This window comes from Salmo trutta, chromosome 11 (genome assembly GCF_901001165.1).
Source record: "Salmo trutta chromosome 11, fSalTru1.1, whole genome shotgun sequence".
NCBI classification, from domain to species: domain Eukaryota; kingdom Metazoa; phylum Chordata; class Actinopteri; order Salmoniformes; family Salmonidae; genus Salmo; species Salmo trutta.
In genome coordinates, this window is record NC_042967.1 from 16,428,181 (window position 1) to 16,534,218 (window position 106,038).

The 106,038-nt window shown below is 42.3% G+C and overlaps 7 protein-coding genes and 1 long non-coding RNA gene across 12 annotated transcripts; 2 read left to right on the forward strand and 6 right to left on the reverse strand.

Annotated features, from left to right (window-relative positions):
• Window positions 1–22,539: 22,539 nt before the first annotated feature.
• Window positions 22,540–48,659, reverse strand: LOC115202316 (S-methyl-5'-thioadenosine phosphorylase). 3 transcript variants are annotated; one of them, XM_029766395.1, is made up of 9 exons: window positions 48,386–48,659; window positions 38,226–38,312; window positions 36,236–36,294; window positions 35,473–35,640; window positions 29,023–29,125; window positions 28,298–28,537; window positions 24,880–24,922; window positions 24,673–24,798; window positions 22,540–23,879 (listed from the first exon to the last, which is right to left on the reverse strand). In XM_029766395.1, exons 1-9 carry the CDS (start codon window positions 48,449–48,451, stop codon window positions 23,656–23,658), a joined length of 1,116 nt encoding a protein of 371 aa, XP_029622255.1. In that variant the 5' UTR covers window positions 48,452–48,659; the 3' UTR covers window positions 22,540–23,655. The 3 variants fall into 3 exon arrangements, with proteins under 3 accessions (XP_029622255.1, XP_029622256.1, XP_029622257.1); XM_029766396.1 differs by lacking the exon at window positions 48,386–48,659 and adding an exon at window positions 38,807–39,136; XM_029766397.1 differs by lacking the exon at window positions 24,880–24,922.
• On the forward strand, window positions 47,226–50,728 carry LOC115202320 (uncharacterized). Its single transcript, XR_003879940.1, has 2 exons — window positions 47,226–47,442; window positions 49,554–50,728. It is a non-coding gene; the product is annotated as an uncharacterized LOC115202320 (long non-coding RNA).
• Window positions 50,729–52,608: 1,880 nt separating this feature from the next.
• LOC115202317 (uncharacterized) lies at window positions 52,609–54,550 on the reverse strand. Its single transcript, XM_029766398.1, has 4 exons — window positions 54,457–54,550; window positions 53,709–54,221; window positions 53,043–53,465; window positions 52,609–52,912 (listed from the first exon to the last, which is right to left on the reverse strand). The coding sequence occupies exons 2-4, from the start codon at window positions 54,179–54,181 to the stop codon at window positions 52,882–52,884; spliced, it is 927 nt and encodes a 308-aa protein (XP_029622258.1). The 5' UTR covers window positions 54,182–54,221; window positions 54,457–54,550; the 3' UTR covers window positions 52,609–52,881.
• A 3,491-nt stretch (window positions 54,551–58,041) lies between these two features.
• Window positions 58,042–61,438, forward strand: LOC115202318 (uncharacterized). The gene is made up of 4 exons (XM_029766400.1): window positions 58,042–58,759; window positions 59,590–60,086; window positions 60,357–60,782; window positions 60,930–61,438. The coding sequence occupies exons 2-4, from the start codon at window positions 59,611–59,613 to the stop codon at window positions 60,946–60,948; spliced, it is 921 nt and encodes a 306-aa protein (XP_029622260.1). The 5' UTR covers window positions 58,042–58,759; window positions 59,590–59,610; the 3' UTR covers window positions 60,949–61,438.
• A 6,124-nt stretch (window positions 61,439–67,562) lies between these two features.
• LOC115202315 (calcium-binding and coiled-coil domain-containing protein 2) lies at window positions 67,563–90,326 on the reverse strand. 2 transcript variants are annotated; one of them, XM_029766393.1, is made up of 13 exons: window positions 89,323–90,326; window positions 88,143–88,185; window positions 87,129–87,254; window positions 79,332–79,447; window positions 79,107–79,173; window positions 78,845–79,000; window positions 74,583–74,678; window positions 74,289–74,466; window positions 74,116–74,144; window positions 70,991–71,149; window positions 70,758–70,902; window positions 70,585–70,613; window positions 67,563–68,379 (listed from the first exon to the last, which is right to left on the reverse strand). In XM_029766393.1, exons 1-13 carry the CDS (start codon window positions 89,418–89,420, stop codon window positions 68,173–68,175), a joined length of 1,449 nt encoding a protein of 482 aa, XP_029622253.1. In that variant the 5' UTR covers window positions 89,421–90,326; the 3' UTR covers window positions 67,563–68,172. The 2 variants fall into 2 exon arrangements, with proteins under 2 accessions (XP_029622253.1, XP_029622254.1); XM_029766394.1 differs by having other exon boundaries at window positions 89,328–89,419.
• Window positions 90,327–90,486: 160 nt separating this feature from the next.
• Window positions 90,487–92,536, reverse strand: LOC115202319 (uncharacterized). Its single transcript, XM_029766401.1, has 4 exons — window positions 92,376–92,536; window positions 91,635–92,130; window positions 91,064–91,486; window positions 90,487–90,824 (listed from the first exon to the last, which is right to left on the reverse strand). The coding sequence occupies exons 2-4, from the start codon at window positions 92,087–92,089 to the stop codon at window positions 90,797–90,799; spliced, it is 906 nt and encodes a 301-aa protein (XP_029622261.1). The 5' UTR covers window positions 92,090–92,130; window positions 92,376–92,536; the 3' UTR covers window positions 90,487–90,796.
• A 992-nt stretch (window positions 92,537–93,528) lies between these two features.
• LOC115202321 (E3 ubiquitin-protein ligase Topors) lies at window positions 93,529–97,584 on the reverse strand. 2 transcript variants are annotated; one of them, XM_029766402.1, is made up of 2 exons: window positions 97,379–97,584; window positions 93,529–96,677 (listed from the first exon to the last, which is right to left on the reverse strand). In XM_029766402.1, the coding sequence occupies exon 2, from the start codon at window positions 96,666–96,668 to the stop codon at window positions 93,945–93,947; it is 2,724 nt and encodes a 907-aa protein (XP_029622262.1). In that variant the 5' UTR covers window positions 96,669–96,677; window positions 97,379–97,584; the 3' UTR covers window positions 93,529–93,944. The 2 variants fall into 2 exon arrangements, with proteins under 2 accessions (XP_029622262.1, XP_029622263.1); XM_029766403.1 differs by having other exon boundaries at window positions 97,517–97,582.
• An 886-nt stretch (window positions 97,585–98,470) lies between these two features.
• Window positions 98,471–101,191, reverse strand: LOC115202324 (NADH dehydrogenase [ubiquinone] 1 beta subcomplex subunit 6). Its single transcript, XM_029766408.1, has 4 exons — window positions 100,890–101,191; window positions 100,384–100,476; window positions 99,823–99,867; window positions 98,471–98,633 (listed from the first exon to the last, which is right to left on the reverse strand). The coding sequence occupies exons 1-4, from the start codon at window positions 101,163–101,165 to the stop codon at window positions 98,568–98,570; spliced, it is 480 nt and encodes a 159-aa protein (XP_029622268.1). The 5' UTR covers window positions 101,166–101,191; the 3' UTR covers window positions 98,471–98,567.
• Between the last annotated feature and the right edge of the window lie 4,847 nt (window positions 101,192–106,038).

The window sequence follows — 106,038 nt, forward strand, 5'->3', positions numbered from 1 at the left end:
TCTCTCTCTCTCTCTCTCTTTCGCTTTCTCTCTCTCTCCCTTTCTCTCTCTCTCTCTCTTTTCCCTCAGTCTATCTCTCTCTCTCTCTCTCTCTTTCTCTCTCTTCTCTCTCTCCCTTTCTCTCTCTTCCTCTCTCTCTCCCTTTCTCTCTCTTACGCTTTCTTTCTTTCTTTCTCTCTCTCTCTCTCTCTCTTTCCCTCTCTCTCCCTTTCTCTCTCTTCCTCGCTCTCTCTCTCTCTCTCTCTCTCTCTCTCTCTCTCTTTCCCTCTCTCTCCCTTTCTCTCTCTTCCTCTTTCCCCTTTTCTCCCTCCCTCTCTCTCTGACCGTGCCTCAGGACTACCTCTCTCCCTCCCTCCCTAGGACCGTGCCTCAGGACTACCTCTCTCCCTCCCTCCCTAGGACCGTGCCTCAGGACTACCTCTCTCCCTCCCTCCTAGGACCGTGCCTCAGGACTACCTCTCTCCCTCCTCCCTAGGGACCGTTGCCTCAGGACTACCTCTCTCCTCCTCCTAGGACCGTGCCTCAGGACTACCTCTCTCCCTCCCTCCCTAGGACCGTGCCTCAGGACTACCTCTCTCCCTCCCTCCCTAGGACCGTGCCTCAGGACTACCTCTCTCCCTCCCTCCCTAGGACCGTGCCTCAGGACTACCTCTCTCCCTCACTCCCTAGGACCGTGCCTCAGGACTACCTCTCTCCCTCACTCCCTAGGACCGTGCCTCAGGACTACCTCTCTCCCTCCCTCCCTAGGACCGTGCCTCAGGACTACCTCTCTCCCTCCCTCCCTAGGACCGTGCCTCAGGACTACCTCTCTCCCTCCCTCCCTAGGACCGTTTGCCTCAGGACTACCTCTCTCCCTCCCTCCCTAGGACCGTGCCTCAGGGACTACCTCTATTCCCTCCCTCCCTAGGACCGTGCCTCAGGACTACCTCTCTCCCCTCCCTCCCTAGGACCGTGCCTCAGGACTACCTCTCTCCCTCCCTCCCTAGGACCGTGCCTCAGGAACCTACCTCTCCCTCCCTCCATAGGACCTGTGCATCAGACTAACCTCTCTCCTCCCTCCCTAGGGACCGTGCCTTCAGGACTACCTCTCTCCCTCCCTCCCCTAGGACCGTGCTCAGGACTACTCTTCCCTCCCTCCCTAGGACCGTGCCTCAGGACTACCTCTCTCCCTCCCTCCCTAGGACCCGTGCCTCAGGACTACCTTCTCCCTCCCTCCCTAGGACCGTGCTCAGGACTACTTCTCTCCCTCCCTCCCTAGGACCGTGCCTCAGGACTACCTCTCTCCCTCCACCTCCCTAGGACCGTGCCTCAGGACTACCTCTCTCCCTCCCTCCCTAGGACCGTGCCTCAGGACTACCTCTCTCCCTCACTCCCTAGGACCGTGCCTCAGGACTACCTCTCTCCCTCACTCCCCTAGGACCGTGCCTCAGGACTACTCTCTCCCTCCCTCCCTAGGACCGTGCCTCAGGACTACCTCTCTCCCTCCCTCCCTAGGGACCGTGCCTCAGGACTACCTCTCTCCCTCCCTCCCTAGGACCGTTGCCTCAGGACTACCTCTCTCCCTCCCTCCCTAGGACCGTGCCTCAGGACTACCTCTCTCCCTCCCTCCCTAGGACCGTGCCTCAGGACTACCTCTCTCCCTCCCTCCCTAGGACCGTGCCTCAGGACTACCTCTCTCCCTCCCTCCCTAGGACCGTGCCTCAGGACTACCTCTCTCCCTCCCTCCCTAGGACCGTGCCTCAGGACTACCTCTCTCCCTCCCTCCCTAGGACCGTGCCTCAGGACTACCTCTCTCCCTCCCTCCCTAGGACCGTGCCTCAGGACTACCTCTCTCCCTCCCTCCCTAGGACCGTGCCTCAGGATAACCGGGCCTGATGTTTCCTGTCCATTCCTGTTTGATCGATGAATATCAAACCAAGCACTGCTAAAAAAATGGTATAGGTCCAGTTTAATTTACTGCAGTATCAATATGCAGCCAATAGGCCTACTGTAAAAGGACTGTAGTCATGAACCAGTCTTTCCCATCCTGATGATAACATAAGATAACTAACAGGGGTATAGACCAACCATTACTAAGAGTTGTTGACAATAGCCTTATTGTAATGACATTTACCTGTTGAGCCACGCGTGGGAGTCGTGCTCCTGCCTCTATCTTTACAGCCTTGCTTTCCATGTTGATTAACAGTCTTAGTTTGTAGCTGGGAGGAGACTAAATGACCTCATGCCACCTGTGTCACGCACACACACACACACACACACACACACACACACACACACACACACACACACACACACACACACACACACACACACACACACACACACAGAAGCTATAACATCTCAATGAGATATCCCTATAGGGGCTTTTATGGGCACATGAAGCCAATGGTTTTATGTTTGTGTAAGCAGAATATCAAACGGAGTGCCAAGAGTTAGCAGGCAATGAGGAAGGGAAATGATGTCACCTGACTGTGGGGTCAATCATTGTCCCACAGGTGGAAAAGCAAAGTATGCCTCTTCAATGCACCTTTCCCTATGGAAGTAAGAGTTTATCTTCATGTCCGTGCCTTGTTTCAACCAGGAAACACAAACAGCTGCAAGTGTTTGTAGAGCTAGTTTTCACTCTTCGTCGAAGAGCTTCACCGTTTGAACAATAAGCCAATTGTTAACCACTGAACTACAGGATCAAAGAGCAGAGAGAGAATAATGTAATGTAAAAGGTTATGTCCATGGTGCTGACTCCCTGTATAGTCTAGTATATAAGGAGTTCTAGAAGGAGATGAGACAGTGGATTGTGCAGTCAGATGGAACAGAGTAAACAGGCATTTTAACGTCACAGATTTAGCTGTCTGGAATACGATTTTAACCAATCAGTATTCAGGATTAGACCCACCCGTATTTTTAAGCAATAAGGCCCGAGGGGTGTGGTATATGGCCAATATACCACGGCTAAGGGCTGTTCTTAGGCACAACGCAACTCGTCATTAAGCCCCGAGGTGCCTTATTGCTTTTATAAGCTGGTCACCAACGTAATTAGAGCAGTATTCTATGCCATCTACTACATCTTGCCTATGCCGCACGGCCATCGCTCATCCATATATTTGTATGTACATATTCTTATTCATTCCTTTACACTTGTGTGTATGAGGTAGTTGTTGTGAATTTGTTAGACTACTTGTTAGATATTACTGCACGGTCGGAACTAGAAGCACAAGCATTTCGCTACACTCGCATAACATCTGCTAACCATGTGTATGTGACCAATAAGATTTGATTTGATTTGATATACCATGGCTGTCAGCCAATCAGCATTTAGGGCTCGAACCACCCAGTTTATAATATGAAAAAACATCAGTCTTCTTGTCACAGAAAACAACAAACTCAACTTTAGATTCCACTAAATTATTCTTCCAACAACTTACTAAATTATTCTTCCAACATCTACACTGGCCTTTCTCTTCTTAAATCTGTCGGTTACCACTAATAACAGGCCACAAGATAAATGATTGTCATTGTACGGCGTTTACTAAAAATGACATGGTCTCTTCAGTGTGATAACAGTTTGTGTGCAATAAAATTATGTACGTGCTTGGTAGGGTGGGGCGTGGGCCAATGAGGATGAATGCTGTTCTGTGTAGTGTGAAGTGTTAGTCTCTCTCTCCCTTTCTTTCTCTTTCTCTTTCTCGCTCACTCAATTCAATTGAATTGAATTCAAAGTGCTTCCTTGGCATGGGAAACACATGTTTACATTGCCAAAGCAAGTGAAACAGATAATAAATAAAAACTCTCTCTCTGTCAGCGGGTGTATTAGAGGCGAAGCCAGCTGCAGGAGAGTAGCGTGATGTAAACAGGCGCACTTTATTAAAGTTCCAAAACGAGAGCACAACATAAATCAAACACGCTCAAAAACACGGAACATAACAAAAGTTAAGCGCGTAAAAAGACACCACAGCAACATGAAACAATTACACACAAAACATGATGGGAAACAGAGGGTTAAATACAAGTAGATTGATTGGGGAAATGAAAACCAGGTGTGTATGGAGACAAGACAAGACAAATGGATATATGAAAAATGGAGCGGCGATGGGTAGAAAGCCGGTGACGTCGATCGCCGAACACCGCCCGAACAAGGAGAGGAGCCGACTTCGGCGGAAGTCGTGACAGTCTCTCTTCTCTCTCTCTCCCTGTGTGTGGCTCATGGCCCCCGGGGCCAGTCATAAGTGAGTGGTGGTTGGTGTTTGCTCCGTCCCTGAGCATGTGACTGGGGAGCAGGCCGTGTACTCTCAGCGCTCTACTGTGAGCCAGCCCTGGAACAGCTGTGTCCAACCTGGGACAGCCCTGACAAACAGACCATTGTACCCAGTCATGTCATGTGTGTGTGATGCAATGAGATCAAGTGGAGAGAGGCACACTCTAATCCACTCGTGCCCATTTACTAAGCAGAATGTGAAGTGTGTTTTAGCAGAGAGAACACTCAAAACGCTGTTATTATCCAACTACTATTCTAATTACTGTTGGGAAAGTTGTTTTATTTATTTAAATTAATCTTATATTATACAAGATACAAACAGGGGAAGAAGGATGGAGCAATTTGCAAAGAAATGTATATAAAAAAAAGGTCCTCAGATCCTCAAAAGGTTCTACAGCTGCACCATTGAGAGCATCCTGACGGGTTGCATCACTGCCTGGTATGGCAACTGCTCAGCCTCCAACCGCAAGGCACTACAGAGGGTAGTGCGTACCGCCCAGTACACCACCGGGGCCAAGCTTCCTGCCATCCAGGACCTCTATACCAGGCGGTGTCAGAGGAAGGCCCTAAAAATTGTCAAAGACTCCAGCCACCTTAGTCATAGACTGTTCTCTGTGCTACTGCACGGCAAGCGGTACCGGAGTGCCAAGTCTAGGTCCAAGAGGCTTCTAAACAGCTTCTACCCCCAAGCCATAAGACTCCTGAACATCTAATCAAATGGCTACCCAGACTATTTGCATTGCCCTCCCTACGCTGCTGATACTCTCTGTTATTATCTATGCATAGCCACTTTATCTTGGCCAGGTCGCAATTGTAAATGAGAACTTGTTCTCAACTTGCCTACCTGGTTAAATAAAGGTGAAATAAAAATAAAAAATAAAATAAATAAACTTTAATAACTCTACCTACATGTACATAATTACCTCGACACCGGTGGCCCCAGCACATTGACTCTGTACCGGTACCCCCTGTATATAGCCCCGCTATTGTTATTTACTGCTGCTCTTGAATTATTTGTTATTCCTATCTCTTACTTTTTGGGGGTATTTTCTTAAAACTGCATTGTTGGTTAAGGGCTTGTAAGTAAGCGTTTCACTGTAAGGTCTACTACACCTGTTGTATTCCACGCATGTGACAAATAAAAATGTATTTGATTTCATTTGAAAGTTGTTGAGTGAAGAATGTTGTACGACTAGATTTTTAAGTATACAGTTTCCAGTCCAGACGGCTCAACCACATTTAAGGAATGAGTCATCAGTTTTCAAAGCAGCAAAACTTGAGGCGTATCTTACGGATTACAGACAAAGTATCTTTAAGTATGTCAGTATCGTTCAGTATGTCAGTATCTTTAAGTATGTCAGTATCTTTAAGTAAAATGCCTTCAGAAAGTATTCTCACCCCTTTACTTGTTCCACATCTTGTTGTGTTACAGCCTGAATAAAAAAATGATCAACTTGATATATTGTGTCACTGATCTACACACAATGCCCCATCATTTCAAAGTGGAATTTCTGAAATGTATAAAAAATAAAACGTTGATATGTCTTGAGTCAATAAGTATTCAACCCCTTTGCTATGGCAAGCTTAAATAAGTTCAGGAGTAAAAAATTATTTCAGCAAATCACATAATAAGTTGCATGGACTCATTCTGTGTTCAATAATAGTGGTTAACATTATTTTTTTATGACTACCCCATCTCTGAACCCACACATACAATTATCTCTAAGGTCCCCCAATCGAGTAGTGAATTTCAAGCACAGATTCAACCACAAAGACTAGGGAGGTTTTTCAATTACTCACAAAGAAGGACACAGATTGGTAGATGTGTAAAAATAAAAAAAGCAGACGCTGAATATCCCTTTGAGCATGGTGAAGTAATTAATTACACTTTGGATGGCGTATCAATACACCCAGTCATTACAAAGATACAGGCCTCCTTCCTAACTCAGTTGCCGGAGAGGAAGGAAATTGCTCAGAGATTTCCCCATGAGGCCAACGTGGGATTTTAAAATAGTTACAGAGTTTAATGGTTAAACATTGTATATATATTTTCAAGCATAAATCATGTTATGGGTATGCTTGTCATCATCAAGGACTAGAGATGTTTTTTTATAAAAAGAAACAGAAAACAGCTAAGCACAGGCAAAATCCTAGAGGGAAACCAGGTTCGGTTTTCTTTCCAACAGACACAGGGAGACGAATTCACCTTTCAGCAGGAAAAATAACCTAAAAGACAAGGCCAAATTTACACTGGAGTTGCTTAGCTAGACAACTTTGAATGTTCCCGAGTGGCCTAGTTACAGTTTTTACTTAAATTGGCTTGAAAATTGATGGCAAGACATAGCTTTTTAGAAATGATCAACAACCAACTTGAAAGAGTTTGAAGTATTTTAAAAAGAATAATGGGCAAACATTGTACAATCTAGGTATGCAAAGCTCTTATAGACTTACCCAGAAAAATTCACAAATGTAATGGCTGCCAAAGGTGATTATAACATGTATTGACTAAGTGGTTTGAATACTTACCTAATCAAGATAAACTTAGCAAAAAAAGAAACGTCCCTTTTTCAGGACCCTGTCTTTCAAAGATAATTTGTAAAAATCCAAATAACTTCACAGATCTTCATTGTAAAGGGTTTAAACACTGTTTCCCATGCTTCTTCAATTAACCATAAACAATTAATGAACATGCACCTGTGGAACGGTCGTTAAGACACTAACAGCTTACAGACAGTAGGCAATTAAGGTCACAGTTATGAAAACTTAAGATACTAAAGAGGCCTTTCTACTGACTCTGAAAAACACCAAAAGAAAGATTCCCAGGGTCCCTGCTCATCTGAGTGAACGTGCCTTAGGCATGCTGCAAGGAGGCATGAGGACTGCAGATGTGGCCAGGGCAATATATTGCAATGTCCGTACTGTGAGACGCCTAAGACACCGCTACAGGGAGACAGGACGGACAGCTGATTGTCCTCGCAGTGGCAGACCACATGTAACAACACCTGCACAGGATCGGTACATCTGAACATCACACCTGCGTGACAGGCACAGGATGGCAACAACAACTGCCCGAGTTACACCAGGAACGCACAATCCCTCCATCAGTGCTCAGACTGTACGCAATAGGCTGAGAGAGGCTGGACCGAGGGCTTGTAGGCCTGTTGTAAGGCAGGTTCTCACCAGACATCACCGGCAACAACATCGCCTATGGGCACCGTCGGACCAGACAGGACTGGCAAAAAGTGCTCTTCACTGACGAGTCGCGGTTTTGTCTCACCAGGGGTGATGGTCAGATTCACGTTTATCGTCGAAGGAATGAGCGTTACACCGAGGCCTGTACTCTGGAGCGGGATCGATTTGGAGGTGGAGGGTCCGTCATGGTCTGGGGCGGTGTCACAGCGTCATCGGACTGAGCTTGTTGTCATTGCAGGCAATCTCAACGCTGTGCGTTACAGGGAAGACATCCTCTTCCCTCATGCGGTAGGTACCCTTCCTGCAGGCTCATCCTGAAATGTTCTGTGTGTGATTTCCTACAAGACAGGAATGTCAGCGTTCTGCCATGGCCAGCGAAGAGCCCGGATCTCAATCCCACTGAGCTAGTCTGGGACCTGTTGGATCAGAGGGTGAGGGCTAGGGCCATTCCCCCCAGAAATGTCTGGGAACTTGCAGGTGCTTTGGTGGAAGAGTGGGGTCACATCTCACAGCAAGAACAGGCAAATCTGGTGCAGTCCATGAGGAGGAGATGCACTGCAGTACTTAATGCAGCTGGTGGCCCCACCAGATACTGACTGTTACTTTTGAATTTGACCCCCCCTTTGTTCAGGGACACATTATTGCATTTCTGTTAGTCACATGGAACTGTGACTTGTCTGTGGAACTTCTTCAGTTTATGTCTCAGTTGTTGAATCTTGTTGTGTTCATACAAATATTTACACATGTTAAGTTTGCTGAAAATAAACGCAGTTGACAGTGAGAGGACGTTTCTTTTTTTGCTGAGTTTATATTAGTGTTATATTTTTCTTCTTTATTTTTAAATGTATGTTAGAGTTTTCCTTCCACTTTGACATTAGAGTATTTTGTGTCGATCGTTGACCACCAATAAATGTTAATCCCACATTGTAACACAACAAAATGTGAAAAAAGTCAAGGGGTGTGAATATTTTCTGAAGCCTGAAGGCACTGTATGTCAGTATCTTTCAATACGTCAGTATCTTTAGGTATGTCAGTATCTTTCAGTACGACAGTATCTTTCAGCACGTCAGTGACTTTCAGTACTTCAGTGTCTTTAAGTACTTAAGTATCTTTCAGTACGTCAGAATCTTTAAGCACATCAGTATCTTTCAGTTCGTCAGTATATTTAAGAATGTCAGTATCTTTCAGTTCGTCAGTATCTTTAAGCACGTCAGTATCTTTAAGCACGTCAGTATCTTTCAGTTCGTCAGTATCTTTCAGTATGTCAGTATCTTTAAGAATGTCAGTATCTTTCAGTATGTCAGTATCTTTAAGAATGTCAGTATCTTTCAGTATGTCAGTATCTTTAAGCACGTCAGTATCTTTCAGTTCGTCAGTATCTTTCAGTATGTCAGTATCTTTAAGCACGTCAGTATCTTTCAGTTCGTCAGTATCTTTCAGTTCGTCAGTATCTTTCAGTATGTCAGTATCTTTAAGCACGTCAGTATCTTTCAGTTCGTCAGTATCTTTCAGTTCGTCAGTATCTTTCAGTATGTCAGTATCTTTAAGCACGTCAGTATCTTTAAGCACGTCAGTATCTTTCAGTTCGTCAGTATCTTTCAGTATGTCAGTATCTTTAAGCACGTCAGTATCTTTCAGTTCGACAGTATCTTTCAGCATGTCAGTATCTTTCATTCTGTCAGTATCTATTAATCACGTCGGTATTAATATCACCTCTACAGCTATTCTACTAATTACAGTGTTCTATTAATATCACCTCTACAGCTATTCTACTAATCACAGTGTTCTATTAATATCACTTATACAGCTATTCTACTAATCACAGTGTTCTATTAATATCACCTCTACAGCTATTCTACTAATCACAGTGTTCTATTAATATCACTTATACAGCTATTCTACTAATCACTGTGTTCTATTAATATCACTTATACAGCTATTCTACAAATCACAGTGTTCTATTAATATCACTTATACAGCTATTCTACTAATCACAGTGTTCTATTAATATCACTTATACAGCTATTCTGCTAATCACAGTGTTCTATAAATATCACTTATACAGCTATTCTACTAATCACAGTGTTCTATATCACCTCTACAGCTATTCTACTAATCACAGTGTTCTATTAATATCACTTATACAGCTATTCTACAAATCACAGTGTTCTATAAATATCACTTATACAGCTATTCTGCTAATCACAGTGTTCTATATCACCTCTACAGCTATTCTACTAATCACAGTGTTCTATATCACCTCTACAGCTATTCTACTAATTACATTTACATTTAAGTCATTTAGCAGACGCTCTTATCCAGAGCGACTTACAAATTGGTGCATTCACCTTAAGATATCCAGTGGAAAAACCACTTTACAATAGTGCATCTAAATCTTTTTTTGGGGGGGGTAGAAGGATTACTTTATCCTATCCCAGGTATTCCTTAAAGAGGTGGGGTTTCAGGTGTCTCCGGAAGGTGGTGATTGACTCCGCTGTCCTGGCGTCGTGAGGGAGCTTGTTCCACCATTGGGGTGCCAGAGCAGCGAACAGTTTTGACTGGGCTGAGCGGGAGCTGTGCTTCCTCAGAGGTAGGGAGGCGAGCAGGCCAGAGGTGGATGAACGGATGAATTACAGTGTTCTATATCACCTCTACAGCTATTCTGCTAATCACAGTGTTCTATTAATATTACTTACCGTAAATTCCGGACTATAAGCCGCAACTTTTTTCCCAGGCTTTGAACCACGCGGCTAATATATGGATTTTTCCCACTTTCAATTTTGTTTTCTCCAAAAAAACACATTCTGTGACGTGCTCAGTTTTTTGGCGGCATGAAGCTTTCATTAGACCAATGAAATTGCCGAACGGGTTAAGGTCAAACAACTTTTTAGTTTACTGTTTAGATTAAATCGAGCGCTCTCAAACTTCCCATCATTCTGATTACGGTAGTCATTTTGTCACCCTCATCATTGCAAAGACACGGAGAAATGCATATGATGCAGCTTTCAAGTTGTCGGCGATTGATCTGGCTGTTGGAAAAGGAAATAGAGCTGCTGCACGGGAGCTTGGTCTTAATGAGTCGATGATAAGACGTTGGAAACAGCAGCGTGAGGAATTGACTCAGTGCAAAAAGACAACTAAAGCTTATTGCTAATTTTTTATTTTTTGTTACAAGCCGTGTTTCGTTAAAGCCTATTTATTTTTGTTACAAGCCGTGTTTCGTTAAAGCCTATTTATTTTTGTTACAAGCCGTGTTTCGTTAAAGCCTGTGTAAAGTTAATTTGTTTCAATGTACCGGTAGGCACCTGCGGCTTATAGACATGTGCGGCTTATTTATGTTCAAAATAATACTTTTTTTAAAATTCAGTGGGTGCGGCTTATATTCAGGTGCGCTTAATAGTCCGGAAATTACGGTATACAGCTATTCTACTAATCACAGTGTTCTATTAATATTACTTATACAGCTATTCTGCTAATCACAGTGTTCTATTAATATCACTTATACAGCTATTCTACTAATCACAGTGTTCTATTAATATTACTTATATGGCTATTCTGCTAATCACAGTGTTCTATTAATATTACTTATATGGCTATTCTACTAATCACAGTGTTCTATTAATATTACTTATATGGCTATTCTGCTAATCACAGTGTTCTATTAATATTACTTATACAGCTATTCTACTAATCACAGTGTTCTATTAATATCACTTACACAGCTATTCTGCTAATCACAGTGTTCTATTAATATTACTTATACAGCTATTCTGCTAATACCAGTGTTCTATTAACATTACTTATACAGCTATTCTACTAATCACAGTGTTCTATTAATATTACTTATATGGCTATTCTGCTAATCACAGTGTTCTATTAATATTACTTATACAGCTATTCTGCTAATACCAGTGTTCTATTAATATCACTTATACAGCTATTCTGCTAATCACAATGTTCTATTAATATTACTTATACAGTTATTCTGCTAATCCCAGTGTTCTATTAATATTACTTATACAGCTATTCTACTAATCCCAGTGTTCTATTAATATCACTTACACAGCTATTCTACTAATCCCAGTGTTCTATTAATATTACTTATACAGCTATTCTGCTAATCACAGTGTTCTATTAATATTACTTATACAGCTATTCTACTAATCACAGTGTTCTATTAATATCACCTCTACAGCTATTCTACTAATCACAGTGTTCTATATCACCTCTACAGCTATTCTACTAATCACAGTGTTCTATATCACCTCTACAGCTATTCTACTAATCACAGTGTTCTATATCACCTCCACAGCTATTCTACTAATCACAGTGTTCTATATCACCTCTACAGCTATTCTACTAATCACAGTGTTCTATATCACCTCTACAGCTATTGAACTAATCACAGTGTTCTATTAATGTAATATTATACCAGACAGACTGACTTTGAATAGCAGTCACGGAATTGGTTTGGTTCCCACTGTGTCCCATCAAAGCTCAATAATTTCTGATGTACGTGATCATAGACGAAAGGGGTTCAAGTATGTCTGCATCAAAAGCTCAGGTAGGATGACAGGTAGCCTAGTGGTTAGAGCGTTGGGCCAGTAACATAAAGGTTGCTCGATTGAATCCCCGAGCTGACAAGGTAGAAATCTGTCGTTCTGCCCCTGAACAAGGCAGTTAACCCACTGTTCCTAGGCCGTCATTATAAATAAGAATTTGTTCTTAACTGACTTGACTAGTAAAATAAAGGTTAAATTAAAAAAATGATAAAAAAAGATGACAAAACATGTTCCCATGACAAACATGTCGCCCGAGTGTGTGTGTTGTTCATTAAAGGTATGGGCCTCGGATGTATTTCCCTTTGTGTTCGACATTCAGTGCATAGAGTAGGACAATAAAGACATCTGGAATGGCCATAGAGTGAATGTGTGATGATGCGTCAACATAGTCAGGATCAATGCAAGGTTAGAGAGATGAATTCCATTCTGGAACAGAACTTATTCTCTGTGTGTCTCACCTCAGACTGACCCATAGTATGTATGCATCATCCACATCAGCCTCCTCATCCTCGCACGTATGCACACACACACACACACACAAACACACACACACACACACACACACACACACACACACAGACAAACAAACAAACAAACAAACAAATTATTTGGAGTGGTATAACTGAATTTTCATTGATCCAAAATAGTAACAGTAATCCAAAATATTTTAACAGTAATCCAAAGCACCAGACTTTTCTAAACATAGAGAACTTTGAGAAGGAGGGTGGAAGCAAACCGGTAAAATATAAATACAAAGAAATGTCTATCGGTTTAGCCAGGAAGTTAGGATTCAGGAATGTTTGTGTGAGCGGAGCTTCTTCCCGTTAACGCTGCTAAAACAGTTTACGTCAGCGATGACTATTCCTAGATAGAAGGGAAGTAGGCTCCTGTTGTCTGTTGCTAGACTTGAATATCTTGCTCTATTGTGGGATTTCTGTATATTTTTACCTTCTTTGATCCAGCCGATGATGCCTCACGTTTGGTCTTTTTCCAACACACTGGCTGTCTCCTGGTCCTATTTTAGGGTTCATTGCCAAGGTCAAGTTTCTCACTCTGTGAACAAGACAGACAAAGCATTCACTGATCTACATAGACTGCTTCCTCTGAGAAAACTTGGTGTCTAACATAATTACTCTATCATAACGTTGCAGACAAGGTTTTTTAAAAACATTTTTTATAAAGACGCAGGTCTCTGAGTTTGGATATTATTTATACTGGCTGCTTCCCCTGACTTAGTTTCGATATGACAGCTGCACACCTAAAAAATCTACAACTCTACTATTAACAATAGTCTAGTCAGCAGAACAGGCCTCTGGGCCAGTGATACAGTACAGTCAGTGACTCACAGTAGAGTTTACCCACAAACACTGTTCAGCATTGTCTTCAACCCAGGAAGAAGGCACTGCGTTGCCGAAACGTTGGTTATGAGGTTTACCCATTCAATTGTTGGGAACGTATATATAGTGTCTTTCTTTCTATACAACATCATCCTCAAACGACATTTGAACAGGTCTCTCTAGCGAAATCGGTTTTTTATCTCAACGAAACAAAACAATAAATTGTCTTTGATACCTCCTTCAATGGAAACATACCTACTGTACTGACATTGTATTCAAGAAGCATTTAATGCATGTCTGCTGTTATTTTTTCCCCATGGAAACTAACCCACTGAACAGACTTACAGCATTCCAAAGCCAAGGCGCAAACATGACCCGAGGCTTTATCACTCAGAAATTGGAGTTTGAATGCTCATGTCGTGTCAGAGACCGTCCCTGTGTGTCTGACCCAAGTCATGGTGTGTGTTTTGTCCTTTGATGTAATCTGTTCTAACTATAGATAGCAGAGGAGGGTGTGTCTGTGTACTGTAGTTCACAAAGTCTGCTCAGGACACATGACTCAGTCAAACCCTATCTGGCAGAAGTAAATTACACACAGCTGGGAGAGACGGTGAAGTGCTGAAGAGAGCAGCCATGAAGCACACAGGTAAACCCTGTACTGGAAGTTTCACACAAGAGCTAAGAACAGGATTATGAATAAACTTGCGAAACTGAAAATGCATTTTAAACCAGATTTGTTTGTGTTAGGCTTGAAATGTATTGAATTACATTGTAACACAATATTAACACAATGAATGCATTTTCAACAAATTTTTTACGCCTAGGTGAGGACAAGGGAGTCCTGAGGATTAGGGGTGGCAGGTAGCCTAGCGCTTAAGAGCATTGAGCCAGTAACCAAAACGTCAATGGTTCGAATCCCCGAGCTGACTAGGTGAAAAATATGCCGATGTGCCCTTGAGCAAGGCACAAATGTAAAAGGATTAGTCTGTGGATGACTCCTATCAGTCAGGGTGGGCTATAAGTTCCAGAGACTGTATGAGAAATGAAAACAATGTGAAAGTAGAACTAGGGCACAGTGGCTCCCTCTCATCGGAGCATAGTGAAATACCACACGTTGGTACGGTTAATACGCCAGAAACCAGAGGTTATTAATATCGTCAGTGTGTCTCGTCAGGGTGAGTGGGAGAGCTGGCTGGCTCATACCGTCTCTGCCTGCCTGTAGAAGCATGGGACCCCACAGGGTGGAGGCAAAGCCAAGCATATGCAGTCAGACAAGCATCTCTGACAACACTTCTATTCGACTGAAACAATAACGCACATACTGCACACTCTTAGGTGTTTGTTATAGAACTATATTGTGATCAATTCAAACTGACCCCCCCCCCCAGAAAACAGAAACTATACCTATTACTGAAACTGAGAACTGAAATCAACTACTAATCCCTTTTCCTGTACAAATGTTCAGAATTCATAAAGTTGTGGTTCATGATCTGTCACATATGACTCCATAGGGGTTGATAGACAATTACTCAACATTTAAGGCTCTCGAATGCTGGAGATTATTTAGAAGTGGTAAAGGATGGAAGAGTGTGAAACGGTCAATAGAAAAGGGGCTTTCAAGAAAACAGCCCAGACAAGGTGACATCATTCATCTGGAATCAGAATGGAGGTATTCCCCTTGTTGGCTTGTCTGGGAAGTGTTGGATCATTGGGCAGTAGGCAGCACTAAGATGTTAGGGGAATGTTAGGGGATATTCAGCACAGCCGTGGTTTAAATAGAGTTCAGGACATTGGATTTGCAGTAGGAGGGTTCACATTTTTTATATTTTTTTCATTCATTGCTAAGGCCACCGTGCAAGTCCAAATATTCCTATTCTGGAGGAAGACCAAGACAACCTAGTTATCACTTTAAAAGCAGTTTCTCTCAAACGATTACAGAGTCTTCTATCTAAAGTCCTCCTGTCTAAGCAAATGTGTTAATTTTAGCACTGAGCAGGAGATTTTTCTAACCATGGAGTTCAAAGCCTTCTGATGTCATCATCCTGCATCCAAGCCCCATAGAGAAAAACCGCCGAGTCAGTCAGAGTCCTTTGATGAGGGGCTGGGCCTGTTATTAAAACTGATCTTCCATGTTTAACTGTCTTCAAAGCACATTCCTGACTGCGTAAAAATGTCTGTTGTGTACACTGCTGTAGTTTGGATGTTTACAGTACACGAATGGACTTGACCTATACACTTTATTAGGCCTTATTGTACGGAGGAGTCCTTTTTTAACTCACATGCGACATCAAGAGTGAAGGGGGACTTCCAAACCAACTCACCTCCGCCCACGCCAAACCTCAATCACGACAGGCCACGAACCCTCAGACTATTAACACAATGGCATTCCACACAGAACACATAATGTACATTTACCCAGACAGACCTGACAACACGGCATGGAGCGCCTTGACACACGCATACTCTTCATCATCATCATCATCATCCTCAGTTAAAATAATCTCGCTACCATAGAATCTTCTCAAGATCGAGAGATTCCACTTCGGCCTTAGACGAATAAGAACAAACATTTTCCCTTTTGCTTTTGATTAGCTGCATATGGATTTTATTTATTTAGCGAATGCAAATTCCCTAAGTCAAGTCCTTTAAATTGCTTCCGGTCCTTCTGGAGAACGTGGAATCACACACAATAACAGCCAAAACTTTGTTTTTGCTCTTGCTGCTTCTAAATGAATAAAATAGCATGTACAGTGCCTTCAGAAATTATTCACACTACTTGACTTTTTCAACATTTTGTTGTGCTACAAAGTGGGATTCAAATGGATTGATTAAATTGCAATTTTTTTGGTCAACAATATACACAAAATACTCTGTAATGTCAAAGTGGAAGAAAAATTTGAACATATATAAAAAAATGAAAATAAAACCTTAATATATCTTGATCCGATAATTATTCAACCCACTGAGTCAACACACGTTAGAATCACCTTTGACAGCGATTACAGCTGTGAGTCTTTCTGGGTAATTCTCTAAGACCTTTCCACAACATTTGCCCATTATTCTTTACAAAATTCTTCAAGCTCTGTCAAATTGGTTGTTGATCATTGCTAGACAACCATTTTCAGGTCTTGCCATTGATTTTCAAGTACATTTTAGTCAAAACTGCAAGTTGGCCACTCAGGAACATTCACTGTCTTATTGGTAAGCAACTCCAGTGTAGATTTTGCGATTTTGCCTGTGCTTAGCTCTATTCCGTCTTATTTATCCTGAAAAACTCCCCAGTCCTTAACGATTGCATGCCTACCCATAACATGATGAAGCCACCCCTATGCTTTAAAATATGGAGAGTGGTACTCGGTAATGTGTTGTATTGGATTTGTCCCAAATATAACATTTTGTATTCAGGACAAAAAGTGCAATTTTTGCAGTATTACTTCAGTGCCTTGTTGCAAACAGGATGCAGGTTTTTATAATATTTTATTTCTGTACAGGCTTCCTTCTTCTCACTCTAGTATTGTAGAGTAACTACAATGTTGTTGATACATCCTCAATTTTCTCCTATCACAGCCGTTAAACTCTGTAACTTTTTTAAAGTCACCATTGGCCTCATGGTGAAATCCCTGATTGGATTCCTTCCACTCCAGTTAGTAAGGACGCCTGTACATTTGTAGTGACTGGGTGCATTGATACACCATCCAAAGTGTAATTAATAACTTCACCATGCTTAAAACAATATTCAATGTCTGCTTTTTTTTTTACCCAACTACCAATAGCTTGCCCCATTGGAAAACCTCCCTGGTCTTTGTGGTAGAATCTGTGTTTGAAATTCACTGCTCGACTGAGGGACCTTACAGATCATTTTATGTGTGGGGTACAGAGATGAGGTAGTCATTCAAAAATCATGTTAAACACTGTATTGCACACAGACTGAGTCCTAACCCTAACTTTTTATGTAACTTGTTATGCACATTTTTACTCCTGACCTTTTTTAGGCTTGCCATTACAAAGCGGTTGAATACTTATTGACTCAAGACATTTCAACTTTCATTTTTAATTTATTAGCAACATTTTTGAGAAACATAATTCCACGTTGACATTATGGGGTATTATGTATAGGCCAGTGACAAAACAATCTCTCTGTAACACAACAAAATGTGGAAAAAGTCAAGCGTTGTGAATACTTTCTGAAGGCATTGTAAGACCTTTCCAGGACCTCCACATCCTGCTTCTTCACCTGCCTAAACGTCTGAGACAACCCACCCAGGCAGCTGATGAAACAGGAGTATTTCTGTCTATATTAAATCCCTTTTGTGGGGAAAAACTCATTCTGATTGGCTGGGCCTTGCTCCCCAGTGGGTGGGCCTGGCTGCCAAGTGGGTGGGCCTATGCCCTCCAAGGCCCACCCATGGCTGCGCCCCATTCATGAAATCCATAGATTAGGGCCTAATTTCATTCTTTCAATTGACTGATTTCCTTAGATGAACTGTAACTCAGTAAAAACCTTGAAATAGTTGCGTTAATATTTTCGTTCAGTATATAACGTGCACAATTGCTTTAGCCTACATTATTGAATACACCAATAGGTGCATAGCAAACAGACATGTTCCTCAATAGTATTGACATTGAGGCTATAGGTCTACAGGCAGAAAGCAGCTGAGTTCTATGGTGATTGCTGCCTGCTGTGTCATAATGCGGGCGTAACCAGCATTCTGTACTATCGGAGCGTGTAGAGAGGCACACGCTACAATAACATCAGCCAGAGACGGTGACACATTGTAGCAGTAGATTGCAGCGCATACAGTTCTTTTGTAACAACAAATGTGGCGACATTGTAGCAGCATAGGTTTCATATTGATATTGATTGATATTGAATCAACGCCTTGGTTTTAGACGATTTGACGAAACATTTGTCCCACTGTAAACTCTACTGTCAACAACCTCGCTCTCTTCCTGGTACTGTGTTCTTTAGAGCTCCAAAAGAGCATGCGCGACTTGGTTAGCTCTGCTGCAGAATGACGTCAGCAATTCAAAACACAGGCAAGTCCAGACACACTACCGTCTGATCGGTCATACGATGTACGCTTTAATTTATTCTAGCCAACTGACCGAGGATCTTTCTATCGCGTTACATGCGAATGAAGCCTGAAAGAGGAAACGTCAACGACTGTTTTGGCTTTTTTTTCTCGAATGAATATAATTTTGCGCGAGATGTCCGGATATTGACATTGTGAAGCTACCTGTCAAAGGAATCCGCGAAGTGCTGGACTGTTATTGACACGAGCCGAGCGGTGTTATCTCTGCTCATGACGATGCCTCTCGAGGATGATCTAGCTTCAGCAGCGGCGACTGGCAACACCGACCGTGTTAAAATTCTATTAGGAAGAGGAGTGGACGTCAACGGTGTAAACTGCTTTGGACGGACACCTCTGCAGGTAAGTGTCTCGCGCTACGCTCTAGTCGTCGTGCTCATCGGTGAAGATCGTGTCGTGATTATTGTAAAAGAGCGTAAATGTTCAACGGTGTCATCAATATTTTAACGTTGCAGAGACGGCCCATGCCGCTTTGTTTAAAAAAAAAATCGACTATGTTTTAGGTTGAAAACATACACTGTCTTAACAAATTACTAGAATAGCATGTCATACTGTGGAATAATGTGCATTTGAGCTATATTACCTTTGTTATATATTCTATATATTTGAATGTGCTTTATTTTACGTCATAGTTTAGTCTGTTGCGCCTCAGGAACCGAGTGATGGGAATGGTGTGCAATTGCCCGTGGTTTCTATAGGCCTGCCATTCTTTTATCAAGTCCAAATTGTTACTTCTATTGTTTGAAATATTTCCATGAGTTTGTCTTTCAAATAAACATAGAAATAATTCGATATTATACTCTATCAAAATGGTCCATGGCAATACCAATGTAAGCTCTATCGGAGCAATGGAGGATGCATGCAGGTCACCACACCCAACCTTCCAAACTCAAAATTGCTATCCCAAAAATGGCCAAAGAGATCATGTATATGGATAAATCTTATTTTAAATTATTAATATGTTCAGATTTAATGACTTACTCTAAAAACCATTTTCCTTGGGCTGCTATCAAAATGCCATGGCTGACTCTTCCTATCTATATTTGGCCTTAAAACTTTGATGGCCCTATATTTTGATTCTCTTTAGGTTTGCTACAATACGAAAGGTGTGGCTGCAATTAAAATAAGTAAAATCGAAATCATAAGATAAATTGTAGGCCGACTTATACCCTTTAACAATGTTATAGCATCAGTTGGGCCTAATTGCTTTTTTTGTCATTTAGATCCATTATTATATTGTTATTAAATTGTTAAGTGAATAACAGCACCGATATTGTTGGATAATTAAAACACTTTAAGCAATCTGAAACGAAATCATGCGCTTTTATGGTCTGATAGAACTATAGGCGTACTGTATTATTTAGTGTTATTCAAATGCCCCTCTAAATAACGTATTACACACCATGGCAACATTATTTGCCTCGCAAATATAGGCATATTTATGAAATATTCTAGCAGGTCTGTAAGTAAAATCAACTGGATTTGTATTTCCTAGGTGATGATGATGGGCAGTTCACCAGTGGCGCAGTTGTTACTAATGCAAGGAGCGGATCCTAATATCGCAGACCGACACACTGGGACAACGCCGTTACACGATGCCGCCAGGATGGGCTTTTTGGACACGGTAGAGATCCTTGTCCAATTCCTCGCCGATCCGAATAGCCGGGACAATAGGAACTGCCGGCCAATCGATTTGGCAATAGAAAGTGGACATCATAATGTCGTTGCGTTTCTGCAGGCTTTGTGAAATCAAAGATAAGTTGTATTTATTTGTGTGACGATTTTATTGTATAGAATACTGATGTATTTTCTAGACCCATTCATTTCTCAAATACTTTTTTTCTCTCGATTAAAAAAATGCTTTATTTATGCCTCTCAAAGAGTATTGCACTTATGCACTTAATCAACGGTTTCTTAATTAGGCTTAAAATGTATAAGTACATGTACAATTTTTGTTTTTAGTGTTAAGTTGTAATTAGGCTATTTTTTTTATTTTTTATATTAAATCATGTAATAATCACAGACTGCTTTGGCGTTGCTATAGGAAAATATATACTCTGCAATATTGATAAGGTGAGGAATTTACTGAACCAAAAATAAAAGCACACAGGTATTGATACCTTCAATACTCCCGTTTGAACTTTTGATTGGATAAATAATTGTTTTTATCAAATTGCATTATATGATGAGTTTCTTATTTTTTGAATTGAACTCTTCTAAAATAACGAATTATTAGAAATCCAAAAGTAAAAATGTATGTGGGGTATGGATTTGTGTATTTTGATAATATTCCATAATCGTTTATATTAAGACAGTGTTATTGGAAATTTGGAAATGGGTCTGGACTTCCTGTATATAAAGCTGATATTTGGATTTTGAATAATTCCGAGAACATTGTTTCATGTCAAACCTAAAGTTGGTCACTTCGATTCTGAATTATTTAAGTAGACCTACCTACTTAAATATGTATTAATTTAGGCTATAATTAAGTATTTATGGAGCTCAATTTGAAAACCATAAGTTTCGCTACAATGCATCGACATTGAACGAAATGTTTAACTTTTGATGGCAGGAAATAATCTAAATAATGGAAGGATCTAGACCACAATGAATTAGCGTGTCCATTCGTGAGATAAGTAAGGTGTGTCCCTTCAGCTCGATAACCAACTATTTACTCATTATTTGTACAATTTAAACATACCTTTTATTTAGGCCTACTATATTGGAAACATTCTTATTCTGTTGAAACGAATGTTTGGATAGGCTGCGAGACCTATTGTGTTTATTTAACATAGATCACACCCCTCAAACTCAACTCTGGACCTCGAAGCCAGTTCCACCAAGTTTTTTCATTGTTTTCCTCTAATCAGGGACTGATTTAGTCCTGGGTCACAAGGTGGGTTCAATTTATTATCAGGTAGAACAGAAAACCGGCAGGCTCCGGTCCTCGTAGGGTAAGAGTTGAATACCCCTGGCCCTACACAATAGCCAAGTTATTTAAAAATCAATATCATTAAACGTATTTATTTTTCACTGTGGAACAAACACTCACGAGACTGTGTGTGTGTAACTTACTGTACAAGAGGAGATAGCAAAGTGGGCGTCACTTGACAATTCAAATAGTACATTGTACGAATAATGTAAGATTTTGGTTCATAGGCCTAATAGGCCTACTTTTAGCTTGAATACAAATGTTATTTATTCCGCCATTTTGCTACATTTTATTTGAAAGGTCAATATAAACTAGACCACGGTAATAAAGCAAAAGAAAGCGCTCTCTTTGGGATCAAAACACAGTTGTTTTGTGTATGAGAAGCATAACCAAAAGCATGGATGTCGACGTATGACGCCCCATGCAGTCTCTCTTATCATTTCGCACCAGGCCAGCGGGAAGCCACAAATAACTTTGGAACACTGGTGCAAAATGTTGCATGCACGATCAACAAGGCAGGAATGAATGCTTGCAACCACGTCATTCGTACTCAGGCTAATAACATGATTTCAGTCAATTGGGCCGCTGTAACACTAGCAGTCATTACAAAGTATCAAATTTGTCATGAGGATACATTTTAGCAGTGGCATTTTTAAAAATTGGAAACGTTTAATAGACCAACATGAGGGAGCCAATACAATGATTGGACATTTTGAAGCAAATTTCACAAGAAGCCTAATAATTAAATAGTAAAATATACATTCGTGTATTTTGAAAGGAGGCTATATTCAAACCATGTACGCTTCTTGAAGTTTGTCATTTAAAAGTATTTATTTGCTTGCGTTAAGCTGCATCATGTTTACAAGCTCTAGTCAGTCTACTTCCTGAACTTCATCTTTCTCCGAGTCAAACGTATTTGAATGGTGACAACTTGTCACTAAAGGCACAATAGCAAGATGAGATAAAGGGAGACTCTTATAAGCATCTGGCATGATGGCACACGCATTCTGCAAAAGTACCTATCATTTCACTTGTAACAGAAGAGTGACATGCAAACATAATGACAGGAAGTCCAATGTTGAGCACATATGCGGTTGTTACTTCACAAACAAGTGTTAGGTTAAGGTTAAGATTCTAGCTAACTTCCTGATAAAAATAAATAAATGAAAGCACATTTCCAATCTACATAACTTTATTGATTTTGTCACACTTGCAAACACATTTGACCTGTACATGCAGTCGAACACAATCATAACTGAGTATCAACCATCATGTTGACTGTTAAGCCTACTTTCTGAAGTGAACCCTATTAGCACATAATACTGCAGCTGTGAATCCATATAAAAATAAATGCTAGGTTAACATGAAGTGTTTTGAAGATAGTTTTAGATGATCCCGTCACATGAGACAGATCGATGAAGCCCTCAGTGGAAGTCTTTCTTAACGTAACAAGGCATTTTATTGAATAGAAAGGATATGAGCCATGAATCCACTATTCCCTCACCTAATAATTAGGAGCAAAGAGCCACGAATCTATCAACAATGTAGTTTGACCTTGTTTCAGAGCAACAAAAAGTGGATAACGTAGTATGGTGAAGTTGGCCCTAGTCACTGGTCTTCGGTCAGTTTAGCATTTCCTCCACTAAATGGTTAGGATTGGAGAAGCTGATCCTAGATATGTACCTAAACGAAACTTCACCCCAGAGCCGGATAAACAGGCTTGAGGCTTTATCAACGGAAGTGGCAGTTGCTTTTGATTGAATGTCCTGTTCCAAATATACTCTGTGCAAAAGTCTTGTTGGTCATAGACCTACATGTACAGACCATACCGGCTACAAACAATCCAGAAGACATTACCAGACATACTTTAATGCGTAATTACATTCTAAAATGTATCTACAGTATGAAAACATGGCTGAAATGAACAGTATACAAACAGTGAAATATATATATATATCTAGAGAGAGAGAAATGTTTAACCCCTATTTTAGCAGGGATCTTTTAGGTGACCAGAGTCAGGACACCTATTTAACATCCCATCTGAAAGACGGCACCCTACACAGAGAAATTTCCCCAATCACTGGCCTGGGGCATTGGGACCTTTTTTTTCTCTTTTTTTTTTGACCAGAAGAAAGAATGCCTCCTATTCTGCCTCCTATTCACCCTCCAACCCCACTTCCAGCAGCATCTGGTCTCCCATCGATGAACAACCAGGAACAACCCTGCTGAGCTTCAGAGGCAAGCCACCAGTGGGATGCAGAATGGTATGCTTCTGGCAAACGATGTAATGTTACTCAAATGTGTTGTGAAATCCTGGCAAATGTACAGTACTGAAAACATGCATATCAGGCACTTCCTTGTGATTCACTGATGAGGAATCAAGAGAGATGAATCCATTGTTGGTATTGGTGGCTGGTGTGTTGCAAGTCATTCTCTGATATACAGGGGTGGAGAGGGGCTTTTCGTTGGTTCTCAGTGTTGCTTTGGTAGCATTATTGAGGATTGGGCTGTTGTCTGAAAGAAACCAAACACAGAAACAATAAATAGTAGCAGAGGTACTAACAAAAACAGTTTAGAAAATATACATATTGCAATCTGTTAGTAAAACAAACTAATACGTTAGTTTTGAGTGTTTGCATCACGAAGCATGCCATACTGGAATTTCTGTTTAGCGCGTCTAATTGCAGTCACCATCTCACTGACTGAAGTGTCATCGAGGATGAATAAGGAAGCGAGGGTAAGCCTAGGGGCCTTCACATTATGGCTCATTGGGTTCAGAGCCAGGTGTCCTGAGGGAAATCACCTTGAACACCAGACCTGGGTTCAAATAGCATTTATTTCTTATCACTTTTGGGACTATTCCATTAGTTCTATAATCAGGATTCAGTAGGTTCTGAGCTTGACGTCCTAAAATACATCCCCTTTAAATACAGACCAGAACCCTGACATGGAGGCATCAGGACAGCTCATTTTATCACCCCATAACTATCCAATGTGGATGCAGGCTGTCTCAGCAGTGAGTAACTCGGTAAGAATGAGTAACTGGGAGAATAAGCAGTCAGTAACTCAGTGAGAATGTGCTTACTGAGCGCTTGACCTAGTAGAAAGACACTGAACAGCACCAGCTCTCCTACATAGCCATATGGTTGTACGTTGCTGTGTTGACTTGGTGAGGTTGATGAGCAGGGCAAAATATTCAGTAAGATGGGAAAAAAATAAAGCACTTAATTGCCTGAGGATAAATACAGTTTCTATTCAAACCCCCCTATAGAGATGAACCTGGGCACATTACAATGGTAAATCTTACCTTCAGAGCCTTTATGGTGTGGGTCCAGTCCTCCTGGGTGCAGATCAGGGGGATAGCAGTGAGCAGGATACTGCTGGCCTTGTTGGCATTCTCCTTCATAGTCTTCAGGACGTTGTCGACGCAGACCTGGGACAACCAGGAAATACATTTAATGAATACGTTTTTTTTTGTGGGATTGAGGTGCTGATCTCTGTAAAGTCTAGACACCTTCTGAATATGGAGAAAGATGGCGACTGACAGCCTTAAACACCTGCAAGACCAAAGGAGGTGCCTCACAATGTGAGGCACTGTTAAAAAAAAAAGTGTTATGTTTTTAATAAATGAGTACATTTCTTCTTGTCAATATCCGGGCTGCTACACCATTTTTTTCCTCTTTCATTTTAAGAAGAGTAATAGTAGCTCCTGAGTGGTGCAGTGGTTTAAGACACGGCATCTCTGTGCAAGAGGCTTCACTGCAGTACCTGGTTCGAATCCAAGCTGCGTTACATCCAGCCGTGATTGGGAGTCCCATAGGGCAGCGCACAACTGGCCCAGTGTTGTCTGGGTTTGGCCGTCCTTGTAAATAATAACTTAATTGCCTAGTTAAATAAAGGGTTAATATATATATCAAATATACACATACAAACCCGGACGACACTGGGCCTAATATATATATATATATATATATATTAGGCCCAGTATATTATATATATATATATATATATATAAATAAAAACGCCCTCCTGAACACACACACACACACACCTCTTGCTTGTTGTGTAATTACTCCATGATATTATCGCCCATTTCTATTGCTGGTGAAAATTCACACCTCAGTAATCTGACAGAGTCATCGTGACAGATCGTAGTGCCACGCCTGGACAGTCACAGAGCCGGTTGGACACGTTATGACCTGCAGCTACTGTCAACATTACTTTCACTTTCCTTTCTTACCCGTCTCGTGATTGTCTCCGGCAACCGCATTCGAACGTCAACTTCATTTTGAACTTGAGCGCAAATAAAATATATTTTTGTTCAACCCAAGCCTCAGTTGAAATATTGTGAGGTACAAAATAAACACATCTGTGAATTAAAGCTCCTCTCTTTTGCCCAGTTCACACAGACATCCTACACTGTACTGTAGCCTACAGGTTCAGTTTGAGTGCGCAATGAGCATGGTTCAATAGCAGGCATTTATTTCATACTACGTTTCCCATGCGTTTTAGGATTTACACCTTGCAGGGTGTAAAACGGGGTGCTCTGAAAGCTAGGCCCATCCTCTGTAAACATTGGCAGCTAGCCCATCACACCTGTACTCCTTACAGCATGGTATAGCTAACAGCTCAAGTAAAAGAGTATGAAAATCACTAAAGATAATCTAATGGTCTGTTAAACCCTTGCTTGTTGTGTAATTACCTACCTGTGTCCTCCATGACATTACCGCCTAGTCATCAGTGGTAGTGACAACACATGACAATAACTGAAACACATTAGGGAGTGGTATCCATCTCTCGGTCAGAGAGTGCACTACTTTAGACCAAGCAAGGGCTGCATCAAGATGTGATACATATTGCTACTTACAGTAAGTTATGATAGAAACCCATTATAATACATACGGCTATAAAGCCATTATAACCATGTTGATCTTATCCTATGGAGAGGTAATGCAGGTTAAGGCAATCCTTTTCACTATTAACAGCATTTAGATTGGCGCAAAACATGTAAAGAATTTGATCTAATCATACATGTATTATTGGCTACATTGGAGATAATTACTATGATGAATTCAGAGAAATTGTTCCTACACTCACTGTCGACTAGGCTAAATGCCATGCAGCTCCAGACAGCATGCCGTTTATAACACGATACAGTTGGGATGTGCCACCCAAGACTGTATGTTACCATGGTACTCCTCAAGGGACATTCACTTCCACAACCTTTTAATGACATGTTGATGCACTACAACATGAGACAAGGTTACTTTGTGAAATGTAGCACAGTGACCATAACATGTGACCAGCAAAAACATGTTGTTGTTGTGTGCCCTAATGAACACACCCCTGAACTGAGGGTCTGTTTCGTTGTGATCTCTCAGGCCTTGTGGACAACTGTATACCGGTGACTCAACCTCAGCTGGCAGGACTCACACCGGAGGCTGGCAGGCTCACAGCGGAGGCTGGCAGGCTCACAGCGAGGGAGGGCGGGAGCCAGGGAGGGAGGGCGTAGATAGGGCGGAAGGATGTGGCGAGAGGGTGTGCAACAGGAGGGGGAAGGAGGGGGAGGGGTGGCCAGGAGGTCAGCTGCAGGAACTAGGAAGGGGAAGTCGGGTAAGGGCACGGAAGCCGAGCCTCCCCCACACATAATTTATCAACTGGATAGTGGGTGGCAGCCAGTCACTCGGAAGCTGTTGTGTGTGTGCGTGTGTGTGTGCATGAGGTACTTCAGAGTGATATAATAATCAGGCGGAAGAATTGGAAACGTAAACAGTTGCCTGTAAAACGCTGACGAGGAGGAAATTTATACCAGACAAAATGTCATTGTGCATTTTCAAATCCCGAAAAAATACTATTTGCATTTGTTTTGCTACAGCTTTGTGACAAAGGCATGTGACTATTTAGTTATTAACTTGATAGACACATTTTGAATTCCTGCTTTGCTTATGTACGAATATAAATGCATTTAAATCAGATTGAGTTGACTTCTAGGTCAGTGTGACAGCTGGAGTACACGTTGGGTGCCGTTTTAGAAACGGAACGGTCACGTCAGCCCTCATGTCACGGACGTTTTAGACACACTACCAAACAATGGCTCTTACTGATGGGGAAGTGACTAACTACACACATAGGATATTAAGAAAAAAAGGCTAGTTCTCAAAATTCAGGGAGAAATCGTTCTATGAAAAGTGTTCATGGAATTCACAAACGGTGACCTCTAACCTACATTTGATTTGACTCTTTCTAAATACCACGTGAGGCAAAATGTCATGTCACCTTGTCAAGAATGTGGTGGGAAAGACGGGAGCCCTGAGAAATTGAAACAAGGAAAGCAGTAACTGTTTTACGATGGTAAAAATAAAAATCTCTGACGCATTTCAGTTCTTAGCCACTAATTTGTTGCCTAATATTGCAGTTGGAAATGTCCAACTGCTGTGAAAGCAGATGTAAGACATATGACCAAGTAACAAGACAATTGACCACATGCAGTACATGAATGCGTCATCTCAGTGAAACGGGTCCATTGCATAACAATTTTCCAGATAACCTGCGTTGTGGTGGAAATGAAAATTGAGGACATTCCAAAACATCTCTCCTCGAAACAGTTACAGAACCTCACACACACACTTGTGTAAAAGCTTCTTCCCTGTGGCCTGGGTTGCTGACAAGCGGCTGCACGCCACTGTCGGCGTTGGGCGTCGATGCGTATCCATCCCACTGCGTGTTTGACACTCTCCTCCTGTCTTCCCTGTCCTCTCATACTAACTTTCCTATCAATAAAATATTTATTGGAATAAAGTCTCCAAGCACTCAGGATCAATGCACACATTTCATTGAATAAGGCTAAGCTTTCGGTCGCAAGACCTTCATCAGAGCATACAATCAATAAAAAATACGATGGGGAGGGAATTTCCACACAAAACAAAACTCACAGCCTCCTCATGCTCCTTCCAGCAGTCGTAGTCGGTGGCCATGGCGATGCTGGCGTAGCAAAGGCCCGCCTCCTTGGCGAGGACCACCTCGGGCACGCTGGTCATGTTAATAACGTCGGCCCCCCACTGGCGGAACATCAGGCTCTCGGCGCGCGAGGAGAAGCGAGGGCCCTCGATGGTGAGCACCGTACCCTGCGGGTGGCACTTCACCCCCAGGCCGCGCGCCACCTCCAGCAGCACCTGGGCATGGGGAGGGAGAGGCGTGACGGCATTTTCTAGGACAGAGCGGTCAGTGTTTCTGTCAACGCCCATGTTTTTGTGTTTTATGAACACTTAGAAAGAAGGAAATAACTAACTATGCAAAGCCTCACTACACACCAAACACAGCAACAAAAAGTTCCAATGCACAGGTGGCTAGTAGCACCTTACATTGGGAAGGACAGGCTCATAGTAATGGCTGGAACGGAATAAATGGAACAGTATCAAACATCAAACACAGTTTCCATGGTTTCCAGGTATTTGATACCATTCCATTTATTCCGTTCCAGCCATTTATGAGTCGTACTCCCCTCACGAGCATCCTGTATTCCAATGACATAACATTCAGTCACTCCCCAGCAGGCAACACCCGCCACTACAACATTTACATTGTTGATTTGGAACCAGGCCACAGACACCGGTCTAGGTGCTAGTGGTTGAATTGGAACGGGGCCGTGGACACTGACCTCCCTGGTCCGGGTGCAGAAGGGCTCAGCCATGGGGATGTGAGACACGCCTGGAGGACTGGTGGGCCGCCCGTCGTACAGCGTCTGGGCCCTCTTTGTCGTCCTGGGAGGGAGGGAGGACACACAGGAAATGACAGGTCAGTGACAAGGGTTGGGTTCAGCAACTCTGTTACCATGGCTCGTCTGACTCAGGGGCAAAACAAGAACAACGTACCTGCTGGCAGTTATTCTGGTGATAAAAATGAGAACTTCTCTCTTCCGTTTAACACTTTACTTCGTGTCTGACATTTTAGTTTCCTCGCAGTGCACAAAATACTTTATCAAATACATTCTAAGATACTATAGACAGACTACATTCTTACAGGGTGGGCCCAGAGTGACTAAATTCTACGGCAAATGTTGGTATTCATCTCTCTTTCAAGGTTTGAGTTGTGCAATGTGGCAAAAACGCTGTCTGAATGTGAAAGGCCTTCATCCTGTCACTGTAGCGAAAACAAAGTGATTCTAATCCACAAGTAGTCATCATCACAATGACTAATACATGCTGAATGATCAGGGTCTTTTAATAACATGCCGGTGCTTTGCAACAGCTGGCCCTCACAATACAAATGACAAACAGATCCCCATAGAAACTGAGAATAAAGTATTTCATGGCTGGATACATTGAAACGAGCCAAACTGTTTAGCAATGTGGACTAAATCTGGAAATTACTGCATGGAATCCCCCCAAAACCCTTAAGAGGAGGAGGCTAGTTATTAACCCTTTACACTTGCACCCGTATACAGTTTGAAAATTGCAGATTTGGACACTGATAAATGCCTAAATTAGATCAGAGTGGCTATACAAGTAACATGCTATAAAATGGCATCGGAGCTCAGCACTGTATGGGTTTGACTGACACGCGACAATAAGTTGTCCCCATACCTCCTGCTAATTGGGAAACTTTTGCAAAATGTTTTGTTGTCTTGAGTGAGGGAAACGGTGTAGATAAGAGGACTCAATGTATTTTGAAAGATGAGACGTTGAGGATTATAATAAATACCGCTTTGATGTCATACAAGCAATCCAAACACCCATCCAAATGTGCACTTCACATGTCCATATTATACAAATCAAGTCATCTACAGTGTCAACGTTTATGACCACAATGTTTGATGTACAGTTGTAAGATCCTATTTTATAACTTAGCTAACCACGTTGGCAATAGAACAGCTTTTAAATGATGGCCACCTGTCCCAGATGCGATTTATAAACGGGCCGTTTTCTGATTGCGTAAACAGTAATTGTGTGATGGCGGGGATGCAGGGCTGAGTTCAAAACAAGTGTGCTTGCTCTAGTTCCTCAACAGCACAGCTAGAAGAGCTCAAAAGACTTGTCATAAAGTGCATTGAAATTACATATGAACTGTGTACACTTTGGAAAGGTGTGTGGCCACTTGGAGAAACCAGTTAGGCCGCTCACTCAAACTCTTGTCATTTTTTTTTGTCTTATGTTGCACCTACCCCACATTTTCCAGGAATATTCTTATGTTACTGAATGTATCCAGAATATGATCAGATTTCGTTATCAACAAATGTGGCGAAAAGTACAGTAAATGTAAAATGCACGTAACATCAACAGTGTAATGTTTGGATTCAGTCTCGTGTCAGGAGAACTGTTGTCCTCAACTTTGGTCTAATCATTTCCCCATAATCTTTCAACTGTTTCATTTCAATTGCTACCATGGTTATGCATTTCATACTTCAAGGGGTGGTGAGGATGGGCTGAGCCAGCATTTAACATTTGTCGCCATGCCGACAGGCAGCTGCCCTCCAGATTCCAGAGCTGTAGCGCTGAGTCAGGGTTCCACCCAGGCCACATGCCAGTTCTACATGCCCCTCCCTCACACACACACACACTCTCTCTCTCTCTCTCTACCCAGTCTCTGCTCAAATGAGCAAGCCCAGAAACCGGCTACTGCGAGGTGCTACCCCGGGCCCTGAAGCTACCTACCGCCTAAACGTTACACTGAGAAAAGGCAAGCTTAGAAAGACAACTCCTTCTCCTCATGTTACTAGGAAATATTTAGACTGTAGGGACACTGACAGGAGGAACACGTATTTAGACTGTACGGACACTGACAGGAGGAACACGTATTTAGACTGTACGGACACTGACAGGAGGAACACAGATTTGGGCTATTTGGACACTGACAGGAGGAACACATATTTAGACTGTACGGACGCTGACAGGAGGAACACATTTAGACTGTACGGGCAGTGACAGGAGGAACACATTTAGACTGTACGGACGCTGACAGGAGGAACACACATTTAGACTGTACGGACACTGACAGGAGGAACACATTTAGACTGTACGGACGCTGAGAGGAGGAACACACATTTAGACTGTACGGACGCTGACAGGAGGAACACATATTTAGACTGTACGGACACTGACAGGAGGAACACATATTTAGACTGTACGGACACTGACAGGAGGAACACATATTTAGACTGTACGGACGCTGACAGGAGGAACACATATTTAGACTGTACGGACGCTGACAGGAGGAACACATATTTAGACTGTACGGACGCTGACACGAGCCAATGAGTCATTTGGTCACACCAGTAAATGGAGATGGCCTGGGACATTTCTTACTGAGGCTTGAAGTTACACAACACAGACAATGACCCATTTCTGCTTTGGGTGTCACAGTGTTAGCTCAGTGAAGCTCTGCCAACAGGTCTCTCCAGTGTCCACATCATCAACAGTGTAAATCAGCTGTTACAGAGAACATTGAGAGAAGAACCGGTATATCGTAGTCAGAGTGAGTGCGCATGAGCCGACTACTAAACGGTGAGGTTTGTTTACCAAACAGAGTGACCTTACATTCCAGAAATGCTGAGACAGCATAGCATTCCAAGACCATTCTATACAGGAAATGTGTAGTGACCCACCCCTCCCTCCCTCCCCACCCAACTAAAACGTAGAATATTCCAGAAATGCCACGTTTGAGAAATAACCTACTGTTGTCAATGTCAACAAGACTCCCGAGGAGAAACATTGGCTACTGTCAGTTAAAGCAGAGAAACTATTAGGCTACGTATTGTATCGCTCACTCATTGTAGTTTGGAAAATATACCTCGTCTTAGCACTACACATCAGCTGTCCAGTACCACATGCTGTAATGTGGTGCAAAGCGAGAGGGAGAGAGAGAACTGGGGAGACCAGAGACTGTCTTTGAGGCTTGGTGATCTGTTAATGCTCACAGCAGACCGGCGGAGCAGAGAAACCCTAGCTAACCTAGACAGGCCAACAGTGTTTGGAACAGGAGCAGGGGGCAAAACAAATAAAAACTCACTGACTAAGATAATCATCAAGTAAACCCTTCAGAAATATGCCGGATGGGTCACATGCTTCGCAGCGGGACAAGACTGAACAAGTCCTAACATGTTAGTTCCCCATTCTGCCCAACAGAGACTGCCCCTGCTTGTTGTAACAGTAGGCTATCAATAGACAACACATATGGGTGGATTGGAGGTGATGACGAATAGCTTCTCTGAGAGCCGCACAGAGGAAGTGGAGTCAATGTCAGATGTCAGGCACAGAGGATGTGGAGTCAATGTCAGGTGTCAATCCCGAGGGAGGGGTGCAGAAATGATCAGTTACTTCTCATTCAAGGCACTACGTTTTGACTTACCGGACAACGGACAGAGCTTGGAGACAAAGCTGTATGTGTGCAACGCACTCTCAATCAACAAGTCTGCCTCAAACACATTCTCAATTTACGGTCCATTGCATAGAATTCTACTGACAATTCAATTCAATGCAGCAACGCACCCTCAGCACAATGAGAGGAGTTATGTTCCACCCTGATAGAATAATGGGTAGAGTTGTGTGTGGTAACTTGGAATCTAGAGATGGGGGGGGGGGGAAATAGGTGAGCATGCATTATTTCTTACATTTATTCAGTATTTCTTTGCTAAGACAAACACATTGGATAATCGTCCTAAAAAATACCATCCAATCAAAACAATGAACGCTTGTGCTCTTTAGAAAGAATAGTCTATCTGGAAATGTTGCTTCCCAAAACAGATGTGATGGCCATCAGTTGTAGCACTGATAAAACGTGCTGAATTTGAAGTTGTTTGGTGCCCAGTTCTCTCTACTAGTAATAGAGTTCTGAAATCCTGGTTGGAGCTTCCCTTGAACCAGGAGGGAACAAGCACGGAGGGAATTCTTCAACTGGGAATCATCCCACAGACTTCTGACAAACTTACTGAGAACTTGCTGCGTCTAATTTCGGTTTCATTATTAATGAAACTGAGAACGGCCAGAGTGGATACACTTGTGAATGGTGTGTTGATTCCTAGGTGTGGTGTAGGCCTACTTATGTACAGTAACAAGATGCTAATCAGCTTTGCTGACTGTTGGGACCCTGCTGTTGCCTGTCCGGGCCTAGAGCTGAAATGATATATCTGGACAGTTTACTAAATAATGCTGCTCAACTGAAGGCCGTCCAGAGGTCCATCCTAACCGTGGGAAACATGATTCGCGCTGAAGTATTAAAACGACCTGTTACTGAAATGTATTCCCATAGACTGACAAAGGTGATGACATTCAAAACTGAACAGTCCTGATGGTTTTACTCCCTGTGATCCCCTCACTGCATCCTTATTCAGATGAGATCAAATACCTTCCACCTAGGTCTATTTCTCTTGAGTTCATCGCTTTCACTCAAACACAGCTGAACCTTATACACAGCTATGACATGGAGGATAGACCCACTGAACTTCCGGTATGTCACAATTCACACCCTAAGCACATTCCACAACGCTTCTGGTAATACAAGCACTTCCTACAAAAAGGTATCAAACAGCCAGTCAACAGAACAACCTCATCAGATCCTAGGTCTCAGTTCACTCAAAACCTCTCACTGTCCTCCTCATTCACAAGAAACTAGAAAACCACATATTGAAAAAAAAAAAAACGGAAACCCCCGTTTCAAACCAGCAGCCCTTAAAACAAGTCCTGTCGGTTCTTTAAAAAAACAAAAAAAAGTGTTGGTTTCCTCTCAGGACGCAGCTCTAGCCACAACGTGACACACGTGGCAGCTGTACTCCGCCACACAGACAAGTCCCGGGCCCTCAGTGGAGAGTCCGTTTCAGAGCGTCAACATTCCACCAATCATGAGACACAATCCCTTTCCTTCTCTTATTGGTTCTTTTAGTGAATGAGGAAATGAGACAGATGAACAGTGGGTGGCCGTGGGATGATAGTTGAGTCGTTGACTATCAGAAATACCAGTCAGAGAATGTGGTCTTCAGAGATGAGTAATGTGAGCCTGGATGCCACCATCTGTTTCTGTTTGACACCGTTGCCTTGCCCCAGGCTGGAATACTGTACACACACACACTCAGCATCAGTCACTGTTTGGAAGGGAAAAAATAATGGACAACTTGCAAGTTCTTGTGAATGTTATCAGTTGAGATAGATGTCGCACTGTCTGAACTTAAACAGAAGAAAGATGAAGAAATCCTTGTCTGAGCCGGACCGGCCCATTTCACGGATGGTGACTTTGGAATAATTCTTCAAATAACTGAGATTCTCTTGATGACTTCTCATTCCTACTGTAATTCTACCCCCATGGCTTTACAAACATTGTTTGCCATGACACATGTACCGTTCTATTTATACTCCATCAGGTATGTAGTAGGTAGAAACCTAAACCATATCTAGACTTATCAATTGATAGCCTATCTGTAAATGCTATGTTTGACTTTTACTCCATATCTATACTGAACAAAAATATAAAACGCAACATGCAACAATTTCAAAGATTTTACTGAGTTACAGTTCATAAGGGAATCAGTCAATTGATATAAATTCATTAGGCCCTAATCTATGGATTTCACATGACTGGGCAGGGGTGCAGCCATGAGTGGGCCTTGGAGGGAATAGGCCCACCCACTTGGCAGCCAGGCCCAGCGTGGGCTGGTGTGGTTACATGTGGTCTGCGTTTGTGAGGCCGGTTGGACGTACTGCCAAATTCTCTAAAACGAAGTTGGAAGCAGCTTATGGTAGAGAAACTACCATTCGATTCTCTGGCAACAGCTCTGGTGGATATTCCTGCAGATTATCTTGGCTAAGGAGAACAGGAATGTAACCAAATTTGTGCGCAAAATTTGAGAGGAATAAGCTTTTTGTTGCGTAGGGACAATTTGATTTTTTATTTCAGCTCATGAAACATGGGACCAACACTTTATATGTTGCGTTTATATTTTTGTTCAGTGTACATAACAGTACATATACCAGGGAAGCATTGGATTTGGACTCACTCAATAGACAACTGAACTAACCACTGGCAACCCCCATGTCCAACAGACTGCTTCATTCTCATTTCAATCATGGATTCAACCTTCGGTGGGTCCTGGATTCCAGGCCTAGGAAACTCTGGCACTCACCTGTCTATGAACTGGTCGATGATGACGATGTCTCCTGGTTGGATCTCTTCCCGGAGGGAACCACAGGCCGTGGTGGCCAGGAGATGTGTGCAGCCCTCCTCTCGCAACGCCCAGACGTTCGCCTGGTAGTTGACGTCGGTTGGCATGATGGTGTGCTGTCTGCCATGCCTAGGGACCAGTATAATGGAGAGTGTGAATAGTTTTCAGTGTTTACCGAAGGACAGTGAAAAGGCTGAAAATGAATCTCTAAATCGACTCCTATAGCACTTAATCCCCTAGGAAACTTTGTAAGTCGCTCTGGATAAGAGCGTCTGCTAAATGACGTAAATGTAAATTCTGTATCTCTGAAAGGATTTGTATGTGTAGGCTAAGCAATACTTTTACAAACTCCATTTATAAAAAGGGCAAGCTGTTTTTTTTTTATCATTCTAAGTACACCTATCTGATTATTAGACATCTACATAAGTTAGAGGGCTAGTGGTGGATTTGGTATTGGGGGAATGTTTAGCCTATCAGGTGTTGGAGAAGAGAGTCATGTCAAATATGTTTTACGATTGCAACGCACAGCCACTAGATGGCGCAAATGCATAAGAAACAGGTGGAGTTCATCTGGTTCAGTACACCTCGGATCGCTCTACGGGTGAATCTCAATTGCGTACTCTCTCCTCACCTCATCCTCCTCCAATGGGTTTTGAGAAGGAGGCGAGGAGAGAGGACACAAAGAGAATGCAATTGAGATTCTCTAATTCATTCCACTGCTTACCTTGCAAGGAGCACACATTCAACATTTTTGATCTTCCCCATTATAAGGGCATCTGAAGGCTGGTTGGGTTGCCAGGGGGAAAAGAGAAGAGATGCATTAGGTAGAATCTAAGGCACAGCTTTCAGCTGGTAAAAAATATTGGTATTACACTGGAACGCAGAGATTGGTGTTGCCTAATAAACCAGACTGTTATACCAATTATTGCTATCCACCTCATTTTCAAAATGTTGCTATGGACACAGCCAAACAACGGAAGCGATGGATTCCACTTCCTCTTTACTTCCCTACGGCAGCACGCCGGTGGCAAACTTGACAGACTCAATTATTTTAAGGAGTCAATTTATTGGAGTATAAAAGTCAAGTAAACAATTCTAAGTTTAAAGATGCACTATGAGGAAATCACACCGCCATTTCCTGGTTGCTAAAATTCTAATAAATTTGCCTAATTTTAGTTTGTGGCAAAACAAGCCATGTATAGTGTAGAGAATCATTGTAGCATCTAAACCCTGTGAAATATGTTTTCCATAATCCTACCGGTTATCTGTGCGGTTGGTCCTTCAGCTGGTCAAAATGTTATAACTGGCTACTGCCGTTGAAAGTTCAAACCCCTGGCACATGCGCAAAACCATGTAAACACCTGCAAGACTTTGGTTAACATACATGCATGAGCAAACATCTTGATTGCCGCACACATTGTCTGAGACCCCCGTTTTGAAGTCTGTTTATGAATACTTTCCAGTGGTACGCTTACAGGAACATAAATCCCTCTGCTTTCATATCACATCAAAATGATTTCACAAATGGAAAATATACACTTACTGTAGACCGTTTTAACCGCCATTTCAATCCCAGGCTGTGTCACAGCCAGTGAGCCCCATTGGGAGGCGCACAGTTGTCCCAGCGCCATCCGGGTTAGGGAAGGGTTTGGCCGGGGGGCTTTCCTTGGCTCACATTTAGATGGCGTATTTAGCTGTTTTTGCTTCCAGGGCTAATTCACCCTTTAAACAGAACATGTATGTCAGGGACCATCAACGAGATCAAGCCGCGGGCCAATTTTTTTCTTTAGCGGATGGCCAGGGGGCCAGAACATAACGCGGCAGGTAGCCTAGCGGTTAAGCGCGTTGGACCAGTAACCGAAAGGTTGTTGTTTGAAATCCCAAGCCAGCAAGGTTGAAAAATGTGCCGTTCTGCCCTTGAGCAAGGCAGTTAACCCCAAACAACAAAAATTCCATTCAGTTGTGCAACTGACTCCTGCATCTCCTTCCACTTTAAGTACAGATCATTTGTAGACTGCAAATTGACAGCAAGAAGCCCAAACATATAATATTTGATTACAACATAATTTCAAACCTTTTTATTGTTGCTCAGAGCATAACATTACTAATGAATTACTAATGAATTTCTAATTTAGCCCAAGGGCTAAATTCGGCCTGCCAGTTGGGGAACCCTGACAAGGTCCTTGGCCCATGGAGTAATGTTTGGCTCCTTTCGTCCAATATTAGGCTAGTAATGGCTATGCTGTACACAATGGAAAGCATTGCCACATTCAGGACTAAGATTGGTGGCGCTTGTCATTTTAAAGCTGCAATATGTAATTGTTGTGCTACCCAACCAAATTCACATATAAATGGATCTGTCATTCTCATTGAAAGCAAGTGTAAGAAGCGGTACATCCATTCTATTTCTATGCTTCCCGGGTTTACATTTCGTTTGAGTCTTTTACTTCGGCGTTGCACACCAGTTTCAAAACAGCTGAAAATAAATGTTTGGTTATGGAAAATATATTTCACAGCGGTTTGAATGGTACAATGATTCTCAACATTATACATGCTAGTTTTGTCACACTGAAATTAGGAGAACTATTTGAATTTTAGCAACTAGAAAATGGCGGCGATTTCGGTATCGTGCATCATTCAAAGGTGCACATGATTGTTTGTTCATAGCAGAGACAGCCTGCCTACCACATAGGATATTTAGAATTTGAACTTACCTTTCCATAAGGTGTGTCTACATATTTCTCGGTCCTTCCCTCCAATATGTCTGGGTCATCAAGGCCAGAGCCTCCAATGATTCCAATCTAGCAAGAATATACATGTCATTAATCACACTCTTGACTATGACCTGTCACATACATTAATAGCTAGGTAGGTGCATTGGAGTGGAGTAATGCCAATGACCATTCTACAGTAGCCATCTATGGTGAAATAGGTGATACAGTTTGACTGCGAGCGGATGCCTACTAGCATGTTAGCTAGCTGCTAGTACACTGAATAGTTCTGCAAGCTGTAAAGTTTATACGTGATACAGTTTGACTGCTGGCGGATGCCTACTAGCATGATGTTAGCTAGCTGCTAGTGCACTGAATAGTTCTGCAAACTGTAAAGTTTATACTTGAGACATTTGAGTTTAACGTTGTCCATGTAGATATAGCTAGCTAGCGAACTAGCTATATCCTGGGTAGCTAATAGCTAGCATAATGTGACACGTGTATAAGGCTGTAGAATTGTAACATTCTAGCTAGTGCATAATGTCACGAGAAGTCAAAAAAATTCAACAAGAGAACGTTATTACCTTAATTTGCATGCTTGCTGACATATCTTCTCGATAATTTTTTTATTTTATCTGAGATTAGCTGGCTAAATTACTATATCTTGCAACTGCTGCCTTCACTTCCTCCTATGTCATACGATGATTTGTACAGTACGTGTACTTAAGCGTACCGTTAGTCTCTCGTATCAGAACAATACTCTCACTCAAACAATGTCGGGAAACTTTTAGAGGCTAATTTGTTATGGATTGTAGACTTTGAGATTCATTATAATTAACCCATAAAACAAACTTTATTTGTACCATTGGGGCAATTATTAAGTTAACGCCAATTATTTCTATAAACACTAGATGACTGTTAGGGGCCGCTGTGTTGAAACCATCCGCACTCCCCCACGGTTGTAAAAAAAAATATTTTGGAAGCACAGGAATGGATTCATTATGTGCAAGGGAAAGCGGGATACCTAGTCAGATGTACAACTGAACGCAATCAACTGAAACGTTTCTTCCAAATTTAACCCAACCCCTCTAAATCAGAGAGGTGCGGGGTGCATTAATCAACATCCACGTCATCCACGCCCGGGGAACAGTAACTATTAATGCCTACATTCGTTTTTTGTATTACAGACACCTTATATTATGCGAGTTAAACATAAAAATAAAACATGACAAAATATATAAGAACATTTTCCTTAAAGTATAATTTTTGAGATTGCCAATGTTACTGGCCCCACTACAACAACAAACGTATTAAATACGTGTAATTTTGTCCATGAAACATTTAATTGAATACTGTAGAATGGAGGGCTATGGAGGGCTGCTCCTACTGGTGAGAGCCAATATGGCCGACCGGTGGCTTCAAAGCCTCTCAATGGCCAACACATAACATTAGCAATCCAGAGTTTATACACATAATTGGTTAACATGCACATGGCAGCTGGGACAGATGGAATACCAGGGCGCATTTTCAGAGCATGCTCAGACCAGCTGGCATGTTTCAAGCGGACCACCATTGTCCCTGTTCCTGAGAGCTCAAAGGCAGCCTTCCTAAACAACTATCACCCCGTAGCACTCACATCTGTAAACATGAAATGCTTTGAAAGGCTAGTAATGGTGAATGTCAACACCATCATCCCAGACACTCTGGACCCACTCCAATTCGCATACCGCCCCAACAGATCCACAGATGATGCAATCTCTATTGCACTCTACACTGCTCTCTCCCACCTGGACAAGAGGAATACCTATGTGAGTGCTGTTCATTGACTACAGCTCAGCATTCATAGTCCACTCAAGCTCGGGACCCTGGGACTGAATACCTCCCTCTACAACTGGATCCTGAACTTTCTGACGGACCACCCCCAGGTGGTGAGGGTAGGCAACAACTAGAGGTCGACCGATTATGATTTTTCAACGCCGATACCGATAATTGGAGGACCAAAAAGAGCCAATACCGATTAATCGGCATTTTTTTTTTTTTTTTTGTAATAATGACAATTACAACAATACTGAATGAACACTTATTTTAACTTAATATAATACATAAATACTATCAATTTAGCCTCAAATAAATAATGAAACATGTTCAATTTGGTTTAAATAATGCAAAAACAAAGTGTTGGAGAAGAAAGTAAAAGTGCAATATGTGCCATGTAAAAAAGCTAACGTTTAAGTTCCTTGCTCAGAACATGAGAACATATGAAAGCTGGTGGTTCCTTTTAACATGAGTCTTCAATATTACCAGGTAAGAAGTTTTAGGTTGTAGTTATTATAGGAATTATAGGACTATTTCTCTCTATACGATTTGTATTTCATAAACCTTTGACTATTGGATGTTCTTATAGGCACTTTAGTATTGCCAGTGTAACAGTATAGCTTCCGTCCCTCTCCTCACTCCTACCTGGGCTCAAACCAGGAACACATCGACAACAGCCACCCTCGAAGCAGCGTTACCCATGCAGAGCAAGGGGAACAACTACTCCAAGTCTCAGAGCGAGTGACGTTTGAAACGCTATTAGCGCGCACCCGGCTAACTAGCTAGCCATTTCACATCAGTTACACCAGCCTAATCTTGGGAGTTGATAGGCTTGAAGTCATAAACAGCGCAATGCTTGAAGAATTGCGAAGGGCTGCTGGCAAAAAGCACAAAAGTGCTGTTTGAATGAATGCTTACGAGCCTGCTGGTGCCTACCACCGCTCAGTCAGACTGCTCTATCAAATATCAAATCATAAACTTAATTATAATATAATAAACACACAGAAATACGAGCCTTAGGTCATTAATATGGTCGAATCCGGAAACTATCATCTCGAAAATGAAACGTTTATTTTTTCAGTGAAATACAGAACCGTTCCGTATTTTATCTAATGGGTGGCATCCCTAAGTCTAAATATTCCTGTTACATTGCACAACCTTCAATGTTATGTCATAATTACGTAAAACTCTGGCAAATTAGTTCGCAACGAGCCAGGCGGCCCAAACTGTTGAATATACCCTGACTCTGCGTGCAATGAACGCAAGAGAACTGACACAATTTCACCTGGTTAATATTGCCTGCTAACCTGGATTTCTTTTAACTAAATATGCAGGTTTAAAAATATATACTTCTGTGTATTGATTTTAAGAAAGGCATTGATGTTTATGGTTGGGTACAGTCGTGCAACGATTGTGCTTTTTTCGCAAATGCGCTTTTGTTAAGTCATCCCCCATTTGGCGAAGTCGGCTGTCTTTGTTAGGAAGAAATAGTATTCACACAGTTCGCAACGAGCCAGGCGGCCCAAACTGCTGCATATACCCTGACTCTGTTGCAGAGGTGACACATTTTCCCTAGTTAAAATAAATTCATGTTAGCAGGCAATATAACTAAATATGCAGGTTTAAAAATATATACTTGTGTATTGATTTTAAGAAAGACATTGATGTTTATGATTAGGTACACATTGGAGCAACGGCAGTCCTTTTTCGCGAACGCGCACTGCATCGATTATATGCAACGCATGACAGGCTAGATAAACTAGTAATATCATCAACCATGTGTAGTTAACTAGTGATTATGATTGATTGATTGATTGTTTTTTATAAGATAAGTTTAATGCTAGCTAGCAACTTACCTTACTGCATTCGCGTAACAGGCAGGCTCCTCGTGGAGTACAATGTAAAGCAGGTGGTTAGAGCGTTGGACTAGTTAACCGAAAGGTTGCAAGATTGAATCCCCAAGCTGACAAGGTAAAAATCTGTCGTTCTGCCCCTGAACAAGGCAGTTAACCCACCGTTCCTAGGCCGTCATTGAAAATAAGTATGTGTTCTTAACTGACTTGCCTAGTTCAAAAATATTATAATGATTATTTTTTTAATAATAAAAAAAAGGCTCTTTTTTTAAAAAAAAATTTTTTTATTTTTTTTAAATCGGCGGCCAGAAATACCGATTACCGATTGTTATGAAAACTTGAAATCGGCCATTCCGATTAATCGGTCGAACTCTAATAACAACCCATCTGCACATGCATACACACACACTCGCATTCAAACACACAAACATGCATACACACGGACCCACACATACACACAAGTAAATAGTGCCACACATGCACTCAAACGTATACAGTTGGCCTTGCTGTTTAGATGTTTATTTTCCTCGATGTCTTTTGTTTTAGCATTGTTGTTTTCTGTTGTTTTTCTTAGTTTTTCTCTTTAGTTATTTTTGTTGGTGCATTGGGTGGGTGGTGGTTTTGGTTGGGTTGGAGGGGGACGGTGTCTTGGGGGGGGATGGGAGTGGTTTGGGGTTGGAGAGTGGCGGGGGAGGTTTTTTTCAGGGGGGGGGCTGTGGGGGGGATCTTGGATGGTTGGTGGCCTGATGATTGGGAGCTAGGGCCAGTGGCCAAGAGGTTGCTGGTTTGGGTCCTCAGTACGACTTGGTGGAGATTCGGTCCTTGTGGACTTGGGTAGGGCGCTTGAGCCTGGTTGCTCCTGTGGGTCGCTCTGGATGGGAGTGTCTGCTGGAGGACTGAATGTAATGTAAATGTTGAGCGGCTTCACTGCAGGTAGATTGTATGTTTTAAAATTAGATAATTTAAAAAAAATTACTACCCATCTGCCACGCTGACCCTCAACACGGGGGCCCCTCAGGGGTGTGTGCTTAGTCCCCTCCTGAATATTCCATCAATGAACAGAGGGATTTCTTGGCTTTATTCGACCTTCAAAAAGGGACACACATACACAATAAAGGAAGTTTATCAAATAAAGTCATTGACAAGAAAAGTCATTCACTACATCAATTATAGTCACAGCCTCTCCCCTTCGTTTGCTTAACTGGGGGGATGGGCTGAAGAAACGGTTTACGATAAGCAGGGCGGGGCTCAACACGCGGAAGGCATCCCAAAGGGCACCATTTTCTCTAACTTTTCCATGTATAATGCTCTACTTTTGAGTTTGAGAGCCTTAGTCAGATGGTCAAATGGCTTTTCATAAAGATGTCATGGTAAGTAATGGAATCCAGGTTTCTGTGTGTGTGTGGAGAAGGATTAGTGAATTGAGGGGGAGCAAGAACCTGTGGAGGTATCAACAAGCAGGTAGAAGGGGGCCAGGTGGGATTGGGCCAGGTACAGTATGTCCAGGTGTCAGTGAGAGTTAGTGAGAGCATGGCTAAGACCATGAACTGGGTCGTAGAGAATAATCAATGTTTCTGTGGACACTGGATAATCCGACACACACACACACACACCTGTTTGACCTTGCTCTGATACTGTAGGCCTATTTATGTTACTTTTCAGAATTAATTCAGGTAGCATTAAATGTCTTGTGGTTGTGTTAACCATGACAGCCAGCTATTGCTTCAGTTGTTGTTTCGTTTTCACTTCTTGTTACCTGGTAAATAACCAACAGCCATGGTTAACCACAAGGAGAAAAAGGCGAGGGAACAGTCCATGTCAGCCAGGGCCATCTTTTTAAAGAAACACCTTTTATTTCCATTTCTAGTTGAGTAAAATAAGTTGTTTTGTGCTAGTCATCAAATAATCCAGAAAATAGCAGTAAACAGCTCCAGACTCAGGCAGAAAACTGGATGTTCTATTCTTAGCAAGGCCCACCTTTTCAAAGAAAACTATATCTATTTGAGCAAAATAGGTCGTTTTGTTTGTGATCACAAGAAAATCCTAACAATTCAGGAAAAGAGCGCCACAGCCAGGCAGAAAAATCTGACTGTTCTATTATAAAGTGAGAACAAATAGTTTCTCTGATTGATATGGCTGCTACTTAGAAATAGAATGAGATGATTTTTCTGTATTAAAACGTGTCCCAGTGCAACATGCCTAGCTCTGCCCATTTTCCAACGGATCGAGAGATCTCACCACACCAGTTTGATGAAAACAAGCTACTACACGCACTGCTATCATGATAACTAACAGCAGCAGGGTTTTTCCTGCATAGAAAAGTCTTGGGTGGGCCACCTGAGTGTTTTTTTCAGGCCACCTATGTCCAAAAAAAAGACAGAACTAAATAACATTTTACAAATTATACTCATACAATAACAATGCCCAATGCTACCATCTAGCCACACTACACAAACAGTACATTTCTCCTTCTCATTCAGGCATTGTGGACAAACTGAGCAATCTAAAATACGCCCTGTCTGAAACAGAATTCAAGCCTCTGCTTGTCCCCTAACCAGAATACTTCAGGGTTATCATCACCATTTTTACAAAACACAACATGTCTTAGATCGACATACAGAGGACAATAAAACACTACATGGATTTCGTTTTCGCCAAGATCACACAGCAGACACATTGTCTCCTCTTCAGGCACTCTGTTAAATCTACCCGTCTATATAGCCAGAGGGAGGGTGCCGGATTTTCGTTAGGTTCAGGCAGACATAATGGTGTACATAAAGTGTACCTTCTAAGTTTAGGTTTGCACCAAACATTAACTGGCCATTGTTCCTAGTGAATCACATAGTAATTTGTTCCTGAGTATATCACAAAAAAATAGATAACAATTCTCTAGCCCACAGAAAGTTATGAGTAAGGTCCCAGTCTAACACTTTTTTAGTGATTCTGTGTTCTGGCATATTTATCAGTCTTTTTCCATAGATGTTCCATGGTACACATGGTTCCCAACCCCAGTCAGTTTGTACACTCCAAGAAACAGAATGCTCTGTTTTGAACATTGTTACAGTTAGTAAGCACATTGGATCCCACATCCCAGCAGCATAGTCCATCACTGGACACCCACAACATGTATACAGCTGAAAGTAAGCAAGATCCTTACATATTTTCATTTTGTTTAAACACCAACCCCAAGGCTCTAACTGCAGATTCTGCCAGTGATCTAATGCCGTCTTCAACGGTCATGTGATCATCCAGTGTGAAACCAAGGTAATTATAGAGCCCAGTGTAGAATAATGGGGTTGTGCCAAAACAAAGGTCGTGTCCACTTCTCTGCACGACCTTCTTTCTGAAATGAACAATCTGGGTCTTCTCTTGATTCATCGCTAGTGTCGCTTTAGTACTACATAAATTAACAATATTCTACATATTCTGGAAGCAAGGAGAACTATGACATCAGTATACAACAAGATGCCCAGGAATATATCCGCAATTTCAACACCAAGTTTAGCATTTTTTATTTGTAGGGCTAAATCATTAGCATATAGTGCAAATAAAGTGGGCGAGATTGTGTCTCCCTGCTTTACACCGTAAAGGGGTTGGAAACAAGCCAGTCCTGAGGATACTGACCTAAATACAGGCAACTGGAGTCAGATAAAGAGCTTTGATGGCATCAAAGAATAATCCATCAATTCCTATTTTAATTTGTCTAAAAGCAAGGTCTCTCTTCACCCAATAAAAAGCCTTCTGAAAATCAATAAAACAGGAAGTCTTAGTTCAGAAGTTGGTTCTCTCTCGAATTCTAGACAGTATAGATCAGTGGAGGCTGCGGAGGGGAGGACGGCTCATAATAAGGTCTGGAACAGATCTAATGGAATGGCATCGAGCACATGGAAATCATGTGTTTGATGTATTTCATACCATTCCACTTATTCCGCGCTAACCATTATGAGCCAGTCCTCCCAAATTAATGGGCCACCAACCTCCTGTGGTATAGATATGTTCTATACATGCTCTGGCTTTCCTAAAGCCATTCTGTTCATCAGAAAGCTGGCCAGGCAGTTCTAGATAGTGAGATAGCCTATTATTTAGAATGCAAGAATCAGTGGTGTAAAGTTCTTAAGTAAAAATACTTTAAAGTACTAATTAAGTATTTTGGACTATCTGTGTTTTACTTTATTATTTCCATTTTTTTTACAACTTTTACTTTACTACATTCCTAAGAAAATAATGTACTTCTCCATATATTTTCCCTGACACCCAAAAGTACGTGTTATATTTTGAATGCTTAGCAGGACAGGAACATTTTCAAATTCACGCACTTATCAAGAGAACTTCCCTGGTCATCTACACCTGCATTGCTTGCTGTTTGGGGTTTTAGGCTGGGTTTCTGTACAGCACTTTGTGATATCAGCTGATGTAAGAAGGGCTCTATAAATACATTTGATTTGATCTCTACTGCCTCTGATCTGATGGACTCACAAAACACACATACAAAGAAATAGATGATGAACTGCAATACTGGAGAGATGAGAGTTGCAACTCAATATTAGAAAGGTGTCCTTAATGTTTTGTACACTCAGTGTATATCATTAGGCCTACTTCAAAAAAATGGTGGATATACCGATCCAGGGCTCCCGAGTGGCACAGCGGTCTAAGGCATTGCATCGCAGTGCTAGAGGTGTCACTACAGACCCTGGTTCAAAATCCAGGCTGTATCACAACTGGTCGTGATTGGGAGTCCCATTGGGTGGTGCACATAGTTAGGGTTTGGCCGTGGTAGGCCGTCATTGTAAATAAGAATTTGTTCTTAACTGACTTGCCTAGTTAAATAGAAATATCCCCTTGAATCACTATATGGTATTTGCAGTACAATATGGGCTGTAAACTATGACCATTTATGGTAATACGGGTGCTTAATTTGTAAATCGGGAGGTGCCGGAACATAAAGTGAGCACTGGAGTCGGGTGACCTGGGGAGGTTCTGAAGTACCGGAACGCATACAAAAAAAGTCCTTTATAATAAAGCATTGTATGCATATATTTGCTAGTGGCATAGAGCAGTAGAGTAGAGGCACTTACACAAGTTGCAAACATGGAGAACATTTTTAGTAGCATAATGTCCGGGAAAATGTTGGCCTTTTATAAATGCATTTCATGCAATTCTCCTTCATTTTACATGACTAGAGACTTTGGCAGAATATTTTTTAATACCACACACATGATCGAAATGGCAGGTTACTTTAACACTGACAAACTGAGAATCTGAGATCAATAAAAACGACTTTGTGTTGAATCCATTAATAGCCCAGGCCTGTGTGTGTGGAGACACATGTTGAAGGCTACAATACGAGGAGGAAATTATAGTCCTAAAAATGCTTTCCAGTTTCCCTAACTCACCCAATAACGCGCAGCTCACTTGCTGGTGATGGCCGACGCGGGCATGCCAAAAGCCTACCTCTCACGCTCTCTCCCTCTGGATTTGAAATATTGTGAACGGCCTGTTTTGTCTGCATGCTGCTTTTTTTCCACAGACATATTTGCTGCTTGTTCCCAACTGTAAGCTATTCCTTGTTCTATTCCTTGTTCCTTGCTATTTCTTATTCCGTGTTATTGGGCTACAGTCCACAGATAGGCTATAAAAAGGCTATAAAAAAGCTATTGATCCTCTGTTGCTAAATTATAGGCCTTCTCATGGTGTAGTCGGGTATTCTGAATTATTTAATTTATTTCTGAACAGACAGCAGTAATTCTATAACTTTGGCAAATGTATTTACATTTATCAGGGGTGCTGCAGTTCATTCAAAACCCTTCGCGGGGCTATGATTCGGGGCAGCAGGTAGCCTAATGGTGAGAGCATTAAGCCAGTAACCGAAAGATTGCTGTGATCGAATCCCTGAGCTGACATGGTAAAAACCTGTCATTCTGCCCCTGAACAAGGCCGTTAACCCACTGTTCATCCGTAGGCTGTCATTGTAAATAAGAATTTGTTCTCAGTTGACTTGCCTAGTTAAATAAAGGATAAATGAAAAATTCTATAAGGAAATACATTTTGAATTGCAACACTGGAGAGATGAGAGTTGCAGGCTCATGTCTATCAGAGCAGAGAGGGATCATGGAAAGCGAATATCCTAGTTATGAGAGATACTGGCGTGCTTCTCACACAGCCACCGCCAAGTGTTGGTCTCAAACATAGGTTACAATGGACTAAGGATGTGGCAAATCATAAACCCGGACCAACCCAAATCAACTCTTAGAATATTTGCCCCGGGCTGAAAATCAACTTTTTCACAATACGTTTTTGTTGGTTGCGGCAGGAGAATTAATGATGAGGCAACTCGAATGAACTTTGATCAATTCCGAGGAATGTTAAAATAAGTGTTCATGCCACAAGAGGTACCGGGTCTGGCCAATTATGTTCCGGGACAACACAGTCCAAAACGGAGAGGATCCGGTCCAAATTAAGCACTGGGTAATGGCGTTTGAATATTGCAGATTGTACCTTTAATCGTGTTTTGTCCTCTCTCCACCCGAGCAGACAGTTGAGTCTAGCAGGTTGCATTCCCATGTGGATCAATAGGCACTTCTTGAACAAGTGGAGTATAACCAAGCCATCTGCGTTGTTAGGGGTAGGCTTCCCGGGGTGCAGCCCTGAATGTGTTTGGTCTAATAATTGGGCGAAAAGATTTCCTGCGGGGGGGCTTTAGGACCATGCGGACTAAGGATGTGGCATCGCGCTTGCTGCAGAGAGTGTGAGAGAGTTTTGTTCTTCTGCCCAGGGTTTTTCTGGATCATAATTTAGGTGGTGGGCATGGCAGGGGTGTGGTCATGAACGTGGCCAATGGTGCAGTCGCCAACATAAAATGTCTTATTGGTCACAGTGACAAAATGTAGCTGTTGTAAAGATAATTTCCTGCTATACTACACATTTTCTCATGGCTTATGCTATCTGAGTGACTCAAACATTATATCAAAATCAATGGGAACCATGCCATAACAAATATACTCCTTAATGCATAATTTGGAGAATTTTAGATTCTCCCTTACTGTTTAGCTTTTATTTTGGTGATTGTTAGTTCTCAAAGATGATCTTATTTTAAAATATAGGTCCATTAACTTTTGAGCTTACTTGGATTTTAGTCATTTCATTTTAAAATGAAAGTAATAATATACTGTACAATATGTGTCTCCAAACACCTAGGCTTAGGCTATTGATGGATTCAAGACAAAGTCGGTTTTCTGCCTGAGTGTGGCGATGTTTACAGCTATTTTCTGGAGTATCTTGAGACCAGAACAAAACTACTTATTTTACTCAACTATAGATTTAATGAAATGGTATTTCTTTGAAAAGATGGACCTGGCTGACATGAAAAACACATTAGGGGAAAGGATCAACAGATACAGAGGCTGATTATCTTTCTGCACATCTCTTTATTTACAATGCTGGCTGTCATGGTTAACACAAACGCAGGACGTTGAATGCTACCTGAATTGACTCAGAAAAGTAACATAAATAGGCCTACAGTATCACAGCGAGGTCAAACAGTTGTGTGTGTCAGATTATCCAGTGTCCACAGCAACATAATTGATTATTCTCTACTGTGATGTGTACTGTGGTTTTAGCCATGCTCTCACTAACCCTCATCTTTTCTCTTTCTCCCCTTATGGAGACTCTTGGACCGCAACTGAGGACACACTGGCCTGATTCTTAGACGTGCCTGGGCCAATATCACCTGGCCCCTTCTACCTGCCTGTTGGTGTCCTGATTCCTAGACGTGCCTGGCCCAATCCCACCTGGCCCCCTTCTACCTGCCTGTTGGTGTCCTGATTCCTAGACGTGCCTGGCCCAATCCCACCTGGCCCCCTTCTACCTGCCTGTTGGTGTCCTGATTCCTAGACGTGCCTGGCCCAATCCTACCTGGCCCCCTTCTACCTGCCTGTTGGTGTCCTGATTCCTAGACGTGCCTGGCCCAATCCCTCCTGGCCCCCTTCTACCTGCCTGTTGATGTCCTGATTCCTAGACGTGCCTGGCCCAATCCTACCTGGCCCCCTTCTACCTGCCTGTTGGTGTCCTGATTCCTAGACGTGCCTGGGCCAATCCCTCCTGGCCCCCTTCTACCTGCCTGTTGGTGTCCTGATTCCTAGACGTGCCTGGGCCAATCCGTCCTGGCCCCCTTCTACCTGCCTGTTGGTGTCCTGATTCCTAGACGTGCCTGGGCCAATCCCACCTGGCCCCCTTCTACCTGCCTGTTGGTGTCCTGATTCCTAGACGTGCCTGGGCCAATCCCTCCTGGCCCCCTTCTACCTGCCTGTTGGTGTCCTGATTCCTAGACGTGCCTGGGCCAATCCCTCCTGGCCCCCTTCTACCTGCTTGTTGCTGCCTCCACTGGTTCTTTCTCCCCCTCAAGTCAAATGAACTCCCTCATCTTTCCTCTGTCTCCTCTTCCAGAGGGCCTGAGGCTCTAGGATCGCAACTGAGGCTTGACACCTGGACATGTTGTTTTGTTGTTCCATGATACATGGCGTAGATGTGTCTATACTCTGGGGCGACGTTACTCTTAAGATGGCTGTTTTTACATCTGTTGGACAATTGCTGAAATATACGATATTGCATTCGTAGGTAGGATACACTATTCACAATTGTAGGCAAATGATTTACATGTTTTTTGAGTGTGTTTGTCTGATTTTGTAGAATTCATCACCAAATGGAATCACTGCTCTACTGTGAAGTTGTCACGTACCATCCCATACCATCGCAGGTAATGACAAGAAAAATGGTTTGCAATGTATTTCAACAGTCTTTCATACTTACAAGTTCTCTCCAGTTATCTCCATGACCTTTCACTATCTTTGGGTCGTAGACACAGTCTTCCTCTTCCATGCCAACCTCAGGTGGTACCCAGCCAGTGTCATAGCCATGCACATGTAGTAGAGTTAAAATGGTTATTCCAGCAAACTTCAAATTATTAGAATAGTACACAACGCAGAACAGAACAATCAGGTTGAGGGTCAGTGGCCAAAGCCCGCGAACAGGAATATTCCAAGTTCAGACAGAAGGGGGGAGTCAGATGGCCAGGAACTTTACTTTTGGTTTCTAATTTTAATTGTTGCGCTACTGGTGATGCCTGTTGATGTTAGGTAGGCAGCTACAGTAGCTGAATGATGTTAACATCTTCAGGTTTTGTTTCATTAAATGTATTTTATTTTATCTGGGTGCTTACGTCACCTACTAACACCCTGGTACTACCCTTAGCTCCCGCTCTCCTCAGTCTGAGAAAACACTGAGAGAGAAAGAACAACTTTTCAGGCGTTGCATTGGAGACTGATGTGTTCCTGTCCTGTCTTTTCATAATACTATTGCAGCAGATCAACATAAAAGCCTTAAAGACAGCCGTGGTGTCGCTCTTCAATTCTGGGTTCTCCTGTGGTGCATAAGAAACCCGATACACACAGTGTGCCAGGTCTTCTGCTTGGGGTGGTTCTTCTCCTCTATGATAATAACCTTCCCCACATCCACTCTGACTTGAAGTACTCTTTTCTCCCAGTAGGGGACACCAGGAGGGTTTTCAATGGCTTTTAGAATGTCCCAACTAACGTAGACACCAGTTCCCAGAACACTTTAGTCTGCACTTGGTGTGAAACCATTGTTCTTAATCAACTCTGTTGTGGTGACGTGGAACATCACAAATTCTGTCTGATCTTCAGGAAGTGTGTTGCTGTCTAGAAAGTTGATGTAGTGTGGGGAGTTAGCAACAAGCTAGTAACCAAACTGCAACTGAATACACCTCTGCTGAGATGAGCTGTAATATAAGTCAATACAATGCACAATTACACATTGTAATATTAAATAGTCCTTTGGCTAAAACTGTTACACCAAATAGTGATATTTATACAATAACAATATGCCGAATCACTATTGTTACAGTAATATTACAAGTGTTGTAACATTATCATGCTTAACATATAAATGTACTTTGTAAACAGGGATTGTTTGATATATCTAAGTTAAGTGTCCAATAACAAGACTGTTTAATAAAGACTGTTGTTTATTATACTGTGTATGCTTAGGAAACAGTACTTCTTACTGATCTCGCTACTGTGCTTTCCACTAGTTGCCACAGCCACAAATGCATGAAAAGAAAAATGAGCTTTTTGGTCTTCATTTAAGGTTATGGTTAGTCACAAGGGTTAACAGTGAGGTTACGGCTAGGGTTAAGGTTAGGGTTAGGTTTAGAACCACACTTTAATAAGAAATAGGCGAGGTTGAAGACTTTGCTGCTGAGGTAACTAGTGACGACTCACTACGGTGCTTAGGTTTCATTTCTAGGTTTCCACTCGTCACTAGACATAGAGATGGATAGAGGGCACAATTGCCACAAATAACTATTTCTCTATGTCTCTAGAGAGCACAGCAGTCCATCAGAATGTAGAACCATGATACCTCTATGTAAGTGAAAAGCAACCATCCCACACAGATAGTAGAGGTAGTGTAATAAATACATAACCATACACCTATAGTATTAAAATATTTAAGTAGCATGCCACAAACCTGACATTGAAAGCTGCTGACACCTTTTGCAAACAGTAGTGAGCATTCAGCTGCCTCCAGCGTCAAACTGGAAGACACCTTATAAACCTATGACAGACACACAACATTGACTAAATATTGCCAATGTTTCCGCAGTAAAGATGCTACAGATGAAATGAACACACTCAAACAATTGGTGACTTTTAGAGGTTTATTTGAGATTTATTATAGGAAGACAATTATGATCATTGATACAGGCCTTGTTTACGTCAAGTGAATATCATTGAATCGTTTTAAAAAATGTGATAAGGTTATATTAATTGCATATACAGTAGGAATATTGCCAATAATCAGTAAGCCTTTGGCAAAATATAGCTTCTTCCTATGCAATATTGAATGTGTAGCTATAGCAGCATGCTACATCCTCTTATCTCGATGAACATGAAGTGTAATGCTCCTTGAATACACCTTCAAGACTCAACCTCCAGTGACGGGTTTAACCTGAGGATAGAGAAACAAATACAACATGTTAGAACCTGCAAGTAGTGGAGTACATATTTCAAGTGCAAGCCTTCTAGGAAAATGAAAACTTCCATCTAGTGATTGGTGAGAGGAGTTCAATATTACATACTTTTTCAAGATGGCCACTTTCAGCAATGCCATGACTTTGATTCTCTTTGGGTCGTAGACACAGTTCTCCTGTTGGTTGCTCGGCACCATGTCAACACCAGGTGGAACCCAGGCAGTGTCATACCCATGTGTGTGCCAGTCGTATTGCCTGTCATGACCCTGCACATCAATGATCTTAACCTTGCCAACATCTACCTTTACTTTCAGAACCATCCTGTCTGAGTCATCGGCACCAATGGGGTATTTAATGGCTTTTCTGATGTCTCGACTGACATAGACACCCGCACCAAGCATACCATCTGTGGATGGTGTGAATCCATTTCTCTGTATTTCTACTGCAGCCTGTTTTGATGTTCCATGATACATCACGTAGACGTGGCTGTCCTCAGGGGTGACTCCACTCTGAAGATGACGGTGTCTAGATCTGTAAGACAGGGAGACAGTTTTTGCAGAAATGTGATAAAAAGTACAACCTTCTACAGTTGCAGTATTTTAAATTTGTGGCAAAATATCTGAAACGAATTTGTAAGCCCTCCACAAATAGACTATAAAACAATGCCGTTGGAAAGCTCAAAACACAATTGACTGCTGTGAAGTTCAATTGTTCATGACAGGTAAAACCAAGAGAAAGTTAGCAGTGCTTTACAACAGTTTATTTTATACTTACATGTTGTTTTCTTTCACTTTCATGACCTGCATGACTTTGATTCTCTTTGGGTCGTAGACACAGTTCCCCTGTTGGTTGCTCAGCACCATACTGACCCCTGGGGGAACCCAGGCGGTGTCATATCCATGCTCCGTATGCCAGGTCTCCTGCATGGGGTGGTTCTGCTGGTCTATGATCTTAACCTTCCCTACATCCACTCTGACTTTTAGGACTCTTCTCTTATTGTTGGAAACACCAAGGGGGTATTTAATTGCTTTCCCGATGTCTCGACTGACATACACACCAAGCCCAAGTTCTTCTCTTGATGGTGTGAAACCATTCTTCTTTATCAACTCTGTAGCCTCTTTTGTGGTGCCGTGGAACATCACATATTCTCTGTGATCCTCTGGATGCTCATTGGTCTCAAGAATGTTCTCTAAATAGTATGGTGAATTTGTTTTGTTTTTCTGCTTGGTGTACCCCTTCAAAGCCATGGTAATCAAACTGCAGCTGAATACACCTCTGAAAAATGAGCTGTAATCCCAAAAACTATTTTTAAGGCCTAGCCATTTTGCAAATTATTTAGGCTGGAACCGTTAAAGCAAATTGGAATGTTTAAAGAACTATTCAACGTATCCAGAATCAGTGTTACAATAGTATTAGAATAGCATTATAACAACCTCAAGTAAAGACTGGTAAACAAAACAGTATTTGACAATAATAATAAGACAGCTAGCTTGTCTAATGTTTCAAATAACATTATTCTCACCCGCTATACTAACAGACGAATGCAGGATTATACCGTATGTGAGGGTTTCCTTCCACTCAAGTTTCATTTCCTGGTTCTTGAGAAAAACGTTTGGTTTTCTGTTTCTTGGTAAGTAAAAACCACGCCCACTCACGTTAGAATCTAGTCTAATGGTTACATGATCATAAACATATGTGAGACGTCATGCCGTATTAAGACCTCTGGAGCGATTTAAAATTGCAATGCGGACACCTTCGACAAAGACATTGACGTTTTTAGTCTTTATACAGTACCAGTCAAAAGTTTGGACACACCTAGTAATTCAAGGGTTTTTCTTTATTTTTACTATTTTCTACATTGTAAAAAAGTAGCGAAGACATCAAACTATTAAATAACACATGGAATCATGTAGTAACCAAAGAAGTGTTAAACAAATCAAAATATATGTTATGTTTGAGATTCTTCAAAGTAGCCACCCTTTGCCTTGTATATCAGACTAGGTACAGAATCAGTAACGAGTTGTGTCAATATAAACAGTGATCATCACACAACTGCTGTCTGCGACTAACAGGAAGACACCGTTGATACGTCTAAGGAAGACACAACATTGACCAATACTATCAATATATTTCTGCACCACAGATGCTGTAGATGAATAAAACCTGATTGGATTTTGTGGAGGTAAAACACTCAAACAGTATCAGGAACTTCTACAGTTGATTTGAAATGTATTATAGGAAGAAAACCCTTCTTTAAACAACGTATGATCATTGATACACATTCATTATCAAGTAAATATGATTGATTATATTTCTAAAATATATGATACGGTTATATGATTGATTGCACATAAATTCCCATATCAAATCCTCAGCCTATTGTGAGCCTATTTAGCTCCTTCTTACTGTGGACTGTTGCTGCATCATGCTGGACTGATGAAATGTGATCATATTACTCCAGTGCTAGCCTCCCTACACTGGCTTCCTGTTAAGGCAAGGGCTGATTTCAAGGTTTTACTGCTAACCTACAAAGCATTACATGGGCTTGCTCCTACCTATCTTTCCGATTTGGTCCTGCCGTACATACCTACACGTACGCTACGGTCACAAGACGCGGGCCTCCTAATTGTTCCTAGAATTTCTAAGCAAACAGCTGGAGGCAGGGCTTTCTCCTATAGAGCTCCATTTTTATGGAATAGTCTGCCTACCCATGTGAGAGACGCAGACTCAGTCTCAACCTTTAAGTCTTTACTGAAGACTTATCTCTTCAGTAGGTCCTATGATTAAGTGTAGTCTGGCCCAGGGGTGTGAAGGTGAACGGAAAGGCTGGAGCAACGAACCGCCCTTGCTGTCTCTGCCTGGCCGGTTTCCCATCTTTCCACTGGGATTCTCTGCCTCTACCCCTATTACGGGGGCTGAGTCACTGGCTTGCTGGTGTTCTTCCATGCCGTCCCTGGGAGGGGTGCGTCACTTGAGTGGGTTGAGTCACTGACGTGGTCTTCCTGTCTGGGTTGGCGCCCCCCCCTTGGGCTGTGCCGTGGCGGAGATCTTTGTGGGCTATACTCGGCCTTGTCCCGGGATGGTATGTTGGTGGTTGGAGATATCCCTCCAGTGGTGTGGAGGCTGTGCTTTGGCAAAGTGGGTGGGGTTATATCCTACCTGTTTGGCCCTGTCCGGGGGTTTCATCGGATGGGGCCACAGTGTCTCCTGACCCCTCCTGTCTCAGCCTCCAGTATTTATGCTGCAGTAGTTTATGTGTCGGGGGGCTAGGGTCAGTCTGTCACATCTGGAGTATTTCTCTTGTCTTTTCCGGTGTCCTGTGTGAATTTAAATATGCTCTCTCTAATTCTCTCTTTCTCTTTCTTTCTCTCTCTCGGAGGACCTGAGCCCTAGGACCATGCCTCAGGACTACCTGGCTTGATGACTCCTTGCTGTCCCCAGTTCACCTGGCCATGCTGCTGCTCCAGTTCCAACTGTTCTGCCTGCAGCTATGGAACCCTGACCTGTTCACTGGACGTGCTACCTGTCCCAGACCTGTTGTCCCAGACCTGCTGGAACCCTGACTTATTCACCGGACGTGCTACCTGTCCCAGACCTGCTGTTTTCAACTCTCTAGAGACAGCAGGAGCGGTAGAGATACTCTCAAAGATCGGCTATGAAAAAGCCAACTGACACTTACTCTTGTGTTACTGACTTGTTGCACCCTCGACAACTACTATGATTATTATTATTTGACAATGCTGGTCATTTATGAACATTTGAACATCTAGGCCATGTGCTGTTATAATCTCCACCCGGAACAGCCAGAAGAGGACTGGCCACCCCTCATAGCCTGGTTCCTCTCTAGGTTTCTTCCTAGGTTTTGGCCTTTCTAGGGAGTTTTTCCTAGCCACCGTGCTTCTACACCTGCATTGCTTGCTGTTTGGGGTTTTAGGCTGGGTTTCTGTAGAGCACTTTGTGATATCAGCTGATGTAAGAAGGGCTATATAAATACATTTGATTTGATTTGATTTGAACCATCCACTTCTGGTAACGAAAATCCAGTAGAAAACCCTCTTGGTGTTCCAGACAAGAGTAGCTTAAGGGACATTTCAAAGTGTTTCAACTTCATTTTCATCATCTCCAGCACCACCCCAACACCACCCCAACAACGTGTGAAAATTGCGCATTTCTATGTTTTGTAGTAAAAAAAATATATTTCCAATGACATCTTCAACCAATTAGTAGACAATTATTAGGCAACGTCTACTCATCATTTGTTAAAATCACACAATGCACACCGATGACGTCATCTTTTTACTACAAAACATAGAAACACGCCATTTTCTCATATGTTGTTGATGTTGGGGTAGTGCTGGAGATAATGAAGTTGAAACATTTTGACGTCGCCCATTAGAGTCAGAGTGGATGCAGTACCACCCCAAGAGGAGGACTGGCACCCTGAGTATGACACTGCCTGGGTTCCACCTGGTGTTGGCATGGTGACGAGCAACCAAGAGGAAGACTGTGTTTACGACCCAAAAATAATCATGAAGGGAACCGAAGAGAACTTGTAACTATGAATAATCCTGTTGAAGTGCAAAATACAGGTAACTGCCAAAATAATGGAAACAGTTGAGTAAATGAGGGGTACAAAGTATATTGAAAGCAGGTGCTTCCACACAGGTGTGGTCCCTGAGTTAATTAAGCAATTAACATCCCATCATGCTGGGCAGGCCATTATTTTGGCTACCATGGCGATGCCCCCATAGGATGATAATGCCCCCATCCACAGGGCACGAGTGGTGACGTAATGGTTTGATGAGCATGAAAACGATGTAAACCATATGCCCTGGCCGTCTCAGCCACCAGATCTCAAAACAATTGAACACTTATGGGAGAATCTGGAGCAATGCCTGAGACGGCGTTTTCCTCCGCCATCAACAAAACACCAAATTATGGAATTTTTACATTTTAGTCATTTAGCAGACGCTCTTATCCAGAGCGACTTACAGTAGTGAATACATACATTTCATTTTTTCATTTCATGCATTTTTTTTTTTTTGTACTGGCCCCCCGTGGGAATCAAACCCACAACCCTGGCGTTGCACACACCATGCTGGCGTTGCAAACACCATGCTCTACCAACTGAGCCACAGGGAAGGCATATTTCATGGAAGAATGGTTTTGCATCCCGACCAGTAGAGTTCCAGACACTTGTAGAATCTATGCCAAGGTGCACTAAAGCTGTTCTGGATCGTGGCGGCCCAACGCCTTAAGACAGTTTATGTTGCTGTTTCCTTTATTTTGGCACTTACCTGTATAATACTGCACTTAAATATATAATGCACCTTAAAATAATGTACCTACTGGACAAAATGTATAATATTAGTCAATAGGTGTCTTCTATAGACTAATAGTATCTTCGATTTAGTCGCAAATGACAGCTGTGTACTCACTGTTCAGACTGACTCAAGAACTGATCTTAGTCTGATGTATAACACTACGGACATCAATTTACTGGTCAAAGGTGTCAGCATTGCAATTTCAAAATGCTCCAGAGGTCTTGCAATAATAAGATGTATCATACATGTTTATGTACCCATTAGATTAGGCTTCCTTCTCATCTGAGTTGGCATGGTTGCTTTTCACTAGCAAATAGATATCCTGGTCATAAATATGGATGGACTTTGCTCTCTCTCTCTCTCGAATTAGAATTTGAGAGAAAGAGGGGGGAGGGGGGAGAGAGCGAGGGAGAGGAAACAGAGGAGAAACGAGAACTAAACTCTGTCATATAATCCTGAATTAGTCTGACAGGTTGGTTGAATCTGATTCCACAGCAGCAGGTAAGGATGACCAAATACTAATTTGACTTTTTAGAAAGTTGCTTATTAGCTACTTCACGAATGTTAACATCGCATTGAAACATTTAAATCACAAGCCAGAGGATATAATCCAATATATAGTATTTTCTATAAAAGTGAATGATACAACAGAGATTATCTGAATTATAATGTATTTATAACATTACAAACAAGTTTCAAGTGCTTGTAACATACCAAATATATTGTGCACTATTGAAGTATTATTCATGTGAGCCAAAGAAATATACTAAGGCAACACAGTAGTTGGCAATAGCATGTGACATTTCTGAATTAGTAGCCTGGATAAAGTCTATTTGTAGTTGACATGTTGCCCTTTGTAATTCATATTTAATTGGCAAGTATTACAATGTGCAGGCGGAGTCCCCTTTTATTACACTTCAGGTTACTTCCACATGTACAGTGCCTTCAGAAAGTATTCATACCTCTTGATTTATTCCACATTTTGTTGTGTTTCAGACTGAATTCAAAGTCAATTAAATAAATAAAAAAATCCATTTGGAATGTCAAGGCAATGGGGTGCGAATACTTATGTAAATTAGATATTTAAAATATTTTCAATAAGTTTGCTAAAATGTCTAAAAATATGTTTTCACTTTGTCATTATGGTGTATTGTGTGTGTAGATGGGTGAAAAAAAATAATATTTAATTCCTTTTGAATTCAGGATGTAACACAAGAAATGTGGAATAAGTCAAGAGGTATGAATACTTTCTGAAGGCCCTGTAGGAGATCTAAATCGTTACTACAGGATTGCAGAAGTTTGACTAATCATAAAAGCATATTTTGCCACAGGTTCTCACAGCTAGAATCATCATGTTGACTAGGGCTTGCCTGAGAAAAATGAAACCAAACTCTCCATACTTAGACAACTTTCTCGACACTGGTGAACATCCTGAGGATCAAAGAACATATGTGATGTTCCATGGCACCTCAATAGAGGCTGCAGAGATGATTAAGAAGAATGGCTTCACACCATCAAGAGCAGATATCAGCATGCTTGGTGCCGGTGTTTATGTTACACGGGACATTCAAAAAGCCTGTAATTACCCTCCTGGTGTTTCCAAGTCTAAGAGAAGAGTACTAAAAGTCAGAGTGGATGTTGGGAAGGTTAAGATCATAGACAAGCAGGATCACCCCATGCAGAAGACCTGGCATACCGAGCATGGATATGACACCGCCTGGGTTCCCCCAGGGGTCAATATGGTAGAAAGCAACCGACAGGAGAACTGTGTCTACGACCCAACGAGAATCAAAGTCATGGAGGTCATGAAAGTAAACAAAAAGACCATGTAAGTATGAAAGAGACTGTTGTAGTGCAAACCCTCTGATTGGTTTTACCTGTGATGATGCAATAGATACATTCTAGAGCTTTCTAACGGATTTGTCTTTAGAGCCTAGTTTGAGAGGTCAGATGACCAGGAATTCAAAAAAATCTAAATTTCCCCAATGGCCTAAAAATCAAGTCTCCTTTAACAAATCATTATTTTAAATAAACTATGTAAAGTATAGAAGCTAATATAATATCATATTGAAGCAAAAGCTGTTTGCCTGTCTTACAGATCTAGATACCGTCATCTTCAGAGTGGAGCCACCCCCGAGGACAGCCACGTCTATGTGATGTATCATGGAACATCAAAACAGGCTGCAGTAAAAATACAGAGAAATGGATTCCAACCTTCCAAAGATGGCATGCTTGGTGCAGGTGTCTACCTCAGTCGAGACATCCGAAAAGTCATCAAATACCCCATTGGTGCTAATGACTCAGACAGGATGGTTCTGAAAGTAAAGGTAGATGTTGGCAAGGTTAAAGTCATTAACGAACAGGGTCACGACATGCAATACAACTGGCATACTAAGCATGGGTATGACACTGCCTGGGTTCCACCTGGTGTTGACATGGTGACGAGCAAACAAGAGGAAGACTGTGTCTATGACCCAAAGAGAATTACAGTGTTGACAATGCTGAAACTGTCCACCATGCAAATGTGAGTGATATTGAGCCACAGTCAGTACCTTATCACAATGGAAGTACCCCTACAGTAGAAGGCTTGAAGGGCACTTAGTGTGAGCCCCACTATACACACATGCAGGTTTTAATTGAGACAGTTTGTATTCTATTCTCTTTACTGCAGGTTAAACCCGTCACTGTAGAACTGATGGCGTTCTGCATTCAGTGGGAGCATCCAGCATCACTTCATGGTCATCAGAAGAGGATGGTTAGAATCAGACGGTCCCACATGATACAGCTCATAGGAAGTAGAAGCTGATGATTTGACATGGCAATCTATAAGCAATCAATCATATAACCTTACATCAAATATTCATATTTACTTGATGTAAATAATGCATATGTAACAATGATCCTTGTTCCTATAATAAAATCTCAAATAAACAAGTTTCACACATTGTTTGTTGTGTTTTCCCCCCTCCAAATTCCAATCAGTTAATCCGTTGAAGTATCTGTGCTGCGGAAATATAGGAACTAATTTAGTCAATGTTGTGTGTCTTCCATAGACTTCCATAGACAGGTGGCAGCTGAGTTCTCACTGTTGGCGGAAGGTGTCAGCCATTTTGAAATAATCAGATTGGGATACCATATATGTTTATGGTTCTGTATTTATTAGACTACCTCTACTATCTGAGTGGGTGTTGTTGCTTTCCGCTTACATAGAGGGATCATGGTTCTACATTCTGAGGGACTACTATGCTCTAGGTCAGCGATCATCAACTAGATTCAGCCGCAGGGCCATTTCTTTTCTTGAACGGATGGTCAGGGGGCCGGAACATAATTACAAATCATTTGTAGACTGCAAATTGACCGCAAGAAGCCCAAACATATATAATATTAGACTAAAACATCATAATTTCAAACCTATATTGTGCGTGGGAATACTTTGGAACAGATTTCCCAAATGAAAATCACTTGGAGCTGATTTGTTGGTGTTTGTACAGTCTTTTATGTCCAACCATTTAACTGGGCCACCAGTTGGAGATCCCTGCTCTATGTGCCTTATCCAACTCTATAGAGACAAGAGTTGGAACCAGGAAATGAAATCAGTAAAGCACTCTGTATGAAGCACTACTGTAGGTTTCCTAAGAATACAGTATAATAATCCTGCATTTGTCAAGCAATAGCAGGCAAGAACAATCTACTGTAATTCTAGACAAATTAACTGTCTTGTTATTTACCATTTCACTGATATATATCAAACATTATTACGGCAACAATAGTGATTTAGCATATTGTTATTGTATAAACATCACTATTTGGTGTAACAGTTTCAGTTAAATTACTTTTTAATATGGCTTGCTATTACAATGTGTAATTGTGCATGATATTGACTTATATTACAGCTCATCTCAGCAGAGGTGTATTCAGCTGCAGTTTGGTTACTAGCTTGTTGCTAACTCCCCACACTACATCAACTTTCTAGACAGCAACACTTCCTGAAGATCAGACAGAATATGTGATGTTCCACGTCACCACAACAGAGTTAATTAAGAACAATGTTTTCACACCAAGTGCAGACTAAAGTGTTCTGGGAACTGGTGTCTACGTTAGTTGGGACATTCTAAAAGCCATTGAAAACCCTCCCGGTGTCCCCTACTGGGAGAAAAGAGTACTTTAAGTCAGAGTGGATGTGGGGAAGGTTATTATCATAGAGGAGAAGAACCACCCCAAGCAGAAGACCTGGCACACTGTGCATGGCTATGACACTGGCTGGGTACCACCTGAGGTTGGCATGGAAGAGGAGGACTGTCTTGGAAGCAGCTAAAGGGGATCCGCAATAAATACAAATACAAGAATAATGTACACCTAAACTGCATCATACTGATTTTGCCATTCTCTTCTCATGAACATGAAGTTGAAGTGATGCTTTATGCTTCCTAAATACAGAAGGCCTTTAATTTAGTGACAGGTTTTTAACCGGGGGAAAGAGAAACAAATACAAAATGTATATCAAAACTTTCATGTATTGTAGTGGTGCTGACAATGTATCAAGAGCTCTTTCACACTGCTGCTTGAAATTCAATGGCGCTTTAATCTTCAGTAGTTGTGACGAGTGACTCCTTCTCGCTTACGTTTTTAACCGCCTAGTGCGGGGGTCGGCAACCCGCGGCTCTAGAGCCGCATGCGGCTCTTTAGCGCCGCCCTAGTGGCTCCCTGGAGCTTTTTCAAAAATATGAAAATGGAAAAAGATGGTGTGAATATATTTTTTGTTTTAATGTAATTTATTATCCAATGCTGTAAAAATGTGTATAATAAATATTTAATTTCAACATTTCTGTCAACGAAGATGTACGTCATAGCCTGCGACACACGTTTCTTTCAGCTCGGCGTAGTGCCAGACAGGTGGCTGTTGCAAACAAACCGGCGGGTGTGTCATGGGCCATGGATCCCAAAGGGAAAAAGAGAAAGATAGCTGAGGAGAACAGAGGATTCCACAATTCTTGGCCCGAATCATTTGCTTTCATTGCCAATGCGGAAGGATTGCCTGCATGTTTGCTTTGTAATGAGAAGTTGTCAAATAACAAAAAGAGTAACGTGGAAAGACAGTTCCATTCTTCCTGACAGTTATAGGAACATGAAGAAATATGCATTTGGAGTATTATCCATCTTTGGATCAACATACCTGTGCGAGCAGATATTCTCAAACATGAACTACATAAAATCCAAATACCGCACCCGCCTCACAGATGAGAGCTTGCAGTCCTGCGTGAAGATTAAAGTTACATTTTACAGGCCCGATGTTGAGAAGCTGTCCAGTGATGTCCGAAAACAGAAGTCACATTAAACGGGTAAGAACACAATCCTGTCATAGGCACATATTTAGTAACAAAGTGGCTGTTTTTATAAAGTGATTTCTGATTTTTGTCAGTATATATTTGGAATGACACAGGGATATTATTGTGTTTTGTTGCTCAGGTCCGAGGATGGCTGCATTGTATTGTGCGTGTCAAAAGAGAAGAGGATAATGCACAGAAATCGAACTTAAACTGTATTATTTTAATTTTATACACTTTACCTTTTCAAAAGGCTGCTGTTTTATTGCACTCGGTCTGTTGCCCAGATAAGGGGGAAAAGAGAAGAGGATTGTATCGTATTATTGAGGATTGAAAAGGACTGCATTTTATTTCCATGGGGAGGTCTGAAATTACAGGAGGCCTATTATGCACGTTGCACATTTTGTTGTTGTTTTTTCGAATCCTAAAATAAAAATGACATCAAAAATCTGATTTATGTATTGTATTTCTATAATTTCATCAATGCAACGAAACATAATACATTAATATTATAATGGTAGTTAAACTTAAAGCACCATCGTACAGCAGAGTAGTCACGGGGTGCGTCATTCTCTCCAGGATGCGCTGCAGGTAAAATAAACGTTTAATCATGAATGCTCATTATGTATTTGTAGCCTAATTATCATTTTGATAGTAGGCTAATATAGACACTTACAGCATGTGTTGCCTTCATTATAAGGCTTATATAAGGCTTTTCATTTTTTGCGGCTCCAGACAGATTTTTTATTTTTTTTGGTCCAATATGGCTCATTCAACATTTTGGGTTGCCGACCCATGGGTTAGTCCCTGACCGTTTTTTCCCCCGTTTGGTTCTTAATGAATACAACCCAGTTTAGATCCGGGAATGTGAGCGAACGGCCGAGTGAGCGTCTAGCATCGATTTCATGAGCTGGTCAAAACAAATCTCCATAGACAGTATATTAGGCCTACCCAGATATCCTGAAAGTGAATTCTGAGCAGAATATTGCATTTAAATTGGACAATTATGTAATTACATAATAACATTAATATGTGGCCTAAGACAACACATAGTTCTATGTGTAGGGTACCTGTCATAAGTATTCAGAAAAATGCATCCTTCCTCCTCTATGACAGATCCAGCCTCTCCAACCTAGTGTGTGTGTGTGTGTGTGTTGGGTACAGCAGAAGAAACATTTCCACCTTGTGTGGATAATAAAGTATTTTTCTTCTCCTATACAAGTTCAACATAAGAATTCTTCAGTACAGATTCCACCAGACCAGTCATGTCTGATCAGTGTATTAAAGGATAGATAGCCTACCTACCCTTGCCTGGCTACCTACGGTATTCACATCTCTCTGACCAACTGACATTTCTTCTCCACGATGAGTATGGATTTGCCACCCTCCCTGGTGATTTCTAGAACGTGAACTCATTCTGACTGTTCTGGTTCCAGAAACCGATGGGTTGGGCCAGAACCAGCCTACAAATGGACAGTATCAAACCACAGTTAGATTACCCTAAATTTGACTGGTCCCCCAGGGAGACATGCTGACGTCATGGTAACACTCCCCTTCTCCCCTCTTTCCTCTCATCTTCTCATCCCTTTCTCTCTTCACCTCTCTCCTCCCTCCCTCCTCTCTCCTTTCTTCTCTGTTTCATTTGTTTTCAAAACCAAAGTGCCCAATTGCAAGGACCCGTCCAGAAACAACCCCTAGCCTAGCTCCTAGACACCAGTGTAGATCTAAGAGCATTGTACAGGTGTTAGAGATATCTTGCTAACACTTATCCAATCCCTTTAGATCTACACTAGTGTCTAAAATGATGTCTGGCCCGGTGGGGGAGAAGTGAAGGTGTACGTCCCAAATAGCACCTTATTCCCTGCATAGGGCTCTGGTAAAAGGTAGTGCACTGGAAAGGGAATAGGGCAGCTTTTGGGACTCATTCCAAGGGGTTGTGGTTAGAAATTGTTTTAGACTGGGTTCCACATGGTGCCTTCCTCTAAGACGATTTGTCACAAAACGAGGCGTCTGAAAATTTAAACTGAAAATAAAGATGTCAACGAAAACCCAACTTAACAGAAATCCCCACTACAAACATTTTGAAAAATTAACCAGGGTTGTTTTTTCTTCTCCTCATTCCTCCTTTTCTATATAACATGTCAGATTGTGTATTCCAAATGGCACCCTATTCCCTTTAGAGTGCACTACTTTTGACCAGGGCCCTATGGTGGGTTGGACACCCCTGCGATCCACATAGGGAGAACCCACATGCCGTTTTCTTGTCTTCTGGGGTATGAGAGCCAGAGCTGCTGCTCTCCTATAGGCCCTGGTTTAAAGTAGTGCAGCCCTGGTCCTGGAGAGCCACAGGCATGTTTTTGATTTAACCGACCTGGAGAGCCACAGGCATGTTTTTGATTTAACCGACCTGGAGAGCCACAGGCATGTTTTTGATTTAACCGACCTGGAGAGCCACAGGCATGTTTTTGATTTAACCGACCTGGAGAGCCACAGGCATGTTTTTGATTTAACCGACCTGGCAGACCAGGTGTGTTGAATTTAGGCAATCACTGAATTGATCAATTAGCTCAGTTGGTCAGGTGTGGTGCCTAGTTGTAACAAAATCCTGCAGTACCTGAGGCAGTCCAGGAACAGGGTTGCCTACCTTGACATAGGGAATATAGTGCCATTTCGGACGCACTTGAAGGTGCTTCGACAACAATGTTTAAAAAATATATTTCTTCAATATGATGCTTTTATAAATATTTCTGATGGATATTTCCCATAATACTATTACTGATATTATTATGATGATGATCACACAGGCAGATCTTGGCCCTATTTATACCTGGTGTTACCTGTGTCCTGATCTTGTCCATATTCAATGCGTGCCTAACTACCTCCAGAGGTGGGCAAGAAGATCTGATCACAATCACATCACGATGCGTGAATCATCTACACCTGTCTGAAAAAGTGCGCACAGCCAGAATGTGGACAAGATTAGGACAAAGGACTCATGTTAGAACCAGGTATAAACGGGGCTCATGACACTGGTTGAAGAGAACAGGAAGGACAGACAGTGTAACCAATGTACAATATCATTTTCAACAAACGCAAACAAACATCTTAGTGGTCCACATATATTATGGTTATAACTCATGATATCCCCCGCCCCCCCATGCATACCTACTAATGTTGTAGTCTTGAGTTCTTATATATTAATGACATAAATGCTACATTCTCTTAGTTCTAATTCAATGATATAATGGCAAACAAACATATGTCACGGGGCTGCATGCCAAATAGCACCCTATTCCCTTTATAGTGCACTACTTTTGACCAGGGCCAAAAAGCACCCTCTAGCGAAGTGGAGCGTTTCTTTACAGTTAAATTAGGGTTGCAAAATTCTGCTAACAAACATTTTTGTCAAGTAATTTAGCCTGATTAATGACTGATCAGGCTACATGCATTGGATTCCCAAGCATCTGCAGAGCCACAGTATTGGCTGCTGTCAGCCCTCCTCTCTGGTTGTGACTGGACGGAGTACAGCTACGACCGGATGTTACTTTTCGTTACAGGTTAGGAGAGCAATGTAACTAACCCTAACCTTAACCTCAGTCTCCTAACCTTCTACGTTGATTTTCCTAACCTGCTACGTTGATTCTCCTAACCTGCTACGAAAAATACACTTCTGACTAGGTGGAGTACACAGCTGTATTCCACCTAGTCAGAACCCTCCTCTCTGGTCGTCACTCGTTACCACAGTTACAAAGTCATAATTATGGCTAAACAATGTGTGCCTGTTGGGAATGTCCTGAATTGTAGTGGCTGTGTATTATAACTTGAAGGGTAGATAAACATGATATTGCTTCCCATCAGTGATTGTGGAGATGAAAACTAGGTTACAAATGTTATGTTCTGTGGCAGTTGTCATTCATGGATTTTTTGTTGTTGTATTATTCATTATATTCTATTTAAATAGCATGTTCATTCTTTGAATATTGTAGTTCATGATACAAAACAATGTTTATTTTCATGTCAAGACAACTGTGAATATAATCATATTTTTTTTTACTTCCCACATTAATCCCATTTCAACTGTTGCATTATCAGAGGGCATCATTTGACCGTTAATCATTTGACCGTTAATCATTTGGGCATGAATCATTTGGGCATGAATCATTTGGGCATGAATCATTTGGGCATGAATCATTTGGGCATGAATCATTTGGGCATGAATCATTTGACTCTAATATGCAACACATAGTAAATATATTAGCAGTAGGTTTAAGGGGAGAAAGTCAGTGTAGTGCAATAAGCCAAAGTAAACGTAGTTTATATCAATAGAGAAACCATTAAATAGCAAAGCAAAACATTCCTATTGACCAGCAATGGAGGCAAATCTCTACTCAAAGACTGAAATTAAGAATGGACAGTCTTAGACAAGAGGACATTTATGAACAGGGGGATATAAATGTTTGTTTTAGAATGTTCTAGATGGGTTGTTAGGAACATCATCTGTAGAGTGTCAGATTTAGTCTACTCTCAGCAACTCTCTGTATGATGGGATGTTAGGAACATCATCCATAGAGTATCAGATTTAGTCTACTCTCAGCAACTCTCTGTATGCTGGGTTGTTAGGATGTGGCATCTCTCCACCTCATGGCTGAAGACGTGGTCTTCAAATATAGTCTGCTCCACTCCGTCACAGATGAGGGTGCAGAAGGGGCACACACTGTGGCTGTCCTCGTGCAGCTCCAGCTCATCCTGGGTGATGCCAGGGAACCACTCATGGCAGTGACGACACTGCAAGGACAACTATGGGACAGGTACATGTTTTAGGTGGTAATACCAGATAGATGGATAGAGTTAACTACAGTGGGGGGAAAAAGGATTTGATCCCCTGCTGATTTTGTTCATTTGCCCACTGATAAAGAAAGGATCAGTCTATAATTTTAATGCTAGGTTTATTTGAACAGTGAGAGACAGAATAACAACAAAAATATCCAGAAAAACGCATGTCAAAAATGTTAAATTGATTTGCATTTTAATGAGGGAAATAAGTATTTGACCCCATCTCAATCAGAAAGATTTCTGGCTCCCAGGTGTCTTTTATACAGGTAACGAGCTGAGATTAGGTGCGCACTCTTAAAGGGAGTGCTCCTAACCGCAGCTTGTTACCTGTAAAAAAGACACCTGTCCACAGAAGCAATCAATCAATCAGATTCCAAACTCTCCACCATGGCCAAGACCAAAGAGCTCTCCAAGGATGTCAGTGACAAGATTGTAGACCTACACAAGGCTGGAATGGGCTACAAGACCATCGCCAAGCAGCTTGGTGAGAAGGTGACAACATTTGGTGCGATTATTCGCAAATGGAAGAAACACAAAAGAACTGTCAATATCCCTCGGCCTGGGGCTCCATGCAAGATCTCACCTCGTGGGGTTGCAATGATCATGAGAACGGTGAGGAATCAGCCCAGAACTACACGGGAGGATCTTGTCAATGATCTCAAGGCAGCTGGGTCCATCGTCACCAAGAAAACAATTGGTAACACACTACGCCGTGAAGGACTGAAATCCTGCAGCGCCCGCAAGGTCCCCCTGCTCAAGAATACATATACATGCCCGTCTGAAGTTTGCCAATGAACATCTGAATGATTCAGAGGACAACTGGTGAAAGTGTTGTGGTCAGATGAGACCAAAATGGAGTTCTTTGGCATCAACTCAACTCGCCGTGTTTAGAGGACGAGGAATGCTGCCTATGACCCCAAGAAAACCATCTCCACCGTCAAACATGGAGGTGGAAACATTATGCTTTGGGGGTGTTTTTCTGCTAAGGGGACAGGACAACTTCACCGCATCAAAGGGACGATGGACGGGCCATGTACCGTCAAATCTTGGGTGAGAACATCCTTCCCTCAGCCAGGGCATTGAAAATAGGTCATGGATGGGTATTCCAGCATGACAATGACCCAAAACACACGGCCAAGGCAACAAAGGAGTGGCTCAAGAAGAAGCACATTAAGGTCCTGGAATGGCCTAGCCAGTCTCCAGACCTTAATCCCATAGAAAATCTGTGGAGGGAGCTGAAGGTTCGAGTTGCCAAACGTCAGCCTCGAAACCTTAATGACTTGGAGAAGATCTGCTAAGAGGAGTGGGACAAAATCCCTCCTGAGATGTGTGCAAACCTGGTGGCCAACTACAAGAAACGTCTGACCTCTGTGATTGCCAACAAGGGTTTTGCCACCAAGTACTAAGTCATGTTTTGCAGAGGGGTCAAATACTTATTTCCCTCATTAAAATGCAAATCATTTTATAACATTTTTGACATGCGTTATTCTGGATTTTTTGTTGTTGTTATTCTGTCTCTCACTGTTCAAATAAACCTACCATTAAAATTATAGACTGATCATTTCTTTGTAAGTGGGCAAATGTACAAAATCAGCAGGGGATCAAATACTTTTTCCCCCCACTGTATAGTGTAGTACAGAAATGATGGTGCATAAAGCATTATGAAACCAACCCTTTGATCCCAAATCACTAGTGTATCTTGTTGTAAACGTATAAACTGTATTTATACCATGTATACCAGGGGTGTCAGACTCATTCCACAGAGGGCCGAGTGTCAGCGGCTTTCGATTTTTCCTTTCAGTGAAGACCTAGACACCCAGGTGAGGGGAGTTCCTTACCAATCAGTGACCTTAATTCATCAATCAAATAAAATGGAGGAGTGAAAACCCACAAACACTCGGCCCTCTGTGGAATGAGTTTGACAGGTGATGTATACCATGGATGTCAAACTCCAGTCCTCGAGGGCCGAGTAGCAGCGGGATTTCACTCCTCCCTTGTACTTGATTGATCAATTAAGGTCACAAATTAGTAACACATCCCCCTCACCTGGTTATCTAGGTCTTAAATTGGTCAGTAATTTAAAGTAAATAACAAAACCAGGAGACACACGGTCCTCCAGGAAGTGAGTGCGACACCCCTGATTTATACCATAGGAATGACTCTACATACCTCTTCCTCCTCGGAGTTTGGAGCAGTTTCTGCAAACGGAATCATATGTCAGTCATAATTGAACACATTTTGTTATTTTTACAGAAGGAATGTTCATGAGGCACCAGTGGCGTTCATTTCTCATTCAGGAATATTTAGGTGAGGCTTTCCAACAGCTGGAGAATTGGTATTACCTTGGGTCTCATAGTGATTCCCAGAGGGGAGACAGGCAGATAGTACATCTAGCTGCTGCTCCTCAGTGGGGGTGGGGTCAGTTGGAGAGCCATAAGGGCTGGGATGCTCCATGGACACTGAAGCAGCCTGGAGGCCAGTGAACTCCTGGGAATATAATCAGCAGAGAATCAGCTTTAGTCTACTCTCAGCAACTCTCTGTATGAATGGTTGTGAGGATGTGGCATCTCTCCACCTCATGGCTGAAGACGTGGTCTTCAAATATAGTCTGCTCCACTCCGTCACAGATGAGGTTGCAGTAGGGGCACAGTCTGTGGCTGTCCTCGTGCAGCTCCAGCTCATCCTGGGTGATGCCAGGGAACCACTCATGGCAGTGACGACACTGCAAGGACAACTATGGGACAGGTACAGATCTTAAGTGGTAATAACAGCAAAGTCACCATTGGCCTCATGGTGAGATCCCTGAGCAGTTTCCTTCCTCTCCGGCAACTGAGAAAGGATGCCTGTAACTTTCTAGTGACTGGATGCATCCAAAGTGTAATTAATAACTTCACCATGCACAAAGGGATATTCAATGTCTACTTTGTTTTACCCATCTACCAGCAGGTGCCCTTCTTTGCGAGGCATTTTGAAATTCACTGCTTGACTGAGGGACCTTACAGATACTTGTATGTGTTTATTATTATTTTTTATTTAACCTTTATTTAACCAGGTAGGCTAGTTGACAACAAGTTCTCATTTGCAACTGCGACCTGGCCAAGATAAAGCATAGCAATTCGACACATACAACAACAGAGTTACACATGGAATAAAGAAAACATACAGTCAATAATACAGTAGAACAAAAGAAAACAAAAAGTCTATATACAGTGAGTGCAAATGAGGTAAGTTAAGGCAATAAATAGGCCATGGTGGCGGAGTAATTACAATATAGCAATTAAACACTGGAATGGTAGATGTGCAGAAGATGAATCTGCAAGTAGAGATACTAGGGTGCAACGGAGCAGTATGGGGATGAGGTAGGTAGATAGCCCATCTGTAAACAGCCCATCTATGTACAGGTGCAGTGATCTGTGAGCTGCTCTGACAGCTGGTGCTTAAAGCTAGTGAGGGAGATATGAGTCTCCAGCTTCAGAGATTTTTGCAGTTCGTTCCAGTCATTGGCAGCTGAGAACTGGAAGGAAAGACGACCAAAGGAGGAATTGGCTTTGGGGGTGACCAGTGAAATATACCTGCTGGAGCGCATGCTACGAGTGGGTGCTGCTATGGTGACCAGTGAGCTAAGATAAGGCGGGGCTTTACCTAGCAGAGACTTGTAGATAACCTGTAGCCAGTGGGTTTGGCGACGAGTATGAAGCGAGAGCCAACCAACGAGAGCGTACAGGTCGCAATGGTGGGTAGTGTATGGGGCTTTGGTGACAAAACGGATGGCACTGTGATAGACTGCATCCAGTTTGTTGAGTAGAGTGCTGGAGGCTATTTTATAAATGACATCACCGAAGTCGAGGATCGGTAGGATGATCAGTTTTACGAGGGTATGTTTGGCAGCATGAGTGAAGGATGCTTTGTTGCGATATAGGAAGCCGATTCTAGATTTAATTTTGGATTGGAGATGCTTAATGTGAGTTTGGAAGGAGAGTTTACAGTCTAACCAGACACCCAGGTATTTGTAGTTGTCCACGTATTCTAAGTCAGAGCCGTCCAGCGTAGGTGAGCAGGTGCGGGCAGTGATCGATTAAATAGCATGCATTTAGCTTTACTTGCGTTTAAGAGCTGTTGGAGGCCACGGAAGGAGAGTTGTATGGCATTGAAGCTCGTCTGGAGGTTAGTTAACACAGTGTCCAAAGAGGGGCCAGAAGTATACAGAATGGTGTCGTCTGCGTAGAAGTGGATCAGAGAATCACCAGCAGCAAGAGCAACATCATTGATGTATACAGAGAAGAGAGTCGGCCCGAGAATTGAACCTTGTGGCACACCCACAGCCACAAGGTTCAATTCTCGGGCCGACTCTCTTCTCTGTATACATCAATGATGTTGCTCTTGCTGCTGGTGATTCTCTGATCCACTTCTACGCAGAGGTCCGGACAACAGGCCCTCCGATTTGACACACTGAACTCTATCAGAGAAGTAGTTGGTAAGCCAGACGAGGCAATCATTTGAGAAACCAAGGCTGTCGAGTCTGCCAATAAGAATGTAGTGATTGACAGAGTCGAAAGCCCTGGCCAGGTCGATGAATACGGCTGCACGGTAATGTCTCTTATCGATGGCGGTTATGATGTCGTTTAGGACCTTGAGCGTGGCTGAGGTGCACCCATGACCAGCTCTGAAACCAGATTGCATAGTGGAGAAGGTACGGTGGGATTCGAAATGGTCGGTAATCTGTTTGTTAACTTGGCTTTCGAAGACCTTAGAAAGACAGGGTAGGATAGATATAGGTCTGTAGCAGTTTGGGTCTAGAGTGTCACCCCCTTTGAAGAGGGGATGACCGCGGCAGCTTTCCAATCTTTGGGAATCTCAGACTATACGAAAGAGAGGTTTAACAGGCTAGTAATAGGGGTTGCAACAATTTCGGCAGATCATTTTAGAAAGAGAGGGTCCAGATTGTCTAGGCCGGCTGATTTGTATGGGTCCAGATTTTGCAGCTCTTTCAGAACATCAGCTATCTGGATTTGTGTGGGGTACAGAGATGAGGTAGTCATTCAAAAATCATGTTAAACTCTATTATTGCACGCAGAGTGAGTCCATGCAACTTATTATGTGACTTGTAAAGAACATTTTTACTCCTGAACTTATTTAGGCTTGCCATAAAAAGGTGTTGAATACTTATTGACTCAAAACATTTCAGCTTTTCATTTTTAACTAATTTGTTAAAATGTAAAAAAACACAATTCTACTTTGACATTGTGGGGTATTGTGTGTAGGCCAGTGGAAAAAATCTCTATATAATCCATTTTAAATGTAGGCTGTAGCAAAACAAAATGTGGAAAAAGTAAAGGAGTGTGACGCGCCATGATTTTTATGATCCCAAAAAAAGAACACAAATACACATAAAATACTTTAAAAGAAGGAAATCAGGAAACCAGGAAATCAGCTCAAAGTGATTTTAATTTAGGAAATCTGTTCCCAAGTATTCCCACGTATAAATAGATAGATATATGTGATTGTATCCCCATGTAATCAAGGTTTGAAATTATTATGTTTTTGTCAAATACTATATCTGTTTGAGATTCTTTAGGTCAATTTGAAGTGTACAAATTATTTATAACTATGTTCTGGCTTCCTGACCATCTGCTCAAAGAAAAATTGGGCTGAATGTAATTGGGGACCCCAGATTTATATCATAGGAATGACTCTACATACCTCTTCCTCCTCAGAGTTTGGAGCAGTGTCTGCAAACGGAATCATATGTCAGTCATAATTGAACACGTTTTGTTATTTTTACAGAAGGAATGTTCAGGAGGCACCAGTGGCGTTCATTTCTCATTCAGGAATATTTAGGTGAGGCTTTCCAACAGCTGGAGAATTGGGATTACCTTGGGTCTCATAGTGGTTCCCAGAGGGGAGACAGGCAGACAGTACATCTAGCTGCTGCTCCTCAGTGGGGGTGGGGTCAGTTGGAGATCCATAAGGACTGGGATGCTCCATGGACACTGAAGCAGCCTGGAGGTCAGTGAACTCCTTGCGAAGTCTCTCAATATCTCTTCTGAGGTCCTGACAGAATACAGTGGAAACCTCCATGATAAGAAAACTTACCTAACTCTACTCTAAAAAAAAAAATGTACAAAAAATTATGACTAGTAAATAGTAGCAAAATTCATAGCAATCACCTGATTTTCTCTGGACAACTCCTCATTTTCTACTTTAGCCATCTCTGCTATGTTTTCTTTCTCCTCAATGATTCTGCGTAACTCTAAAAGTTGCATCTGGGAGGAGAGAACAGGCAACTTGTGATCAGCCAAGAGAATAAGCTTAGTGTGTTCTCTATTCATTTACAGGAGGACTAACTTCACAGAACAAACAACATATTGGTAAACAAAAATGATATCCCTTTTGGTGGATCGGAAAATTCAATCGTGTCTAACATATCCTTATAGCTCCTCTAGTTTAGGTCTCCTGAGTGGCGCAGTGGTCTAAGGCCCTCTATCGCAGTGCTAGAGGTGTTACTACAGACCCAGGTTCATTCCCGGGCTGTGCCACAACCAGGGTTGGGTAGGTTACTTTCTAAATGTAATCCATTAGTTACCTGTCCAAAATTGTAATCAGTAACATAACTTTTGGAATACCCAAACTCAGCAACATAATCTGATTACATTCCGTTAGTTTTAGATTACTTTCCCTTTAAGAGGCATTAGAAGAAGACAAAAATGTATGATACCAATTGAACGACATCTATTGCAGGATAAATCAATGTTAAAGTTTACATAGCTGGCCATATATGGATGTTCAATGTTACTTTATGGGTTGGTTATGTAGGCTTCTTCTAACCCATCACTTTCTACTACATATAATAAATACGATTAAATTATATCTTTACATTAAAAACCAAAGTCTATCAGAATTCCAGTCATTCCGATAAATGTTATACCCTTTGATAGCTTGATAATATGCAGCTGTTTGAAAGGCAAATCCACAGATGAAACAATAACAAAACCGACACCCCGCCTCTGTTTTGGTAAAAAGCTGAGGGATGGGCCTGGAGAAATGTAACCACTCTCGGATTAATAGACAGAGCTACGTATGCAAGGACTGACCATCCATGATAGATTATTTTATATTTTAACTATGTTATGAGGCTATACAGTGTTTGTTTACATTTACAATGTTTACAAACATTGGAATAAAACAAGTTTATATTTTAGATTATCATGGAGTGTGACAGTTGAACTAAGCTCATGAGGCATTTATAAGTTATATTCTTCAACAATCAATGGATTCTTGAAGAATATAACTTAGAAAATATAACCCCTAAATCCCTTATTAAATATAAGCTTGTATATATATATGGAGATGTGTGTCCAAAAACGTGTGTCCAAAAATGGATGTAGCAACTACAGATTGCCCCTTTAAGTCTATCAAAAATGTGAAAGTTTGAGCATGTGTCCATTAGGCCTATGGATTTCTTTTTTTCATCAGCATGAATTAGATTGAGCAATAAAAGCCCCACTTTTATTCCGTAGGCTTAAATCCACACTATGCAGCTGCTGCAAGAGCACATTTTTCACTGGCTGTCCAGTGAACGATAGGCAGCTTACACTTCTTGAATTCAACCATTATTGGGTTCAAATACACATTTACATTTGGGAACAGCCATCCACAACAACCACAATCAGTAAGGTGCAAATAGCTAAATGAGAGAGCAGCAGTGTGATTCACATCAATGCACTATGTAGATATCAATAATAAGTGATATCCGTATCGCCGCAGACTACACCACTGCTGTCATCTTTACCTCCAAGCGTTTATTCAAGTTGGATAATCTTTGGATGCCGACAGCAGTGGCACCATTGGAAGACACAGCTTGGACTGTAGCCTACAAAAGTCTATTCCTGCTCTTTTCCTGAGATCCATCAAACACCTTTGGTGTGTCATCATAGTGGTCTCTGACTTGTGGTCAGACTCGCTGAGGTGGAACAAACTTAAACTTGCGCCTTTTTTGTCATTGAGAAAACAGATTTTTCTTCGCAAACATCCTTTCTGAATCTAAAATTAATCCTCAAAGTAATCCTCAAATGTACCTGTAATCTGATTACAATATTTTTGCTGGTAATGTAAAGGATTACAGTTACCGGTTTTTGTAATCCTCTACATGTAACGGATTACATGTAATCTGTTACTCCCCAACCCTGGCCACAACCGGCCGAGGCCGGGAGTCCCATAGGACGGTGCACAATTAGCCCAGCGTCGTCCGGGTTAGGGGAGGGTTTGGTCGGGGGGGGGCTTTACTTTGCTCATCACGCTCTAGCAACTTTTATTTTTACTCCTCCTTTATTTAACCAGGTAGGCTAGTTGAGAACAAGTTCCCATTTACAACTGTGACCTGGCCAAGATAAAGCAAAGAAGTTTGACACATACAACAACACAGAGTTACACATGGAATAAACAAGCGTACAGTAAATAACACAATAGAAAAAAAGAAAGTCTATATACAGTGTGTGCAAATGGCGTGAGGAGGTAAGGCAATAAATAGGCCATAGTAGTGAAGTAATTACAATTTAGCAAATTAACACTGGAGTGATAGATGTGCAGATGATGATGTGCAAGTAGAGATAATGGTGTGCAAAAGAGCAGAAAAGTAAATAAAAACAATATGGGGATGAGGTAGGTAGATTGGATGGGCTGTTTACAGATGGGCTGTGTACAGCTACAGTGGTCGGTTAGCTGCTCAGATAGCTGATGTTTAAAGTTAGTGAGGGAAATATAAGTGCCGGGCCTGACCCCAGTTGAACAGTGTTTCCTCCGACACATTGGGCTTCCGGGTTAAGCTGGTGGTTGTTAAAACCTCTTGAGGCTACCTGGGACGTTAGCGTGCCCCCCGTGGCGCACCCTATCAACAGCAGGTGCATTTCAAGAGCGGCAAATTTGAAACCAAATAAATGTACAAATTCAAATTTCTCAAACATACAACTAACTTACAGCCTTTGAAAGATAAACATCTTCTTAATCTAACCACGTTTACCGATTTCAAAAAGGTTTTACGGGGAAAGCATAAAGTTAGGTTATGTTAGGAGAGTACAGTGACAATAGCGGTGTGCAATGCATTGTCGATTCAAAGACAGGCTTCACCAAAACCATACAATCAGCTAAAATTATGCACTAACCTTTTACAATCTCCATCAGATGACACTCCTAGGACATTATGTTAGACAATGCATGCATTTTTAGTTCTATCAAGTTCATATTTATATCTAAAAACAGTGTTTTACTATGGCGTTGATGTTCAGGAAATCGTTTCCCTCCAATACCGGCAGTCAAGTCATGACAACAAAATAATTAATTAATATTAGAAAACATTGCTAAAATATTATATTGTCATTCAAAGAATTATAGATTTACATCTCTTGAACGCAATGGACTTGTCAGATTTTAAATTAACCTTACTGGGAAATCACACTTTGCAATAATCTGAGCACTGCGCCAGAAAAATACGCATCGCGATACAGACTAACCGCCATGTTGGAGGAATCTAAAATCGAAAATACTATATAAATAATCCATTACCTTTGATTCTCTTCATCAGATGTCACTTCCAAAGAGTCCCAGGTCCATAACGAATGTAGTTTTGTTCAAAAAAGCTCATCATTTATGTCGAAAAACCTCCGTGTTGTAGCGCATGATCTAAGCCAGCCGGACTTCACTTCACTTCAAGAACGGAAAAAATATATTTCCGTTCGTTCAAACATGTCAAACGTTGTATCGCATAAATCATTAGGGCCTTTTTTAACCAGAACATGAATAAAATTCAAGGCGGACCATTGGGTTTTCTTTTAAAACGTTTCGGAATGAGAGTACCCACCATCAAATCGCGCGCCAGGGGTCTAATGGACCATCACGTTCCATGGCTCTTATTCGGTCAGATCTCACTGTAGAACACTCAAAACACTTTGTAAAGGCTGGGGACATCTTGTGGAAGCAATAGGAAGTGCCAGAATATACCTCACCCCCTTTGTTTTTCAATGGCATAGGCTCAAAGTCAATTCAACACATCAGGTATCCACTTCCTGTCAGAATCTGTCTCAGGGTTTTGCCTGCCAAATGAGTTCTGTTATACTCACAGACACCATTCAAACAGTTTTTGAAACTTTAGGGTGTTTTCTATCCATATATAATAAGTATATGCATATTGTAGTTACTGGGTAGGTGTAGGAGGCAGTTAAAAATGGGCACATATTTTTTTCAAAAAATTCTCAATACTGCCCCCTAGCCCCAACAGGTTTTAATGAGCAAGGTTAGGCGGGTAATGTTTCAGAGGACGCATGACTCCACCTTCACCTATCCCGAGCCCATTGGGGAGTTGCATCGATGAGACAAGATCAAAATTGGGGAGAAAAGGGGGAGTAAAATACAACTTTTTTTATTTTTATGAATGCACCTCTAGTTTGCTGCTCTTCTGCCTGGTCTGAGCAGACGTCATTGAAGTGCTCTCCATGCGCTCATAGACCTCCTCCAGTTCCCTCTCGGCTTTCTCTGCACGTCTGCGGGTATTGTGGGAAGCCTGCTGCTCCTGGTGCAACTGTGTCCGAGCCTCCTGCAGATTCCATGACGTTGAAAGGAATTGGCCAATAAGTCTTTTAAAGAGCATATGTGTGTTAAAAGCATTCATTATCATTGATTACTCTGCTGAGTGTGCTGACCTGTAGAAGCTGAATGTAATCCTTCAGTCTGCGGGTCTCCTGCTCAGATTTGAGCCTTAGGGTCATCCTGTTTACACAGACACAGGGGCATGAGGAACCACATTGGTACACAAGTGTCATAAAAATCCAAGACAGGATGATATCATGATATGACTGGAAAGGTGATGGACTAGAAAGCTTTGTTCCCATGCATTTAATGGATCGCTTCAGACAAGAATGACTCACTGTGCAATCTCCACACTTTGGACTTCCACTTTTCCTTTCAACTCCTCTTGCTCCTTCTTCAGCTGTTGGATATTGATCAGCGCTCGTTCATATTTCTCAGGAATAGTGGTCAGGGACTGCAGTGATTTGTCACAAGAAATAGCAAGTTAGATACACGACAAGGAAACAGAGAAAGTGGAATAAAGAGTCGAAGATATATTGGAAAAGATGTATGGTGTTCAGTACATATAGCTGTTAGATGTTTTGACACTATATTCATCAAATATTTTTCATGAATAGATGTCAGAGACTGCAGCCATTCATGGAAAGAAACAGTTAGAAATAAGACAAGGAGAGAGAGACCATTGAAAAGCATTGATGGTATTCAGCTGTATAGTGTAGAGCCTACAGTTGTCAGATTGTATTTTATTTTTTACTACTAATGATAATTAGTTGTAGTAGTACTGGTAGTGCATATATATAAAACATACATTCTCATTTCCATTCTGACACATGACTAGGTTCTAGAAAGGCAGCCTGGTCTCATAGACTAAACGTAACATAGTTTATGTAAATCCGGGACACTCAAATTAGTATGATATATTACGACAAGACAGATGGTTACTTAAGGCCAAAAATTAAAGCAGGATTGTTGGTCGTGGTGGGAGTATAATGTGAACGTCTAGCAATGTCTAGCAACCCAGAGTTTGTGAGTTCAAATCTCATCACAGATTTTATTGAATTTTTTCATTTCACGTTTATTTAACCAGGTAGGCAAGTTGAGAACAAGTTCTCATTTATAATTGTTACCTGGCCAAGATAAAGCAAGCAGTTTGACACATACAACAACACAGAGTTACACATGGAGTAAAACAAACATACAGTCAATAATATAGTAGAAAAATAAGTCTATATACACAAAGTAAGCAAATGAGGTGCGATAAGGGAGGTAAAGGCAAAAAAGGCCATGGTGGCGAAGTAAATACAATATAGCAAGTAAAACACTTGAATGGTAGATTTGCAGTGGAAGAAAGTACAAAGTAGAAATAAAAATAAGGGGGTGCAAAGGAGCAAAATAAATAAATAAATAAATACAGTAGGGGAAGCGGTAGTTGTTTGGGCTAAATTATAGATGGGCTATGTACAGGTGCAGTAATCTGTGAGCTTCTCTGACAGCTGGTGCTTAAAGCTAGAGAGGGAGATAAGCGTTTCCAGTTTTCGAGATTTTTGTAGTTCGTTCCAGTCATTGGCAGCAGAGAACTGGAAGGAGAGGCGGCCGAAGGAGGAATTGGCTTTGGGGGTGACCAGAGAGATATACCTGCCGGAGCGCGTGCTACAGGTGGGTGCTGCTATGGTGACCAGCTAGCTGAGATAAGGGGGAACTTTACCTAGCAGGTCTTGTAGATGACCTGGAGCCAGTGGGTTTGGCGACGAGTATGAAGCGAGGGCCAGCAAACGAGAGCGTACAGGTCGCAGTGGTGGGTAGTATATGGGGCTTTGGTGACAAAACGGATGGCACTGTGATAGACTGCATCCAATTTATTGAGTAGGGTATTGGAGGCTATTTTGTAAATGACATTGCTGAAGTCAAGGATCTGTAGGATTGTCAGTTTTACGAGGGTATGTTTGGCAGCATGAGTGAAAGATGCTTTGTTGCGAAATAGGATGCCAATTCTAGATTTAACTTTAGATTGGAGATGTTTGACGTAAGTCTGGAAGGAGAGTTTACAGTCTAACCAGACACCTAGGTATTTGTAGTTGTCCACATATTCTAAGTCAGAACCGTCCAGAGTTGTGATGCTGGATGGGCAGGCAGGTGCAGGCAGCGATCGGTAGAGGAGCATGCATTTAGTTTTACTTGAATTTAAGAGCAGTTGGAGGCCACGGAAGAAGAGTTGTATGGCATTGAAGCTCGTCTGGAAGGTAGTTAACACAGTGTCCAAAGAAGGGCCAGAAGTATACAGAATGGTGTCGTCTGCGTAGAGGTGGATCAGAGACTCACCAGCAGCAAGAGCGACATCATTGATGTATACAGAGAAAAGAGTCGGCCCAAGAATTGAACCCGGTGGCACCCCCATAGAGACTGCCAGAGGCCCGGACAACAGGCCCTCCGATTTGACACACTGAAATCTATCAGAGAAGTAGTTGGTGAACCAGGCGAGGCAATCATTTGAGAAACCAAGACTGTTGAGTCTGCCGATGAGGATGTGGTGATTGACAGAGTCGAAAGCCTTGGCCAGGTGAATGAATTTGGCTGCACAGTATTGTTTATCGATGGCGGTTAAGATATCGTTTAGGACCTTGAGGGTGGCTGAGGTACACCCATGACCAGCTCTGAAACCAGATTGCAGAGCGGAGAAGTTGCGGTGGGATTCGAAATGGTCGGTAATCTGTTTGTTGACTTGGCTTTCAAAGACTTTAGAGAGGCAGGGTAGGATAGATATAGGTCTGTAGCAGTTTGGGTCTAGAGTGTCACCCCCTTTGAAGAGGGAGATGACCGCGGCAGCTTTCCAATCTTTGGGAATCTCAGACGACACGAAAGAGAGGTTGAACAAGCTAGTAATAGGGGTTGCAACAATTTCGGCAGATAATTTTAGAAAGAGAGGGTCCAGATTGTCTAGCCCGGCTGATTTGTAGGGGTCCAGATTTTGCAGCTCTTTCAGAACATCAGCTGACTGGATTTGGGAGAAGGAGAAATGGGGAAGGCTTGGGCGAGTTGCTGTGGGGGGTCCAGTGCTGTTGACCGGGGTAGGGGTAGCCAGGTGGAAAGCATGGCCAGACGTAGAAAAATGCTTATTGAAATTCTCAATTATAGTGAATTTATCGGTGGTGACAGAGTTTCCTATCCTCAGTGCAGTGGGCAGCTGGGAGGAGGTGCTCTTATTCTCCAAGGACTTTACAGTGTCCCAGAACTTTTTTGAGTTTGTGTTGCAGGAAGCAAATTTCTGCTTGAAAAAGCTAGCCTTGGCTTTTCTAACTGCCTGTGTATATTGGTTTCTAACTTCCCTGAAAAGTTGCATATCACGGGGGCTGTTCGATGATAATGCAGAACGCCACAGGATGTTTTTGTGTTGGTTAAGGGCAGTCAGGTCTGGAGAGAACCAAGGTGTCACGCCCTGACCTTAGAGAGACGTTTTATTTCCTCTAGTTTGGTTAGGTCAGGGTGTGATGTGGGGTGGGCAATCTAGTTTTGTATTTCTTTGTGTTTGGCCGAGTATGGTTCCTAATCAGAGGCAGCTTAGACATCCCTTTTTCCCTCCTTCAGTTGTGGGATCTTGTTTTTGTACAGCTCAGTGAAAGCCTGCAGAACGTGACGTTTGTTTTCCTTTGTTTGTTATTTTGTTTAGTGTTCTGAGTATAAATAAAATTTAATCATGAGCACTTACCACGCTGCACCTTGGTCTCCTCTCTACGACGATCGTCACAGATCCCACCACCAAAGGACCAAGCAACGTGGTCAGGAACAATGGACCTGGGAAGACATCCTGGACGGCAAGGGATCCTGGACGTGGGAGGAGATCCAGGCTGGATGGGATCACCTCCCATGGGAACAGGTGGAGGTAGCGAGAGCAGAGCGGCGACGATATGAGGAACTAGCACGGCAACGACGGAAGCACGAGAGTCAGGGTTGAGACCTGAGCCAACTCCCTGTGCTTACCGTGGGGAGCGAGTGACCGAGCAAGCACCGTGTTATGCGGTGATGCACACTGTGTCGCCAGTGTGCATTCACAGCCCAGTGCACTCTGTGCCAGCGCCTCGCATCTGCCGTGCCTGAGTGGGCATCCAGCCAGGACGGATTGTGCCGGCTCAGCACTCCTGGTCTCCAATACGCCTCAAATCAAATCAAATCAAATTTATTTATATAGCCCTTCGTACATCAGCTGAAATCTCAAAGTGCTGTATAGAAACCCAGCCTAAAACCCCAAACAGCAAGCAAAGCCTCCTCGGACCAGGATATCCTGCGCCGGCTCTACACACTGTGTCGCCAGTACGCCTTCACAGCCCAGTTCGTCCTGTGCCAGCGCCCCGCACTTGCTGGGCTAAACTGAGCATCCAGCAAGGACGGGTTGTGCCAGCCCTACGCTCCAGACCTCCAGTGCACCTCCACGGCCCAGTATATCCTGCGCCAGTTCTATGCACTGTGTCGCCAGTGCGCCTGCACAGCCCAGTTCATCCTGTGCCAGCGCCCCGCACTTGCCGGGCTAAAGTAAGCATCCAGCCAGGACGGGTTGTGCCAGCCCTAAGCTCCAGACCTCCAGTGCGCCTCCACGGCCCAGTATACCCTGTGTCTGCCATGTACACCCGGTTCCCAGTGTGTCTCCCCAGTCCGGTGAGACCTGTTCCAGCTCCACGTAAGAAGCCTCCAGTGATGATCCATGGTCCGAAGCCTCCAGTGATGATCTATGGCACAAAGCCTCCAGTGATGATCCATGGCCGGAGCCTGTAGTGATGATCCATGGCACAAAGCCTCCAGTGATAATCCATGGTCCGGAGCCTCCAGTGATAATCCATGGCCGGAGCCTGTAGGGATGATCCATGGCACGAAGCCTCCAGTGATAATCCATGGCCCGGATCCTCCAGTGATAATCCATGGCACGAAGCCTCCAGTGATGATCCATGGCCCGGAGCCTCCAGTGATGATCCATGGCAAGAAGCCTCCAGTGATGATCCATGGCGTGGAACCTGTAGTGATGATCCATGGCACGGAGCCTCTAGCGACGTCCCCCAGTCCGGAGCCTCCAGCGACGTCCCCCAGTCCGGAGCCTCCAGCGACGGTCCGCAGTCCAGAGTCTTCAGCGACGGTCTGCAGTCCAGAGTCTCCAGCGGCGGTCTGCAGTCCAGAACCTCCAACGGGGGTTTCCAGTTCAGAGCCTCAGGCAATGATTCACGGTCCGGTTCCTCCGGCAAAGATCCATGGTCCGGTTAAAGAAAAGCGGAGGGATCAGCGGACGGAGCGGGGGTTACGCCCCGAACCGGAGCCACCACCAGGGATAGATGCCCACCCGGACCCTCCCCTATAGGTTCAGGTTTGCGGCCAGGAGACCGCACCTTTGGGGGGGGGGGGGTACTGTCACGCCCTGACCTTAGAGAGACGTTTTATTTCCTCTAGTTTGGTTAGGTCAGGGTGTGATGTGGGGTGGGCAATCTAGTTTTTGTATTTCTTTGTGTTTAGCCGAGTATGGTTCCTAATCAGAGGCAGCTGTCTATCGTTGTCTCTGATTGGGAATCATACTTAGGCAGCCCTTTTTCCCTCCTTCTGTTGTGGGATCTTGTTTTTGTACAACTGAAAGCCTGCAGAACGTGACGTTCATTTTCCTTTGTTTGTTATTTTGTTTAGTGTTCTGAGTATAAATAAAATTTAATCCTGAGCACTTACCACGCTGCACCTTGGTCTCCTCTCTACGACGATCGTCACACAAGGGCTATATCTGTTCCTGGTTCTAAATTTCTTGAATGGGGCATGCTTATTTAAGATGGTGAGGAAGGCATTTAAAAAAATAACCAGGCATCCTCTACTGAAGGGATGAGGTCAATATCCTTCCAGGATACCCGGGCCAGGTCGATTAGAAAGGCCTGCTCGCTGAAGTGTTTCAGGGAGCGTTTGACAGTGATAAGTGGAGGTCGTTTGACCGCTGACCCATTACGGATGCAGGCAATGATCGCTGAGATCTTGGTTGAAAACAGCAGAGGTGTATTTAGAGGCCAAGTTGGTTAGGATAATATCTATGAGGGTGCCCATGTTTACGGCTTTGGGGTGGTACCTGGTAGGTTCATTGATAATTTGTGTGAGATTGAGGGCATCAAGCTTAGATTGTAGGATGGCTGGGGTGTTAAGCATGTCCCAGTTTAGGTCATGTCCCAGTTTAGGTCCCAGCACGAGCTCTGAAGATAGATGGGGGGCAATCAGTTCACATATGGTGTCCAGAGCACAGCTAGGGGCAGAGGGTGGTCTATAGCAGGCGGCAACGGTGAGAGACTTGTTTTTATAGAGGTGGATTTTTAAAAGTAGAAGTTTAAATTGTTTGGGTACAGACCTGGATAGTAGGACAGAACTCTGCAGTCTATCTCTGCAGTAGATTGCAACACTGCCCCCTTTGGCCGTTCTATCTTGTCTGAAAATGTTGTAGTTAGGGATGGAGATTTCAGAGTTTTTGGTGGTCTTCCTAAGCCAAGATTCAGACACGGCTAGGACATCCGGGTTGTCAGAGTGTGCTAAAGCAGTGAATAAAACAAACTTAGGGAGGAGGCTTCTAATGTTAACATGCATGAAACCAAGGCTGTTACGGTTACAGAAGTCATCAAAAGAGAGCGCCTGGGGAATAGGAGTGGAGATAGGCACTGTAGGGCCTGGATTCACCTCTACATCACCAGAGGGTACGGCTAAAAGCTATGAGAATTGGTCGTCTAGGACGTCTGGAACAGAGAGTAAAAGGGGGAGGTTTCTGGGGGCGATAAAATAGCTTCAAGGTCAAATGTACAGATGTAGGATGTATAATGTAGGATGTGAATACAGTGGAGGTAAACCTAGGCATTGAGTGATGATGAGAGAGATATTGTCTCTAGAAACATCATTGAAACTAGGTGATGTCATCGCATATGTGGGTGGTGGAACTGAGAGGTTGGATAAGGTATAATGAGCAGGGCTAGAGGCTCTACAGTGAAATAAGCCAATAAACACTAACCAGAACAGCAATGGACAAGGCATATTGACATTAAGGAGAGGCAAGTGATCAAAAGGGTCCAGTGAGTAGTGAGGTCGGTTGCGGTCAAGGCGATTCAGACAGCTAGCCTGGCCATGGGTAGCAAGTTGGCAGAAGATGGTCTGTTATTAGCCACCTCGTGCGTTTCCGTCGGTAGATTAGTGGGGTTCCGTGTGGTAGAGGGGACCAATCCAATTGGCAAAATAGTTATAGTTATAGTGGCCCAAGAAAATTGGCCGATAGACCTATTCAGATAGCAGCCGATAAGACAGCTAACGATTAGCTGGCCGCAGATGGGCGTTCAGGTTACGTCACGACGGAGGGGCCAGTTGGATAACTCCCTTAGGCAGATAACATCGGTAGTCCAGTCATGAAGGCCGATGGGGCTCCGCATCGGCAGTAAAACGGGTCCGGATAGGTGATTGTAGCCCAGGAGTGGCTGATGGAACTCTTCAGCTGGCTAGCTCCGGAATAATTGATGTTAGCTCCGGGACCGACATTAGCCAATAGTCACTCGGATAGCAGCTAGCTAGCTGCAAGATCCAGGTGTAAATGTCCAGAGCTTGCGGTAGAAATCCGGGGATATGGAGAGAAAATAGGTCCGGTATGCTCTGATAACTTTAGCATTTTAGCTAATTAGAAATGTTTCAACTACTTACTACTTTTTAGTTACTTTTCAGCTAACCCTTCCCCTAACCTTAAACCTTTTAGCTAATCCTTCCCCTAACCTTAACCCTTTAATCTAACTCCTAAACTTAACGCTATCCTTAACCCCAACACCTAGTCGAGCTAACATTAGCCAGCTAGCTAACGTTAGCCACCTATCTATAATTTGTAAAATATCATATGTTTTGCAAACTTGTAACATATTGTACATTTTGCAAATTCGTAACATATCGCACGTTTTGCAAATTCTGAACATTTAATACGAATTGTAATTCATAACATATCAAACGAAATGAGTGATGGACTTCCACAAATTAATACATACCATGCGAAATGTAACATATCATACTAAAAGGAGTGTTTATCGGATTAACCTACAGAATAATACAAAATGATCTGAGATCAGCTTGAGAAAGGAGCTGCTGTTGGAACAAACAACTTGAAAACAAACCTTGAGGTGATCAATCTCTTGCTGTTGCTCCTTCAGGACACTTCTCAGAGTCTCATGTTGCTCTTTCAGTTGCTCTATCTCCATGACCAGCTCTTCTTTCTCTCTCTCACTTTGCTCTACCTGTTCCTAGATTCAGAAACACATGTCATGAACATAACCTCTCCTATGGATCATTTTAGCTAATATGTTCTTGTGAGGAACATCATCAATCCAAACAGAGAGTGCTGCCTTTTAAAGACAAGTAGTTCACGCATGGTCTTCAAAACACAATCTTTGGATTTTAGATATTGTGGATTGTATTGTTCCTGCGTTGTGATGACCAAGAGGTAGTTTTCCAGGCTGTAGTCTGTGTTTTGGGGTTTTAAAGCAGAGGGGGGTGCTGGCTCCTCTCACTTGGTCATTACTATCAACATAGCAGAGCTGATAGAACTCTGCAGAATCCTTTCTATGCTATCAGGAATACAATATCACTGTCAGTGTAATTCCCAGCATAATATTGATCACTTAAATATCAAAGGAAAATGACATTTACATTTTATGTGTATAAAATAAAGAAGTTAACATAGGCCTACTGGTACCATCAAGAAAGTGTAACCTAAACTGTGCACACTGATTCATATCAAAGTTCATGTTAGTTGAAAAGTTTTAGGATAAAACGCCACGATAAACCACTTGTTTTCTGACTGTCCTATCATATCCAATGATGGTTCTACCCACACAAATGTGTCCTTTATGGTGCTCCAGCCCTCCTGCACAATAATGCAGTTATTAAACAATCATGACTGACAACATAGGGAGGTATTCCAGACTATGGATATTTATTGTTGAATATAGGTTAAAACAATCCATTTCCTAATGTCAGATGAAACAGATCACATATGAATATTCATGACAAAAGGTATATAATCTAATCTTGAATACCCACGCCCAGTCTCTGGGGTTCGGTTCGATGGTTGCTGTCAGAGAGTAGCAGCAAATCACCCGCAGCATTTAGTGCGATGAGTGGGGGATTACCTGGGAAACATGTGCCTGCACTTTCGGTGCTTTCCATTGAGCACTGAAATGGGAAATACAGCGAAATGAAAACAAGCAGGCCAAGATACCCATAAAAAAAATTTACGTTTGAACTAAACAGCAGGTGCAACTCGCTTAAACCTTCATTTATGTTGTCAACTGAACCCTTAGGCTACATCTCTTCTCTAGCAGCACACATTGTCCATGGGTCGGTTGTTTAGAAGGCCAACAATTTTATATTACATAAAAATGTAATTAGCCTATACAATCATGGTTATACATTCTGATGTACTATGATCTAGGTCAGGGATCATAAACTAGATTCAGCTGCGGGACGATTTTTGGTCAGGGGGCCAGAACATGATTACAAATCATTTGTTTACTGAAAATTGACAACAAGTACTGATATAATATTTTACTAAAACATTATAATTTCAAACCTTGCCTACTTTTGTATACGATCACATATTGTAGTCTATATTTCTCTATTATGCGGGGAAATACTTTGGAACAGATTTACAAAATGTAAATCACTTGGAGTTGATTTTATGGTGTTTTTAGTGTTGTATGCCCAACACTACTGACTTTGTTATGTTCGCAAAGCCTAAGTTAGACTTTAATTTTAAATGTGTTGTGTAATTTATAGGTTTCCTACCGACCTGGCCCTCATATTTAACATAGGGCTAATTGTTTTCAGAAGACTTATGGACGTTTATAAGATTGTCAAACATACACTTCTATCTCAATACGTTACAGGTAGCCTAGTGGTTAGAGCGTTGGGTCAGTAACTGAAAGGATCCCCGAACTGACAAGGTAAAAATCTCGTTCTGCCCCTGAGCAAGGCAGTGTTCCCCGGGAGCCGAAGACTTGGATGTCGATTTAAGGCAGCCCCCCCGCATCTCTGATTCAGAGGGTTTGGGTTAAATGCGAAAGACAGATTTCAGTTGAATGCATTCATTTGTACTGAATAGGTATCCCTCTTTCCCAATACCGTATTCGAAATTGTTTTACTAAGTTTAGCCTACTCAAGCCATGAAGATATACTGCAGGTAACGTTACAAGGCCACAAATAAATAAAAATACGGAGAGAAAACGAATATGAAAGTAAACGCAATTCTGTCATTATTACGATCAAATATTGTATACTGTTTAGCTCAAATAAATGATTTAAATTGTTGACCTTACATGAAGTTTGGTCTGCCAGTTCAACTCAGAGCGGTGTCGTACGCCCAACTCAAACGTCAGATCGGAACAGGCTAGGCTACTTGGTTTGTTCATGACATCCCGGAACTCGGACCCAGGAAATCTCCGACTTCAGTGCGTTCAAAACAACTGGAACTAGGGAAAAAAATGAACTCCAACTGGGAAAATAGTTTTGAACGGTCATCCAACTCGGAATTTGAAGTCGTAAACTCAAGCATCAATCGGTTTTGTCTATAAGGGATATAGCTTTTCTCAAAATTGACTTTTCATAGCAGGTTTGGAGAACCTAAGCAGCAGGTTAGTATAATTAACCTATCAGGTTATGATCATTAGGTTAAGGTTAGGAAAGGGTTAGGGTTGGCTAAATGCAACAACAAAACGTTTTAAGTCAAATTGACCAACTGTATCCCATCTAGTAATTACGGCATCATCCTAGAGCTCCGACTTCTCCGCTCTGAAGATCACTGATGTCACAGTCTGACCTCGTTTTTTCAGAGATCCCAGGTGTCTTGAACAAACCATGCGAAAATCTCAATACATTCTCCTCAACCTCTCTCCTCCGTCTCCTTTTCAAAAACCATTGGATGAGGTCAGAGGGGAAGGACCTCTGACTTTGGTTTTGAGAAAGAGGCCGCGAGGAGTATACAATTGAGATTCTCTCCCAATGTCACAGGTATGGGACACTTTTCACCGAACTTCGCTACAAATACATTTTCGTAGCAGGTTAGGACATTATTTTCGCTAACCTTAACCCCCGTATCCTAACCTGCTACTGTAAAGTCACTTCGGGAATCGAAGTGCAGTGAAGAGTCTCTCCCTCACCGGTATTGGTGGTGTTCCTGCCCGAATAGATCCACAGACGTTGCATTGCATCAACCAATGGTCAAATTGCTAAATCACATTATTTGGTTAGCTCAATGGTGTATATATAAATCACTGGGTTAGCTGACATGTTAAACACTTATCCCGCCTTTGTAAGATCTGTAATTAGTACAAACCTAATCATAACCCGTACTGGCGAAATGTAGTTTCTCAAAGGTATGGCCACGACCAATCAAAAGTAAAGGCTACTTTCCCTTTTATCTTGCTGATTAACGGATTAGATATTCTAAGGGGAAAAGGGAAACACACTCAGACAATGTGGGGAAATTTGACATATTTATTTGAGATGTATATCAGGAAGAAAAAACTTTTTTTAAACATATGATCATTGATACACATGCATTATTGACATCAAGTAAATATGATTGATTATATTTAGAAAATATTTGATATGATAAGGTTATATGATTGATTGCTTATAGATTGCCATGTCAAATCATCAGCTTCTACTTCCTATGAGCTGTATCATGTGGGACCGTCTGATTCTAACCATCCTCTTCTGATGACCATGAAGTGATGCTGGATGCTCCCACTGAATGCAGAACGCCATCAGTTCCACTGCATAGTGTTTAACCATGGGTTAACCATGGGTTTACCCTGGGGAAAGAATCAAATAGAAACACCTCAATCAAAACCTGAAGTAGGGTAAGCATAGCATATGATCTGGTATCAAGTAGTCTTTCAAGTACTGAGAAAAAATGTATGAAACGTATGCATTCACTACTGTAAGTCGCTCTGGATAAGAGCGTCTGCTAAATGACTAAAATGTAAGTCTTTCTTGAAAAAAGTATTACTTTACTGATTGTGTTATATGACTGTGGCTCAATATCATTTACTTTTTTAAGTTAGCGACATCCAGCATTGCCATCACTTTGATTCTCTTTGGGTCGTAGACACAGTCTTCCTCTTGGTTGTTCGTCACCATGCCAACACTAGGTCGAACCCAGGCAGTGTCAAAACCACGAGTGTGCCAGTCGTATTGGTTGTCATGACCTTCTTTGTTGATGACTTTAACTCTGCCAACATTCACCTTCACTTTCAGAACCATCCTGTCTGAGTCATCGGCACCAATGGGGTATTTAATGGCTTTTCTGATGTCTCGACTGACATAGACACCTGCACCAAGTGTGCCATCTGTGGATGGTGTGAATCCATTTCTCTGTATTTCTACTGCAGCCTGTTTTGATGTTCCATGATACATCACGTAGACGTGGCTGTCCTCAGGGGTGACTCCACTCTGAAGATGATCATACTGAGATCTGTAAGACAGGAACACCATTTGTGTTTATAGCTATGTAAGAAATTATATTGTGTTCAGTAGGTTAATTATTTTTAAGGTACATTATATCTTTACATTTATTGAAAAAAAGTGTTGTATATGAAACTTGAACAGTTTTTCATACTTACAAGTTCTCTTCGGTAACCTTCATCACCTCAATGACTTTGATTCTCTTCGGCTCATAGACACAGTTCTCCTGTTGGTTGCTCCGCACCATGCCAACACCAGGTGGAACCCAGGCAGTATCAAAGCCATGCACAGTGTGCCATGTCTTCTGCATGGGGTGGTTCTGCCGGTCTATGACCTTAACCCTGCCGACATCCACTCTGACTTTTAGTACTCTTTTCTCAGAGTCAGGAACATCAAGAGGGTATTTACAGGCTTTTCGGATGTCCCGACTAACATAAACACCAGCACCAAGCATGCTAATATCTGCTCTTGATGGTTTGAAACCTTTCCTTTTTATCAACTCTGCGCCCTCTTTTGAGCAGCCATGAAACATCACATATTCTCTGTGATCTTCAGGATGAGTCTTGCTGTCAAGCAAGTCGATGTAGTATGGGGAGTCAGGGTTAACATCCATAGTAACCAAACTGCTGTTAAATACACCACTGCTGAAATGAGCTGTAATTTAAGTTCATACATTGCAATTACAATTTGTAAGTTAACATAATTGCAAATTCCTAAGGCTGAAACTCTTATACTAAATTGTTATGGCTGAATAATATTTAAAAATTTGCTGAATTATTACACTAGCATATAACACGATCATGTAAAGACTTATTTATTAAGTAAACAGGGGTTGTTTGATAGCCAAGTGTCCAGTAATAAGTTAACGTGTCTCGAAAAACAGATGAGACTGTTCTTACCTGCTGCTGCCAGACAAATGCAGGAATACTCCGTATGCTTAGGAAACCTAGCGCTTAGGTTTCAATTCCTGACTGCAGGCCAATCTTGCCTATTTAGGTTTCATTTCTTGGTCTAGTCTTGCAGTGTTGACCCGTCATTCAGGACAAGTGAGCACCACATGTTTTGCAAAATAAAATAAAAATTACAATAAAAAAAATATATATATATATACATACATTTTTCTTTGGGGGGGGGGGCTTGCCTGTTTTGCATGTCATTTTGGCATTCATATGTGTCACATATCAGTTTGCAAACAATGTAAAAAATATATATATATAATTGAGTTGCTAAAGCCGCATACACACATGGTCTCTTTTTAGTTTTCTTGAGTAAGGCAGCTATAAAATGCAGGTGTTTCAGCCTAGCTCAGCGTTTTCTGTGGTGGTGGGGCGAGCCAGCAGAAAATAGGAGCATTGCGCTGTGATTGGCTCAGTGTTCTGTCACTCATGGAGACACTACCTCATCACCAACTCTAAGTCCTTAGTAAGGGTAGATGCAAAATTTCAGCCCTTTGGGTCCTGCCATAGAGTTATATTACAAGTGCCCTTCCAAGAAGGCTCAAGGTCATTGGCCACAGATAAAATGACATCAAATCATGTTATATGTACTGTAGCTTTGATTGGACTGATCATGTCAACATCTTACTTTCAAAATCTTAACTAGCAGTCATCATGAATCAAGTCGACAATCTACTGGCAAATCCATTTTAATCCTTGTCATATGAAGACAAATAATGAAGAGAAATTATAGATAAAACGTATCGGTGCTCATCGGCCATAAAGATTACACAACAAGTTGGAAATAGCAAATTCAACAATGAGTCATTTGGAAGGAATCAGTGGCTAACTGCAAGCATTGCAAAGTAACCACTAGCCTGCTGTGTGTTCATTTATCACACTAGAATAAGCTTGAGTGATGTGTTAGCATCTTAATCGTAGCAACATCTGTAAGGGTCTAGAACTCTCATGCCAGCCAAATGAAAGGATACACACTCAGGCAGAAACCATTACATATGTGGCCTCCAACTAAGCCACTGGCCAATGCTAACTTATTCAGCTGTTGATTTCAGTTTAGAAACATTTATTACTATTTACAACTCCAGTTACAACAGTCTTTCCCATATTGATTTATTGGCGAGTATTAAGAGCAGTTTTCCATCAGACTACATGAGCAGCAGGTAGAAAAGGTGTTTGGTTTCAACACGACGGTACAAGCTACATCAGCTTTATAGCCCATGTTATCCCCGAGATTGATGCATAGAAATGAATGACTGATAAGAAATTAGTTGAAGTATTTTATACAAATACTTTTTAAATGTAGGCCTTACAGACAGTCACTGTAAATATGACAAATAAACCCCAATATTTTACCCTTTATTTTTTTTTTTTAACCTCATACAGCAAAGTGGCACATCCCAAATGAAAGAGCACCTTTTGGCAGAACAGTACATATCAAATATCCTACATAGTGATGTGTAAAAGTAACTTTTAAAGGTAAATGAAATGTCTTCCTACCCACCGGGGCCAGCATTATGATTCTTGCAAAAAATGACTTGTGTTGTCATTTGAAGGGCTATGAGAGTTCACCTCATCCGCAGAGGCAGATTGGGATAGAACCCCCTCACTATGTGTGGGTGTGTCAGTAGCAGCAGCAGTTAGAGGAGGCTTGACCTCCAACACTCCACTGTCCAGACCCACAGGTGGAATCTGCTGTTCCCAGCCTTGTAACATGGACTCCAGCAGGCCAGAGTCTGCAGGGTTGCCTGTGGTGGTGGTTGTGCTAGGTACTAGCACGTAGTTGCTAGTGCTGCTGCTTACCGGGCAGGTGTGGTTAGCATCGTTAGCGCCTGCGGCAGTATGTTGGTCACTGTCGCTGTCTATGGTGATGACAGTGGGCGAGTGTTTCCCGGACCCTGTGCGCTCTTTGCTCCTGTGCCTCTTGCCCTTCTTCTTGTGCTTCTTCTTCTTCTTCTGGTGCTTCCTGGTTTGCTCTGAGGAGCTGCCCTCATAGATGATCTCCACGCTGAGGCTCCTGCTCCTTTTCCCCCCCGACTTCTCCTTGGACCTCCTGTGACGCTTCTCTTTGCTCTTCTTCTTCTTCTTCTTGTCTTTCGCACAGGACGAGGTGGTGGAGGAGGGAGGCTCGTCAAGGGCGTTGGAGGACTTGTCTTTGGGGTCAGGTTCTTCCAGGTGTCTCGATTTGTACTTTCTCTTCCCGCTGGGCTTCTCGTGACGAGACTTCCTGTGAGCACCGGACGGCGAACACGTGCTGGAACGACTTCTGGAGCGCCTCTTATCCCGCCGGTGGGAATCAGGACTCTGGCTCTGGGATGGGGACCTGCAATCGATGTTCCTGTGTGAGCTGGAGTAGTAGGTCCTCCTCTCTGTGTAGAGTGTGGCGCTGCTGTCCCTCTCACTCTCCCGGCTGTAGTAGTGCCAGTGATAGGAGTGCGACGATGAGTCGTGGCTGCGGCCTGATCGGCGGCCATCTTTATTGTCCCTCTTCTTCTCTCCTTTAGTGTGGGAGCGGTCGCGGCTTTGGGAGCGCGACTGCCTCCTGCCTCTGGACAGAGTGCTATCGCTGTTGATGGAGATGGCCGGGCTCTTGGTCGAGCGGCTGCGGTCGGCACTCCTGGACCTCCTCCTCCGGTCTCTGCTTCTCGACCGTGGCCTCTCTCTAGATCTATCGCGACTTTGACATCTCCTGCCGTCTTTCTCAGTTTGTCCGCTGTTTTTGCTTGTTGACTTACTGGATGTCTCACGTCTAATTGAGGGTGAGGTGTTACGTCTTTCCTTGGAGCACGATACATCTTGCTCCCTTTCCATCCCCTCTGCCCTCCCAGGACATTGGCCTTGAGAGGAGGCGGGGCTAAGGCTGGTGAAGCGGATGTGTTGAAGCAGCCTGGGCACTTCGTCTTTGCTCTCCTCCAGAACAGACTCCTCTGAGTCAGAGGACAGCTTGACCAGCTCTGGAGTCCTTTCAGCTAGGGGTTTTACAAAGCCCACGATGATGCAATCCTCATCGCCAGAGGACGTACACGCCGGTCCATCCTTGTCGGTTTTCACCCGAGCAGAGCCTGCAGTCAGGCGAGGGGCCTTTGGCTGTGACACTGCTCCGCACTCCTCCCCCAAACTGCTCTCCGAGTCTGAGTCTATGATTGATAGCAGCAGGGCCCTGGTGGGTTCTGTTGTGGAGTACGAAGGTCCGGGCGTCTCGTCGTCCCATGTTGACTGGCTCAGGGCAACCCCGGACACGGGGTCCAGCTCCACAGAATCGCCCCCCTCCTCATCCTCGGAGATGGCGATCACTGAGGAGTTGGAGCTGCTGCCCTCGTCCGAGGACGGCGCAGGGCAGTCGTAGACGGCATGCTGGTCGTAGGCTTCCATGTTGAAGGGTGCTCGGGCGAAGTTGACAAACTCGTGCAGAAAGTGATCGGTGCGGGCCTGGAGGAAGGGCTGCAGCTCCTCCTGGATGGCCCGGTCCTCCATGTCATAGCGGGTGATGCGGGACATGATGATGTGCTGCACAATGTTGACCAGGGAGCCGTGAGCACCGTACAGCACCACCAGCTCTCTCTTCAGCCAGGGCAACAGGCGGTGCAGGCAGGCCGGGTTCCTCTGGAAGAACTCCGCCGAGATGTCCCGGGAACGGCCGCCGTCCCGCACGCTCCGCACTCGCACCCCTCGCCGGTAGAGCGCCCGTCTGAACTTGATCATCTCCTGCTCACGGAGGCTGCGCACGGTCCGGCCCTCGCTTTCTGCCTGCCTTCTGGCCGCCAGGCGCTCCATCATGCGACGGAGGCCTTGGTCCTGCCGAGGAGGGGGGGAAGCCCCCGTTAGGGCCTCGAACATGACCCCGTTGTCGGGGGGAGGGGACGTCCTTCTCTGGTCCTGCCGACGCGCCCCCGTCAGCGTGGTGCGGTAGCGGAACCGTTCCCCTGCGAAACTCCCAAAGGAACCGTTCTCCGTGGGCCGCAGGTCATACTTCTTGAAGTCCTTCTCTGATTGTATACTGTGATAGATAGAGTTGAATGGCTGCTTGCATAGCGGGCACTCGGCTTTGTTCTTGGACCACTCGTGGATGCAGCGGAAGCAGAACTTGTGCAAGCAGAGATCGAGGTAGGCCATGTTGTTGAATCGGTCCAGACAGATGGGGCACTTAGAGTCTGGAGACGCCTCGGCAGACAAAACCTCAGAGGTCTTGTCCGGGGCACTCTTCTTGAGTAGCCGTAAGGTCATCTTTGCTGCTGCCATAGTGATGGTCTAGGGAAGAAAATATTGCCTCGTGTTAAACAGTGTTTTCAATAAAGAAGGGACACAACACAGCACTGACTTTGTTCAAACGTTATTTTCTGTAATATACTGTCACTAGCTAGGCCCATTGGCAGATGCACAGACAACTCTTTCATCAACACACCCTTACAAATCATTTTAAAAGGTATTAATGCAAACAGGGAAGAATTTTCTAAGACCAGCATCTAAACATGTTGTCATTATCCAATGTCTTACATAATCAGAAAACTATAATATAAAGATTGGGACGTTACAGGGGGTCACAGCTGACTGTGTCAGAGCCATTTAGCCACATTGACCATAGATGGCAAAATGAGTGTCAACCAATTTCAACAGAATCTTACAATTACCCCACCACAGTTGTGAAATTATAATAAAGCCCAATAACTTCCCATGTAACGTTATATTACTTGAACGTGTCGTTTACTTGGTAAGGTTAACGTTAGCTAGCTCGATAGATAACTTTAGCAGCTACGTTAGCTGTTCTGACTCATCTAGGGTTGGACAGTGGACACTTATAATGGTTGACTTTGGCCCCAATCTCTGACCGATAATCCTGACAAGTAATTATGCATTTATGACATGTTTGTGAGTCTGAATTGTGATGAATGACAGCTTGGGTAAATTAGCAAAATAGCTTTGAGCTAGCCATCTTTCGTCCCTTTGCTTACCAAAATAAAAAGCCGGGGATCCGAGGCAAATGTCTAGGAATCCTGTCGGCGAAAACACTCAAGACCGCTCATATAATCTTTTCATATTTCATTATTTCCATGTGTATTAAAGAGAAGTAAATTAATTTGGTTGTTTACCACTCTTTGGAATTGGCCTCCTGTTTCATACCGTGATGTAATGCTACGTTTAAAAAAAACAACCCGCAAAGGATTATGGTATACTGGAGGGCGTTTACCTTCCGCTTTGGAATGAAGTACTTTTTTTATGGTCTCGTGCGCCACCTATTGTTAGTAACTTTTAACACAGAGGATGAATTAGCTGGAAACAAACGAAATATGGACATAAATTGGACAGTGGGGTACTAATAAACCATAGCCATCCATAATATACAAACAACTATGATTGTGAGTTTGGTTACACTATTGGTTACTTGTGTCACATCGTTTGCAGAGCTATTATTTTAAACGTTTAAACAGAGGGTAGTGTGAACAGCCCAGTACATCACTGAGGCCAAGCTTCCTGCCATCCAGGACCTCTATACCAGGAAGGCCCTAAAAATTGTCAACGACTCCAGCCACCCTAGTCAGACTGTTCTCTCTGCTCTCGCACAGCAAGCAGTACCGGAGCACCAAGTCTAGATACAAGAAGCTTCTAAACAGCTTCAACCCCCAAGCCATAACACTCCTGAACATCTAATCAAATGGCTACCTGGACTTTTTGCATTGCCCCCCCTCTTTTACACCCCTGCTACTCTGTTGTTATCATCTATGCATAGTCACTTTAATAACTCTACCTACATGTACATATTACCTCAACTAACCAGTACCCCCCTGTATATTCTCGCTATTGTTATTTTACTGCTGCTCTTTAATTAATTGTTACTTTTATTTCTTATTCTTATCCGTATTTTTTTAAAACTGCATTGTTGGTTAAGGGCTCATAAGTAAGCATTTCACTGTAAGGTCTACACCTGTCGTTAATAGACGCATGTGACTAATAAAATTTGATTGAAACACCGGATCTGAATTACTCAAATAAATGCAGCACTCTTTCCCCCACATTCTTGTCCAAATATACATCTCTGACATATATTAGTATTGTAAATATTATTTAATGACATATACATAACGTTTTTACAACAGGGCAGGGACAAAAAGACATTGTGTAACTCTTTCAACTGTGTCTTCTTCAGTGGTGACCATGGCTCTCTGGGAGGTCTGGAACAACCTCTCCCGTCTCCAAGATGGCGTCGCCCTGAACACAGACAGGGAAAATTAACAGATAATGAAAGAGTCAGTTACTAGATGTCCCTACTCTTTCATTACAAGGTCTAGGAAAGCTGTCTGGGAATCCAGGGCTTTTGTGGTCCGTTGTAGCTCAGGGTAGTGGGTTCAATTGCCAGGACTGCGCATATGCAAAATGTATGCACGCATGACTAAGTCGCTTTGGGTAAAAGCATCTGCTAAAAGACATTTTGTGTTACCGTAGTAGGCCACAATTGTAGTGCAGTTTATATATAAGCTGCACTGCAATTCAGTTCTTTACTGTAAACTGCCAAAGTGCACCATTGTGTCACATGCATGTGTAAATAAATCTAAGCAATAAATCACATTTTATTGGTCACATATACACATTTAGCAGATGTTAATGCGAATGTAGCGAAATGTTTGTGCTTTTATTTCCGACAGTACAGCAATATCTAACAAGTAATCTAACAATTCCCCAACAACTACCTAATACACACATCTAAGTCTGATATCCAATAGTTCTTCCCAGCTGTAAGTAATAGCACTTAAGATTTTCTGGGCTAACAATGTAAGAAATAATACATAAAAAACAAAACACTGCAAAGTTTCCTAAGGACTAGAAGTAAGGCGACCCGCTCTGGTCGGCACCATCTTGTCCAATCATCAATACAAAAGGAAAGGGAAAGGGGGATACCTAGTCAGTTGTCCAACTGAATGTGTTAAACTGAATGTGTTGAACTGAAATGTGTCTTCCGCACTTAACCCAACCCTTCTGCCCACCCACTGGGTACAGATGGCAGTTCAACATCTACTTTTGATTTACATTTGGTTGAGTTGTCAACTAATATGAATTCATTGTGAAATCAACCAAAAATGTCACCAAGTCATTTAGGTTAAAAGTTGAGTGAAAAAAATTACAAAATTCCCTTATGTTAATGACTTTTGCAAAACCAATCAGTTTTCCTTGTTGACATTTGCATTTTTCAATTGAAATGACATGAAAACAATGCATGTTTCAACCTGTTTTTGCCCAGTGGGCAGTGAATCCACTGTAACACTAAGAGACAGTTCAGACACAGATTAATCGTAGTCTGGACTAAAAAGCACTTACAATGGAGATTCTTCTTTGTATGTGCTTTTTCCATCCAGGACTAGGCTTAATCGTGTTCCTATAACAACACATGAGATGTACTTACAGGGAACAGTCTGGGCTTCAGCTCCACAATGCCATAGGGCTTTTTCTGTGACAAACACACAAGCAGGACAGGTCAATGTTTTAGATTGAATTGAAGACTCTTCTATGACACATGCATGATACAACTTTCAATAGAGCAGGTATAGTGAATGAACACCAACACACAGGGCTAAAAACTGCAATCCACTACTGTATAATAACATTTCATAAATCGGAGCACAATAAACTTTGAACAGCCAAGGTCAAACACATTATCAGTCCTCTTGAACATTAGGTCTCAGCCTTTTAAATCAAGACCAGTCTGTCTAGGCAGTAGGTCAGTGGAAAGCATTAGCAATGCTGATTTTTGAGTGACACAGCCTGGCATTTCATGTTTGATTTAGAGCTGGGAGGCCTGGTGTTATGAATTTAACCAATTAGGACTGTGAGGTGGTTGGAAGAATCCAGGTGGTGTCTGGTTGGGCCAAAATCCTCTTACACTCCAGGAACAGGTTTTCCTAACAACATCACTACATGAATGAAAAGACAACATTATTGTTGGTGTTGAATTGATTGAACTTACAGCAACATGATACTTCACGTAATAATGCACAACCCAGGCAGGGATCAGCAACCGGGTCAAGGCGAACACTCCACCAGTGTAGACTTTGTAGGTCTGGAAAGAGAACAACACAAAGGGGACGTGTGTCACAAATGTTAACAGGTGTTGTTGATTTCTTGCTGACAACAGTTGATGCAGTTTTTCGGTACAACTACTAGTTAGCAACATGCCAGGAGCTATGTTACATTCAGGTTGGCAGTGGCACAGATGACTGGCATCACACCAAGCATGAGAATACTAGTCAACCCGTCTGTCACGAGCGACAACATGCAACTATGTGGCTATGGTAACTAGTGACGACCCATGCAACTGGCTAGGCTAGCTAGTAAACAGTAACACCGACGTCTCAAAACAAAAACATAGCACGTAGCTATCACAAATACTAGCTAGTTAGTCATTCTAATCCAATTCACACAGCGTTGTTCGTTGAGATATATTAGAATGAAATTGCAAAATGATGAACTCACGTAAAGCCTCCACAGGGTCTTCGGTTCCAGAAAGCCAGCCCAGAATTTTGCCACCGGCCCGGGGGCTGTCTTTGGCAGCACCGGCTCTCTGGGACTGAGCTCTTGGTCCTTCAGCCATTTCCTCCTGAGGTTTGAAATCTGCTCTACGCGGAGCTTTTCGTCTGCTGTGTAACCAGTCATGATTAAAGAAGAGCTAGTTCTTATTTTCTTGATATTCAACCTCACTACAATGACACCATGGAGGACATCGCCATGGAGTGCACGGCCAAAACTCATGAAGAAGAGAACAGTCAACGACAACGGTAACTACACATTTTCCACCTTGGCTGAGTGTGTGAGTGACATCTACGGGGCTGGAGGAGGAAACAAAACAGGGATTTTTCATGATCACTGATTTCTCTGATACATTGTGCAAAATATGCTACACACAATTGCTAACTACATTTTTTACATTCATCAAAAATTAAGGAAACTGTATTATGTATCCATATGCTTTTTTCTAGAATAGGAAATGATTTTGTGAATTACTATTAACATGTCATAAACAGTGAATGATAATTAGTTTTTTGTTTGGATGCGGTTGCAACATTATACACTTGTCACCATATGACCATTCTACCACTGTCCCCAGGGCATAAGCAAATCCTCAATCAATTGTATTTTATAAAGCCCTTTTTACACCAGCAGTTGTAACAAAGTGCTTACAGATACCCAGCCTAAAACCCCAAAGAGCAAGCCATGCAGATGTAGAAGCACAGTGGCTAGGACGAACTGTAATCTAATCTGTGCCCAGTATAGACTGGTGAGGTGTGAAACCTTAGCCATCATCTAGCACTTATGCTTCAGAGGGCTTTTTCAATCATTCGACATTACACTTCAAATGCATTCTGAAATGTTTGACATTTGTACATAATATGGGTTATAATAAGGAGTAGTTATGATAATGTGATGTATTATCAATAGTTAGTGATACAGTATAGTCAACTGTCTTGATCATCAATTTGTTAAGCAAACTATATCAATGTCTTCTGAAATATAGTGGACTTTATCTACACATCCACAAAATCATTCATTCATATGTGATGCAGTGTAACAGAGTAGATCAACTAGTGTGTAAGTTGCCATCAATACATAAATCAATGAACAGAAAGTGTGTGTTCTCCTGACAGTAGTACTACAGCCAAATATATTTGAGTGTTCCCTCCATTCCCCGTACTGGGCTGTAAACGAACACCCAGTCTTTGGCTGACGACATGAGTATTTTCTGATGACGGACAGTGTCAAAATACTCAAGACATGAAAACTATGTCAAATACGGATGTTTTATGTCACTCATCAAATAAAACCACTGACATGTCCATCTGAAATGTCTCTCTTTTCTTATTATAATTCTGAATTTATTTCCAACTGACCATAGGCTTATATATTCCAAGTACAGAGGACATAAAGGCTTGACGTAAACTCTGTTTAAAGTGGACTTTTCCCCATTGAAACTGATGTGTGTTGTCTTTGCATTTGGATCTGATTGAAATAAGATTTACTCTAAATCAGATACGCTGTGACGGCTTTACATGTGTACAGAACACGCCAAAGCATAATCAATAGTGATTGATTTTAGTAGCATATCATAAGAATTGGCATCATCCAGCGAAAGATATGCACCAGTCCTGTCTATCAAATGCATTGGGAATTGTTTTTAAACCAGTCATTTAAATTACACAGGCCCCAAATGATGCGTCATTAACAGTGTCATCTGCAGAGCTAGTTTAGTAAACTGATAAGCCTTTCATCAGAGTCCATGAGGATTTGCACAATATAGAATTATATCAGGCGGAATCCCGAGGCCACCAAGTGTACAGTAATCCAACCTGCAGCTTCTATCTAAACCACACACTAATAAAGTGTCTGTGGTGCAACCTAACCCAAGTGTTCCGTTCTTTGCAGGAAGAAAAGAAACCACAGAAGGTTGAAGAGAGCGGACACAACCCCAATAGCAGTTAGATTAGGAGAATGGCCTCCCCTCCACCTTTATCAGTGTATGTCTCCTCTGTGTGTGTACAGCTTCTCTATGAGAAGTATATATATATATATATATATATATATATATATATATATATATATATATATATTATATATATATTATATATATACACACACACACACACACACACACACACACACACACACATACATATATATCTATACACATACACATATATATATACACATACATATATACACACACACATCTTACTTTTGGACTTTGACTCTTACAGCATCTTAGGAAAAAGGGAAAAAATAAAAGGTTTGCTGCAGATGTAGGATCTTTATTTGATCACCCTGTTGCAGGAGAACGTTCCTGCAATGCAGGAAATTAAAAACTTGTAGTGTATGGGAGGTTTAAAAAGGCTTCTGAAGTTTGTAATTTCCACTTTGAAATTTCAGACTTGATTTTCCCTTATGAAAAATGTGTCAACCCCTACAAAAATGTCCATTAATTATAATCCACATAATAATTATAATTTCCTCTTGCTGCAGGATATTTTCCTGCTGTAGCAAACTGTCTCAAATTAAAGATCCTACATCTGTAGGTCAGAGTTGTTAGAGCGATAGTGCCATTGACTTCAGAGTAAAACAGGATAAAGAAAACATTACAGTGGCAATCAAACCAGGCTCTCTTTAGTTGCATGGAAATCAATGAACCCATGACCCTTTCCGTGTATTTTTCCAAAACATTTTGGTAAGGATGATGCCCCATGCACAAGCAAAGGGACACACCCAGTTTTGATTTACAGCAAGGGGCTGGTTTTGCTACCGCCCTCCTATCAAGCATCACTCAAATACAAGACCATTGAAAGACCATCTCCGACTCCCCCATAAGCATCGGACAGCACTGGGGGAACTGGCGTCTTCCTCTCTCACTAGTAGAATCTTGACCGATGTCCTTTACGGTGTTGTTGGGTCAGCCAGGGGTTCCGGTAAAAAGAAAAAACATCTTCCCTTGAAATGGGGGGCAGGACATACCTCGAAGCCATTTAAATCAATGTCCAGAATTAGGTTCATAGGAGGTATCGTCATCGCTTGGACCAAGGTTGGACCCAGAGAGCTGATCTCCTTCTCTATATATTTGTTTGTGGTTTGGGTAAGGCACACTGTGTCTCTTGGCTAGAACCACAGAGCAGATGGAAGTGTTCGGGATGACTTTCATTCCACCTTTAGAAAGTCAGATCCCATTCTAAAGGGTACATGTCCATCTTCAACCTCCCTAGACTGTCTCCAAACCCACAACCAACCACAGTTATATCTAGACAGACTTCATCAGGCGATGCAGCACAGACCAACTATACCCAGCCTTTCCACTGAATGAAGCATTCATAAAGTATGAATATAATTAATGTTGATAGAGGTTTTTCTACTAATTCAAAAATGACTATTTTCTGGGTAGTTCAAGTGACTTGCAAAGGAAAACTGCAATTGATTATTTGACAGGGGAAAGTTTATACTTCAGTGAATATGGTAGTTGCTTACCACCATTTGTTATGAAGTGGAGAAGGTAAGTACAACAAACTAGTGCTGTGTAATAGCTAAGATAAATAGTTGAATGCATGACATGCCTGGTTGTTTGAAAAGTGTGTTAATTAGATACTCAATGCCATTTCAGTGATTGACAGCTTGCATGCGCCCGACATATCCCGTCTTGTGAGTGGCTTCTAGAAGTCTTGTGGTGCTACACATGTTACTGCGCCATTCATTTATCATGATGTTGTGACGTGTGCTCATTCACTATAAAAGCAACCATCTCCTGCTCGGACAGTTTATCCTTGTAATGAGGGTTGACACCTCTGTAGTAGGTGGCTTGCCTGTATGTGGGGAGGTCACAGATTGATTTGGCTTGGATTTGGGATGAGAATGTATTGCTGTATTGAGATCTCTTTTCTACTATTATGTCCTAACCTATCATGGTAGATTTTACCATCTTTACACCAACATACTCTGGAATACAGTGTTACAAGAGGACTGTGAGGAGTGTACCATCTCGAAGTGAGCGAACTCAGTGAAGTGGAGGGCTAGACACCATGAGGGTCGACGACATGAACCACCGCACGGGGATGGTGGCCATCAGCAGCCCTTTACTGTTCTTTGGCTTCATGTTCACCATGTCGGGCATGAAGGGAGAGACCCTGGGCGGGATCCCTCTCATCGCCATTGGACCTGCCATCTGCCTCCCAGGGGTGGTGGCTATCATTCTGGCTAACAGAACCAACGGCTGCACCAAGTTCCCCACCCGGCGCCAATGTCTCAACTGCCTGAGTCGCAAGTGTAGGAGGAGGAAGCAGATGCCTAGAACCAAAGAGTCTTCCAGGGTGGCCAGAGACTCAGAGGAGCCTGATGGGGACAAGAGGGCTGAGGCTGAGACTGGGTATAGATCTGGGGCTGGAGCAGACTCTGCGTCCATTACCATTACAACAGTGAAGGAGTCTGGTCATCTGATCAATAAAGGGAACCAAAACCATGTGCGACGCTACCCAGCTAGTGCCTTGGTAGCCATGGCAGGTGTCTAACTACAGTATCTATGATAGTAAGTCCTACTCTATGGACAATCACTGTGGGACCTATAGTAGTAAGGTGTATCACGTGCCTCAGCAGCAGCGGGACAGTTTTGTGGTGTACTACGAGGGAGGCTTCTCTCCGTACGAACCCTGTTACTGCTACATCAAACTCAGATATTTTATGTGGGGCGTAGAGACTGTGGACTAAGTGTGGATACTGAAGCCTACTGGGAAAACCCTTTTACTGGAACTCATAAGCTACTAAATCTATTTAGGTGTACCTGGGACAGGAATAGTATGCCTGTTTATCTTACAGATAAATAATACTACAGTACTAATGTAGAAGCAGTTAACATAAGACATTTGCAGTATTTGTTTCATGAATGAATTGTATGTTCCCCATTTATTTTGGATATTTCTTTCATATTGTATAAATATCTAATAATCTAAATGGGCATTAAGATATTTCTCTAAATTGACATTTAGACTATTTTATATTTTGTTGTCTTAATGATCAAGTATCTATTATGTATCATATTCAACAAAATCCATTTAATGCATTGTTGTGTTTGTGGTATAGTTACTAAATGAAGAAATAA

Bases quoted from the DNA above. Each gene is read 5' to 3' on its own strand.
- LOC115202316 (XM_029766395.1), bottom strand. From the start codon at position 48,451: ATGGGAATGCAACCTGCTAGACTCAACTGTCTGCTCGGGTGGAGAGAG. The intron at 38,313-48,385 runs GTACAATCTGCA...TATTCTTGCTAG, and splicing joins AGGACAAAACACGATTAAAG to ATTGGAATCATTGGAGGCTC. The intron at 35,641-36,235 runs GTAAGCAGTGGA...ACTGGTCCCTAG, and splicing joins GAATGTGTGCTCCTTGCAAG to GCATGGCAGACAGCACACCA.
- LOC115202317 (XM_029766398.1), bottom strand. From the start codon at position 54,181: ATGGCTTTGAAGGGGTACACCAAGCAGAAAAACAAAACAAATTCACCA. The intron at 53,466-53,708 runs GTAAGTATAAAA...CCTGTCTTACAG, and splicing joins AAAGTGAAAGAAAACAACAT to ATCTAGACACCGTCATCTTC. The intron at 52,913-53,042 runs GTATGTAATATT...CTCTATCCTCAG, and splicing joins AAAGTGGCCATCTTGAAAAA to GTTAAACCCGTCACTGGAGG.
- LOC115202318 (XM_029766400.1), top strand. From the start codon at position 59,611: ATGTTGACTAGGGCTTGCCTGAGAAAAATGAAACCAAACTCTCCATAC. The intron at 60,087-60,356 runs GTAAGTATGAAA...CCTGTCTTACAG, and splicing joins AAAGTAAACAAAAAGACCAT to ATCTAGATACCGTCATCTTC.
- LOC115202315 (XM_029766393.1), bottom strand. From the start codon at position 89,420: ATGAACAAACCAAGTAGCCTAGCCTGTTCCGATCTGACGTTTGAGTTG. The intron at 79,174-79,331 runs GTGAGTCATTCT...CTGTGTAAACAG, and splicing joins CAAAGTGTGGAGATTGCACA to GATGACCCTAAGGCTCAAAT. The intron at 74,467-74,582 runs GTGATTGCTATG...GTATTCTGTCAG, and splicing joins AGTTGTCCAGAGAAAATCAG to GACCTCAGAAGAGATATTGA.
- LOC115202319 (XM_029766401.1), bottom strand. From the start codon at position 92,089: ATGGATGTTAACCCTGACTCCCCATACTACATCGACTTGCTTGACAGC. The intron at 91,487-91,634 runs GTAAGTATGAAA...CCTGTCTTACAG, and splicing joins AAGGTTACCGAAGAGAACTT to ATCTCAGTATGATCATCTTC. The intron at 90,825-91,063 runs GTAAATGATATT...TTCTTTCCCCAG, and splicing joins GATGTCGCTAACTTAAAAAA to GGTAAACCCATGGTTAACCC.
- LOC115202321 (XM_029766402.1), bottom strand. From the start codon at position 96,668: ATGGCAGCAGCAAAGATGACCTTACGGCTACTCAAGAAGAGTGCCCCG.
- LOC115202324 (XM_029766408.1), bottom strand. From the start codon at position 101,165: ATGAGTTTTGGCCGTGCACTCCATGGCGATGTCCTCCATGGTGTCATT. The intron at 100,477-100,889 runs GTGAGTTCATCA...TTCTCTTTCCAG, and splicing joins AGACCCTGTGGAGGCTTTAC to ACCTACAAAGTCTACACTGG. The intron at 98,634-99,822 runs GTAAGTACATCT...GTCTGTGTTCAG, and splicing joins TGAAGCCCAGACTGTTCCCT to GGCGACGCCATCTTGGAGAC.